The sequence below is a fragment of the Meriones unguiculatus genome, chromosome 2, assembly GCF_030254825.1.
Source record: "Meriones unguiculatus strain TT.TT164.6M chromosome 2, Bangor_MerUng_6.1, whole genome shotgun sequence".
Lineage (NCBI taxonomy): Eukaryota > Metazoa > Chordata > Mammalia > Rodentia > Muridae > Meriones > Meriones unguiculatus.
In genome coordinates this window covers 166043909-166157266 of record NC_083350.1, presented here as the reverse complement: position 1 = coordinate 166157266, position 113358 = coordinate 166043909, and the positions used below count along the sequence as shown (strand labels likewise).

Below are 113358 nucleotides of genomic sequence, written 5' to 3'. Positions count from 1 at the left end.
CTCCACAAAGACCAAATATATCTGGGCACAGGGTCTTTTCTGAGACTGACATTCAACCAAGGACCATATATGGATATAACCTAGAACAACCTCTGCTCAGATGTAGCCTGTGGTAGCTCAGTAACCAATTGGTTTCCCATAGTGAGGGGAACAAGGACTATTTCTAACAGGAACTCAATGACTGGCTCTTTGGCCTCCCCACCCCCCAAGGGAAGAACAGTCCTGTTAGGCCACAGAGGAGGGCTTTGCAGCCAGTCCTGAAGGTACCTGATAAAACAGGATCGGATGAATGGGGAGGAGGTCCCCCCCATCAGTGGACTTGGAAAGGGGCACAGTGGAGATGAGGGAGGGAGGGTGGGATTGAGAGGGAATGAGGGAGCGGGATACAGAGTTAATAAAATGTAACTGATAAGAAAAAAATAAAATTAAAAAAAGAAATAGGTTTTGCTAAATATAAATCACTGGGTATAAGAACACAGTATTTTTAAGATCACAAGAAAGATAAAATATTCGTCAACTGGTAAAAAAAAAAAGAAAAAGTAAGATGAGCAAATCATTGTAAGCAACATTCCCCCATGGTCTCTCATCTAGTACTTTAAATTTAGGTCTTGAGTTCTAGTTCTGACTTTCCTCAAAGATAATTCTGACTTATACATAAAAATATCAACTGCCTTTTGACTTTCTCAAAAAAACAGCTCTTGGTTTCATTGATTCTTTGTATTGTCCTCTTAGTTTCTAAGTTATTTATTTCAGTCCTGAATTTGATTATTTCCTGCAGTCAGGTCCTCTTTTGTATGTTTGCTTCTTTTTGTTCTATAACTTTTAAGTGTGCTTTTAAATTGCTTTTATGAGAACGTTCCAATTTCTTTATGAAGACACTTACTGCTATGAACTCTCCCATTACAACTACTTTCATTCTGTCCTTTAAGTTTAGATGCGTTGTGCCTCCATTTTCATTGAATTACATAAAGTCTTTAATTCTTTCATTTCTTCCCTGACCCAGTGGTCATTGAGTAGAGAGTTGTTCAGTTTCCATGAGTTTAAAGGTTTTCTTTTGTTTCTACTGTTCTTGAAATCCAGATTTTATCAATGGTGGTCTGATAAGATACAAGGAGTTATTTCAATTTTCTTGTATTTGTTTAGGCTTGGATCATATGGTGAATTTTGGAGAAGGTTCCATGAGGTGTTGAGAAGAATGTGTATTCTTTTGAGTTTGGGTAAAAATTCTGTAGATTTCTGTTAGGTACATTTGTTTCATGATATCTGTTAGTTTCATTATTTCTCTGTTTAACTTCTAGCTCTATGATCTGTCTGTTGGTGAGAATAGGGTATTGAAGTCTTCCACTATACATGTGTGGGATTCTATGTGTGATTTAAATTTTAATAATGTTTCTTTCACAAATGTGAGCACCCTTGCATTTGGGACATAGATGTTCAGAATTGATGTGTCACCTTGGGCAGAGTGCAGGAAATCTTAGGAAAGAAGGGAGAGATAGTAAGACCTGGAGAGGACAGGAGCTCTCCAAGAAGAGCAAAAGAACCAAAGTATATGGGCACAGGGTTTTTTCTGTGACTGATACTCCAACCAAGGTCCATTCATGGAGGTAACCTAGAACCCCTGCACAGATGTAACCCATGGTAGCTCAGTCTCCAAGTGAGTTCCCTAGTGAGGGGAACAGGAGCTGTCTCTGACATGAACTCAGTGGATGGCATTTTGATCACTTCCCCTGAGGGGGGCGCAGTCTTACCAGTCCACAGAGGAACACAATGCAGACAGTCTTGATGGGACATGATAGGCTAGAGTCCGATGGAAAGGGAGGAGGACCTCTCCTATCAGTGGACTGGAGAAGAGGCATGGGAGGAGAAGAGGAAGAAATGGCAGGATTGGGAAGGGATGAATGAAGGGGTTACAGCTGGTATACAAAGTGAATAAATTGTAATAAATTAAAAAATAAAAAATACATTACATGAAATGCTTAACAATTGAACACCGGATGGAATCTTGTCAATCACTGAAATGATATATTTAAATAACTCAAAATTTTTTCATATATATCCATATGTAAGGAAAACAAAGTACAGTTACATGTTTCATGTCAATCAACAATATGAGACATTAAGACACAAGAGTGAGTGCTACAATCAGGATATAAAATGATTAAGTTGTAAAATACATACATATATATATACATACATACATATATATATATATATATAAGTTAAATGAATATTAATTGAAACATATGTATGGAGAAAACAAACAAACAAACAAAACTGAGCCAGGATAAGTTTGGACTCAGAAGAAAACAAGTTAGTTATTTCCATGATTAGTTTAACTGTCAACTTTGCACATCCTAGAATCACCTTAACAGAAAGTCTCATTGACTGCTAAGCATGTCTATGGGAAGTTGTTTTGATTATATTAATTGATGGAGGAATATGCCTTAAAGTAGGTGGTCTCATTCCCTGATTTTGGGCACAAGTATCTAGCTAAATATAAGCATGCATACATTCATTTCTCTCTGCATTTGATTGCACATCAAGACACCAAACTCAATTTTCCTGGCATAATGAACTGTATTTTTCGTTGTGAATTAAAATAAACACTCTCTCACCTAAGTTGCTTTAACCGTGTTATATTGTCACAGAAACCAGAATGAGAAAAGGTCAGTTGTCCAACATGGGGAGTTTGCAGTCCTTCTGCAGCACAATAGTCTTGTCTTCCTTGTGTCTTCTCTGATCATTCATTGCTCGCTCTCTTGTCTATGCTCTAAACCTTCCTATTGTCACAATATTCATGAGGTTTCCAGACAGCAGCACATTTTGGCAAATGAGAACATGGTATAATTTTGAGTGCTGTCATTATAAAATCTAAATCTCAGCAACATAGACTTAAGACAGACAACATAGCAGTAGGTGCCAAGATGTGGCCTTGGAGCTATGTGGGCCTGAGACATGTCAAGAAGTGTTTGTCATACAGCACACTATCTGCTCTAAAAAGAATAGACAGTGCAGATTTCTGGTAGATTTCACACACAGGATATCACAACACACTAATACAAAAGAAGAGAAGATGGCCAGCTCTACAATTACTGCACAAATAATTTTAAAATGTGCCACTATCACTACATTTTTTATTTAAAAATATAATTTAATTCAATAGCAACATAACACTTATGTAAACTTATAATGAAATTATGATTGCCATTGAGTTAATCATTAACTTATGTAATATTAATGAATGTAAACCAAATTCTTTTGGCACAAAAAATGCATAGTTTTGAGTGCAGGAATCTTGGGAACTACTTAAAAAGAGAAAAATATCCTAAAAGAGTGGATGGTTAAATACAGCAAAATTCTATAACATGAATGATTTATACACATGATTTTTTAAAAAAATGTATGAACCTAGGCTTTCTAAAAAGCAACAAATATATTTAAACATCTGAACAGTTGCTCATACATACTTATAGAACTATTACTTCTTTTATGTTGGCAATATATAATTAACATTATAAATAGCATCTTATAAACAGTGTGTGACCCTCAATAAATAATAAAACATGTTAATGATTAAAATGTTAAATACATAAACTATAATATTACTTGGTGCATATACCACTAAAGAAAAGTGATGTCTCTTACAAAATACTGATTAAAAAGTCATATGTATTTGTAACAGGCTTACCAGTTTTTCAGGAAAAAAGATATTATTATAAGTGCTGACATTTTTACAACTGCATCTATGATTCTCCAGCTTCTACAGTGTTTTCTGGTATGACTATATAAATACAATAAGCAAAGAGGATACAAAGGAATCTCTTTGTTTATTATTTTTTAAAATTTATTCACTTTGTATCCCAGCTGTAGTCCCTTTCTCTTCTCCACTTAGTTCCACCCTCCCTCCCTTTTCTCCCTATATGCCCCTCCCTAAATCCACTGATAGGAAGGGTCTTCCTACCATTCTATTTGACCCTAGTCTACCAGGTCTCCTCAGGACTGGATGCATCCTCTTCCTTTGTGGCCTGGAAAGGCTGCACCCCAAGAGTGAAGTTATCAAAGAGACAGCCACTGAGTTCATTTAACAGACAGTCCTCCTCCCCTTACTAAAGGACCCACTTGGAGACTGAGCTGCCTCTGGACTACATCTGAGCAGGGAATCTAGGTCCTCTCCATGCATGGATCTTGGTTGGAATATCAGTCTTTTCAGGGTACCCTGGGCCAAATTATTTGGCTCCATTGATCTCCTTGTAGAGTTCCTGCCCCCTCCAGGTATTTATTTGTCCAAAGTTTGCTATGAGTCTCAGCATCTGCTTCAGTACATTGATGGGTAGAATCTTTCAGAGGTCCTCTGTGCTAGGCTTCTGTCCTGTTCCCTGTCTTCTCCCACTTCCAATGTCTATCCTGTTTGCCCTTGTGAATGAGGATTAATCATCTTCCCTAGGGTCCTCCTGTTGCTTAGCTTCTTTAAGACTATAGATTTTAATACATTATTACATATAATAATTCTATATTATATGCCTAATATCCACTTATAAGTGAGTATGAACCATGTGTGTCTTTCTACTTCTGGGTTATATCACTGAAGATGACCTTTTCTAGTTCTTATCATTTGCTTGCAAATTTCATGATTACCTGAGTAGTATTCCATTGTGTAGACTTACCACAATTTCTGTATCCATTCCACAACTGAAGGACTTTTAAGTTGTTTCCAGATTCTGGCTATTACTAATAAAGCTGCTACAAACATAGTTGAGTGAATGTCCTTGTATAGTTGAGCATATCTCAGATATAGGCCTATGAATGGTATAGCTGGATGTTGAGGTACCATACAACGGAAAAAAAGCATCTTCAATAAACGGTGCTGGTCTAACTGGATGGTCAATATGTAGAAAACTGCAATTACATCCACTTTTATCACCCTGCACAAAACTAAAATCCAAGTGGACTAAGACCTCAACATAAAACTAGACACAATAAACTTGTTAGAAGAAAAAGTGGGGAAGAGCCTTGACCTCATTGGCACGGTAGATAACTTTCTGAACAGAACACCAACACTTCAGGCTCTAAGATCAACAGTCAGGAAATGGAACTTCATGAAACCGAAAAGCTTCTGTAAACAAGTACATTGTCATCAGAACAATTCAACAGTCTACAGACAGGAAAGGCTCTATATATCTGGCAGAGGGCTAATATCCAGAATATATAAAGAACTCAAAAGTTAAACACCAACAAACCAAGTAACCCAGTTTTAAAAATGGTGTACACTCTTAGCCAGAAATATTCAAGATCCTTTGGGAAACTTATTGGAAATTTTTATCAATATACTTGTCCTACCTGTATGAAATCATATGCTTTTTTAGGTCTATACCACGTGGGGAGTGAGTCACAGCATCTGTAGAGCCATGTGACTTCCTACTTCTATAATATCAATAAAAAATGCAAAAGGAAAAAAATAAGGTACAGAGCTAAACAGAGAATTGTCAACAGAGGAATATCGAATGGCAGAGAAACACTTAAAGAAATGCTCAACGTCCTTAGTCAACAGGGAAATTCAAATCAAAACGACTCTGAGATTTCAACTTACACCCATCAGATTGGTTATGAACAAAAACTCAGTGACAAAACATGCTGGAGAGGATGTGGAGAAAGGGGAACCCTCTCTGATTGCTGGTGGGAATGTAAACTTGTACAACCACTTTGGAAAACAATCTGGTGCTTTCTCAGATTCAATAGAATCTAAAGCACAGAGGTTTATATTCCATCATAAATTTTCTCCAAACACTTCTGTGTTGAAAGCCAAATGCCACCTCATAGGTCAATTGCTAAAGAGTAAGACAAAGGTAAAAGTCAAGTTCTTCCAGGTAAGATAGCAATACAACAACATTCATGGAACATTAGGTTTCATGTTAGGCCACTGTTATAACAGGTTATGCACCTGGGCAGCTTTGTGCAACAGAATGTGCTGTGTTTATTCACATGATAATCTGTATAAACAGCAAAAACTTTTAAATTGGTGGAGTACATCTTAGTGGGACTCTCAACACAGCACAAGAAAAATATAAGTCCATTTTTCTGATGCCATTTTACCAAAGGTACAATTAGGAAGTTAAAAAAAAAGAGTAACATTTAATTAACCTAAAGGTTGAAGCCTATACTACAGACTATTTAAAAAATAAAACTAGGAGAAAAAAAAATCATGAGAGATGTGCTTCAAAATTCAGGATGTGGTATATAGCTGATAAATTCTCCCAAACCTAACAGAAAGCAAATTAGGGAGAAGCAAGGCTGGAGGTCTCAAATGTAGTTGAATTAGAGAGGGCACATAGCCCTCTAAATGGAAAATTGATCTTAGTCCAAAGCCAGAAATAAAGAAAAGAAATCAATACATGGTGGGAACATTCAAATGAAAGAATCGTGAGTTCGAGGTGAGCCTGCACGACAGCCATACCTTTAGCATACAACCATACCCCATAGTAATAATAATAATAAAATAGAGAGAGGGGAAGGAAGGGAGGTAGAGAAGAAGAACATAGCAATACAGTAAAATTTCTTACCAGGATGTCTCAGTTATTTGACCATAGAAAACAAAAGCAGCTCCCATTTACCCACTTCCAGCAGTTGGTTTTTACTTCCCATCAGTCTCTGACTTCAACCAAAACTAGACAAAAGTGTAAAGATGTCATTGGGATTAAACTGTTTTTTTTTAATTCAGGCTTTTTATTTGTCTCTTTCTTTTTTTTTAACTTTTATTAATTACACTTTATTCACTTTGTATCCCCCCATAAATCCCTTCCTTCTCCCCTCCTAATCCCATCTTCCCTCCCCCTTCTTCACAAATGCCCCTCCCCAAGTCCACTGATAAGGGGAGGTCTTCTTTTCCTTCCTTCTGACCTTAGTCTATCAGATCTAATCAGGAGTGGCTGCATTGTCATCCTCTGTGGCCTGGTAAGGCTGCTCCCCCCTCAGGGAGAGGTGATCAAAGAGCAGGCGAAGCAGATTATGTCAGAGGCAGTCCCTCTTCCCATTACTATGGAACCCACTTAGACACTGAACTTCCATGGGCTACATCTGTGCAGGGGTTCTAGTTAATCTCCATGCATGGTACTGGCTGGAGTATGAGTCTCTGGAAAGACCCTTTTGTTCAAATTTTCTGGTTCTGTTGCTCTCCTTATCTAGTTCCTGTCCTCTCCAGATCTTACTATTTCCCACTTCCTTCATAAGATTTCACGCACTCTGCCCAACAGTTGGCCATAAGTCTCAGCATCTGCTTTGATAGTCTGCAGGGAAGAGCCTTTCAGAGGCCCTCTGTGGCTGGTTTCTAACTTGTTTCCTGTTTTCTTCTTCTAATGTCCATCCTCTTTGCCTTTTGGAATGGGGATTGAGCATTTCAAGGCTGGAATTAAACTTTTAAACCCAGGTTTAGACTACAGAATTCTGAAGTAGGCATCTGGCTTTCAGGAGACAGACAACTCCTATCACTAGAAAGTGAAGCTGGGAGCCAGGCCAGGCCTGTTACCTCACTTAACCTTCTCTTAGGATTCTGACCTTCAGATATATTTTCTGATTGCAACTGTTCTCCAAGAAAAACTGGGGGAAAATCCATGACTCTTACATCATTAATGACTATAAAGCCAATATCACTTAGAAAATACTGACAGGTTTGGATGTCAATTTAAGATGAACACTGCTACTCTTGGACCAGAGCTACAGCAGCTTCTATACATTGAAACTGATGAAAATTTTTCTAGGCAATTATTGTTTTGGAACAAGAAACCCTTTAGGTTCTCTCTCTTGGTGGGCCCTCACTCTTGTACACCTTTTCTATTGCTCCACTGCAGAGCAGATAGCTTATCTATCATGATTCTACTCTCTTGAATACCCCTTTCAATACATGATTGACTGTGCTCCTGAGTGTCCTGGTGCTTTTTTCTGCTCCAAGCTGCATATTTCATTTCTTCCTGCTCTTGTTGTTCCTGGAACTTAAATAATTTATCTTTCATGGTCAATCATGAATATTGGAAGGCAGGTATGTTTTATTGAGGCTAGCACTCCATAGTCTCTTATTCCATGCACACTTATCAGTTCTGAATCTTTTATTAATCACCATTTACAGCAGAGAAGATTTATCTGATAGTGGCTGGACGATACACTAATCTATGACTATAGAAGTAAAAGCTTAGATGGTGTTTTATTAGTATGTCAATTTAACAGGATAATAAGCTCGATTGTCCTCTAGGCCTATGACCTACACAGCCATATATAATTTTTAAATTTTTTGCTGTTGATGAGTAGTTTCTATCAAAACATTTAAGCTACTATTATATCAGTCTTATGTGGTAATCACTATTGTAGTATGCAGTGTTCACAATTTGATGACACAGTTGTTAACTTTTCTCCCTTGTTAGCATTCACATAACCTTCCAGCAACATGACAGCTAGCTGGTAAAGCTTAATCTTCCAGGGCAGTATCAACTAGATTTCTCTGTACCTTGTGTCTGCAGTATATGGTGTCTTCAGAAACAGGATCTTACCTTCAAGTTAAAGAGCAACAGCAACAGTCTACAATGTTTGGAGAATGTAGGAGACTCCACTGACAAACACCTCCAGAGGAGGTAACACATTCCAGCACTGAGCTTTTAATTGCATAATCTTTCGTCTTGAGAATGTATTCTCCCACAGGCATAGGATAAAAACTGGTATGTATATATGTATATATTTCAGGAAGCTATATTTCAGTAGTACATTTACATACAGCTTTTCAAAGAATTTTAGTATTTATTATTTTTTCATTTACCATTTTCCATTCTTCCTTCCCATTCTCCACTCTTTTAACATATCCTACTCCAATGTATCTAATTCTGTCTTGTACCTCCTGTATTATAACTCCCATCAATTGAAATCCCGTGTGAGGTTACTAGTTCTCTAATTTTGAAAGGTAATCTAATTTAAATACGCGTCTAAAGATTTGAATTTGTTGTCCATATTTAAATCAATCTGGGTCAAAGTATTTGTATTATGGAACAGCGATGTTTCAGGATTCTCACTCTTTATTACAGTTTCTTATTTCATGTTTGTTCCCTTTTATTAAACACAGATTCTTCTCTCATACAATATAAACTAAATACAGTTTCTTCTCCCTCTTCTTCCAATTCCTCCCCATCTTCTCTCCAATCTGGATCTACTCCTTTTCTTTCTCTCAATATATCTGTATATAATATAATATATATATTATACACACATACATGTATATGTGTCATCTAAGTGTTAACAACAAAACATAACAAGTTACCATATAACAAAGACGAAACAAAAACCGCCACACTGAAATTGAATGAGTAAAACTAACAGAAGTAAAACAGTCCCAAGAGAAAGCGTATGAATCAGATATGTATATATGTATATATTTCAGATTATATGTATATGTAATCAGATATACACTTGGAAGTCCCATAAAAAGCTACAATATATGGGGGAAAATCTTTGGGATAGGAGGAAACCCGTGGGAATCTATGCAGGTGACTGTAGCTGAGAGCCCAAAGGCAGGGGACATGGAGCTTGAATTCACCACCTCCTCTAGCCAGGTGGGTCTTCTAGCAGAGGTCCATCTATAAAACGTTTGACCAAAAATTGTCAATAAGAAATGTAGGAGTAAAGACAGAACAGAGATTGAAGAAATGACAAACCAATGGTGACCCAAATTGAGAAGCACCCCATGGGACAGAGCCAACCCTGATCAACTATTAATGATACTCTTCTATGGTTGCAGACATAGGTTAGTATAACTGTCTTCTAAGAGACTTCATTCATCTGCTGATGGAAACAGATGCAGAAACCCACAGCCAAACAATAGGCTGAGCTCAGGGACTTTTGTGGAAGAGTGGGAAGGAGAAGAAAGGGAGCCAGAAAGGTCAAGGACATCACAAGAAGACCTATAGAGTTAACTAAACTGAACACACGGGGGTTCACAGAGACTGAACCACCAACCAAAAAGTATGTATAGACTGGATTTAGATCCCCTGAACATATGTAGCAGATGTGCATTGTGGTCAACCTATGAGTTCCCTAACAAGAGGAGTAGGGAATTTCTCTGACTCTGTTGCCTGCCAATAGATCCCTTCTGTCTAACTGGGCACAATGGAAGATGATGTGTTTAGTCCTGCTGCAACTTGAGATGCCATGGTGGACTGATACCCACTTGGTAGCCTCACACTTTTCTGAGAAAAAAAGAGAGAGGTGGGAATGTGGGAAAATTAGAATTAGCATCAGTATATTTATCGTAATCTGTTGCAGATTAGAATCAGCAAGTGGTCTATGAGATCCATGCCTACCTCAGGCAAAAACAGGACCAGAAAAATGAAAAAGTTAGGGAAAGTGAGATTGGGATTTATAAGCAAGGCATATTTAGTTAGTCTTCTTACCCACTTGCACCCTCATCAATTCAGCGATCCTATGCCATTTCTTGTTTTACCTGTATTTGAATAGTGTTAATGGGCAGATATGGGTGCCATAACAGCTCTATCCTTATTTGCCATATACATTAACTGTTCCAGTATTGTGAAACTGAATACTCAGGCTGTGTCCATGCCCTTGGCAACCCCTGACAGGGAGCTGTAATAACCCCTGTGAGAACCTCACAAAATGGAGTCCATTACCATTCCCTTGCAGAGGGCCAGAAAGGTTCACAGAGTTCCTAGTTGGCACATTGACATTACATAAGGGCTCCAGGACATGCTTGAAGACCCTCCAATCCTCTGATATATATACTATAAAGAGTAAATAATTCCTAGGGACAGTGAGGTTTTTTAGGTGTTGTTGCTTCCTGATTATCATGCTTCAGTAAGTAACCAAAATTAAACTCATTGGATCAACAAGTTAGATTTAGAGGGAGTCATGCTTTTGATCTATTGCAGTTATCTTATCTGAGGTCAGTAGATGCTTGTTTAAATTCCACAGAACTTTTTGTAACAAAAGTTCCCTATGGTAAATCCATGACATAGGTAAAGTGCTTGAGTAGAAGCATGAGGAGTTTTAGATTCCTAGTAACCACATAAAGCTACAAGTGTAGTGGCATGTTTGTAACCACAGCACTGAGGAGACAGAGACAGGCACATACTTGTGGCTTTGTGATAAGTGAGTCAGGTCTAAATGTCAATACCCAGGTTCAGTGAGCAATCCACTCTCAAAAACTATGGGGGATAGCCTAGAGAAAAATTCAAGAGCCTGGCTGCCTGCCTCATACTCAAACACATATGCATATCCAGATGCACACAAACACACACACACACACACACACACATAAATACACTACTCACACACATGTGCACATATGTCAGGAAAAACTGGGGCCATGCTTTTTGACTATTTATCTCTATATAGCTACAACTCCATATGGAGTTGTTTGATTTTTTTTGTATGGTTGGTTGTTTGTTTGTCTGTATGCTGAGGGTCTAATTCTACCCAGTCTTTGAGAAGCCAGCTGAGTGGTAGTTTTTCAGGAATCTTAGAACCGGTTTTTCCTATTTTCAAGAAAGGAAGAAAAGAAATCTTAGATCCAGATTGCCATTTCCCAACCCACATTCCTTAGTTTATTGACCTACTGGCTAGTGACATCTGGAACAGTTTATTCTGTGGGAGGAGAGGCCAGGACAAATAATGTCATTTCCTCATCTGTGCATTGTTTCAATTCCCTTCCAGTTTCCAGTTTCCTCCTTTGGTTTTTCTTAGGTCATATCCCTGCAGGGAACTCAGGACCTGTTTTTCGATAACTTCATTTGCATTCAAGATATTTGATGCTGTGAACGCCCAAATACTTGATTTGCCATTTGATTTATCAGCATGGTTATTCATAAATATTCTAGACACCAGCAGAGAAAGTCCTAAAGCCATCCCTGGCATGGCAGAGGCTTTCTAATTGGGAAGAAAAGTTGCCATAGATTAGGGTACCATGAAAACAGAAGCGTCCCTAGTACAACTGGTGGACATCTTCAAGGACACTTTGTCCATTAAGACAACAATATCCTCATGTTTTGAGAAATCCCTGTCTCAGTAGTGACCAGATCAGGGACAGAAGGCAGTGTCTGAAACAGAAAATTAGCATCCATAGGACTGATCACATGCAGTGAAAATAGATGCTACACCTGCCTCTCAGTCATGGGAAGCATGAGCCAAGAAGAAGAGAAAACAAAAACAAAAACAGCCCAGTCTGATTCCAAAGCCCTAGTGCTTTGTTCTACTAACTGGAGGAGCAGGTGATTTGTACTACATGTAATGTGTCCTTCTGTAAATCTAGAGGCCTCTTTGAAACTGCTTAATTTTTTTTTTCATTGACAACATTTGGCAAAGAATGCTATGTTCTTAGGAAACACAGAGACATGCAAAAGGTTCTTTGTCTTAATGGAGCAAGAAAACTGTCCACTACCTCTCAAGCCACACCATGATCTGCTCACAGCTGTACAAACAGTAGCTAGGATTTGTTTTCCAGAGCTGGAGACAGAGCTCAGGGCCTCTTCCATGTTAGGAAAGCTCTTGCCCTCTGAACCTCACTCCTGCCCTACAGTCATTGTTTATGCCGCTTTATTCTACATTCCTCCAACAGCTTGGGGCCTCTCATAGATTAACGGCTTTTGTAAGGCCAGCGGAGAACATTGCACACACAGCATGGACATGAGGAAGCCTAGGTTAACGAATGGGCATGGAGGGAAGCGAGGCATTTTTAAGGTGAGAGCTTTCGTCTTCCAGATAGTCACCTAAGGGAGGTACTGTGCCTGCTACCCCAGAACGTTCTCTCACAGCGCAGATATCACATCCCTTAAGCACACCACAGGTAAATGAAGGAGAAAGGTCCCACTTGTGAGTGAGAACTTTGTTGGCAAAATTTTAAGTCAGAATATTCACAAATCTACTCTTAAGAGCTCTTTGGGAGAGCACAGCCAACTTAGAGTAGCCAGATGGATTCTAGAAAATAACCTAAAGACCCCCAGGGGTGCCAGCACCCAGTGAACTTTTTCCACACAGAACTTCCCCTCTGCCTTTGAATTTCAGGTACTTACCAACTTAAACTCCAAGCAAGTTTGGTTTGACCTTCTTTTATCCATGTTAGAAAACTTCACTGTTGTCAATTATTAATATTTATTATGAGTTTATCTTTAAGTTAAACAGTGGTTATTCTTTTTTTGTTAATTAAATTTTTATTTTTAATAGTAATTACAGTTTATTTACTTTGTATCCCAGCTGTAGCTCCCTCCTTCATTCCCTCCCAATCCCATCCTTCCTCCCTCATCTCCTCCCTGCCCCTCTCTAAGTCCACTGATAGGGGAGGTCTTCCTTCCCTTCCATCTGACCCTAGCTTATCAGGTCTTATCAGGACTGGCTGCAATGTCCTCCTCTGTGGCCTAGCAAGGCAACTCCTAGCAAAAAATATTGTGTGTGTGTATTTGTTTTTTTTTTTTTAAGTACTTTTAATTTTTTTCTTTTTTAATTACACTTTATTCACTTTGTATCTCCCCTGTGGTTCTCTCCCTCCTCCTGTCCCAATCCCTCCCTTCCTCCACCCTCTGCATGCATACCCCTCCCCAAGTTAGTGGTTATTCTTAAACCAGCTTTTTTTTTTCCAAATCTCCACACAGAGACTAGGATTTATTTAATTAACCTAGAGTACAATGCTGGGCAGTAGATACTCCATTCTGTACCTCTAAGCTTGCATAGTTCCCTCCCATTCAGACTTCCACATTATATTTGCTTTTAGTCCTATCTTAGGTCTCATTCATCTCTCCCTATATTTCCGAATCCTCTCCTGCCAATCTCTCCTGTTCTACTCCTCCCACTTGCTTCTTTCTCTCCTCCTCCAGACCAGGATGTCCCACCCTATTCTCTCCATTGCTTAGCGTTGGCTGGTTGTTTTACTGCAATTACAGAGAACAAATGGAGGCATGCTTACATAAACTTGAGACAGATGATGCTTAGAATAAACATCACAGTGCAGTGTCTGGATTGAAACCAGGTAGTGGGGTAGAGAAATCAGCATTTCAACAAACAAGGGTAAATTGTATCCATTCCACAAGAACATTATACCAACACTTCATGATAGCTTCAGGTTTTGCTTCCTTCCTAGAATGGTTCAAGAAACCGAAAGGAAGGTTAGAACCCCTTCATTTCTCACAACCAGCCTACCCTGGGGTGCTTACACTTAGCTATTTCACAGCACAAAGGCCCAAGAGCTAAGCATGAGGCTAGGGATAAAACTTAGACGTGACCTTCCCAAATGTGCCTTCCCCATGAATACAGAGGGGCAAATCTCCCTTCTTCCACCTTTCCACCCTGGGAAGATAATCAGTTCTTTGGAGTGTTCTTTGGTTGAAGAATGACTGGCCATGTCGCATTCTTGTTTTTCAGGAGAGATCTTCACTACGTACTTTTATGAGATCAAAGCATATAATTTCATTAGCTCCAGTCCTCTATCTGACGATAGTAATAATGGTTGGGATGAGTGAGGGACCTTCACTCAGAAGGAGCCCTGAGAGTACCAGACTATTATGGCCACTTCTGATTCATTCCCTGCAATTTACAGTTTGATATGCCAATCCAGAGTAAAGATCTTCCCAGGATCTGACTGAAACCTTAAGTACTGTAACAAGGGTGCAGGTGGTTTTCTAGCGAATTGCCAAACCCTTTTGATGGAAATAACAAAGAACTGAATATCTGGAAATGATATACCAAGTCACCGAGAAAGAGAAGTTAACAGATTTATTGCAAACAGCTCCCCTTGGGATGGGTGGGGACCTAAGCAGGATGATTGCTAATCAAGCTCTGGGTTGGGTGCTCTCTAGAGCCCTCTATTGGTTATGTTTAAATACTCTCTTCTGGCTCCTTTTCAAAGTGTTTTCTTCATATATCTTCTGGAACAAAAGCTGCCACCTGAGAAATGTATGTCTTTCTATTCTGCCCAATTTCCGATTAATAGCTAAGGAGAACAAGTGATTTACATCAAGTCTAGTTTGCTATAAGACTTCCAATATTGTTTCTCTTTTACAAATGTAGCAAGCAGAGTGCTGCTACTTAAGATGTTACAGCTTCACAAACAACAGTAAAGAAACCTCTTAATCAACCTTTCCTGATGGTCTTGCAATAGGTTAGTGTCTGAATGCCCCAAAAGAGCTAATTGATGAAGTCTAAGAGATTAGTGAGCTAGTCATATTTGAGATGAACAAGGAGATCAAGCTAAAGAAAAATTCTAATGGAAATATATTTGGAGACCATGGTTTGATTTCTGATGAAATTCACAAGACCCACTTATCTGCATTTTACAAAGTTTATTCAGCATTAGGAAAAAGCACAAAACTGATCAAACAATGGTACACAACAACAGAATCACCAGGATGTCAGAAAAATAAACATTGATTGTAACATTTCTTAGTGGAAATGCCGATATTTGTGAGTTGATTCGTGCTGATAGGAGTGTGGGTCCCATCATCACAGGGAAACAAACATGTCTGGAGGTCATCAGCTCACAAAACTCCCTGGATATGCAAGTCTTTGTGTGCAAAATGCTTCAGTAGAAAAATCAAAAGAACACTAGAAATAATTCTACCTGCAATTTATAGTTGGCTGGGTACCGTCATTCATTAAAACATGTTGTCTAGCAATAAATTAAATCCAGAAAGATTCCCCTCAAGTTTAATCTTATAAAATTTTAAGTGCGGATAAATATTTAAGCTTTAGGAACAATTTACAGTCAAATTACCCTTTTCCTCCAGTACACAAATTGTTTTTATAAAAAGAAGTATATAAATTTCATGGAAAGTGAGTGAAATGAACAACTAAGTTCATTTATCTTGAGTAGACTACATTAAAGTATGGACAGCACATGACTGGAAAAACATAGCAGAAGTACAGTTTAGTGCTCAGTCCATAAAAAGGTCATTACAATTCTACTTTATCACACTTTCTGTTCATTTGTGGCTTCTTTTTTTAACTTTTCTTTTTCTTTTCTTTTTGAGACAGTGTGTCAATATATGGCAATGGCTGGCCTGGAAATAGCTAGATAAACCAGCCTGGACTTGAACTCAGATCTGTCTACCTGCCTCTCCACCTCTAGAGTGTTGGAAAGTAATGTGCCAACCCATCCAGTCCTCATCATTCCATTCTTTTTATGAAAATAATTTTTTTCATACTATATATTCTGAATTTTTAAGTTTATCACTGCCTTGAATCTAAAAATGTTTAAATGTAACCAATCTCACAGTTTTCTTTGTTCTGCCATCTTTGAATACTCAAAGTACATCTTAAACCACAAATGGTAATTAATGGGGATAATAAAGTGGATCTTCATTTTGGCAATATTTCTAAAATTGAGAAGGTGAAATAACATTCTCAAACACATACAGTAATTTTTATTCAAATTGAAATGTAGCTTTATCCACAAATCAGTTTAGTTTGTGCACATTTATAACACAATAGTACAAAATATAAGTATTAGATGCTTTCCTGACTACTTAGATACATGTACAAATGATTTATAGATTTTCCTCTAACCAAGTAATATACTTATCTCTTACTTTTAATCCCAAATCTAAAAACACTGGACCTCTGGTGAATGACAGGGCCCCATGGATTCCTTCCTCTATGTGGTCATGAGTAACTTGAACTCCAACATTTCTAAGCCGTGTGATATAAATAAATCCATCGTCTCTTAAGGGATCATGTTCACAAGTGAGGATGTAGGTCAGTGGCAAACTCTGTAACTGGGAGTCACTGGCTATCAAAGGGGACAACCTGCTATCCACGAGTGCTGGATAGGAAGCATTCAGTTTTCCAAGAACTGGTTCAGTGTAAACATGGTTCTTCTTATACTTCTCAGGAAGGAAGTCACTCCAGTTAACAAACTTGAACAGATGTCTTGACTCTTCTGGCATGTGCTCATTTCTCAGTGCAGCTTGGGGGAGAGCTTTGTCTTCAGTTACATATAGGCATGCCAATTTAATTGTCATCTCCCTAGACAGAATCGGACCATGTGCGTACTCTCGATGAGATGGTAGAGAAGTATCAAGCGACTGTAGGCCAGGGTATATCAAGGCTTGTGCCTTAATTCTATCTTTGAATTTTGGATCATTCTGTAGCTAGAAATATAATGAAAACTAATTAATCAATAGCTTCCAAACAAAAATATTTCTAATTTCTTCTCAGTAACCAGAGAAAATAAATTTGTCTAAAACACTAGTGATTTTTCTCTTAACATTTAGTCATTAGTTTAGATACATGAGAATGTCAATCCACTGTCATCTGTGCAGAAACAACTTGCACGCAGTTGCACATACATTTGTTCATATATGAAAAATAGGAAGATGACCAGCAGCATCTTAATGTGGATGGCAAGATTTTTGTTTCTGATGTTAGATTTTTGATAAGTTATTTAGGCTTTGTTCCTAGAAATTTATCTTTAGTTTTTGTAATAAAGTCTTGTTGCACATCTCAGGGATGTTCTGTAACATAGTAACTCCCTGTCTCAGTTTCCCAAAAGCTCAAATAATAAGCATGTATTAGCATATCTCATTTTCCTAAAAGAGCTTTTGACCTGAGTAATATAATGTGCAAAATCTACAAATATAATTAAATAAATCTGCCAAAACTCACATATACGCTAACATCTAACGGAAATTGCCATGTTAAAGAAAAATAAATACCATTAATCTAAGTAGTATGGTGTGGTAGAAATGATGGACAATATAGATAATAATTTATGAAAATCAGAAGATCAAAAAAGGATGTGGAATGTTGCATGTTGAAGCTTCTATTTCTTACCAGAAATAAGAGGAGTTCTGAGTCTTTAGCTACAATCTTTTCTCCTTGTACATTCTGCGCAAGTGAACCTAGACTTCTTCAATGAAAGTGAGCACTATACAGCTCTGGCATCTAAAGCAGTTCTGTATCAGTGACTGTAGCTGCTGACATTCTGTGGAAAGTTCCAAGCTATGAAAAGGTCTCTCAAGGCCACGCCCTCATAAAGGCAAAGGACTTCACAAAATGTAAGCAACAGTGAAATCTTATAAGCTCATCAGAAGGTTACCCATCTGACCAGCTCCAAGTTGCAGGACAATAGAAGGTAGGTCATACAAGTTCAAGAAAAAAATGAAGAAATAAAAATTTCTCTAAGGTAATCTTTTCTTGGTTCTTAATTTTCACAATGGCATTCACTGTGAGCTTTACAAATAAACTGAATCCTTTCAGATTAGTGGAAAATCCAGCAGGAAGCATGGTGTGAAAACTGAGGTAGAGCCATACGATAGCTCTTTCATGTAGCAGAAGTGCTGTCCTCAAGTTAGCACACAGAGGCCCTCTGTGGCAAGTTCCTAGGTTGTTTCCTGCTTTCTTCTTCTTCTGATATCCACCTTTTTGCCTTTCAGGATGGGGATTGAGCATTTTAGTGAGGGTACTCTCTCTTGATTAGTTTCTTCAGATGTACAGATTTTAGTAGGTTTGTCCTATATTACATATCTATATGAGTGAGTATATACTGTGTGTATCTTGCTGCTTCTGGGACAGCTCACTCAGAATGATCCTTTCCAGGTCCGACCATTTACCTGCAAATTTCATGATTTCCTTATTTTTTCATTGCTGAGTAATATTCCATTGTGTAGATGTACCACAATTTTTGCATGTATTCTTCAGTTGAGGGGCATCTGGGGAGTTTCCAGGTTCTGGCTATTACAAATAAAGCTGCTACAAACATGGTTGAGCAAATGTCCTTATTGTGTACCTGAGCCTCTTTTGGATATATGCCTAGGAGTGGTATGGCTGGATCTTGAGGAAGCGCTATTCCTAGTTGTCTGAAAAAGTGCCAGATTCATTTCCAGAGTGGTTGTACAAGTTGACATTCCCACCAGCAGAGGAGGAGGGTTCCGTTTTCTCCACAAACTCTCCAGCATGTGTTCTCAATAGAGTTTTTGATCTTGGCCATTCTGATTGGTGTAAGGTGAAATCTCAGGGTCGTTTTGATTTGCAGTTCCCTAATGGCTAATGACATCAAGCATTTCTTTAAGTGTTTCTCTGCCATTTGATATTCCTCTATAGAGAATTCTCTGTTTACCTCTGTTCCCCATTTTTTTTAAATTGGATTACTCAATTTTTTGCTTTTCAGCTTCTTTAGTTCTTTTTATATAATGGATATTAGCCCTCTGTCAGATAAAGGGTTGGTGAAGATTCTTTCCCAATCTGTAGGCATTAGTTTTGTTTTGATGACAGTGTACTTTGCTTTACAGAAGCTTTTCAGTTTCATGAGGTCCCATTTATTGATTGGGGCTCTTAGCGCCTGTGCTTTTGGAATTCTACTCAGGAAGTGGTCCCCTGTACCAATGAGTTCTAGGGTCTTCCCCACTTTTTCTTCTAACGGATTTAATGTGTCTGGTTTTATGTTGAGGTCTTTGATCCACTTGGACTTCAGTTTTGTGCAGGGTGATAAGTATGGATCTATTTGCATTTTTCTACATGTAGACGTCAAGTTAGACCAACATCAGAGAATTTCAGGCCAATCTGCCTTATGAACATTGATGCAAAAATACTCAACCAAATACTTGCAAACTGAATACAAGATCACATCAAAGATATCATCCACTATGACCAAGTAGGCTTCATCCCAGGTATGCAGGGGTAGTTCAATATACAGAAATCCATCAATGTGATCTACCATATTAAAAAAACAATGACATCAAGCATTTCTTTAAGTGTTTCTCTGCCATTTGATATTCCTCTACAGAGAATTCTCTGTTTACCTCTGTTCCCCATTTTTTTTAAAATTGGATTTGTTGAAGATGCTATCTTTTTCCGTTGTATGATTTTGGCATCTTTGTAAATTTCAGGTGTCCTTAATTTTGTGGGTTTATTTCTAGGTCTTCTGTTCGGTTCCATTGATCCACCATTCTGTTTCTAGGCCAGGAAAATGAAGTTTTTATTACTGTTGCTCTATAGTACAGCTTAAGATCAGGTATGGAGATACCTCCAGAAGATCTTTTATTGTAGAGGATTGTTTTAGCAATTCTGGGTTTCTTGTTATTCCATATGAAGTTGAGAATTTTTCTTTCCAGGTCTGTAAAGAATTGTGTGGCCAATTTGATGGGAATTGCATTGAATCTGTAGATTGCGTTTGGTAAGATGGACATTTTTACTATGTAAATCCTACCAAGTCATGAGCATGGGAGATCTTTCTATCTTCTCATATCTTCTTCTAATTCTTTCTTTAGAGACTTGAAATTTTTTTCATACAAGTCTTTGACTTCCTTGGTTAGGGTTACTCCGAGGTACCTTATGTCATTTGTGGCTATTGTGAAGGGTGATGTTTCCGTAATTTCTTTCTCAGCCCTTTTGTCTTTTGTATACAGGAGGGCTACTGATTTTTTTGAGTTAATTTTGATTCCGACCACTTTGCTGAAGGTGTTTATCAGCTTTAGGTGTTCCCTGGTAGAATTTTGGGGGTCACTCAGTTATATTATCATATCATCTGCAAATAGTGATAATTTGACTTCTTTCTTTCCAGTTTGTATCACCTTAATCTTTTTTAGTTTTGTTATTGCTCTAGCAAGGACTTCCAGAACTATGTTGAAGAGATATGGAGAGAGTGGGCAGCCTGGTCTTGTCCCTGATTTCAGTGGGATTGCTTTAAGTTTCTCTCTGTTTAGCCTGATGTTGGCTATAGGCTTGCTGTATATTGCTTTTACTGTTTAGATATGTGCCTTGTATCCCTGATCTCTCCAATACTTTAAACATGAGTGAATGTTGGATTTTGTCAAATGATTTTTCAGCATCTAGGGAGATTATGATGTTTTTTTTTCTTTTAGTTTTTTTAATATGGTAGATCACATTGATGGATTTCTGTATATTGAACTACCCCTGCATACCTGGGATGAAGCCTACTTGGTCATAGTGGATGATGTCTTTGATGTGATCTTGTATTCAGTTTGCAAGTATTTGGTTGAGTATTTTTGCATCAATGTTCATAAGGCAGATTGGCCTGAAATTCTCTTTTTTGTTGGGTCTTTGTGAGTTTTAGGTACCAAGGTGACTGTTGCTTCATTGAATGAGTTTGTTAGTGTTCCTTCTGTTTCTATTTTGTGGAATAGTTTGAAGAGACTTGGTTTTAGCTCTTCTTTGAAGGTCTGGTATAATTCTGTGCTGAATCCATCTGGTCCTGGGCTTTATTTGGATGGGAGACTTTCCATGACCACTTCTATTTCCTTGGGGGATATAGGACTATTTAATTGATTTACCTGTCCTGATTCAGTTTTCATAAGTGGAACAATCAAGAAAAGTGTCCATTTCATTTAGATTTTCAAATTTTGTGGTATATATACTTTTGAAGTAAGCCCTAATGAGTGTTTGGATTTCCTCAGTTTCTGTCGTTACGTCCCCCTTTTCATTTCTGATTTTATTGATTTGGATGGTGTCTCTCTGCCTTTTAGTTAGCTTGGCTAAGGGTTTGTCTATCTTGTTGGTTTTCTCAAAGAACCAACTCTTGGTTTCATTGATTCTTTGAATTGTTTTATTTGTTTCTAATTGATTGATTTCAGCCCTGAGTTTGAGTATTTCCAACCATCTACTCCTTTTTGGTGTGTCTGCTTCTTCCTTTTCTAGGGTTTTTAGGTGAGCCATTAAGTTGCTTGAATGAGCTGTCTCGAATTGCTTCTTGAAGGCACTTAGTGCTATGAGCTTTCCTCTTAGCACTGCTTTCATTGTGTCCCACAAGTTTGGGTATGTTGTGCCTTCATTTTCATTGAATTCTAGGAAGACTTTAATTTCTTTCTTTATTTCTTCCCTGACCCAGCTTTCATTTAGTAGCAAGTTGTTCAGTTTCCATGTGTGTGTAGGCTTTTTGCTATTTCTGTTGTTGTTGAGGTCCAGCTTTATTCCATGGTGATCAGATTGGATACAAGGGATTATTTCAATCTTCTTGTATCTGTTGAGGCTTGCTTTGTCACCAATTATGTGGTCTATTTTGGAGAAGGTTCCATGCGGTGCTGAGAAGAAGGTAAATTCTTTTGTGTTTGGGTGTAAGGTTCTGTAAATGTCTGTTAGGTCCATTTGATTCATGTCCTCTGTTAGAGACTTTGTTTCTTTGTTTAATTTCTGTTTTGTTGACCTGTCCTTTGTTGAGAGTGGGGTGTTGAAGTTTCCCACTATTAATGTGTGGGAATCTATGTGTGGTTTAAGTTTTATCAATATTTCTTTTACAAATGTGGGTGCCCTTGTATTTGGGGCATAGATGTTCAGGATTGTGATGTCTTTCTTGTGAAATTTTCCCTTGATGAGTATGAAGTGTCCTTCCCTGTCTCTTTTGATTAATTTTGGTTGAAAGTGTATTTTATCAGATATTTGAATGGCTACTCCTGCTTGCTTCTTGGATCCATTTGCTTGGAAAGCCATCTTCCAACCCTTTATCCTCAGGTAATGTCTATCTTTGTGACTTAGGTGTGTTGTGTTTCTTGTATGCAACAGATTGCTGGGTCTTGTTTACGTATCCATTCTGTTAGTCTGTATCTTTTTTTTGGAAAATTGAGTCCATTGATGTTGATAGAGATTAATGACCAGTGGCTGTTAGATCCTTTGATTTTGATGTTGGCTGTGGTCATAAGGTTGTGTGCTTTGTTGCTTTTTGTTTTACTGTAGTGTGTTTAATAATTCCTGTGTTTTCACATTTTTTTGAGACCAATATATGTATTTACCAAATATATGTATTTATATTTGGCTTTTCAAGATAGGATTTCTCGGTGTAGCCCTGACTGTCCTAGAGCTCACTCTGTAGACCAAGGTGATCGTCAACTCAAAGACTGCCTGCATGTGCCTCTGCCTCCTGAGTGCTGGGATTAAAGGACTGAGCCATCACCACATAGCTAAACACACAGATATATCACATGCAACATACCAGTTGAGTCACCGTTGCTGTCAACGTACCCCCAGAACTGTCTCCCATAATGCAGATTCGAGTGGGATCCACTCTGTATTTTGTAAGAACCTTTTCTTGGAGAAAGAACTTGATCACAGAAACACAGTCTTCAAATGCAGCTGGGAATGGATACTGAGGAGCAAGTCTGTAACTTTAGAAATAAATCAGTCAGAAACAAAGCCCTAGTTAAAATTATGCAAGTAAATACCTCATGCTCACCAACAAATATGCAGATATGGGCCCTACTTTGAATTATAAGTCTCACGAATTAACCCCGAGCTCACTGGTGACTTCTGTCTTAAAGTGAGAAGTAGTTTCTGGTTCAGGGTTTCAGGTATTGGTGGTGAGGAGGAAGGAGTGGGACAGAAGGTGTGTTCACACTGTAAAGTCTGTATGCTTCAGTGGCCCTCAGTGCATTTGGTGACTCAAGAGCAACTCAGTGTCATTGATAGCATTATGCAGAAATATTAAATGCAGAAAATGTCACAGGAAATTTGAATGTATTTAAGTAATTTAAATATGAATATCTTAACACTTACCACCAATGAATCTTACTAAAACTTATAAGTTGATTCATAAGATTAAGTACTATTTCATTTGTTTGTCCTTTTCTGTGTATTTGTCTGGATTCTATGACAGAATCAAACCTATTGAACTATCTCACTTTTTAACTCAGTTACCTTCATATCCATTAGAACTAGTGAATTGTTCACATGATGATATTAAGCAACTTTTACCAGCTGGTTCTTGTATTTGTGTTTTAATCTGTACCTAAAATATTTGAAATTCACATAATCTGACCACAACAATAAAAAAAAAAATATTCTTCAAGGTAAAGAACAGCAAATACCTTAAAAAGCAACCTGTGGAATTGTTTAAACAATATACAACATATTTTACTAATTAAAAATCTTACCTAAAGTTATACCATGTTAAATTTAGTTAAAATCATAGCACTAAAGGGACTGCATAATTATTGCTACAATTTAGATATTCCGCAAAATTTAAGTAATTTGTTTGGTTCTCTTACTCTATTCCCACAACCACAGCATCAAGCTTGTTTGCTGTCCATCTGTTCAGGTCATCGTAGGCTGCTGCCTCTGAAATGAAAGGATTAAATATAAAATGGTGTCCTGTGAATAGCAAATAACAGAAACCCAAAAATAATCATGATTGTGATAGAAATGTGACTTTTAATTGGTTGATGGATGGAAACTCAGTAATCATTGTCACACAGAGCAACAACCTGTCGGAGATCAGGATAAAGATTGGCTCCTTCATTACCACCATGTTCCATAAAACTCTTGGTAGAAGTATTAGAAAACCTGGAATTAAGTTGAAACTAACATTATAGGCAGCATTATAGGCAACATTGTACATTCATTCATTTAAGAAACTCAGAGATTCACCACAGTTATTACTTATTTAAGAAACTTTTCAATCAAGGGCATCAACTTAGTTAATGCAAGGTATTTAGTACTATTAAAACAGCTAAGTATTTATTTTTCCAGAGACTTGCATATTTGCATATGGTTATGAATATCTAATATATTTACAAGTAAACTTTAGGTTACCTTTCTGTATCTAATTGACAATTTTAATTTTCATTAAAATAAAATAAAAGTGTGTGCTTGCTCTTGTAATTCTTTACAAGAGTTAATTGTATATAAAATAGTTAATAAATTTAAAAGAGGAAGGAAGGGACAATTTTTTCCTAAAAAAAATTAAGGAACAGTAATGTTAACAATTCTCTTTAATTAGCAATTCATACACAAAGAATAAATTGGCATCCATCATATTAAACATAAAAATAATAATTGCCAGAAAATAAACATAAACAACATGAAATGTTATTTTAGTGAAATGTGCAACAGTTTACTGAGAATTCCGGGAACTTGAGGAAATATATATGGCTAAATATGTTCAAAATATAAAGTTAGAGAAAGAAGAGGCAGAAAGTGGACAAGATAACAAAGGAGACTGTAGGCCTCCACACTTCAGTGTTTAACTAAAGGTTTGTCAACAAATGGATACAATTACTGAAATGTTAATTAATAATCAATGTGGCCATATTTTCACATCACAAAATGGTGGTGAACCATCAGGAAGGAAAGAATAGAAAGCCATCCAAATGATAATCTCCATAATGTGGGTAGGAACAAGAAGATGCTCAGAATCTGTGACCAGAACATATCATAAATTGTAGGAGATAAAATACTGTAAACAAGAGCTACTGTCTGTCTAACTACTACGCTTACTTCCAGACAGAGACTGTTTACTCAGCTTTATTTGTTTTATAATTTTAATACAAAGTAATGCTTTGAGTCCTAAACCTCAATATTATTGTTGTATCACCATCTAAACCTTGAACAAATGTTAGCTGTAGTATGGCAGCAATTATATTATTTAGGACTTAACAGTTAAAACACCTGGTTGACCTCAATGTTTATTTATTTTATGTGATTTGTTTTTTTTTAATATAATTCCAAGTTTATTCATTGCAATTTTAAGTTTATGGTATCATTATGTTTACTTAAACCTTTATTTTTCTAACAAAACTATCTCGTTTCTACTTGATTATTTTACTTACCAAATTATATGTACAAATATGTGTGAGCTGTGACCCGTACATTCCAATGTATCTCTGTTAAGATGCACTTACTGCCTATGTCAACATTGTACAGGCAAATGCTCCATCTACTTATCAGTACACTGCAATTATTTTGATAGGAACATATTCTCATTTATTCATATTCATATAAAAAATACACTTACTGCAACTTCCCAAGACAAAGGCACCACCATGAATGAAAATTATAGCTGGCTTCTGTATTTTGGGCTTCTTTTTTGGTAAGTACAGACAAACAGGAATATCACTAAACTTTGTGTCAATCACTGTAATGTTTTCATCTGAAACTGGTTTTGTAAGGTGAAGTGATGATAAAGTTAAAAATATGTCTTCATATTTCATGAGTCCAATGTACTCAAATAATGTGGCCTATAAGAACAAGACAAAATGTAAACATTATATAGTTTCATTTAATAACAAAAATGATGGTATGATAATAAAATAAACAATATGGTAAAATTATAGACTTTTCAATATTCTAATATTATTTTGTTAGCATGAAAATCTCAACACTGATATTTGTGTCAGACCTGGACGAATTAAGTCTGTCAACGATTTATCATGGATAAGAGATAGGTCAATAAAATCTCATCACTTCTTGTGAAAATATTCATAGTTACTGGTCAATGAGGAAAAAGTACTCATATTATCCAAGCTGTTCATATGTTACCTTTGCAATAACAGAAAATGTCCTCAAGCACAAAGCTCATTAAAATCATTGGATCACACAAAAGATAAAAACCCATTTGTTGAGAAAATGGGTTCTAGCAGGCATAGGAAAGAGATGAGAGAAGGGAATTCATTGAGTAAATGCATAAAACTGTCCAATAATAAATACAAGGAACTGATGAAATTTGCAGGCAAATGGTGGGAATTGGAAAAGTTCATCCTGAGTGAGGTATCACAGAAGCAGAAAGACACACATGGTATAAACTCACTTATAAGTGGATATTAGAGATAAAATATAGGATAAATATATTATAAACTGTACACCTAAAGAAGCTAAGCAAGAAGGAAGATCCTGGTTAAGATGATCAGTCCTAATTCAGAAAAGTAAACTGGATGTCTTCAGAGGATGGAGAAAAGAGGCAATGGGACAGGAGGCTACCACAGAAGACCTCTGAAAGACACTACCCATTATGGTATCAAAGCAGATGCAGAAACTGTTAGCCAGACTTTGGGTAGAGTACAAAATCTTATGAAAGAAGAGGGAAATAGGAAGACATTGAGGGAACAGGAGCTCCACAAGAATACCAACAGATCCAAAAAATCTTGGCACAGGGGTCTTTACTGAGACTGATACTCCAACCATGGACCATGCATGGAGACAACCTAGAACCCTTGCACGGATGTGGCCCATGGCAGCCCAGTGTGCAAGTGGAATCCCTGTGGGAATAGGGCCTGTCTCTGACATGAACTTAGTGTCTGACTCTTTGATCACATGTCCCTGATGAGAGAGCAGCCTTGCCAGGCCACAGAGGAAGACAATGCAGCCATTCCTGATGAGATCTAATAGGCTAGGGTCAGAGGGAGGACCTCCCCTATCAGTGGACGTGGGGAGGGCCATGGGAAGAGATGAGAGAGGGAGGATGGGATTTGTGGGGATAAGGGAGGGGGCTACAGCTGGGATACAAAGTGAATGAATTGTAATTTATTTAAAAATAAATAAATTTTAAAAAGAAAACAAACGATAAGTGATTAAATTCTTGGAGATATTAATCTGTTATTGACCTGGAAATTTCATCTCTATTTGCTAGCTTTTATAGGGTTCAAGTTGCTCTGCATACACCCAGAGGAAAGTAATCTTGCCGAAGTCTGAACCCTATAAACTACAATAGCCACTGGACTGGCAGGACCTTACCATTGTTGCAATAGAGATTTGAAAATTATAGGAGGGAATAATGACATTCTTAAGGGATTTAAGTTCCATTCCAGGAGACCAAATTCATACCTAGCACCACTGTTGAGTAGTGAATCTTTGAATAAGTAGGTCACAGGCCATAAAAGTAGAACCTAGTAATGCCACTCTATTAAATGTATGTAGTATTAAACTGAGTCCTTTTTGACTTATTGTTATAGCCATAGATTAAGGCATCTTTCAGTCCTCACCAGAGAAGCTTCTGTTGTAGTAAATTGTAATTAACACAGAGGTGCAAAGTAGACCAAGGTGTGGAATAAGAGACTACTGAATACTCAACTCTAAATGAAACGACTATAACTTCCTTCTCTTCTGCCAAAGCTCAGAGATCATTTCAGAAAAGGGCAATAAGACTATATAAGCCAGAGATATTGAATGAACACAAAGAAACAGTGGCTTCCAGACACAACATGATAGTTGATCATATGAACTCAATGGTTGTGACATCATGAAAAAGAACTCTGCAAGCCCAAACCAGAGCAATGCCTACCATGTAGGAAGGAGTTGGGCACAAAAGTGCCATCCTTAGCCAAGGATCTACTGAAAATTTATGGCTAGTCAGAGGAGAGTCAGTTTTTTAAGGTTAGAAAAAAAAAGTGGGGAAGAGCTTTGAACTCATTGGCACAAGAGACAACTTCCTGAACAAAATGACAATTTTTTTAAGGGTAGGTTGTGTTTTTTTTTTTTTTTTTTACTTTTACTAATTACAGTTTATTTTTATCCCTGCCTGTAGCTCCTTCATTCCTCCCCTCCCCATCCCATTCTCCTTCCCCTTCTCCACCCATGCCCCTCCCAAGTCTACTGATAGGGGAGGTCTTCCTCCACTTCCTTCTAATCCTAGTCTATCAGGTCTCATCAGGACTGGCTTCTTTTTCTTCCTCTGTGGTCCAGTAAGGCTGCTCCCTCCTGAGGGGGAGGTGATCAAAAAGCAGGACAATCAGTTCATGTCAGAGACAGTCCCTGTTCCCATTAATATGGACATAGAACTGCCATGGGCCACATCTCTGCAAGGGTTCTAGGGTGTCTCCATGAAAGGCTCTTAGTTGGAGTATCAGTCTCAGAAAAGACCCCTGTGTCCAGATTTTTTGGTTCCGTTGCTCTCCTTGTGGAGCTCATATCCTTTCAAAGTCTTACTATCTCCCCTTTCTTTCAAAAGATTCCCTGAACTCTGCCCAAAGTTTGGCTGTAACACTCAGCATCTGCTCTGATACCCTGCAGGGTAGGGCCTTTCAGAGGCCCTCTGAAGTAGGCTCCTGTCCTTTTCCCTGTTTTCTTCCTCTTCTGATGTCCATCCTCTTTGCCTTTCTGAATGGGGATTGAGCATCTTAACCAAAGTCCTCCTTATTAAGTAGTTTCTGTAAGTGTACAGATTTTAGTATTTTTATCCTATATTATATGTCTAACATCCATTTGTGAGTAAGTATATACCTTATGTGTCTTTCAGGTTCTGGGATAGTTTACTAAGGATGATCTTTTCAAGTTCCCATCATTTGCCTGCAAATTTCATGATTTCCTTGTTTATTATTGCTGAATAACATTTCATGAATGAAGATTCTCAGCTTCATATGGAGAAACAAAAAACCCAGAATCTCCAAAACGATCCTGTATAACAACAGATTATCTGGAGGTATCTCCATCCATGATCTCAAGCTGTACTACAGAGCAATAGTAATAAAAACTGCAAGGTATTGGCATAGAAACAGAAAGAAGGATCAATGCAACCAAATAGAAGACCCAGAAATAAACCCACACACCTATGAATACTTGATTTTTGACAAAGAAGCCAAAACCATTCAATAGAAAAAAAGACAGCATCTTCCATAAATGGTGCTGGTCCAAATGGATGTCTCCATGCAGAAAAATGAAAATAGATCCATATCACCCTGCACAAAACTAAAGTCCAAGTGGATCAAAGACTTCAACATAAAACCAGATACTCTAAATTGGTTAGAAGAAAAAGTGGGGACAGCCTAGAACTCATTGACACAGGAGACAACTTCCTTGACAGAACACCAACAGCACAGGCTCTAAGATCAACAATCAAAAAATGGGACCTCATGAAACTGAAAAGCTTCTGTAAAGCAAAGGACACTGTCATCAAAACAAAACTAATGCCTACAGATTGGGAAAGAATCTTCACTAACCCTTTTTCTGACAGAGGGCTAATATCCAGTATATATAAAGAACTAAAAAAGCTGAAAAGCAACAAACCAAGTAATCCAATTATAAAATGGGGAACAGAGCTAAACAGAGAATTCTCTGTAGAGGAATATTAAATGGCAGAGAAACACTTAAAGAAATGCTCAATATAATCAGCCATTAGAGAAATGTAAATCAAAACGACCCTGAGATATCACCTTACACCCATCAGAATGGCCAAGATCAAAAACTCAAGTGACAACACATGCTGGAGAGGTTGTGGAGAAAGGGGAACCCTCCTCCATTGCTGTTGGTAATGGAAACTGGTACAACCACTTTGGAAATCAATCTGGTGTTTTCTCAGACAATAAGGAATAGTGCTTCCTCAAGAACCAGCAATACTACTGCTAGGTATATACCCAAAATTTGCTCAAGTACACAACAAGGACATTTGCTCAACCATGTTTGTAGCAGCTTTATTTGTAATAGGCAGAACCTGTAAACAACCCAGATGTCCATCAATGGAGGAATGGATACAGAAATTGTGGTATTTTTACACAATGGAATACTACTCAGTAATCAAAAAGGAGGAAATCATGAAATTTGCAGGCAAATGATGGGATCTAGAAAAGATCACTCTGAGTGAAGTATCCCAGAATGAGAAAGACAAACATGGTATATACTCGCTTATATAGACCTACAAGATATGATAAACATAATGAAATCTATACACCTAAAGAAGAAGAACAAGAAAGGAGACACATGATAAGATGATCAATCCTGGGGGAGCCAAGATGGCGGTGCCGGGAGAGCACTGTGTCTGAGAAGCAGGACAAAACTCTCCGTGCAGCAACCAGGAGTCTGATCTCTGGGCCCTGAAACTACAGCGATCGTGTTTCCCAGGTGAGGGGAGGCTCCCACGGCATGGGAATCAGTCAGGTCCACTCTCGGCTACCCAGCCAGAACCCAGAAGAAATCCCGGGTAACTCAGGCGTTGGGTCTCCGGGCTGGAGCCACAAGCCTGCATGTCCCGATCAATTTCCCAGGCTGATCGATGGGCACAAGGGTGCCCCAGACTGGGAGTCCCAGTAGCAAGAAAACCCCACGGGGAAGCAAAGTTGTGAGTCTGAACATGGGTCACCCAGTCTTTCCCCGGAAGATCTCTAGGACTGCGGGTACCCGCTGCCACCACAGCTGAGCTCCTGCTGCACTCGGAGAGCTGCACGCTCAGCTCAGCTGTACAGACAAGCTGCGCACCCCAGTACAACAGGGACTGGGAACCCCTGTCCGGAGAGGACCCCACAGGGAAGGAAGAAACTGTGCTGCTGGGGTCACCTAGAGAAAGTTTAGCAGACTGCAGATCGCAAACAGGCGAGTACGCCCAGCCATCACAGATCTGGGCCCAAACAGGGAGCACAGAGTGATTGGAAACTCAGCTCCCACAGACTAGCAGGTGGGCGCACGCTCCGCCAGCCCAGAGGCCTGCTTTGTACCAACTGCTCCTTACAGGCAGAACTGTCTGCCCGAAGACACCAGAGAAGTACTCACCTGCCACAGATTACCTCTTGGGTTCTGGGGCACAGAGCCCCAACCTCAGACCTACAAAAGACTGGGAACCCTGAGATCAACCCCCAAATACTGCTCCAAGGGGCAACCAGTTATCCCTAACAAAACCGACCAAACCACGGGACACACAGGTTACAGTGGATGATCACTAAATTTACAGCAAGAAACCCAGAAGGAGGGCAGCTGTCTCCAGGACTTCTCCCAGTGAGAGGAGAGCCCTCTTGACTAATCAGGACCACAGTTACCACCCAGGCCTCTATGCCTGAGGTGAGCTGTAGCAACTCCTGAAAAACATCCAGTGAATATACCCAAAAGCTGGGAAGGCTTCCTTCAGGACAAACCATCTTCCTGCCAAAGAGATTCTCTCTACTACAAGAGTCCAGGAACAACCAGAAACTAAATTCAAATAACTAAGATAGCCCAATGGGTAGAGGACAACATAAAAGTTCAACCAACAAAAGCCAGAGCAATATGGCATCTCCAGAACCCAGTTATCCAGGGGCAAATAGCCCTAGACACCCCAGCATAAATGAAATTCAAGGAGATGACCTAACATCTATGCTCATGAAGAAGATAACAGAGGAAACAAATAAAATACGAAAAGAAATAGAGGAAGCTGCATCCAAACAGTCTGTGGCCTTTAGAGAGGAAATGCTTAAATCACTGAATGAAATAAAAGAAACAGTGGATTGTTCAAACAAACAGCTGAAGGAATTGATGGAAAAACATGAAAATACAGTCAGACAGGTGAAAGAAACCAACAAAATAGCTCAAGACCTGAAGATAGAATTGGAAAAATTAAAAAAAAAAAACACAAATAGAAGAAATTGTGGAGAGAAAGAACTTAGGGAAGAAAGCAGAAACTACAGAGGTTAGCATAGCCAATAGGCTACAAGAAATGAAAGAAAGAATCTCAGGTGTGGAAGATACAATGGAAGAAATAGATGTATCTGTCAAAGAAAATGTTAAATCTAAAAAATTCCTGACACAGACCGTCTAAGAAATTCAAGACAACATAAAAAGACAAAACCTAAGGATAATAGGAATAGAGGAAAAAGAAGATTCCCTGCACCAAGGCCCAGAAAACATTTTCAACAAAATCATTGAAGAAAATTTCCCCAACTTAAAGGAGAGGCCAATAAGAATACAAGAGGCCTATAAAACACCCAATAAATTAGACCAGAAAAGAAAATCCTCCCGCCACATAATAATCAAAACCGTAAGTATACAGAACAAAGAAAAAATATTAAAAGCTGCAAGAGAAAAAGGCCAAGTAACATAACATATAATGGCAAACCCATCAGAATCACACCTGACTTTTCAACAGAGACTATGAAAGCCAAAAGGGCCTGGATGGATATCATGCAGACCCTAAGAGAACACAGATGTCAGCCCAGCCTACTATACCCTGCAAAACTCTCAGTCCTCATAGATGAAGAAAACAAGATATTCAGTGACAAGAACAAATTTCAACAATATCTACATACAAATCCAGCATTACAGAAGACACTGGAAGGGAAAATACAACCCAAGAAAACTAGCTACATTCAAGAAAACACAGGAAATAAATAACCCCACTACAGTAAAAAAAAAAAAAAAAAAAAAGCAACCAAGCACACAACCGTATGACCACAGCCAACATCAAATTCAAAGGATCTAACAGCCACTGGTCATTAATCTCTCTCAATATCAATGGACTTAATTCTCCAATAAAAAGACACAGACTAACAGAATGGATGCATAAACAAAACCCAGCAATCTGTTGTATACAAGAAACACACCTAAGTCACAAAGATAGACATTGCCTGAGGGTAAAGGGATGGAAGACGGCTTTTCAAGCAAATGGACCCAAGAAGCAAGCAGGAGTAGCCATTCTAATATCTGATAAAATACACTTTCAACCAAAATTACTCAAAAGAGACGGAAAGACACTTCATACTCATCAAGGGAAAATTACACCAAGAAGACATCACAATCATGAACATCTATACCCCAAATACAAGGGAACCCACATTTGTGAAAGAAACATTGATAAAACTTAAACCACACATAGATCCCCACACACTAATAGTGGAAGACTTCAACACCCCACTCTCAACAAAGGACAAGTCAACTAAACAGAAATTAAACAAAGAAACAATATCTCTAACAGAGGTCATGAATCAAATGGACCTAACAGACATTTACAGAACCTTACACCCAAGCACAAAAGAAAATTACACCAAGAAGACATCACAATCATGAACATCTATACCCCAAATACAAGGGAACCCACATTTGTGAAAGAAACATTGATAAAACTTAAACCACACATAGATCCCCACACACTAATAGTGGAAGACTTCAACACCCCACTCTCAACAAAGGACAGGTCAACTAAACAGAAATTAAACAAAGAAACAATATCTCTAACAGAGGTCATGAATCAAATGGACCTAACAGACATTTACAGAACCTTACACCCAAGCACAAAAGAATTTACCTTCTTCTCAGCACCGCATGGAACCTTCTCCAAAATAGACCACATAGTTGGTGACAAAGCAAGCCTCAACAGATACAAGAAGATTGAAATAATCCCTTGTATCCTGTCTGATCACCATGGAATAAAGCTGGACCTCAGTAACAACAGAAATAAAAAAAAGCCTACACATACATGGAAACTGAACAACTTGCTACTAAAAGACAGCTGGGTCAGGGAAGAAATAAAGAAAGAAATTAAAATAATCCTAGAACTCAATGAAAATGAAGACACAACATACCCAAACTTGTGGGACACAATGAAGGCAGTGCTAAGAGGAAAGTTCATAGCACTAAGTGCCTTCAAGAAGAAATTTGAGACAGTGCATTCAAGCAACTTAATGGCTCACTTAAAAGCCCTAGAAAAAGAAGAAGCAGACACACCAAGAAGGAGCAGACGGCTGGAAATAATCAAACTCAGGGCTGAAATCAATCAACTAGAAACAAATAAAACAATTCAAAGAATCAATGAAACCAAGAGCTGGTTCTTTGAGAAAACCAACAAGATAGATAAACCCTTAGCCAAGCTAAAAATGGCAGGGAGACACCATCCAAATCAACAAAATCAGAAATGAAAAAGGGGACATAATTACAGACACTGAGGAAATCCAAGCAATCATTAGGACTTATTTCAAAAGTCTATACACAACAAAATTAGAAAATTTAAATGAAATGGACAATTTTCTTGATCGATTCCACTTACCAAACCTAAATCCGGACCAGGTAAATCAATTAAATAGTCCTATATCCCCCAAGGAAATAGAAGCAGTCATCGAAAGTCTCCAATCCAAAAAAGCCCAGGACCTGATGGTTTCAGCGCAGAATTCTACCAGACATTCAAAAAGAGCTAACTCCAGTTCTCTTCAAACTATTCCACCAAATCGAAACAGAAGCAACATTACCAAACTCATTCTATGAAGCCACAGTCACCTTGGTACCTAAACCTCACAAAGACCCAACCAAAAAAGAGAACTTCAGGCCAATCTCCCTTATGAACATTGATGCAAAAATACTCAACAAAATACTCGCAAACTAAATACAAGAACACATCAAAGATATCATCCACCATGACCAAGTAGGCTTCATCTCAGGTATGCAGGGGTGGTTCAATATACGGAAATCCATAAATGTGATCCACCATATTAACAAACTGAAAGAAAAAAAACACATGATAATCTCCCTAGATGCTGAAAAATCATTTGACAAAACCCAACATCCATTCATGTTTAAAGTATTGGAGAGATCAGGGATACAAGGCACATATCTAAACATAGTAAAGGCAATATACAGCAAACCTATAGCCAACATCAGACTAAACAGAGAGAAACTTAAACAATCCCACTGAAATCAGGGACAAGACCAGGCTGCCCACTCTCTCCATATCTCTTCAACATAGTTCTGGAAGTCCTTGCTAGAGCAATAAGACAGTTGAAGGAGATCAAGGGGATACAAATTGGAAAGGAAGAAGTCAAATTATCACTATTTGCAGATGATATGATAGCATAACTGAGTGACCCCAAAAACTCTACCAGGGAACTCATACAGCTGATAAACACCTTCAGCAAAGTGGCCGGATACAAAATTAACTAAAAAAAATCAGTAGCCCTCCTATATACAAAAGACAAAAGGGCTGAGAAAGAAATTAGGGAAACAACACCCTTCACAATAGCCACAAATGACATAAGGTACCTCGGAGTAACCCTAACCAAGGAAGTCAAAGACTTGTATGAAAAAAATTTCAAGTCTCTGAAGAAAGAATTAGAAGAAGATATGAGAAGATAGAAAGATCTCCCATGCTCATGGCTTGGTAGGATTAACATAGTAAAAATGGCCATCTTAGCAAAATCAATCTACAGATTCAATACAATTCCCATCAAATTACCAACACAATTCTTTACAGACCTGAAAAGAAAAATTCTCAACTTCATATGTAATAACAAGAAACCCAGAAATGCTAAAAACAATCCTCTACAATAAAAGATCTTCTGGAGGTATCTCCATCCCTGATCTTAAGTTGCACTACAGAGCAACAGTTTTAAAAACTGCATGGTACTGGCAGAGAAACAGAATGGTGGATCAATGGAACTGAACAGAGGACCCAGAAATAAACCCACACACTTATGGACACTTGATCTTTGACAAAGATGCCAAAACCATACAATGGAAAAAAGATAGCATCTTCAACAAATGGTGCTGGTCCAACTGGATGTCTACATGTAGAAAAATAAAAATAGATCCATACTTATCACCCTGCACAAAACTGAAGTCCAAGTGGATCAAAGACCTCAACATAAAGCCAGACACATTAAATCGTCTAGAAAAAAAAGTGGGGAATACCCTAGAACTCATTGGTACAGGAGAAAACTTCCTGAACAGAACACAAACAGCACAGACTCTTAAGAACAATAATCAATAAATGGGTCCTCATGAAACTGAAAAGCTTCTGCAAAGCAAAGGACACCGTCATCAAAACAAAGCAACTGCCTACAGATTGGGAAAGAATCTTCAACAACCCTTTATCTGAGAGAGGGCTCATATCCAGTATATATAAAGAACTAAAGAAGCTGAAAAGCAGCAAACCAAGTAATCCAGTTAAAAAATGGGGTACATAGCTAAACAGAGAATTCTCGACAGAGGAATATCAAATGGCAGAGAAGCACTTAAAGAAATGCTGCAGGTCATTAGCCATTAGGGAAATGCAAATCAAAACAACTCTGAGATTTCACCTTACACCCATCAGAATGGCCAAGATCAAAATCTCAAGTGACAACACATTCTAGAGAGGTTGTGGAGAAAGGGAAACCCTTCTCCACTGGTGGGAATGTAAACTTGTACAACCATTCTGGGAATCAATCTGGCACTTTCTCAGACAACTAGGAATAGTGCTTCCTCAAGATCCAGCCATACCACTCCTGGTCATATATTCAAAAGAGGCTCAAGTACACAAAAGGGACATTTGCTCAACCATGTTTGTAGCAGCTTTATTTGTAATAGCCAAAAGCTGGAAACAACCCAGATGCCCCTCAACTGAAGAATGGATGCAGAAATTGTGGTACATCTATACGATGGAATATTACTCAGCAATAAAAAATAAGGAAATCATGAAATTTGCAGGTAAATGTTGGGACCTGGAAAGGATCATCCTGAGTGAGTTGTCCCAGAAGCAAAAAGACACACATGGTATATACTCACTCATATAGACTTACAACATAGGACAAACCCACTAAAATCTGTGCATCTAAAGAAACTAAGCAAGAGAGAGGACCCTACCTAAAACGGTCAATCCCCATCCTGAAAGGCAAAGAGGATGGACATCAGAAGAAGAAGAAAACAGGAAACAACCTAGGAACCTACCACGGAGGGCCTCTGAAAGCCTCTGCCCTATAGACTATCAAAGTAGATGCTGAGCCTGATGGGCAACTGTTGGGCAGAGTGAATGGAATTTTATGTAAGAACTGGGAAATAGTAAGAGCTGGAGAGGACAGGGTCTCCACAAAGAGAGCAACAGAACAAGAAAATTTGAACACAGGGAACTTCCCAGAGACTCATACTCCAACCAAGAACTATTCATGGAGATAACCTAGAACCCCTGCACAGATGTAGCCCATGGCAGTTCAGTGTCCAATTGGGTTACATAGTAATGTGAAGAGGGACTGCCTCTGACATAATCTTAGTAGCCTGCTCTTTGATCACCTCCCCCTGGGGGGGAGCAGCCTTACCAGGCCATAGTAGAGGACAATGCAGCCGCTTTTGATGTGAACTGATGGACTAAGATCAGAAAGGAGATGAGAACCTCCCCTATCAGTGGACTTGGGGAGTGGCATGCATGCAGAGGGAGGAGGGAGGGTGGGATTGGGTGGGGAGGAGGGAGGGGCTTATGGGGGGATGCAGAATGAATAAAGTGTAATTGATGAAAAATTTTAAAAAAAGGGGAAAAAAGAAAATATAATTTAAGAACCTTAAATGACTTTCAAAAGTGGAGGAAAACATGGAGTTAGTCAATTTACATGGAGCATATCTCGCCCCTGGGGGCAATGGTCTCCTGAACCTACTCAGACCTCGGACACCACCACTGCTAGTTCTAGAGCTGATGCAGGATGTTCCAACGAGAGGGTTAAGGCTTCTCATAATATTTCCTATAAGTCCACACCTGTTTGTTTATATCCCCCATTTTTATTCATTGTTACCCAGATAGAGACAAGTAATTGTGGTAATGATACTTGTTTTTTTGCCCAATGCCAGAATGCTAATGAATTTAGGTATGCCCTGGTTATTCGCATGCATCGCTGGGCACCTGTGCTCATGATGCCCCTCACGCTATGACTCTCTTCAGAAAGAAAAGGGATCTTGGAATTACAGCCGCCATTGTTACTGCCATCTCATTGGCGGCTGTTGGAGCTACCACCGCGGCATTAGCCATGAGTCATACTGTGCAAATTGCTCAGACCCTAAATAATATTTTAGCCAATTTAGCTCATGTTTTAGATGTACAAAAAGGAATTAATGCTCAACTAAAAGGAGGCTTGATGGTGTTCAATCAGAGGATTGACCTCTTGAAGGAGCAAATTGATACCCTATGGCAAATCCTCAACTTGGCTGTCAATGGAAGTATGCTGGACTTTGTGTCACTAGCATACAATATGAGAATTTTTCCTGTGCTGAAAATCTGTCTAAACAATTGTCTAGCTATATTTTAGGTAATTGGACTGGAGAATTTGATACTATGATGGAGCAGCTGAGAGTGGCCATTGTTACAGTAAATTCTACCAGAGTGGATGCAGGACTTGCCACAGGATAATCATCATGGATTGCTGCAGCCATGAATCATCTGAAGGAATGGGCAGGCATGGGAGCGTTAGCAGGCCTTCTGGTGTTGGTCTCCTTGGTTTGCCTGTGATGTATATGCAAGATTAGAGTTTCACAACAGCGTAATGCAGCCATGATCATTCAGGCCTTTACAGCCATTGAAGCAGGACAGTCTCCCCAAGCATGGTTGGCTACCATAAAAAGCTAAAATGTTATGCTCAGGACGCGAGGCTAAGCACTGCACTCAGGGTCAGCCCCTTCTGACCCAGAGAAGAGCATGTCTGATTGCATGTGGGTTGATGCCCCAGGTCCCGCCTCTGAGAAAAAAGTATGGGTCTGATGCTCTTTGGGTGGATGACACTTATATGAACATCGGTACAAAGTCCCAATTTATTTCTAATATCAGAGATCAGACCTCTACTCTTGCCTGATGCGTCTAAAACAAAAAGGGGGAACTGTAGAGAGCTGTGTAATGCCATGCCTTAAAGATGGAGCTGGTTTCTGCCTTCCACCTTCCCGATGGTGAGTGCTCTCTGTCACAAACAACTCCATATTTGGCTAAGGCTGAGGATCTGGCTTGCTTCCGTGTATGTGGACCTATCTGCATTGCCCACGTGGCACGCTGGGGTTGGCTACCCAGAGGCTATTTAAGCTGTGGGGTGGCTTTCCCCAGGGTCAGAAGATTGTTCAAGGTTCCTGAATAAACTGCATTGAGAAAAAAAAAATAGATGATCAATCCTCACTTAGAAAGACAAATGAGATGTGCATTGGGCATATGACAGGAGTCTACCGCAGAAGGCATCTGAAAGACTCTACCTACCAGTGTTTCAAAGCAGACACTAAGACTCATAACCAAACCTTAGGCAGAGTGCAGCGAATCATATGAAAGAAGAGGGTGTTAGTATGACATGGAAAGGATAGGAGCTCACAAGGACCAAATATATCTGGGCACAGGGGTCTTTTCTGAGACTGACACTCCACCAAGGATCATAAATAGGTTATGCATATAACCTAGAACCTCTGCTTGGATGTAGCCCATGGTAGCTCAGTAACCATTTGGTTTCCCATAGTAAGGGGAACAGGGACTATTTTTGTCAGGACCTCAATGTCAGGCTCTTTGACCTCCTCACCCCCAAGGGAGGAGCAGTCCTGCTAGGCCACAGAGGAGGACTTTGCAGCCAGTCCTGAAGATACCTGATAAAACAGGTTTAGATGAAAGGGGAGGAGGTCCTCCCCAATGAGTGGACTTGGAAAGGGGTAGGGATGAGACGAGGGAGGGAGGGTGGGATTGGGAGGGAATAAGGGAGCAGGATACAGCTGGGATATGGAGTTAATAAAAAGTAACTAAGAATAAAAAAATAAATGAAAAAAATTTTGTTGTGTAGAATATACCACAATTTCTGTATCCATTCCTCAACTGAGGGGCATCTGGGTTGTTTCCAGTTTCTGGCTATTACAAATAAAGCCGCTAAAAACATGGTTGAGCAAATGTCCTTATTGTGTACTTGAGCATCTTTTGGATATATGCCTAGGAGTAGAACAGCTGGATCTGAGGAAGTGCTATTCCTAATTGTCTGAAAGAGTGCCAGATTAATTTCCAAAGTGGTTGTACAAGTTGACATTCCCACCAGCAGTGGAGGAGGGTTCCCTTTTCTCCACATCCTCCCCAGAATGTGTTGTCACTTGAGTTTTTGATCTTAGTTATTTTGATGGGTGTAACATGAAATCTCTGGTTCATTTTGATTTGCATTTCCTTGATGATGAAGTGTTTTTTAAGTGTTTCTCTGCCATTCGATATTAAAAGCACTCTACCAATTCAATGCAATTCCCATCAAATTACCAACACAATTCTTTACAGACCTTGAAAGAAAAATTCTCAACTTCATATGGAATAACAAGAAACCCAGAATTGCTAAAAACAATGTTCTACAATAAAAGATCTTGTGGAAATATCTCCATCCCTGATCTCAAACTGTACTATAGAGCAACAGTAATAAAAACTGCATGGTACTGGCATAGAAACAGAATGGTGGATCAATGGAATAAAATAGAAGAACCTGATATAAGCCCACACATTTATGGAAACCTGATTGTTGACAAAGATGCAAAACCACTCAAAGGAAAAAAAAGATAGTGTCTTCAACAAATGGTGCTGGTCTAACTGGAAGTCTACATGTAGAAAAATGCAAATAGATCCATACTTATCACCCTACACAAAACTATCATCCAAGTGGATCAAAGATCTCAATATAAAAACAGATACACTAAACCCGTTAGAGGAAAAATTTGGGGAAAGCCTTGAACTCATTGGCACAGGACACAATCTCCTGAACAGAACACCAACAGCACAGGCTATCAGTGCAACAATCAATCAATAGGACTTCATGAAACTGAAAAGCTTCTGTAAAGCAAAGGACACTGTCTTTAGAACAAAATGACTGCCTAGAGATTGGAAAAGGTTCTTCACCAACCCTATATCTGACAGAGGGCTAATCCAGAATATATAAAGAACTCAAGAAGTTAAACAGTAACAAATCAATGGATCCAATTAAAAAATGGGGTTCAGTGCTAAACAGAATTCCCAATAGAGGAATATCAAATGGTACATCAGCCAATCTTAAGCAGGGAAGAAAACAACTGAAAATAAAAAAAAAAAATAATGAAGTTGTAATTGAATGAGGGGATCATGTCCCAGCCCCAGCAAGCAGCAGAACTTGACAACCTTGGCCAGGTGGTTCTGCCTTTAGAGTGAAGGATAGGAGAAAGTAGCTATGGAATCTCTATGGCTAAGGAAAGTCACTGAGTCCAGGCATATGCCAATGGCATCCCTGCAATGAGGCTTAGAAAGGCTGTTATGTGAAGATGTAAAGGTGAAGCCTGAATTGCTCTGAAGACCCCAAATATTGGAGATGCCAGAGCTGTGCAATACCTGCTGAAGAAAGCTGCTTACAGGGGTAGAGCAGCATAAGAGAAAGAAGTTGTTTTCATTCAACAAAGTTGGAAGGAGCTGGAAATCTGAAGAGCACTTTGATATTATACATGGAGATTCAGAGTTCTGAATTTGCCCAGCTGATTTTAAGTCTTGCTTTGGTCTAACATTTCCTCATATGTTCCCTTTCTTCCTTTTTTGAGTGTTGATGCATATTGTGAGCCATTATATGTTGGAAGTATAATATCTACTCTTTGATTTTTATTTTATAGGGGGTTATAATTAAGGGAATATCAGGAATCTCAGAACAGACTTTGGACTGTTCAACATTGTTGAGACTGTGATAGACTATGGGGACTTGTAATATTGGACTTAATGCATGTTTTGCATTATGATATGACTACAAGCCTATGGGCCCCAGGAAACGGAATATAAAGGTTTGAAAAAAAATGGCCCACATAAGATCATACTGAATGGCATTATTAGGAGGCATTGTTGGAGTAGGTGTTGTCTTGTTGAAGGAAGTCTGTCAGTGGGGCTAGGTTTGAGTTCTCTGATGCTCAAGGCAGGCCCATTATCGCATTCTCTCCCTGCTGTCTGCCAATCTAGGTGTAGAACTCAGCTACCTCTCCAGTACCATGTCTGCCTATGTGCAGTTGTGTTTCCCACCGTGAACATAATGGAATAAATCTCTGAAATGTAAGCCAGGCTTAACTAAATGCCTTTGATTTTAAGCATTGACATGGTCATAACATCTCTCACAGCAACAGAAACCCTAAGACACAGTTTGTCTTTAGATTTGTAGAGCTCAGGACAAATAGTGAACATCAGAGTCCAGAAAACTATCCTTTAGAAGAGTACCACACAATTCTTGTGACTAGTTTTGTCCTCATTATGTTAGTCCATGTTTTGAAATCTGAGCCAGGACAAACATTTTGTTGACAGTTTTTACTTCTTTGTTTTGCTGACTTTACACCTAAATATTTTTCTTTGTTCCAACAACTTCTTGTCAGGACAGGGACATTTTCTAGGGGGAAGATATGACTGTGTACTTACAGTTTTTGGATGAAATGGACTAGAATATAAACCTTAAAGAAGTGATTCCTTAAGGGGCATTTTGAGTACAACATGTAGAACTGTATTATGAGCTACAGATATATATTTTTTAATGACTGGGTTTAAATGTATGTAAATTTAAAATAGAATTAAAAATTGGTACAATATCTATAACATTTAAAGGTAGACCGAATTAAAGTTATGAATTATTTAATATACTGTCCTGTTATGTGTCATTCCAAAGTGGAATAGTAGAGTTTAAATTTTTTATAAATATTAAAATAGAGTAAGGAACACTAGTTGCTCAAAAATTTTAGCTTAATTCTTACCTATAAAATAATATTTTTAACACAGTCACCCCAGACAGGCAAGCAAGTATGCTACCTGCAAATTTTCACCTCTTTGTTTTGATCCCCCAAATCAGATCCCTCTGTCTAATCCACAGCTCTGCCACCGAACACCTGCTGCAGCCTCCCTTTTACTCTATCCATGAGCACCTGAGAGACACGCCTGGTGGAAGATGTGGAGAAAGGAGAACCCTCCTCCATTGCTATTGGGAATGTAAACTTGTACAACCACTTTGGAAGTAAATCTGGCACTTTCTCAGGCAATTAGGAATTGTGCTACCGCAAGATCCAGCTATACCACTCCTAGGCATATATCCAAAATATGTGCAAGAATACAACAAGGGCATTTGTTCAAGCACATTCATAGCAGCCTTACTCGTAATAGCAAGAATCTGTATACAGCCCAGATGTCCATCAACTGAGGCCTGGATAAAGAAATTGTGGTACACTTACACAGTGGAATACTACTCAGCAATTAAAAACAAGGAAATCATGAAATTTGCAGGCAAATGGTTAGAACTAGTAAAGATTATTCTGAGTAAGATATCAAAGAACTAGAAAGACACATATGGAAGATACTCACTTCTAAGTGGATATTATTAATATAATATAAAAAATTATTATTCTTACCATAAACGCACAAGTTTTGGCAACAGAATCCACGGCCTTTACTTTCCAAATTTCTTCAATGTTGTCAGGAATAGGTGCATAAATATAAGATAAAACAGTAACACAAAGCAGCACCAAACAGAGAATTTTGACTTCCATAGTATTCCTGGCTCTTCACAGTGCAGAAACTAAAATGTTTTCATAAATATTGAATAATAAGCCACAGGATGAGCGCAGTATAGGAGCCCTTTCAGGTGATGCCACTGTTCTCACAAGGTGAAGCTGATTCTTAATTCAAACACTGCAGTGTCAGTTCTATCTTGTTTTGCAAAAGCACAACTCTGAAGCAGATATTAAAATTCATCTGATCAGATACCTGTTATTAACATGCAAATAAAATTCCGTGCAGTGTGCCTTCATTCTGTGGTGCTAACATCAACGCTAAATAGTTTTAGGAAATCCAGGCACAAATGCAAGCATTGGATAATCTTTGAAGTAATCTTGGTAGCTACAATATTTTGTGACAGGTTTATAAAAATGTGACTTGATATTCATTCAAAATATATGTTAACATTATTACTAAGGATTGTTGCCTATGTTAACAAACCTGTCTGGGGAAGACCAAGAAGGAAAGAAATGGGGTGTAGAGACTTGTTCAAGTTTAATCATTCACCATGCAAGAATATTAGGCCTGAACCAGAATTACCAGAAAGTTTAGCACAAGTATTTTAGCAAACATTCCAGTTTTTAGAAGATTTAATGATATGATGACTTAAATTTATGAGTCAACAGGCTTGTGTTATCTGCCCAGTGTTCATAAAATATTGTTCTTGGCTGTGCCTCTAAAAGTGTTTCCAGGGGAGGATGATGTTTGAGTTGGTAGCTTGGCTCAAAGATATGGTTGGATATCATCAGAGTCCTTGAAAGTGGGAATAGAAGAAAACTGTAAATGAAGCACCATTTCACTCTTTTTTCTCTCTTTTTGCCTATAACCTGTGATAACTCATATTAATATTAATGTGCTTCCACCTTCTGTGCTTGTCCTGGGAGAGTCATCTTTAATCCAAGTATTTGAGTATCTTTCCACTCAGTTCCTGTTTTTATGTTCTATCACCCTGAAGTTCTCACCCTCCGTATTTGTTGATTTCAAACCTGTAAACCTCTTAATATAATTATTGAGTCCTTGTGAGTAACATTATTTCCGCTGAGTTAAGCAATGTCACCCAATCTCAGGAACGCTGCCTAGATTCACCTGTAAGCTTGAACTTGAAAAGATGATTAGTTCCTGGGTGTGGGTTAATTATTAATGAGACTATTTCCCTCATAAATAAGACTTCAAGAGTTGATGAGGTAACTCAATTAATAAAGTACTTGTGGTGCAAACAGGAAGACTCAAGTTTGAATTCTAGCACCAGTATGGAAAGCCAGGCCTGATGGAAACACTTGTAATCCTGGACAAGAAGATTTCTAAGGAGTTCACTGCCCATCCAAACAGTAAATTCTAGGGCAAGTGGTTAAAACAAGGTAGCACCCAAGGAGCAACTTAGAAGGTTAAACCCAGATCTTTACAGGGATGTGTTATATTTATGTGTGCGTGCCTGTGTGTGTGTGTGTGTGTGTGTGTGTGTGTGTGCATTGACTGTTCAATATATAAAACCATTTAATGCTTATGTTGAAATGGGATCTCTTTATGGAAAGAATGATAGGTAAAGACAGAAGATAGAAGGAGGGAACTGTAACATAGTACAGGAAACAGGAAAGTGGGGAGGAAAATACAGAAGTAGGGGTGAGGGTGAATAACAATAAGGATATCTGAAAAAGCCATAAAGAATCATGCTGTTAATTATTTACCTAAAATATAGGGTACATGTAATTCGGGATATAAATATAAAAATTTACTGACCATTTCTCCTCTGAGCTGATAATGATCCTTTCAAGAGTCAAAGATTACATACAAAAGCCCCAATATAAGACATGGGTACTACTGTTGCTATAAAAAAATGAAATCCCAACAGCTGTATTTTACCATTGGAGACACAGGAGCCAGATGCTGGGGTGAAAACTTACTAACTCAGAGAGACAGAGAAATCACCCAGTTGACCTTCCTACTCAGCTCACATACTAGAAGGAAAAGGCCAAAGCCAAAACCTAAAAGCTTTCTGGCTCAGCTGACATCCCAGGAGGAAAAAGCAACAAGAGCTAGAGAGACCTGTGACAAGGTTGTTGGTTCTGTTGCTCTCTGTGGTAGTTTCCTGTCCTGTTCCCTGTTTTCTCCCTCTTCCAATGTCCATTGCATTTGCCTTTCTGAGTGAGGACTGATCATCTCAACTAGTGTCCTCCTTCTTGATTCGCTTCCTTAGATTACAGATTTTAGTATGTTCATCCTATATTATATTTCTAATAGCCACTTATAAGTGAGTATATACCATGTGTGTCTTCCTGCTTCTGGAATACCTCACCCAAGATGATCTTCTCTAGTTCCCACCATTTGCATGCAAAATTTATGATTTCTGTGTTTTTAATTGCTGAGTAGTATTCCATTGTGTAAAAGTATCACAATTTTTGTATCCATTCCTCCACTGAGGGAGATTGTTTCCATATTCTGTCAATTTTGAATAAAACTGCTACAAACATGGCTGAGCAAATGTCCTTGTTGTATACTTGTATATTTTGGTTATATGCCTAGGAGTGGAATAGCAGGATTTTGAGGAACCACTATTTCTAATTGCCTAAGAAAATGCCAGGCTGATTTACAAAGTGGATGTACAAATTTACATTTCCACCAGCAATTGAAGAGTGTTCCCCATTCTCCACACCCTCTCAGGCATGCATAGTTACTTGAATTTTTTATGATTTGTGTAAGGTGAAATCCCCTGGTTGTTTTGATTTACATCTCCCTGTTAGCTAAGGATGTTGAGCATTTCTTTAACTGTTTCTCAGCCAATTAGTATTATTCTATAGAGAATTCTGTTTAGCTCTGTACCCAATTTTTTATTGGATTATTTGATTTGTTGCTTTTTAACTTTTTGAGTTCTTTATATATTCTGGATATTAGCCCTCTGTCAAATAGAGTCTTGGAGAATATACTTACCAACTCTGTAGGCTGTCATTCTCCTCAGATGACAGTGTCCTTCATGACAGTGTCATGAAGCTTTTCAGTTTCATGAGGCCCCATTCATTGATTGTTGATCTTAGAGCCTATGATGTTGGTGTTCTGTTCAGGAAGTTGTCTGCTGTGCCAATTTGTTCAAGGTTCTTCCCCACTTTTTCTTCTAGCTGATTTAGTGTGTCTGGTTTTATGTTGAGGTCTTCGACCCACTTGGACTTTAGTTTTGTGCATAAATATGGATCCATTTGTGTTTTTGTACATGTAGACATCCAGTTATACCAACACCATTTGCTGCAGATGTTGTCTTTTTTCCATTGTATGTTTTAAGCTTTTTTGTTAAAGATCAAGTCTCCTTAGGTGTGTGGGTTTATTTCTGTGTCTTCTATTAAGTTCCGTTGATCCACCATTCTATTTTAGGCCAGTAAAATGCAGGTTTTATTACAATTACACTGTAGTACAGCTTGAGATCAGGGATGAAGATAACTCCAGATGACCAGTTGTTGTACAGGATTGTTTTAGCAATTCTAGATTTTTTTTGTTTTTTCATATGAAGTTGAGAATTTTTCTTTCAAGTTCTGTAAAGAATTGTGTTGTTATTTTGATGCTAATTGCATTGAATCTGTAGAAGGCTTTTGGCAGAATGGCCATTTTTACTATGTTAATCCTGCCAAGCCATGAGCATGGGAGATCTTTCCATCTTCTGATATCTTCTTCAATTTCTTTCTTCACCAACTTAAAGTTGTTTTTTTTTTTTTCAATTTTTTTTTTCAAACAGGTCTTTCACTTTCTTGGTTAGAGTCACATCAAGGTACTTTATGCTATTAGTGGCTATTATGAAGGTTGTTGTTTCCCTAATTTCTTTCTCAGCCTTCTTGTCTTTTGTATACAGGAGGGCTCTTGATTTTTTTGAGTTAATTTGTACCCAGCCACTTTGCTGAAGATGTTTATTGGCTGAAGGGGTTCTCTGGTTGAATTTTTGGGGTTATTCAGTATATTATCATATAATCTGCAAGTAGTTACACATTGATTTCTTTCCTATTTGCATCCCTTTCATCTACTTTAGCTGTCTTATTGCTCTTGCCAGGACTTCAAGTACTATGTTGAAGAGATATGGAAAGAGTGGGTAACCTTGTCTCATCCCTGATTTCAGTCAGGTTGATTTAAGTTTCTCTCTGTTTAGTTTGATGTTAGCTATAGGCTTACTGTATACTGTCTTTACTATATTTACGTATGTGCCTTGTATCCGTGATTTCTCCAAGACTTTAAACATACATGGGTGTTGGATTCTGTCAAATGCTTTTTCAGCCTCTAAGGAGATAATCATGTCAGTTTTCTCTTCAGTTTGTTTTTACCGTGTATTATATTGATGGATTTCCGTACATTGAACCACCCCTGAATGCCTGGGATGAAGCCAACTTAGGCAAGGTGGATGATATATTTTAAGTGTTCTTGGATTCGGTTAGTGAGTATTTTATTAAGTATTTTAGATCAATATTCATAAGAGATAAATCTGAAGTTTCCTTTTTAGTTATGTCTTTGTGTGGTTTAGGTATCAAGGAGACTGTGGCTCATAGAATGAGTTTGGTAATGATTCTTCTGTCTCTATTTTGTGGAATAGTTTGAAGAGAATTTGAGTTAGCTCTTCTTTGAAGGTCTGGTAGAATTCTGCACTGAAACCATCTGGGCCTGGCCTTTTTGGGAGAGCAAGAGTTTTGATGACTGCTTGTATTTCCTTGGGGAATATAAGACTATTTAATATATTTACCTGGTCTAGATTTAATTTTGGTAAATGGAATCTATCAAGAAAATTGTCCATTTCATTCAGATTTTCAAATTTTGTGCCATATAGCTTTTGTAGTAAAACCTTTTGATTGTTTGGATTTCCTCAATGTCTACTGTTATGTCCATATTTTGTTTCTGATTTTGCTGATTTGGATAGTTTCTCTCTACGTTTTAGTTAGTTTGGCTAAGGGTTTGTCTATTTTCTTGCTTTTCTCAAAAAAAAAAAAACAGTTCTTAGTCTCATTGATTCCTTGAACTGTTTCCTTTGTCTCTAATTCACTGATTTCAGCTCTGAGTTTGATTACTTACAATTGTCTACTCCTCTTGGGTGTGTCTGCTTCTCCCTCCCCCCCCAAGAGCTTTTTTGTGTAACATTAAGTTGCTTGTATGGGACATTTCAAACTTCTTTCTGGAAGCACTAGCTGCTATGAACTTTCCTCTTAGCACTATTTTCATTGTGTCCCATAAGTTTAGGTAAGATATGTGCTCATTTTCAGTGAATTTTAGGAAATCTCTAATTTGTTTTTTCATTTCTTTGCTGATCAAGGTGTCATTGAGTAGAGAGTTGCTTATTTTCCGTGTGTGTAAGCTTATTGTAATTTCTGTTGTTGTTAAAGTCTAGTTTTAGGCTATGGTAGTCTGATAGGCTACAAGGGTTTATTTTGATCTTCTTGTATCTGCTGAGGCTTGCTTGTGCCTGACTACACTGTCAATATTTGAGAAGGTTCCATAAGTTGATGAAAAGACTCTTTTGAGTTTGGGTGAACTGTTCTGTAGACATCTATTTAGTCTATTTGATTTAGGACCTCTGTAAGTGCCATTATTTCTTTATTTAGTTTCTGTATAAGTGATTGGTCCCTTGGCGAGAGTGAGTGTTGAAGTCTTCCACTATTAATGTATTGTGATTAATGTGTGATTTCAAGTTTAGTACTGTTTCTTTTACAAATGCAGGTAATCCTGTATTCAGGGAATAGATGTTCAGGGTTGTGTTGTCCTCCTGGTAGATTTTTCCTTTGATGAGAATAAAGTCCCCCTCCTCATCTTTTTTTGATTAATTTTGGTTGAAAGTCTTTTTTATTAGATATTAGGATAGCTATCCCAGCTTATTTTCTGGTTCCTTTTGCTTGAAAAACTTTTTTCCAGCCCTTTACTCTGAGGTAGTGTTTATCTTTGTTGCAGAGGTGTGTTTCTTGGATGCAGCAGAATGTTGAATCCTGTTTCAGCAACCTTTCGGTTAGTCTGTGTCTTTTTATTGGAGAATTGAGTCCATTGATGTTGATAGAGAATAGTGACCAACACCTGTTATTGACTTTTGTTGTGGAGTTGATGCCTTACCATGAACTGTTTTCCTTTATTTTTTTGTGAAATAATTTATATCTAGTGTTTTTTGGATGTAGTTGATTTTGTTGGATTGGAGTTTTCCTTTTAGTATCTTCTGTAGGGCTGGGTTACTGTGTTGATACTGTTTAAGTTTAGTTTTGTCATGGAATATTTTGTTTTGTTTTTGTTTTCTCCATCTATGTCTATTGAAAGCTTTGCTGGTTATAGGAGTCTGGGTTGGCATCTGTGGTGTCTTAGAGTCTGCATGACCTCTGCCCAGGTCCATCTGGCTTTCATAGTTTCTTTTAAGAAGTCTGGTGTGATTTTGATAGGTCTACCTTTATATGTTACTTGGCCTTTTTCCCTTGCTGTTTTTAATATTTTTTCTTTGTTCTGAAAATTTAGTGTTTTGACTATTATGTGATTTGAGGAGTTTCATTTCTTGTCTAGTATATTTGGTGTTTTGTAGGCCTCTTGGATGTTAATAGACATCTCTTTCTTTAAGTTGGGCACAATTTTTTCTATGATTTTCTTGAAAATATTTTCTGGACCTTGGAGCCTGGAATCTTCTTTTCTGTCTATTCCTAGTATTCTTAGATTTCATTATTTCATGGAGTCCTTTATTTCTTGTATGTTTTGTGCTTTAAACTTTTTGATTTTACTTTTTCTTTGAGAGATGTATCAATTTCTGCAATTGTATCTTCATTGCCTGAGATTCTGTCTTCCATCTCTTGTATTTTGTTGGTGGTGCTTACCTTTGTAGTTCGTAATCTTTTCTCTAAGTTCTCCAGCTTGAAGGATTTTCTCTGTTTGTGTTTTCTTTATTGATCCTAATTCTGATTTCATTCTTGCACCATTTCCTTTATCTGTTTGAATGTGGACTCCTGTCTATCCATGATGTCCTCTATTTTTTTTATTCAGTTCCTCTGTATGTGCCTCTATTTGTTTGTGCCTCTATATTTGCCTATATTTCTTTGAAAGCTTTGTTTGTTTCCTCTTTATGTGCCTCTAATAACTGGATGAACATAGCTTTAAAATCATTTTCCTGGTTTTCTGATGAATTAGCTTATCCATTGATTTTGGATTTGCTGGTAAAGCCATGATGTCCTGATTTTTGTAGGAAGTGATCTTAAGCCGACCTCTAGCCATCTGCTTTGCTGTTTGTTCTCGGAGTCTGTACTTCAGACTGGGTCCATATGTCTCTGGTGTCTGGAGTATTTTTCAGAAAGATGAGAGAGGTCCACCAGTTCAAGTGTGGATGTTGGTGTCTCAGCTGTAGCTAAGGGAGGAGGGTCTCTGGCACATGTTGCACAAGTGTGGGTCTTTGCGTGGAAGTGTGCCTCGTGGGACAGGTTTGTAAGAGCAAGCAGATGCCTGGAAGGGTGGAGCTTAATTGCACGACGGGGTGTTGGCACTGTTCACGGTGCAAAGCACATGTATAGGTTGCAGGTGCCCTGAATATCTCAGTGGCCTACAGGCCAGTAGTACTGTCCTCTTGGTATTCAGATCTGTTTGGGCTTCAGGAATTTTTTGCCTAGACTTCAATGGTAGACCCATAGAACAGGGGTTTCAATGTTGAGAATACTGTCCCAAGAATCCCTGTGTTGCCCACAGTGACTGTGTGGGTGGGTGGGGTCCGATATCTGGCTTCTATTGTAGAGGTACCCTGGATCTGGGGCTCTGCAAGCAATCACTTGAAGGCACCATCACTAGCTCACAAGCCTAATCTGAAAGCACAAGTGTACCACCTGTTATCTACTCTCAGTTTTGGGCCCTCAAGGGCTAATGAGAGTGCCAGAGATCTGTCAGCTCAGTGATGTCCACTGTTTGCCTTCCCAACAAGGAGACCTGTACTTGGGACGGCAGCCTCTGGTGTCTCACCCACAGAGCAATGAGGTTCCTGCTTGAGCTAACCTCAGCTGCTGACCTGGGAAGACAGAGCAGCTGCCTGCCACAGTGATGGCCCTGGGAGGCCTTTACTGCCGCTGCTTCTACTGTCTCAGTCACCCAGCACAGAGGCTCCTGCTTGGGGCAACCAGTGCCGCCTCCACTGAGCAGGGAAGCTGATGTTTGGGGCAGAGGAGAGTGCAAGGCGGTTGAATATTCACCACTCTCAGTCCCTGGAGATGGCGTCAGGTGACCTGGATCCAGACTGTACCAACTCACAGGTTGTCTCTTCTTGCCCAGGAAGCCTCAAGGTTGGTGTTCTGGCTTCAGCTGCCCCTCCACTCAGCAATTTCAGAATTTTGGATCCTGTGCCCCTCAGATATGGTGTGCACTGTTAGCAGCCATCTTGGACTCATCTTTGATTGTTCTTAAGCAGTGGAAAGAATAACTCTGTGGCTGAAGACATAATGAATGTCAGAAACAGGGCCCAGAAGCCTTGAGCTAGTACTGACCTGAATGTGTCTTTCCTGAGAACTAGCTTTGATGGTATCAGAAGGTACCACAGAAAGTTCCAAATGAGGGAGGCAAAAACAGATGTCTACCCACACATGATGCATGTGAACCACATCAACTCTCAGCATGGAACAGTGACCCTAAGGGTAGTGGTGATGCACATACCTTGGCAGTAGCCAGTAACTCAGGCTCTCCATTGTACTTAAGGCCCACTCAATAAGAGGGAAATCATAGTTGATACTGAAAACCCAGCTAACTGCTCAATACAATGGAAGCCATGAGTCTTGGTAGATAATCTGTTTAGCCAGCACAATCCCTATCAATCTTCTGAACATTTGATCTCATACCCACAGGCAAGTATAGTCTTCACAGCTCATCAAGAAAAATTCTCTTTGCCACATATGGATACCACTACAGAAAACCACAAAGATCCAAATGCAGAGTTGAGGAGCCCAGCATCAATAGTTATATTTACAAATCACCCTGTACTTAAGGTTCAGGGAACTTTGAGGAAGAGGAGGTAGAAATATTTGAAGAGACAGAAGATCAGAGAGTTTTCTGTGAGACCGTCTATCCTAGTAATGGCTGAATATTTACCAATAAAGTGTCTCTCCAACCTATCTGCCCAACAAGGATAGCAGCAGTACACATGCCAGTGTCGACCTGGTAAAGCTCACAGGCATCAACTGCATGAAAACAGCTACCAGCAATCAAAAGGCTGAGAGCAGTAAAGATGGTATTACTTGGGGAAGAATTGTGAATCCATTACCAAATTCTCAGCCTTAAAGCATGCATACAAGTAGTATTGTATAGAGTGAACTGGTCATATTTAAGAATATAGATATATATCACACATGCATGAAATAATTAATATGAGTATGAATATGAAAAAAACATTCATAGGTATATTGGAAGCCATGTAGATGAAACAGAAAAGAGAAAAAATTGTGATTATATTATAATCTAAAAATTTAAAAAGTTTAAAAAGACAAAGTGTATCAGGCCACAGAAGATGACAGTGCAGCCACTCCTGATGTGATCTGATAGACTAAGATCAGAAGGAAGGAGAAGAGGACCTCCCCTGTCAGTGGACTTGGGGAGGGGCATGCTTGAAGAAGGGGGAGAAAAGGTGGGATCGGGAGGGGAGGAGGGAAGGGTTTATGGGGGGATACAAAGTGAATAAAGTGTAATTAGTAAAAAAATTAAAAAAAATAAAGACAAAGCTTATGTGCTCTTGCTTATCTTATGCTGTATATAATTTGGGTGAATTACTGCTGAGTCCTTAATTTTTATATGTTATTTTGTTAAATCTCTTAATTGTTATTTCATAAAATGGGTTTAAAATTTACTTTATATATTGAGCTACTATATTTCAGTTATGGCAATGACAAATACATATTGATTGAAATCCAGTGAGAGTTCTCAGTAACTAGGATGACCATTTTAAGAACACATATATTTCTTATATACATATATATAAGAAAACTCATATATATTTACATGTTATTCTATTTTGAAACTTGAGAAAGTAAATCTCAAATTTAATAATTGTGTTTTCAGAATACACTGTTATTGATAAAAATGTTAGTCATTACATAATTTAGATTCATGGAAGATGTAGCAGATGCTCTATCAAAAGGTACTGGTTCAAACACCTCTTCTTCTATAGTCCATTAAATGAAGTGAAACATGATTTAAGAGGGGAAAAAAACTGTCTAGGATGAATCAGCGACGGACTCTGAGAATACAGACTATTGGATGTCTACATGGCAAAGCTGCCAGCCCTTCTGCAGCCCTCCTGTATCAGGTAGCATTGTCCTCATCTGCCACACATTCTGTGTCTCTGTCATTCATTGATTTCTTCTACTTAAGCTTCCTATTATTCCTATATATCTAAGGCTTCTAGACAAAAACATATGTGGGTTAAAAGTAGCCTGGTGTGTTTTCTGTGGTAGACTTGTGTTCAAATCATAACCCTTCCATTTAAAAAAAGTCTGAATTCCAGCAACTTAATGGACATCCTGCCAAAAGCAATCTACAGATTCAGTGCAATTCCCATCAAAATACTAACACAATTCTTTATACACCTTGAAAGAAAAATTCTCAACTTCATATGGAGAAACAAAAAACCCAGAATTTCCAAAACAATCGTGTATAACAACAGATCAACTGGAGGTATCTCCATCCCTGATCTCAAGTTGTACTACAGAGAAATAGTAATAAAAGCTACATAGTATTGGCATAGAAACAGAAAGGAAGATCAATGGAACCAAATAAAAGACCCAGAAATAAACCCACATACCTATAAATACTTGATTTTTGACAAAGAAGCCAAAACCATTCAATGGAAAAAAAGACAGCATCTTCCACAAATGGTGCTGGTCCAACTGAATGTCTACATGCAGAAAAATGAAAATAGATCCATATTTATCACCCAGCACAAAAGTAAAGTCCAAGTGGATCAAAGACCTCAACATAAAATCAAATAATCTAAATTGGTTAGAAGAAAAAGTGGGGAAGACCCTAGGACTCATTGGCACAGGAGACAACTTCCTGGACAGAATACCATCAGCACAGGCCTTAAGAGCAACAATCAATAAAGGGACCTCATGAAACTGAAAAGCTTCTGTAAAACAGAAGCAAATGACACTGTCATCAGAAAAAAAAACAACAGCCCACAGATTGGGAAAGGATCTTCACCAACCCAACATCTGACAGAGGGCTGATATTTGGAATATATAAAGAACTAAAGAACTTAAAAGACAATAATTCAAGCAACCCAATTAAAAAATGGGGTAAGGAGCTAAACAGAATTTTCTGTAGAAGAATATAGAATGGTAGAGAAACACATAAGGAGATGTTCAACATCCCTAGCCATCAGAGAGATGCAAATCAAAACGACCCTGAGTTTCACCTTACTTCCACTAGAATGGCTAAGATCAAAAACTCAAGAGACAATGCATGCTGTCGAGGCTGTGGAGAAAGGGAAACCCTCCTCTATTGCTGGTGAGAATGTAAACTGGTAAAACCACTATGGAAATCAATCTGGGACTTTCTCAGACAATTAGGAATAGTGATACCTCAAGATCCAGTTATACCACTCCTAGGCATATATCCAAAAGATGTTCAAGTACACCACAAGGACATTTGCTCAACCATGTTTGTAGCAGCTTTCTTTCTAATAGCCAAAACCTGGAAACAACCCAGATGTCAATCAACAGAGGAATGGATACAGAAATTGTGGTACTTTTACACAATGGAATACTCAGCAATTAAAAACAAGGAAATCATGAAATTTTCAGGCAAATGGTGGGATCTAGAAAAGATCATCCTGAGTGAGATATCCCAAGAGCAGAAAGAGACACATGGTATATGCTCACTTATAAGTAGGTACTAGACCTATAAGATAGGGTAAACATACTAAAATATGTACACCTAAAGAAGATAAACAAGAAAGAGGACCAGGGGTAAGATGATCAATCCTAATCTAGAAAGACAAAGGGGATGGACATTGGAAGTAGGAGAAAACAAGTAACAGGACAGTAGCCTACCACAGAAGGCACCTGAAAGACTCTACCTAGCAGTGTATCAAAGCAGATGCTGAGACCCATAACCAAGCCTTCCGCAGAGTGTAGGCAATAATATGAAGGAAGGAGGAATTGCTATAATCTAGAGGGGACAGGGAGCCCCACAAGGTCCAAATATATCTGAGCACAGGGGTCTTCTCTGAGACTGTTGCATGGTCCAGCCAAGGACCATGCATGGATGTAACCTACAACCCCTGCTCAGACATAGCCTATGGTAGCTCCGTATCCAAGTGGAATTCCCTAGTAAGGGGGACAGGAATTGTTTCTGACATGAACTCAATGTCTGAATCATTGAGCTTCTCCCTTCTCCTCCCCTCTCCCCCTCCCCCCACAAAGGGAGGTGCAGCCTTGCTAGGCCACAGATAAGGGCATTGCAACTATCCTGAAGATACCTGATAAGCTAGGGCCAGATCAAAGGAAAGGAGGACACCCCTCCCAATGGACTCAGAAAGGGGCAGGGAGGAGATGAGGGAGGGAGGGGAGGATAAGGAGGGAGAGAGAGGGCTACAGCTGGGATACAAGTGTATGTATAAAATTATTTAAAAATAAAAAAATATTAAAAAAAAAGAAAGATAATAACAGCAGTAGATCACAAGAAGTGGCTTTTGAGCCACTGTGGGTCTTTGAGACACATCACTAAGTGTGTCAAAATATGCACTTCAGCTAAAAAATAAATCTATTCTGCTCATAAGTACACAGTGCAGTTTTCCAATAGATTTTACAGATGGGATATGACAATAGACTATTGCAAATTCAGACAGGAAAGTCAAGTATCTTCCACAAATAAATGGAGTAAAGAGATCTGAAAAATAGAATAAATGCCACCGTCACTGCTGCAGGTTATTAAAACATATTCCATTTACTTCATACTACATTCGCTGTGTTAACCTATAATGATAACATCATCATTACAGGGAAAACTGATCATATTGTTAATACTGACAAATAGAATAAATGCCACTATCACTTTAGGATGTTATTGAGACATATTTCATCTATTTTAAACTACATTTATTGTATTAACCTATCATGAGAACATCATCAGTACAGGGAAAACTGATCAGATGTTTAATATTGACAAATGTACTCCAATCAAAATTTACTTTGGGGCCTCAGTAACACAAAGAACATACAAACCTTCTGTGCACAGAAAAGACTGAAAAAGAGAAAGTAACTAAAACAAAAAGTAATTAAATTCACCAGAAGTTTAAAGTTGATGGACATAATATGTATGATTCCAGAAAATGTATGTGTCTAAGTATTCTCAAAAGCGTCAACAATCTCCAGGCTTCTTAACAATTCCTAAATATTCCTTTTTGACAATACTATTTCTTTGATTCTAATACTGATATATCAAAATTTTTACTGTTTTGGCAAATACTGCATATCCCTCTGCTGTAGATCAGTCAAGTATATTAATGATTAAATAAATATCAAGATTATCGGGTTTACATATCATAAAGAAAACTTAAATCAAATGCTTTGAAATGAAAGAATTTTCAAATATAGTTATAATATGACATCCCAATTCCCCACTAAAAATATATTACCACAAGTGAAGTCATTCTTATCAATGAATCGAGGATTCTCACTTTCCAGGGTTCTTCAACATTTTCTGGAAAAGGTAAATAAACACAATAAGCAAAGAAAATACAAGAAAAGGCAAAGCACAGAGTCTTGTACCCCATGATAACTCTTTTCCTAACTTGTGTGTGGTGATAGTAAATGGCATCTCATATATAGACTATGGAACAGTAAGACAAAGGTAGGTGAACTGTCTGATGTAAAACAACTGTTTTAGCAACAGTGACTTGGCATTCAGTACCAAGATCAAAATAGTGAAACTGGTTATGTAACTGCATTACTTTATGGAACAGAACTTGCTACACAATGGCTAGTAAAATATGCAGCAATGGCAAAAAAACATGAGCCAAGAGTTGCTCATTTACCACATAACACCAGAAGTGCCAAAACATTTAGGATCCTAATTAGAACATAGCAAAAATGGACCATGAAATCCCTTTGTTCTAATGCCATTTTGCAAAGACTAGTGCAAACAGATTAAAAGCAAGATAAAATATTAGGTAACATTTAATCAACCTTAAGGCTAACACCCACAGCACAGATCATTTAGAAAATTCCAATCTATTTTTTAATTCTTTATTAATTACATTTTATTCACTTTGTATCCCCCCTGTGGTTCCCTCCCTCCTCCCGTCACAGTACCTCCCTTCCTCCCTCCTTTGCACCCATGCCCCTCCAAAGGCCACTGATAGGGAAGGTCTTCTTTTCCTTTCTTCTGATTCTACTCAATTGGGTCTCAGGAGTGGCTGCATTGTCTTTTTCTGTGGCCTGGTAAGGCTGCTCACCCCTCAGGGAGGTGATTAAAGAGCAAGCCAATCAGTTCATGTCAGAGACAGTCCCTGTTCCTATTACACTGGAAACCACTTGGATACTGAACTGCCATGGGCTACATCTGTGCAGGGGTCTTAGGTTATTTCCATGCATAGTCCTTGGTTGGAGTATCAGTCTCAGGAAAGACCCCTGTGCTCAGATTTTTTTGGTTCTGTTGCTCTCTTTGTGGAGTTCCTGTCCTCTCCAGATCTTACTGTTTCCCACTTCTTTCCTAAGAATCCCTGCACTCTGCCCAAAGGTTGCCCATAAATTTCAGTGTCTGCATTGATAGTCTGCAGAGCAGAGCCTTTCAGAGGTCCTCTGTGTCAGGCTCTTGACTTGTTCCCTCTTTTCTCCTTCTTCTGATGTCCATCCTTTTTGCCTTTCTGGATAGGAACTGAGCATTTTAGCAAGAGTCCTCCCTCTTGATTAGTTTCTTTAGGTGTACAGATTTTAGTAGGTTTATCCTATATTATATGTCTATATGAGTGAGTATATACTGTGTGTGTCTTTCTGCTTTTGTGATAGCTCATTCAGGATGATCTTTTCCAGATCCCACCATTTACCTGCAAATTTTATGATTTCCTTTTTTTTTTATTGCTGAGTAATATTCCATTGTTTAGATGTACAATTTCTGTATCCATTCCTCTGTTGTGGGACATCTGGGTTGTTTCCAGATTCTGGCTATTACAAATAAAGCTGCTACAAACATGGTTGAGCAAATGTCCTTATTGTGTACCTGAGCCTCTTTTGGTATATGCCTAGGAGTGGCATAGCTGGATCCTGAGGAAGTGCTATTCCTAGTTGTCTGAGGAAGCGCCAGATTGATTTCCAGAGTGGTTGTACAAGTTTATATTCCCACCAGCAGTGGAGGAGGGTTCCCCTTTTTCCACAACCTCTCCAGCATGTGTTGTCACTTGAGTTTTTTGGGTGTAAGGTAAAATCTTTGGGTAGTTTTAATTTGCATTTCCTTGATGACTTAGGATGTTGAGCATTTTTTTAAGTATTTTTCTGCCATATGATATTTCTCTATTGAGAATTCTCTGTTTAGCTCCATACCCCACTTTTTAATTGAATTACTTGATTTGTTGCTGTTTAACTTCTTGAGTTCTTTATATATACTGGATATTAATCCTCTACTTCTGACAGTGAGATTTGGAGGTAATTAGAAATGAAATTGTTATTCTTTTCCAAACCACAAACCAGTTCATCTAATGTTTCAATTTGTATGCAGCTAACCATATAATAAACTTAATAATTTTAGAGTCATATAGTTATTTGTATAATCATGGAGAAAATATGTGTTGATTAAACCAATACTTGTTGCCTCCTGTTATGCCACATACTGAGATTAGACAAATGATTTTAAACTTTGAATATAACTTGGCATGTGCCTGTTACTTTGTACAAATCCTTCTCTCTTTCTTACCCATAACTACCAGTTCTTCCATGGGATACTTTCTGCAGATGAAGGCTCCCCCACCTTCCTCACTAACTTGTGGGCAGAAGCTCTCCTGACTGTCTTGTTTTATGTTGTAATATTAACCCAACCCTGCTTTGATAGTGATCTGAATGTCATACTATTAGGGTAAAAAGTCATTCTCCAATGTGGGAAACCAGAGCTATGTGGATCATGGATGGAAGAAGATCAAAGAGGCTGAAAACAAGTTGAATGGAACAATCCCACATGTTCCTCCTGGAAACATCAAACATTTATTTAAAAAATTAGATTACTTTTCCATGTTTTTCTCCCCTCTCTCTTCTGAACTGCATAGCACCTACATGAAATTTGATGAGCCTTATGCTCCTACCCATTCTTGTCAGAGAAGCTCTGTTTACCCTCAAATTTTCAAAAACAAAATGATAATTAGTAAAGAAGAAAAAAATATAAAAGCTTTTAACTGTCTAGGTTCTGAAATCACATTTTTCCTTACTAAGAAAGAATTGAAGAAACTATAAAATTACTTTAATGGTTTAGTAAAAACATAAACATGATGCATGAAGTCCACTTCAGTAAAATGCACCTCAACAGAATTAAAGAAAAGATAAATGTAAAAAAAAATAAATATAAGATTCATATTTTTGCTCATTGATTTAATGTAGGTATGGTTGACTCTCATATGTGCAAGAGAGAACAAAAAATGGCAGTTGTTTTGGAAGAGACTGAGGAAGAATTAGGTCCAGACTGACAGAAGACACAAACCCACACTCCATATCAATGAACTGATAGCAGTATACAGAGGAATCCACAACAGACTCACAACTTCTCACAAAACAAATGGAAAAGTTGTAGGAAGTACCTCAAGATTTTCAGTCACTGTGAGATATTGTTATCTGACATAGTCAGTCAAACAACCATCTTAGTACCCTGTGAGGAAATTCTTTAGATGGAATGAAGTTTTTACAGAAGAGGCCTTCAGACTATTAATGTGTGTGGATCTATATGTGCTTCAGCGCAGAATTCTACCAGACCTTCAAAGAAGAGCTAACACCAATTCTCTTCAAACTATTCCACAAAATAGAAACAGAAGGAATATTACCAAATTCATTCTATGAAGCCACAGTCACCTTGGTACCTAAACCTCACAAAGACTCAACAAAGAAAGAGAATTTCCGGCCAATCTCCCTTATGAACATTGATGCAAAAATACTTAATAAAATACTTGCAAACCGAATCCAAGAACACATCAAAGATATTATCCACTATGACCAAGTAGGCTTCATCCCAGGTATGCAGGGGTGGTTCAATATACGGAAATCCATCAATGTGATCCACCATATTAACAAACTGAAAGAAAAAAACCACATGATAATCTCCCTAGATGCTGAAAAAGCCTTTGACAAAATCCAACATCCATTCATGTTCAAAGTATTGGAGAGATCAGGGATACAAGGCACATATCTAAACATAGTAAAGGCGATATACAGCAAGCCTATAGCCAACATCAAACTGAATGGAGAGAAACTTAAAGCAATCCCACTGAAATCAGGGACAAGACAAGGCTGCCCACTCTCTCCATATCTCTTCAACATAGTGTTGGAAGTCCTTGCTAGAGCAATAAGACAGTTGAAGGAGATCAAGGGGATACAAATTGGAAAGGAAGAAGTCAAATTATCACTATTTGCAGATGATATGATAGTATACGTGAGTGACCCCAAAAACTCTACCAGGGAACTCCTACAGCTGATAAACACCTTCAGCAAAGTGGCAGGATACAAAATTAACTCAAAAAAATCAGTAGCCCTCCTGTATACAAAAGACAAAAGGGCTGAGAAAGAAATTAAGGAAACAACACCCTTCACAATAGCCACAAATGACATAAGGTACCTCGGAGTAACCCTAACCAAGGAAGTCAAAGACTTGTATGAAAAAAAATTCAAATCTCTGAAGAAAGAATTAGAAGAAGATATGAGAAGATAGAAAGATCTCCCATGCTCATGGCTTGGTAGGATTAACATAGTAAAAATGGCCATCTTACCAAAAGCAATCTACAGATTCAATGCAATGCCCATCAAATTACCAACACAATTCTTTACAGACCTGGAAAGGAAAATTCTCAACTTCATATGGAATAACAAGAAACCCAGAATTGCTAAAACAATCCTCTACAATAAAAGATCTTCTGGAGGTATCTCCATCCCTGATCTTAAGTTGTACTATAGAGCAACAGTTTTAAAAACTGCATGGTACTGGCATAGAAACAGAATGGTGGATCAATGGAACCGAACAGAGGACCCAGAAATAAACCCACACACTTATGGACACCTGATCTTTGACAAAGACGCCAAAACCATACAATGGAAAAAAGATAGCATCTTCAACAAATGGTGCTGGTCTAACTGGATGTCTACATGTAGAAAAATGAAAATAGATCCATACTTGTCACCCTGCACAAAACTGAAGTCCAAGTGGATCAAAGACCTCAACATAAAACCAGACACATTAAATCGGCTTGAAAAAAAAGTGGGAAATACCCTAGAACTCATTGGTACAGGGGGAAACTTCCTGAACAGAACACCAACAGCACAGGCTCTAAGAGCAACAACCAATAAATGGGACCTCATGAAACTGAAAAGCTTCTGTAAAGCAAAGGACACCGTCATCAAAACAAAGCGACCACCTACAGATTGGGAAAGAATCTTCACCAACCCTTTATCTGACAGAGGACTCATATCCAGTATATATAAAGAACTAAAGAAGCTGAAAAGCAGCAAACCAAGTAATCCACTTAAAAAATGGGGAACAGAGCTAAACAGAGAATTCTCTGTAGAGGAATACCGAATGGCCGAGAAGCACTTAAAGAAATGCTCAACCTCATTAGCCATTAGGGAAATGCAAATCAAAACAACCCTGAGATTTCACCTTACACCCATGAGAATGGCCAAGATCAAAAACTCAAGTGACAACACATGCTGGAGAGGTTGTGGAGAAAGGGGAAGCCTTCTCCACTGCTGGTGGGAATGCAAACTTGTACAACCACTCTGGAAATCAATCTGGCGCTTTCTCAGACAACTAGGAATAGCGCTTCCTCAAGATCCAGCCATACCACTACTGGGCATATATCCAAAAGAGGCTCAAGTACACAAAAAGGACATTTGCTCAACCATGTTTGTAGCAGCTTTATTTGTAATAGCCAGAAGCTGGAAACAACCCAGATGCCCCTCAATTGAAGAATGGATGCAGAAATTGTGGTACATCTACACAATGGAATATTACTCAGCAATGAAAAATAAGGAAATCATGAAATTTGCAGGTAAATGGTGGGATCTGGAAAGGATCATCCTGAGTGAGTTGTCTCAGAAGCAAAAAGACACACATGGTATATACTCACTCATATAGACATACAACATAGGACAAACCCACTAAAACCTGTACATCTAAAGAAACTAAGCAAGAGAGAGGACCCTAACTAAAACGTCCAATCCCCATCCAGAAAGGCAAAGAGGATGGACATCAGAAGAAGAAGAAAACAGGAAACAACCTAGGAACCTACCACAGAGGGCCTCTGAAAGCCTCTGCCCTTCACACTATCAAAGCAGATGCTGAGCCTGATGGGCAACTGTTGGGCAGAGTGAACGGAATTTTAGGTAAGAACTGGGAAATAGTAAGAGCTGGAGAGGACAGGGTCTCCACAAGGAGAGCAACAGAACAAGAAAATTTGAACATAGGGAACTTCCCAGAGACTCATACTCCAACCAAGAACTATTCATGGAGATAACCTAGAACCCCTGCACAGATGTAGCCCAGGGCAGTTCAGAGTCCAATTGGGTTACATAGTAATGTGAAGAGGGACTGCCTCTGACATACTCTGATTGGCCTGCTCTTTGATCACCTCCCTCTGGGGGGGGGGGGAGCAGCCTTACCAGGCCACAGTAGAGGACAATACAGCCACTTTTGATGTGAACTGACAGACTAAGATCAGAAAGGAGAGGAGAACCTCCCCTATTAGTGGACTTGGGGAGTGGCATGCAAGCAGAGGGAGGAGGGAGGGTGGGATTGGGATGGGAGGAGGGAGGGGCTTATGGGGGGATGCAGAATGAATAAAGTGTAATTGATGAAAAATTTAAGAAAAAAGGGAAAAAATAATTTAAGAACCTTAAATGACTCAAAATTGGAGGAAAACATGGAGTTAGTCAATTGGCATGGAGCACGTCTCGCCCCTGGGGGCAATGGTCTCCTGAACCTACTCAGACCTCGGACACCACCACTGCTAGTTCTAGAACTGACGCAGGATGTTCCAACGAGGGGTTAAGGCTTCTCATAATATTTCCTATAAGCCCACACCTGTTTGTCTATATCCCCCATTTTTATTCATTATTAGCCAGATAGAGCCAAGTAATTGTGGTAATGATACTTGCTTTTTTGCCCAATGCTGGAATGCTAGTAAAGTTAGGTATGCCCTGGTTACTCGCATGCCTCACTGGGTGCCTATGCCCATTGATGCCCCTCACGCTATGACTCTCTTCAGACAGAAAAGGGATCTTGGAACTACAGCCACCATTGTTACTACCATCTCATTGACGGCTGTTGGAGCTACCACCAGGGCATTAGCCATGAGTCATACTGGGCAGACGGCTCAGACCCTGAATAATCATTTAGCCAATGTAGCTCATGCCTTAGTTGTACATAAAGGAATTAATGCTCAACTAAAAGGAAGCTTGATGGTGTTCAATCAGATTTGACCTCTTGCAGGAGCAAATTGATACCCTATGGCAAATCGCTCAACCTGGCTGTCAATGAAAGTATGCTGGACTTTGTGTCACTAGCATACAACATGAGAATTTCTCCTGCGCTGCAAATCTGTCTAAACAATTGTTGAGCTATATTTTAGGTAATTGGACTGGAGAATTCGATACTACGATGGAGCAGCTGAGAGTGGCCATTGTCACAGTAAATTCTACCGGAGTGGACGCAGGACTAGCCACAGGATTATCAACATGGATTGCTGCAGCCATGAATCATCTGAAGGAATGGGTGGGCATGGGAGTGTTAGCAGGCCTTCTGGTGTTGGTCTCCTTGGTTTGCCTGTGGTATATATGCAAGATTAGAGTCTCACAACAGTGTGATGCAGCCATGATCATTCAGGCCTTTACAGCCATTGAAGCAGGACAGTCTCCCCAAGCATGGTTGGATACCATAAAAAGCTAAAATGATACGCTCAGGATGCGAGGCTAAGCACTGCACTCAGGGTCAGCCGCTTTGGACCCAGAGAAGAGCATGTCTGATTGCATGCGGGTTGATGCCCCAGGTCCCGCCTCTGAGAAAAAGGTATCAGACGGGTCTGATGCTCTTTGGGTGGATGACACCTAAATGAACATCTGTACAAAGTCCCAATTTATTTCTAATATCAGAGATCAGACCTCTACTCTTGCCTGATGCGTCTAAAACAAAAAGGGGGAACTGTAGAGAGCTGCGGAATGCTATGCCTTAAAGATGGAGCTGGTTTCTGCCTTCCACCTTCCCGATGGTGAGTGCTCTCTGTCACGAACAACTCCACATTTGGCTAAGGCCGAGGATCTGGCTTGCTTCTATGTATGTGGACCTATCTGCATTGCCCCCGTGGCACGCCTGGGTTGGCTACCCAGAGGCTATTTAAGCTGTGGGCTGGCTTTCCCCGGGGTCCGAGGATTGTTCAATGTTCCTGAATAAACTGCATTGAAAAAAAAAGAAAAAAAAAAAAAAAAGAAAGTTGGAGACCATGTGAGAATTTCTCAATTACCTCGTGAAGCAGATAGAGTCAAATGACAGAGTGTAGGAGAGAGTGTGTCCACTTTTATTTCAGTATCAGGCATACTCCCCATGACTCTGCACTATAAAAATATAGAATGTGGACCTATTAAGCAGTATTAGTTTCTCTAGAATTGTTTTGGCGGAATTTGTTAGTTTTTATCTATTTCAGTGAGGAATTACCCTGGAATTTTTGTAGGATTTCATTCACTTTAGAGTAGGGTTTTATATAGCGACAATTTTTCTCAATGTTAATTATTAATATCCATAACCATAGTTTGATTTTTCATTTTCTAATGAAAATTAATTTCTTTAAGATTTTAGTCTTTTCATTGTACAATTCTCTCACTTCCATTTTAATATGAATTACACAGTCTTATCTTTTTAAGTTGTTGACGATGGGATTATTTTCCTAATTTATCAATCTGTTTTTCCTTTTTATGGAGGGAGACTATTGATTTCTGAATTTAGTTTTGTCTCCCATAATTTTCTTGTTTGTACTTATCAGTTCTAGTGTCTTTTGATAAAACATGAGGTTCACTCACCTGTAGAAGAGAATCCTATCACTTGTAAATGAGAAAGTTTGACTTCTCAGTACTATTCATATCTCTTTTATTTGCTTATCTATTCTTATTTCTCTATGGAAGACTTTGAACACTATATCAAAAAAAGAATGTGTAAATTGCACACACTTGTTTTTTTTTACTCAAATTTACTACAGTTTTTGTACATACGCCTTTTTTTATGTTGAGATATGTTCCTTCCCATCTGAACATTACTGTGAAGAGTGTTTTTTCAAAAGCAGGGTATCTTATGAAAGAAGGGAGAGATTGATAGACCTGGAGGGTACAGGAGCTCCACAAGGAGATCAACAGAACCAAAAAATCTGGAGACAGGGGTATTTTCTGAGACTGATACTCCAACCAAGGGCTATGCATGGAGATAACCTAGAACCCCTGCACAGATGCAACACATGGTAGCTCATCCTCCAAGTGGGTTCCCCAGAAATGTGAACAGGGACTGTCTCTTACATGAACTCAGTGGCTAGCACTTTGATCAACTCCCCCTGATGGGGGAGCAGCCTTACCAGGCCACAGAGGAAGACAATGCAGCCAGTCCTCATGAGACCTAATAGGCTAGGTTCAGAGAGAAGGGGAGGAGGACCTCCCATATCAGTGGACTTGGAGAAGGACATGGCAGGAAATGAGGGATGGAGCATGGGTTTGGGAGGGAATGAGAGAAGGATTTACAGGTAGGATACACAGTGAATAAACTATAATTAATTAAAAAAATAAATATATTTTTTTCAACTGAACAGCCATGGGCTACATCTGTGCAGGGGTTCTAGTTTATCTCCATGAATGGGCCTTGGTTGGACTCAAGATGATCTTTTATAGATCTCACCATTTGCCTGCAAATTTCCGTAGTAATGGGAACAGGTACTCTTTTTGACATGAACTGATTGGCCAGCTCTTTGATCAACCCTTGAGGGGGGAGCAGCCTTACCAGGCCACAGAGGAAGACAATGCAGCCAGATGAGACCTGATAGACTAGGATAAGAAGGAAGGGGAGGAGGACCTACCCTATCAGTGCCCTGGGGGAAGGGCATGGGTGGAGAAAGGGGAGGGAGGGAGAGTGGGATTGGAAAGAGAGAGGGCAGGAGCTACAGGGAGGATACAAAGTGAATAAACTGTAATTATTTAAAATAAAAATATATATTTTTTTAAAAAAGAAAGTTTCCTCCAAAGGAAACACATTCAATTTATGAGACCCTACTTTTAGGCTGGCAAAATTTGTAATATGAGAACACTCCAGACAAACAGAAAATATCTGAACCAGTCTATTTATGAATAGCAAATACTAACACCAAAATGTATCATCTTCTATGATATAAAGCAGGAAAAGTTTGTTTCAGTCAATTTATCTTATTTACTGAGTTTTATTACTTTAGGGGTATACCCTGTAGGGTCACCTATTCTTTTTTAATTTAATTTTTATTTTATTTTTATTAGTTACAGGTTATTTACTTTGTATCCCAGCTGTAGCTCCCTTCCTCATTCCCTCCCAATCACACCCTTCCTCCCTCATCAACTCCCTACCCCTCTCTAAGTCCACTAATACGGGATGTCCTCCTCTCCTTCCATCTGACCCTAACTTATCAGGTCTCTTCAGGACTGGCTGCAATGTTCTCCTCTGTGGCCTAGCAAGACTGCTCCTCCCCGGGGGGTGGGGGGAAAGTCAAAGAGCCAGCCATTGAATTCATGTCAGAAACAGTTCCTGTTCCCCTTACTAGGGTACCCACTTGGATACTGAGAGGACATGGGCTACATCTGAGCAGGGGTTCTAGGCTATATCCATGCATGGACCTTGGTTGGAGAAACAGTCTCAGAAAAGACCCCTGTGCCCAGATATACTTAGTCTTTGTGGAAATCCTGTCCTCTCCAGGTCATACTACCCTCTGCTTCTTTCAGATGATTCCCTACACTCTGCCCAAGGTTTGGTTATGAGTATCAGCATCTGCTTTGATATACTGCTAGGTAGAGTCTTTCAGAGGCCCTCTGTGGTAGGCTCCTGTCCTGTTACTTGTTTTCTCCTACCTCCAATGTCCATCCCATTTGTTTTTCTAAATGAGGATTGATCATCTTACCCCGGGTCCTCTTTCTTATTTTACTTCTTTAGGTGTACAGATTTTAGTATGTTTATCCTATATTATAGGTTTAGTATCCACTTATAAGTGAGTATATACCATGTGTGCCTTTCTGCTTCTGGGATATCTCAACAGGATGATCTTTTCTAGATCCTACTATTTGCCTACAAATTTCCTGGTTTACACAATGGAATACTATTCAGCAATTAAAAACAAGATCACCTATTTTTAAACTACATTATTTAAAGACCTTTAAGCCTACAATAAAAGGAGGCCTTGCATCTATAACCTATTTTCCTGGCCAGTCAGGGTTTAAAAATAGTCTCTGTTTACTCTTAACCAATAATGTTATTTGAGTTAGCTCAGGGGCAGATACCAAAGGAAGATTTCTGAAGTAATTGCCTCATCTACCTGTGAACTTGCCCATGTTTAATGACCTCCAGGACATAAGGAAGAATTCTGAATAGTGGCCAGACGAAGTTAATTTTAGGATTTTCCTAAAAAAGACTCAGAATTTTTCTCAGAAAAAGACATAAATTGAATCATTATGCAGAAAGTCCCCAATAAAGAAACACACAGAGATAAACATCCAAAAGTTAGAGATAAAAGGATAGTGATTGTAATAATCCATTCAACATTGCTGGAACTGTGTCAAGCAACTCTGCTAGCTTCATGGTTCTTGCTGCTTCCAGTGACTATGGCTCTTCCATATATATTTGCCATATTTTGTTATGTCTCGGGAGCTTGTTCTCTCCTAGTAATAAATAGAAAGGGAATAGGCCCAGATGGGAGAGGATGTGAGTATGAATCGGGTGGAGTAGAGGGAGGGGACAATTTAATCAGGATATGTTGTATGAGAAAGGAAACTTTTTTTCAACAGAAGGAAAAAAAAAACATAAAAAGTAAAAACTTAGTGGCCAGCCCTTTGGTTACCTCCCCCTGGGGAGGGGAGGGGCGTGCAGGCTTGCCAGGTCACAGAGAAAGATGATGCAGCAAGCATTGATGAGACCTGATATGCTAGGGTCAGATAGAAGGGGGGAAGGTCCTCCCTTATTAGGGTACTAGGAAAAGGGCATAGGGGAGAAGAGAGAGGGCGGATAGGATAAAATCAATAAATGATAATAAAATAAATTACTAATTTTTTTAAAAAAGTAAAATATAACAACAGACTAGGGAACCATGTGTATATCTACCTATTTTAACAAAGTAATCTTCAACAAAGATAATAATAACATGCAGTAGGGAACAATGCTAAAGAAACTACTACATGTATACAAAGGATGAAATTGGCCTCTATATCATATAAAAAATCCAACTTGAAATTTAAAAGATCAGAAACTAGGAAAGTTCTAACAGTGTTCTAAAGTTTTCCCTGAAACACGGTAGAAAACCGAGCATCTTACATGATCACAAAGAGTAGACATTCTGGAGTTGTTTTGTGTTTTTTGTTTGTTTGTTTGTTGTCGTTTTGTCTGCTTTTTAATTGATTAATTTTTGTTTAATTTTGATTACTATAATTTGTGTGTATATCATATGGGCATGGGACTCTAAGATAGAGCTCAGGTGGAGAGAAGACAACTTTATGAGAGTTTCAGGAAATGAACTCAGGACTATCATTATCACTGAGCCATCTGTTTCACCAACCACTGGATTTGAGAATTTTCTAATTCCTTAGTAATCAAAAAATAGCATGAAATTTGTGATACGGTTATGATATGCTCTGAATATTTACTTAGCATTATTCTCAGAATATTTGAAGAACAGTTTTTTTTTCTTCCCTGGTTTTTCTATTTTATTTCCCCTTATATTTATCTTATTTCCAAGTTAGCTTACAGTGTCTTCCTTACTCTCTTAGTCTGTGCTAAGAGATTGAAGATTACAGTCAGGCTTACATGTTGGTTCACAGACATATTGCCCAGAGTATATTTCAAAACTGTGCAAGCTCTCAACCTAACTCTCTTAGTAAGTCACCATATGATAGATTTTAGAATTAATATATATTTATATTATATATATTATTATATTTTATATATATATATCACTTTCTAAAACTACAGTTAGCAAGCCATCCTAATCACCATCCCATAAAGTATTTATACAGAGATTTCTATCTTGTTATGGTATGATTCCTAATATTTAAATTTCAATTACTTGTCAGAGATGCTTCCTAATATGTGGGCGAAGGACTGAATTTCATAATGACAAACTCCAGATGAAAAACCAGTAACCTTCTTACCTTTTCCAAGCCATGGAAAACCCCAGTGACCTAATAAAGAGATTATGATTCATCATATACAGAAGACACTTAGAAACAGGATTGTGGGAGAATGTCTTGTGTGGATATAGCAGCTATCAATAAAGAGCTGATTGGCCAATTATCTGGGCAGAAGGACAGGAAGTGGAAGGTAGACTTGCTCTAATGGAGAAAGATGTTCTGGGATGGGAGGAAAGGAAAGCATTTTCACCAGGAGACCCATGCATGCTGGGGGGATAACTGGCCATGTGGATGGTTTAGACAAGGTCAACAGGTTAACTTAGGTGAGATTTTTGAGAGTCTGACTGGGTAAGGCCTAAGTTTTGAAAAATTAAAAGGTCTTGACATCTTTATTTTTATGATTTAGAGGCTGCCCTGGGGTTTAGGTTTTTTAATTCTCCAGGAGATACAGCTTGTCATCCACACAGGATTATGTTCAATTCTGTATTTTTCTTTTTTTTATTTTTATTTTTTATATTAAAAAAAGTTTACTAAAGTTTACTCATTTTGTATCCCAGCTGTAGCCCCTAACTAGGGAACCCACTTGGATACTGAGCTGCCATGGGCTACAACTGGGCAGGGTTCTAGGTTATATTCATTCATGGTCCTTGGTTGGAGAAACAGTCTAAGAAAAGACCCCTGTGCCCTGATATATTTGGTCCTTGTGGTGCTTCTGTACTCTCCAGGTCATACTAACTCCCCTTTCTTTCATATGATTCCCTGCATTCTGCCCAAGCTTTGATTATGAGTCTCAGCATCTGCTTTGATATACTGCTAAGTAGAATCTTTCAGGGGCCCTCTGTGGTAGGCTCCTGTCCTGTTACTTGTTTTCTCCTATTTCCAATGTCCATCCCATTTGTCTATGTCCAAGTGGATCAAAGATCTCAACATAAAACCAGACACACTAAATTGGATAGAAGAAAAAGTGGGAAGAGCCTAGAACTCATTGGCACAGGAGACAACTTTCTCAACAGAACACCAACAACACAGGCTCTAACATCAACACTCAATATGGGACCTCATGAAACTGAAAAGCTTCTGTAAAGCAGAAGACACTGTCGTCAAAACAAAATGACACCCAACTACATTTATTCTAACTTAAAACTAGGCTTATCCAAAGTGAAAGTCTTATTTAAATATGGCAGCCTTTTTGGAGTTGATGGCAAATTTGGAGTTAATGGCATCTGAACAGTGGAATTCAGCCTCTCAAGTGTCACTGCTGGCCAGTGACATTTAAACTCTTTAATATTAAAATGCTTTAGAGGATAAGCTTTAGATTACTTTGCTGAGAGAGGGATTACTTAGCTACATGTACCACTGATTTAAAGATTTTCTTCTAACCAACTGATATACTTATCTCTTATTCTCAAACCTAATTGTAAATGAAGTGGTGATGTGGCAAATAACATGGCTCCATGGATTCCATCCTCTATGTGGTCATGAGTGACTGGAACTCCAGCATTTCTGAGTCGAGTGACATAAATGAGTCCATCATCTCGTAGGATGTCATGTTCACATGTGAGGATGTAAGTGGAGGGCAATCTCTGTAAAAGGCAATACTTTACTATCCAGAAATCCTGGATGGGAAGCACTTAGTTTTCCAAGAACTGGTTCAGTATACACATGGTTCTTTTTATATTTCTTAGGATGGAAGTCACCCCAGTTAATAAATTTGAACAGATATCTTGATTCTTCAGGCACATGATTATTTTTCAGTATTATCTTGGTCAATTATTTATTATCTGATAAATATATACACATCAAATTAATTGCTACATTCCTTGACATAAAGGGACCATGTTCATACTCCTGATAAGATGGTGTTAAGGTATCAAATTGTCTGTGGTTCAGGGTATGTCAAGTTTTGTGCCTTACTTTTGTTTTTGTATTCTGGATCATTCCATAGCTGTAAATAAAATGTATAATGAATGACAATGAGTCAATAGCTTTTAAACCAAAAGTTTACTCATTTTATTTTAATAACTTCAGGTAAATAAATCTATAAACCAAAATAGTGTTTAGTGTTACTCGCATATCATTCATTCATTCATTCATTGTTTGAAATCTAAAACTATCAGTACATCTTCAGTGAGAAAATGGTTCATGCTCTCCTGTTCATACATGCTTATTTACACATGCAACCAAGCAGGATCACGATCTGAAGAGTCCTACTGAAGATGACAGAAAGGCTATCTCAAAAATTATTTTTTAGAGCCAGCTGCCATGGTTGCATGCCTTTAATCCCAGCATTCAGGAGGGAGCAACAGGCATTTCTGTGAGTTCGAGTTCAGCCTGGTCTGGTCTACAAAAAAAAAAAAAAAAAAAAAAGGAAATGTTTGTTTGTTTGTTTTTAGTCTTTGGTGACACAAATTATTTTTGTCTGTTCAGAACATAGTGTCTTTTTGTATCAGGCTCCCAAGTAATGTAGATATAGGCAAGTGTCATGATGCCCTGCTTTCTTACAACATTTTTTTGATGCATAGTGATCTAAAGGAGCAGTAACAATGGATATAATAAAAGAACATGTCAAAACCCATTCAGATGGACACAACCATTTGCTGTTACATGTTAATAACAATACTATCATATGTCTTACCTTTGGTTATAAGTATTCTAGCATGACAGAAAATAAAAAGAATAATTTCTGAAAATCAGAAGAGTAGAAGAGTAGTAGACCATCATCAGAAATGGAAGTGTCGAGAGTTGGCAACTCTAAGGAGATTCTTACCTTTCAATTTCTAGTCCTATTCACTTCATACAGCCTACAGTGGGTGTCAAAGTGCCCTTACTTAGACAGCACATGTGTTCCTACAGCAGAGCCATATCCACAAGTGTACCTGCAGCCCTCTACCAGAAAGTTCAGTATTTGTTTAGGTCAAGGACATGTCCTCATAAAAGAAGTTAATTTATATTGAATAGGAGGAATAGCTGAAACATTAGCAGCACATCCCAAGAAAAAGGATCTGACCAACTCAAAAATGCACACACACAATAGGCACAAAATCTTGCAAGTTCATAAGGAAAATGAAGAAAGAATTTTTTCCTAAGAAAATCTTTTCTGGACTCTTTAATCCTTCCCAATGGCTTTAAGACAGTAATTTTTCAAATAAAATGCAGTGTCTTGGGAAGTAAGAAGTAGCACACAGTAAAACTGACAGTAAAGCCAAGTAATAGCTTTTCCAAGTATAAACAGTCATGGTTCCCAATTAAATCAACACCTGCTAGTGGTACATGAATACGAGGAAGGTTAAACTTTAAGCTTTTGATATTTAATTAAGATATAGAAGAAACTGATGAACTAAGTGAAATGTGAGCCTGGAGAGATGGCTCAGTTGAAAAAAATCCATGCCAAAACAATGATAAGGACTACAACACACACACACACACACACACACAAACACATACTCACACACAGAGAGATGCACATAGACACAAAAATTTTTAAAAATTAAATTAAACTATCACACATTAAGAACAATTAGGGAATAATGGCTTTCTCAGTAGTATTTCAATATCTACAAAATTTATATCAAAAGAAACAAAGAAATGCCAAGAAATTAACAGGTTACCATAAAGGAAAGAGTTACGGTAGAGAATGTCTGGACTTGAATTTTCTCTAGCCCTCGCCTGAGCCACACAGTTAACTTCTTCAATACTCTTTGTGCTAAAGGTGTAAAAATATGGGGCTATTTGACTTTACCTCTAAGTTCTTCCTAAAACAAAACTTCTTTTGTTATGAGAAATCCCCAAATAGTGGTTCCATAAAGCACAAAATACTTTCAGAATATCATATATCAAATTTCTCAGAAACTTTGGTGAATAGGAAATCCACTTAAGGGTCCTTTCTACATAAGAGGACATTAAAGGAACACTTGTCACTGTCTGGATTTATTAACACCATAGACCTGAGCAGTGATAACAAAAGTTTCTCCTTCAGTTTGTTTATAGGGTGGATTACATTGATGGATTTCCGTATATTGAGCCACCCTTGCATGACTGGGATGAAGCCTACTTAGTCATGGTGGATGATATCTTTGATGTGTTCTTGGATTTGGTTTGTCAGTATTTTATTGACTATTTTTGCATCAATGTTCATAATAGAGATAGGTCTGAAGTTCTCTTTTTTTTGTTGGGTCATTGTGTGGTTCAGGTATCAAGGTGACTGTGGCTTCATAGAATGAGTTTGGTAATGCTCCTTCTGTTTTTATTTTGTGGAATAGTTTGAGGAGTATTGCTATTAGTACTTCTTTGAAGGTCTGGTAGAATTCTGCACTAAAACCATCTGGCCCAGGGCTTTTTTTTTTTGGAGGGGAGACTGTTAATAACTGCTTCAATTTCCTTGGGGGATGTAGGGTTATTCAGTCTTTCTACCTGATCTTGACTTAATATTGGTAGATGGAATCTATGAAGAAAATTGTCCATTTCATTTAGATTTTCAAATTTTGTGGCATATAGGCTTTTGTACTATGACCTAATGATTGTTTGGATTTCCTCAGTGTCTGTAGTTATGTCACCCTTTTCGTTTCTGATTTTGCTGATTTGGATAGATTCTTTCTACTTTTTAGTTAGTTTGGCTAAAGGTTTGTCTATCTTGTTAATTTTCTCAAAGAACCAGCTTTTTGTTTCATTGATTCTTTGGATAGTTTTATTTGTTTCTAATTGATTGATTTCAGCCCTGGGTTTGATTATTTCCTGCCGTCTGCTCCTCTTGGGTGTATCTGCTTCTTTTTTTCTAGGGTTTTCAGTTGGGCCATTAAGTTGTTTGTATGTGATGTTACGAATTTCTTCTTGCAGGCACTTAGTGCTATAAATTTTCCTCTGAGCACTGCTTTCAATGTGTCCCATAAATTTTGGTATGTTGTGCCTTCATTTTCATTGAATTCTAGGAAGTCTTTAATTTCTTTCCTTATTTCTTCCTTAACCCAGCTGTCATTGAGTAGTAAGTTTTTCAGTTTCCCTGTGCGTGTCGGCTTTTTGTTGTTTCTGTTGTTGTTGATGTCCAGCTTTAGTCCATGGTGGTCAGATAGTATACAAGGGATTATTTCAATCCTTTTGTATCTGTTGAGGCTTGCTTTGTGACCCACTATATGGTCTATTTTGGAGAAGGTTCCATGTGGTGCTGAAAAGAAAGTGTACTCTTTTGAGTTTGGGTGAAAAGATCTGTAGATGTCTATTAAGTCCATTTGATTTAGGGATTCTGTGAGTGCTTTTATTTCCCTATTTGGTGTCTGTCTAGTTGATCTGTCCCTTGGTGAGAGTGGAGTGTTGAAGTCTCCCAATATTAAGGTATTAGGATCAATGTATGACTTAAGCCTTAATAATGTTTCATTTATGAATGTAGGTGCTCTTGTATTTGGGGCATAGATATTCAAGATTGTGATGTCCTCTTGGTGCATTTTTCCTTTAAAGAGAATATAGTGGCCGTCCTTATCTTTTTTGTTTAACTTTGGATGAAAGTCCATTTTATTAGATATTAGGATGGCTACTCCAGCTCGTTTTCTGGAACCATTTGCTTGAAAAACATTTTTCCAGCCCTTTACTCTGAGGTAGTGTTTATCTTTGTTGCATAGGTGTGTTTCTTAGATGCAAAAAAATGTTGGATCCTGTTTCTGCAACCATTCGGTTAGCCTGTGTCTCTTTATTGGTGAGTTGAGTCCATTGATATTGATAGATAGTAGTGACCAATGCATGTTAGTTCCTTTTGTAATGGAGTCGGTGATCTTACCCTGTTTCATTGCTTGTTTTCCTTTCATTTTTGTTGGGAATATTATCTGTATGCCCGGTTTTCTTGGGTGAAGTTGTTTTCGTTGGATTGGAGTTTTCCTTCTAGTATCTTCTGTAGGGTTGGTTTGCTGTGTAGATATTGTGTAAATTTAGTTTTCTCATGGAATATTTTTTTTTCTTCATCTATGTTGATTGAAAGCTTTGCAGGGTATAGTAGTCTGGGTTGACATTTGTGATCTCTTAGAGTCTCCATGATACTTGCCCAGGCCCTTCTGGCTTTCATAATTTCTGATGAGAAGTACGGTGTCATTCTGATAGGTCTACCTTCATATGTTACTTGGCCTTTTTCCCTTGCTGCTTTTAATATCTTTTCTTTGTTCTGTAGGTTTAATGTTTTGACTATTATGTGACGTGATGTGTTTCTTTTCTGGTCTAGTCGATAATTATTCTATATCTGCCACAACCACAGGATTATCAGTTGGTAACAATTATTACAGGTACCTGGTTTGTTTTTAGTTTTATTCCTAGATGTACACCTGTATGTTTGTGCATGTAAACACCCAAGTGAAAGAATCACTTTCTTTTTTCTTTTTTTTTAATTTGTATATTCCAGATTATTTATTTCATAACTTTTTAACAATATAAGGCAACGAGTCAATCAGTACAGAGTTCAGAAACACTTAAACAACACTGGTAAGTGTCAGGCTAGTAAGTATCTTTGAATCTTGCATTGAATTTATTTTTTTCTTTTATTATTATTTTTTTATCAGTTACATTTTATTAACTCTGTATCCCAGCTGTGTCCCGATCCCTCATTCCCTCCCAGTCCCTCCCTCCCTCCCTCATCTCCACTGTGCCTTTTTCCAAGTCCACTGATGGGGTGAACCTCCTCCCCATTCATCTGATCCTGTTTTATCCGGTATCTTCAGGACTGGCTGCAAAGTCCTCCTCTGTGGCCTAACAGGACTGCTCCTCCCTTCGGGGGTGGGGAGACCAAAGAGCCAGTCATTGAGTTCCTGTTAGAAATAGTCCTTGTTCCCCTCACTTTGGGAAACCAATTGGTTACTGAGCTACCACAGGCTACATCTGAGTGGAGGTTCTAGATTATATCCATACATGGTCCTTGGTTGAATGTCAGTCTCAGAAAAGACCCTGTGCCCAGATATATTTGGTCCTTGTGGAGCTCCTATCCTTTCCCCATCAGACTAACTCCCCTTCTTTCTTATGATTCCCTGTACTCTGCCAAAGGTTTGGTCATGAGTCTTTGCTTTGAAAACACTGCTAGTTAGAGTCTTTCAGATGCGCTCAGTATACTCCTGTCATACATTCAATGCACATCCCATCTGTCTTTCTAAACGAGGATTGATCATCTTACCCCATGTCCGCTCAATTGATTATCTTTTTTAGGTGTATAGATTTCATTATGTTTATCATATCTTATAGGTCTATATAAGTGAGTATATCCCATGTTTGTCTTTCTCCTTCTGGGATATTTCACTCAGAATGATCTTTTCTAGATCCCACCATTTGCCTGCAAATTTCATGATTTCCTCCTTTTTGATTGCTGAATAGTATTCCATTGTGTAAAAATACCAGAATTTCTGTACCCATTCCTCCGTTGATGGACATCTGGGTTGTTTCCAGGTTCTGGCTATTACAAATAAAGCTGCTATAAACATGGTTGAGCAAGTATCCCTTTTGTGTACTTGAACGAACTTTGGGTATATACCTAGCAGTGGTATAGCTGGGTCTTGAGGAAGCACTATTCCTTATTGTCTTAGAAAGCGCCAGATAGCTTTCCAGAGTGGTTGTACCAGTTTACATTCCCACCAGCAGTGGAGGAGGGTTCCCCTTTCTCCACAACCTCTCCAGCATGTGTTATCGCTTGAGTTTTTCATCTTGGCCATTCTGATGTGTGTAAGGTGATATCTCAGGGTCGTTTTGATTTGCATTTCCCTGATGGCTAATGAGGATGAGCATTTCTTTAAGTGTTTTTCTGCCATTCGATATTCCTCTGTCGAGAATTCTCTGTTTAGCTCCGTTTCCCATTTTTTAATTGGATTACTTGGTTTGCTGCTTTTCAGCTTCTTTAGTTCTTTGTATATACTGGATATTAGTCCTCTGTCAGATAAAGGGTTAGTGAAGATTCTTTCCCAATCTGTAGGCAGTCATTTTGTTTTGATGACGGTATCCTTTGCTTTATAGAAACTTTTCAGTTTCATGAGGTCCCATTTATTGATTGTTGCTCTTAGAGCCTGTGCTGTTGGTGTTCTGTTCAGGAAGTTGTCTCCTGTGCCAATGAGTTCTAGGCTGTTCCCCACTTTTTTTTTCCAATTGATTTAGGGTATCTGGTTTTATGTTGAGGTCCTTGAACCACTTTGACTTTAGTTCTGTGCAGGGTGATAAATATGGATCTATTTTCATTTTTCTGCATGTAGACATCCAGTTGGTCCAGCACCATTTGTTGAAGATGCTGTCTTTTTTCCATTGAATGGATTTGGCTTCTTTGTCGAATATCGAGTATTCATAGGTGTGTGGATTTATTTCTGGGTCTTCTATGCGGTTCCATTGATCCTCCTTTCTGTTTCTATGCCAATACCATGCAGTTTTTATTACTGTTGCCCTGTAGTACAGCTTGAGATCAGGAATGGAGATACCTCCAGATGATCTGTTGTCGTACAGGATCGTTTTGGAGATTCTGGGTTTTTTGTTTCTCCATATGAAGCTGAGAATCTTTTTTTCAAGGTCTGTAAAGAATTGAGTTGGTATTTTGATGGGAATTGCATTGAATCTGTAGATTGCTTTTGGCAATATGGCTATTTTCACAATGTTAATCCTACCAATCCATGAGCACGGGAGATCTTTCCATCTTCTGATATCTTCTTCGATTTCTTTCTTCAGAGACTTGAAGTTTTTCTCAAACAGGTCTTTCACTTGCTTGGTTAGAGTCACCCCAAGGTACTTTATGTTATTAGTGGCTATTGTGAAGGGTGTTGTTTTCCTAATTTCTTTCTCAGCCTTTTTGTCTTTGGTATATAGGAGGGCTTCTGATTTTTTTTTTTTTAGTTGATTTTGTATCCTGCCACTTTGATGAAGGTGTTTATCAGCTGAAGGAGTTCTCTGGTTGAATTTTTGGGGTCGCTCATGTATACTATCATATCATCTGCAAATAGTGACACTTTGACCTCTTCCTTTCTGATTTGTATCCCCTTGATCTCCTTTAGTTGTCTTATTGCTCTGGCTAGGACTTCTTAATTCATAGAGCAATATCCCTTAATTCCAATGCACCAATATTTAATTCCTGCCTTAACTTAAAGACAATTTGTCATATGATGTCTTAAAAATAAATGCTTTATTAAAGTGGGAGAGATGGCTCAGTCAAGAGCTTTGGTTGTTTTTCTAGAGAACCTGGCTTTCATTCCCAGTACCCGCATGGCCTCTCACAACTCTCTGTAACTCCAACCCAGGGATTCAGTGCCCACTTCTGTATTCTGCAGGCATTGAATTCAAGGATGAGTCAACTAATACTTTTTGAGCTGTGTGTACTTTAAAAATGAAGGTGTTATTATTGCAATCATAAAAGCAGTATTTGGAATGATGTAGCAGTTACTTGGCAAGTATGTCATGTAATTAATATAGACAGTGTGGTTAAATGTATTCATCCTATTGCCACACAAACTCTCAGAAGGAAATCAAGTCCTGGTACTGAGGTACATGAAGACACCTCCTAGAATAGGTGGTGCCACCTGGAAAATGAAAATGCATCAGCATGCATTTGCATCCAGTATATAAACTAACTAAAAGAAAACGATTAGTTGAGGATATTATTCCTTGAAAAATGACTCAAACTAGATTGTAAAAGTCCAGAAAGATAAGATATGATAACTTGTAATTCTACCCTTGTTATGTGAACAAAACTGAAATTGTTTAATTCAGGATACAAAAACATGATGTGACATTCAACAACATGACTCCCCATTCTGACCTTAAATCCAACCTTATGAAGATGATAGAGGCCTTTAAAGAGAAAAGTACAATCAACCAGGTGAAGTAAATTAATAAAACCATTCAAGATCTGAACATGGTAATACAAACAATAAAGAAAACACAAAATGTAGAAATCCTGGAGATTGAAAATCTAGGGAAGAGAACAAAACTATAGATGAAAGCATCACCAACAGAATAGAAGAGCTCAAAGAGAGAATCTCAGGCATAGAAGATATGATTGAAGAAATAGATATATCAGTAAAAGAAAACATTAAATCTAAAAAGTTCTGACACAAAATAATCAAGAAATCTGGGACATTATGAAAAGACCAAACCCAGGAAAAATAGGAATAGAAGAAGGCTCAACTCCAAGGCCCAGAAAATATTTTCAGTAAAATTATAAGAGAAAACTCCACCAACCTATAGAAAGAGATGCCTAGAAACATACAAGAAGCTCACAGAACACTAAATATATTTGACAAGAGAAGAAAATCCTCCTGGCCATAATAATCAAAACTAAATGTACACAACTAAGAAAAATATTAAAAGCATCAAGGGAAAGGGGTCAAGTAACATATAGAGGCAGAATTACATATAGAAGAATTACATATAGAATTACACCCACTATTAAGGTGTTGTGATCGATGTGTGATTTAAGCTTTAATAATGTTTTATTTATGAATGTAGGTGTTTTTGTATTTGGGGCATAGATGTTCAGAATTGTGATGCCCTCTTGGTGGATTTTTCCTTTGATTAGAACATAATGCCCGTCCTCATCTTTTCTTATTAATTTTGGTTCAAAGTCTATTTTATTAGATATTAGGATAGCTACCCCAGCGTGTTTTCTGGGTCCATTTGCTTGAAAAACATTTTTCCAGCCCTTTACTCTGAGGTAGTGTTTATCTTTGTTGCAGAGGTGTGTTTCTTGGATGCAGCAGAATATTGGATTCTGTTTCTGCAACCATTCTATTAGTCTGTGTCTTTTTATTGGAGAGTTGAGTCCATTGATGTTGATAGAGAATAGTGACCAATGAAGGTTATTTCCGTTTATTGTGGAGTTGATGTCTTACTTTTGTTTTCCTTTAATTTTTTGTTATGAAGTGTTTTTTGGATGTAGTTGATGTTGTTGGGTTGGAGTTTTCCTTCTAGTATCTTCTGTAGGGCCGGGTTACTGTGTTGACATTGTTTAAGCTTAGTTTTGTCATTGAATAATTTGTTTTCTCCATCTATGTCTAATGAAAGCTTTACTGGGTAAAATAGTCTGGGTTGGCATCTGTGGTGTCTTAGAGACTCTACAACATCTGCCCAGGCCCTTCTGGCTTTCATATTTTCTTTTTGAGAAGTGTGGTGTGATTCTGATAGGTCAACTTTTATATGTTACATGGCCTTTTCCCCTTGCTGCTTTTAATATTTTTCTCTTTGTTCTGCAAATTTGGAGTGTTAAGTACTATGCGGACCAGAAATAAGCCCACATACCTACCCTTGAATATCTTCAGAATTTTAGAAATTGAACCGTCCAGAACCTATGTAGATATGCATATGTTCAAGAGTATAATATACCTTAAGAGATGACTCTTTCAAATTTCTAAAACAGAAATTTTTTTATGTTCCTGACTTTGCCTCCTACGTGCTGGGGTTAAATGTGTGTGCTACCATCTTTTTATTTTTTCAATGAAGAGAAAAAGAAAGAAGGGAAAAAAGAGCACTTGAAGAGAAAAATCATCTATGCGGTGTCCCAGTGGTTCAGCTCCAATGGAGCTCAGTATATTTGGTCAAGCATTAAAATTATAAATGACAAAAAAATACAATCTGAAAAATTAATTTACAAAAGATATTAATAAATTTTAGAAGAACAAAAATCATATTCTTTTAATTTTTTTCAGTAATACGCATTATAATTTTCTGTTAATAACAGACATGTTGCCCACTCTGGAGAGATGGCTCAGCACTTGCAAGCACTTGCTGCTTTTGCAGAGGACTCAAGTTTGAGTCCCAGTACATACTTGGTAACACAAAACTGTCCATAGCTTCAGTTTCTGTGGAGTCACGTGCCATCTTCTGTCCTCTGGAAGCATTGCATGCACATGGGGCACAGACACATGCACGCAAAAACTCATTTGTAGTGATAAAAATAAAAAACTAAAAAAAAAAGTAAAAACAAAAAGATGATGTATTTTCCTGTGTAATAAGTAATGCCAGTATAAATGTGCTTAGGCACTTCCTGTGAAAATGAACTGAAGTACACTCATGCTGAGATTGAGTGTCTATGAAGACTGTTAAACACACTTAACAAATAATATGTGTCAGTCCTTAAACATCATTAAGTTTAATTTCACAAGGTTTAACCCCTCTTAAAGATCTATTAATAGATGAGTGTTGGGAATGGAGGAGTCTGTTTTCTTTAAGGATATGGCTTCTGATGGCTGGTCCACTCTCCAGCAAAGCCCAGACATCCAAGAACATATGAGCAGCACAAATTGTACTTGATGGATGCCCTGATTGGTTTTTGTTACTAAGCACAAACTAGAGTTATCTGAGAAGAGAGAGCTTTTTGGAAAATGCCTCTGTAAGACTGGCCTGTGGTAAAACCAGAGAGTATTTTTCCTTAACTCGTGATTGACTTATTCCCTTCTGGGCAGAAGAGCTTCTGTGTCAGTGGCCCTGGATGGCATAACAAAGCAAACTGATCAAACCATGAGGATCAAACCAAGAAGCAATATTTACCTAGACTCTATCAGGGACATTTATGTGATATGTTGAAATAAGAACCACTAAAGTGAAACTTTCTGTTTACCAGGACAGTTAATGCTGGGTGTGTGAGATGAAGAATCACTGTGTGACTGGAATCACTGAGTCGACATCTTCTGGGAAGTTCATTGTCAGTACATAGACGTTGTGGTCCAGATGGTGCCAAGGTTGTTGGCCTGCAGTTGAATCTGGTAATACATTGTTCACATTGTTTTCCATGTGATACTGATAATTGTAGGAATGCAGGGATTGTGGGGAGCAGCCAAGGCTTAGCAGTACCATGAGAGGCCTGGAGAGGGTATTGATGAATGTGAAGCCTCAGTGGAAATTGAAGCCCAGAGACTAAAGGGGCCATGGAAGTAGGTTGAGTCATAGCAACATAAGGCAAGATCAGAGCTCCTGACAAGAGAATAGGATATGTTTTCTCACTGAGTTTTAAGTTCAGTTAAAGTGGAGACCACACAGTTTGGAGATGCCAGTAACATGGGTCACAGAGTAAGTTCAATTTCAGTCAAGGATGCTTAATGAGAGACCAACTTGAGAACAGTTTAAAAGAAGGTAAGTACATAGTTCCTTGGTAGATCATTTGTTTAGCAAGCACACAGCATTGGATTCAATGCCCAGTAAACACACACACAAGAGAGAGAGAAAGAGTAGGATTACAAAATCCTTATTTAACATTACTTAGTTAATTAAAGCCACAACTAAAGCTAAATTTATGCAAAAAGACCATACTTATTTGGTTATTTTACATTTTATGTATTACAGTATAAACACCATTCAGATACAATAACTAAAACATTTCTTTAGTGTTAGTACTAAACAAGTTTCAAAAACATATGACACATAAAACATACCAGTTGAGTCAACACTGCTGTCGAGGCGCCCCAGAACTGTCTCCTGAAATACAGAGTAGGATCTGCTCCGTATTTTGCAAGAATCTTTTCCTGGAGAAAGAACTTGATCACTGAAACACAGTTTTCCAGGGCAGCTGTGAATGGATACTGAGAAGCAAGCCTGTAGCTTTAAAGGTAAATCAAGAAAAAAAAAAAGAAAGAAAGAAAGAAAAAAGAAAAGAAAGAAAGAAAAAACAACATAGAAGATATTATTAATCTTATAAATCAAATTATCTCTCAAATTTGCACGTATATGTATATATATGTATGTATATATGCATGTATGTATATGCCCTACATTGAATATTTAATCCCATCAATTAAACCTGGGCTTACTAATAATTTCTATTTTAAAAGAAGTAGATTATGGTTTAAAGAGTTTGAGATATTGGTTCTATGACTCACATAGGAGGAGTCTCCTTGTAAGCTCTGTAAACCTCACTGGGCCCTCAGTAGAATTTGTGACTCAAAAGCAATTCATGATCATTGATTAGATGATTCAAAGTTTTAAACTCAGAAAATCTGAGAACAAAGTATTGGTAGTCACTCTTAATTAGATATTTCCTTTGGTCAAATTCCACAGAATTGTAGAATTTCATATTATAAACAGGGAGATTTGAATTAAAATCAAGTTTATTTGCCGAATATATGTTGTATCAATATGTATTACTAAAATACTCTGAATCCTAAGACAAAATACTACCATATTTTTCTCTCTCCTGCTCACCCACATCTCACTGTGTGTTCTATTATAGAATCACACATCAATTGAGCTGTCTCATTTTCTAACTGTCACGTTTAGGAACTAAGGTAGCCATTGAATTCTTCAATTATTCCCAGTTCTATAATAAACAATAGTATTCAGACATATTTGTGAATTTTTAAATTTTAAGCCATGGCTAAGTGTTTAAATAGCATATAAACCAAGCAACAACAAAATATGATTGTATTTCAAAGTAAAGAATAAAAATCATCTTAAAGTGGATATTACTTACTGTGCTCTATTAAAACTATTTAAATTATCATGTAATAAGGATGCTTAATTATAATAAGAGTGGCAAAATGTCATTACTATTTAGAAATTTCTCAAACCTAAGTAGTTTTTTTTTTATTTAAAGAGGCAGCTGTGAACAAAACAGAACTGAACCTGTTCTTCTTTGCTTCTTGACTCTGTTCTACTGTCAGTCAAAATGCATCATAGTGTTTCAGCACAAATCTACAATCTTGCACATTTATATCTGTACCATAAAATTGGCAGGCAAAAGGTATTTTCTTTTTCAGCCAGGCACAGTGGTACAGGCCTTTAATACCAACACTCAGAGAGGCAGATACAGGTGGATCTCTGTGAGTTCGAGGCCAACATAGTCTACAAAGCAAGTCTAAGACTGCCAAGGCTACACAGAGAAACCCTGTCTTGAGAAAAGAAAAGAAGAAAAAGAAAAGGCAAAAATCTGCCTTTCTCCAACCCCGTGATGAGTTTAAGATGTATAGATGACATCCAGTAGGTCTACTGCATATAGTAATAAGCATATATTTAATTTTCAGTTGGCAAGTCATAAAATACTAAGAGCTGTAATTGGAAAGGTCCTTGAACTGTTTGAATTTTCTCAGTGTTCTTTCTAATATTACTGGATCCAAGAGTAATTGTAACATACACTGTTTTTGTTATCATATCAAATGAAGCCCAAACTCCCTCTGGTGTGATGGCTACACATTGCAGGCACATTGCCTGGGCAGGCTTTATGATCTCAGTGTTACCACTGCTTTGTTGGCAAAGATACTCCTCTGCATTGTATATGTGTTTATCATGGCAGAGATTATGGCAAAATGGACCTTGTTGAGGACATATTAATATTATAATGCTAAGAAAAACATAACCCTAAACTTCCTGGCAGTAATCCAGCTACCACTGAGGACTGTGTGACTATAAACAAAGCTCATGCTGGAAGGGCAAGGACCACAGAAATAAACATTGATTCTCTTACTCTGGTGCTACAACAACAGCATCAACTTTGTTGGCTGTCTCTTGGTTCAGGGAATCATAGGGCACCATCTCTGAAATGAAAGAAAATAAATGTAGAGCAGAGCTGTGTAAACACCAAGCAGTGGAAACTCAGACACATCTATGAATCATAACAGAAATTTAAATTGTTGCTTGATGGAAATCTTGCAATCAACACTTTCGTCACCAGCTATAAGCAAATTCGATCAGAGCAACAAGACCTTCCTATTCCCTCCCTACTAAATTACTCCTAAGCTAGGCCAGAAGACAAAATCCACTTGATCACAACAAGAGGAACTTGTCATGCTCTGATAACCTGTTGGGTTCTCTCAGAAGACTTCCACTGGGTTCATTGTATTGCTCACTTCATATGAGCCTAGCCTCAGAGCATAGCCCATAAGCATCATTCTGTTCTTTTCTGGGTCAGTTTCATCAGTAGGAGGCATGGGGCTGAGAGCGGTGAAAGAAAGTACACCTGGCAATATTGCGCAGACAGTGACCTCTGACGAATGGTGAAAACCACAGTCCCAAAGCTTTAGCATTATGAGAGTCATAAATTCAGATAGTCACTATAATTAATCTTTGAAGATATTTTAGGCTTATTGTACTTTTTAATAAAGAGATTTTAATTTACTAAAAATATTTCTTGGGGTAATTTTAGAAAACATTTTTTTTCCTTCATAAGAGGCTTAAACTTTTAAATAAAGGTCTCCATATTTAATACATTTACAACTTAACTTTAAGTTATTTTCTGAACATAAGTGAAAATTTTAATTGTAGTTAAAATCTATCAACATATTCTTGCCTGTGTGATTTCTTACAGAAATTTACTGTGGATTGAATTATTGATTATACAAGGAGGTGGGAATCAAAAGGCTAAATTAATTATAATTAAAATCCTAATGGAAAACAATGACAAAATTTGAGGCGGAGCCAAGATGGCGACTAGCACACACAGTTTCTGAGCGGTGGGATACCTGATCTTCTGAGTTGGAGAATGGAAGGACCCCCAACCCAGGAAAACCACAGCGAGGCTTTCTGAACACCAGAGAACATCGCAGGAGGTGAAAACTTTGGCCTCCGGTCACCCGGAGACTTGCTTGGGGAAGGAGAGAAACGATCCTTTGTTCTTGCTGCACTCCCTTCCCCCAGACCTCCTTCCTCCTCCGCACAGCGGCACAGTGGACTCATCTTTCTCAGTGTAGACCTAACTGCCTGGGGTATACAGCCGCTGAGACGGAGCCTCAAGCACTTTAGCGGCAGACAAAAGCCAGCAGTGCGTGCCCGGGAGTCCCAGATTCGCGCAGCGGCTGCACCATCCTCCCAGGGCGCGAATCTGCTAGACACCATACTAGCTCCGCAGGATCGCCATCACTGACGGTACGGCCCGCCCAATCCCACAGTGACAGAGAATACGCTATATACTCACCAAAACCAGACAGAAACGTCATACAACCTGGACACACCAGGCACTGGGCCTCCCAAGCTTGGAGAGCACAACGAAGAGATCCCAGGACTTCCCAGAAAGCATTGGGACTAGCAAGCCAGTCTCCAGTTACAGCAGGACATGGCAGCAGAGCAGCACTGAACTGGCAGGGCACCACAGCCCTCCAGTTTAAGACTAACCAGGGCCAAACCAGAGAACAGAGAGCCTGGTTACCCCATCCCTGCTGAAGTGACCACTCTGAAATCTCCAGCTGCAGCAAGACCTCAGAACCTGGCAGTGACAGCAGCACAGAACTGGCGGAACACATCAAAGAAGCAGGGCCAAACCAGAGAGCAGAGAGCCCCGGATACCACGATCTCGGCCAAGAGACCTGCCTGTACAGCTAGTCCTCAGCACACGCTGAGAGTGCTCAGCTTCCTGAAGAACTCTCCAGACACCAGAGAGAGACAGCACCAGTCTGATCTGCAGAATCCAAAAACAAACAGGGAAGGTTTCAGATAAGCCAATGGCCAGAGGTAGGCGAAAGAACACTTCCAACATAAATCAGGACATCATGACTTCACCAGCAAACCCCAAAATCGATGGATACACCAATTCAGCAGAAGCACAGGAAAATGATTTTAAAGCCATGTTTGCCCAATTATTTGAGGCTCATAAGGAGGAAATGAACAAGTCTTTCAAAGAGATGGCCAGTCAATTGGAGGCAAAGAAAGAAGAAATAGACAATATCCTTAAAGAAACACAGGCAAACATAGCCAAACAAATAGATATACAAGTAGAGGAAAAATTAGTGGCATATAAGAAGGAAATGAAAAAAGAAATAGAGGCCATTGTAGAGAGACAGGAATCCAAATTCAAACACATGAAAGAAATGGTGCAAGGCATGAAAACAGAATTAGAATCAATAAAGAAAACACAAAATGAGAAAACCCTTGAGCTGGAGAACTTGGAGAAAAGATCAGGAACCACAAAAGTAAGCATCACCAACAGAATACAAGAGATGGAAGAGAGAATCTCGGGAGCTGAAGACACACTTGCAGAAATGGATACTTCTCTCAAAGAAAAAGTAAAATCAGAAAAGTTCCAATCACAAAATATCCAAGAAATCAAGGATGCTATGAAAAGACAAAATCTAAGAATAATAGGAATTCACGAAAAAGAAGACTCCAGACTCCAAGGTCCAGAAAATATTTTCAAGAAAATCATAGAAGAAAATTTTCCCAACTTAAAGAAAGAGATGTCCATAAATATACAAGAGGCCTACAGAACTCCAAATAGACTAGACCAGAAAAGAAACACATCACGTCACATCATAGTCAAAACACTAAATCTACAGAACAAAGAAAAGATATTAAAAGCAGCAAGGGAAAAAGGCCAAGTAACATATGAAGGTAGACCTATCAGAATCACGCCGGACTTCTCATCAGAAACTATGAAAGCCAGAAGGGCCTGGGCAAGTATCATGAAGACTCTAAGAGATCACAAATGTCAACCCAGACTACTATACCCTGCAAAGCTTTCAATCAACATAGATGGAGAAAACAAAATATTCCATGACAAAACTAAATTTATACAATATCTACACAGCAAACCATCCCTACAGAAGATACTAGAAGGAAAACTCCAATCCAATGAAAACAAATTCACCCAAGAAAACAGGGCATACAGATAATGTCCCAACAAAAATGAAAAGAAAACAAGCAATGAAACAGGGTTAGATCATCGACTCCATTACAAAAGGAACTAACATGCATTGGTCACTATTATCTATCAATATCAATGGACTCAACTCACCAATAAAAAGACACAGGCTAACAGAATGGTTAAGGAAACAGGATCCAACATTCTGTTGCATCCAAGAAACACACCTATGCAACAAAGACAAACACTACCTCAGAGTAAAGGACTGGAAAACTGTTTTTCAAGCAAACGGTTCCAGAAAACAAGCTGGAGTAGCCATCCTAATATCTAATAAAATAGACTTTCAACCCAAGTTAATCAAAAAAGATAAGGAGGGCCACTATATTCTCATCAAAGGAAAAATCCACCAAGAGGACATCACAATCTTGAATATCTATGCCCCAAATACAAGAGCACCGACATTCGTAAATGAAACATTATTAAACCTTAAATCATACATTGATCCTAATACCTTAATAGTGGGAGACTTCAACACTCCACTCTCACCAAGGGACAGATCAACTAGACAGACACCAAATAGGGAAATAAAAGCACTCACAGAATCCCTAAATCAAATGGACCTAATAGACATCTACAGATCATTTCACCCAAACTCAAAAGAGTACACCTTCTTTTCAGCACCGCATGGAACCTTTTCCAAAATAGACCATATAGTGGGCCACAAAGCAAGCCTCAACAGATACAAAAGGATTGAAATAATCCCTTGTATACTATCTGACCACCATGGACAAAAGCTCGACCTCAACAACAACAGAAACAACAAAAAGCCGACACGCACATGGAAACTGAACAACTTACTACTCAATGACAGCTGGGTTAAGGAAGAAATAAAGAAAGAAATTAAAGACTTCCTAGAATTCAATGAAAAGGAAGGCACAACATACCCAAATTTATGGGACACATTGAAAGCAGTGCTCAGAGGAAAATTTATAGCACTAAGTGCCTGCAAGAAGAAATTCGTGACATCACATACAAACAACTTAATGGCCCAACTGAAAACCCTAGAAAAAAAAGAAGCAGATACACCCAAGAGGAGCAGACGGCTGGAAATAATCAAAATAAGGGCTGAAATCAATCAACTAGAAACAAATAAAACTATCCAAAGAATCAATGAAACAAAAAGCTGGTTCTTTGAGAAAATCAACAAGATAGACAAACCCTTAGCCAAACTAACTAAAAAGCAGAGAGAAACTATCCAGATCAGCAAAATCAGAAATGAAAATGGGGACATAACCACAGACATTGAGGAAATCCAAACAATTATTAGGTCATACTACAAAAGCCTATATGCCACAAAATTTGAGAATCTAAATGAAATGGATAATTTTCTTGAAAGATTCCATCTACCAAAACTAAGTCAAGATCAGGTAGAAAGACTGAATAGCCCTATATCTCCCAAGGAAATCGAAGCAGTTATTAACAGTCTCCCCTCCAAAAAAAGCCCTGGACCAGATGGCTTCAGCACAGAATTCTACAAGACCTTCAAAGAAGTGCTAACTCCAATTCTCCTCAAGCTATTCCACAAAATAGAAACAGAAGGAACACTACCAAACTCATTCTATGAAGCCACAGTCACCTTAATACCTAAACCACACAAAGACCCAACAAAAAAAGAGAACTTTAGGCCTATCTCTCTTATGAACATTGACGCAAAAATACTCAATAAAATACTTGCAAACTGAATCCAAGAACACATCAAAGATATCATCCACCATGACCAAGTAGGCTTCATCCCAGGCATGCAAGGGTGGTTCAACATACGGAAATCCATCAATGTAATCCACTACATAAAAAAACTGAAGGAGAAAAACCACATGATCATCTCCTTAGATGCCGAAAAAGCATTTGACAAAGTCCAACACCCATTCATGTTTAAAGTCTTGGAGAGATCAGGGATACAAGGCACATACCTAAACATAGTAAAGGCAATATATAGCAAGCCTATAGCTAACATCAAACTCAATGGAGAGAAACTTAAATCAATCCCACTGAAATCAGGGACAAGACAAGGCTGTCCATTGTCCCCATATCTCTTCAACATAGTACTTGAAGTCCTAGCCAGAGCAATAAGACAACTAAAGGAGATCAAGGAGATACAAATCGGAAAGGAAGAGGTCAAAGTGTCACTATTTGCAGATGATATGATAGTATACATAAGCGACCCCAAAAATTCAACCAGAGAACTCCTTCAGCTGATAAACACCTTCAGCAAAGTGGCAGGATACAAAATCAACTCAAAAAAATCAGAAGCCCTCCTATATACCAAAGACAAAAAGGCTGAGAAAGAAATTAGGGAAACAACACCCTTCACAATAGCCACTAATAACATAAAGTACCTTGGTGTGACTCTAACCAAGCAAGTGAAAGACCTGTTTGAGAAAAACTTCAAGTCTCTGAAGAAAGAAATTGAAGAAGATATCAGAAGATGGAAAGATCTACCGTGCTCATGGATTGGTAGGATTAACATTGTGAAAATGGCCATACTGCCAAAAGCAATCTACAGATTCAATGCAATTCCCATCAAAATACCAACTCAATTCTTTACAGACCTTGAAAAAAAGATTCTCAGCTTCATATGGAGAAACAAAAAACCCAGAATCTCCAAAACGATCCTGTACAACAACAGATCATCTGGAGGTATCTCCATTCCTGATCTCAAGCTGTACTACAGGGCAACAGTAATAAAAACTGCATGGTATTGGCATAGAAACAGAAAGGAGGATCAATGGAACCGCATAGAAGACCCAGAAATAAATCCACACACCTATGAATACTCGATATTCGACAAAGAAGCCAATTCCATTCAATGGAAAAAAGACAGCATCTTCAACAAATGGTGCTGGACCAACTGGATGTCTACATGCAGAAAAATGAAAATAGATCCATATTTATCACCCTGCACAAAACTAAAGTCAAAGTGGATCAAGGACCTCAACATAAAACCAGATACCCTAAATCAATTGGAAAAAAAAGTGGGGAACAGCCTAGAACTCATTGGCACAGGAGACAACTTCCTGAACAGAACACCAACAGCACAGGCTCTAAGAGCAACAATCAATAAATGGGACCTCATGAAACTGAAAAGCTTCTGTAAAGCAAAGGATACCGTCATCAAAACAAAACGACTGCCTACAGATTGGGAAAGAATCTTCACTAACCCTTTATCTGACAGAGGACTAATATCCAGTATATACAAAGAACTAAAGAAGCTGAAAAGCAGCAAAGCAAGTAATCCAATTAAAAAATGGGGAACAGAGCTAAACAGAGAATTCTCGACAGAGGAATATTGAATGGCAGAAAAACACTTAAAGAAATGCTCATCCTCATTAGCCATCAGGGAAATGCAAATCAAAACGACCCTGAGATATCACCTTACACCCATCAGAATGGCCAAGATGAAAAACTCAAGCGATAACACATGCTGGAGAGGTTGTGGAGAAAGGGGATCCCTCCTCCACTGCTGGTGGGAATGTAAACTGGTACAACCACTCTGGAAAGCTATCTGGCGCTTTCTAAGACAAATAGGAATAGTGCTTCCTCCAGACCCAGCTATACCACTGCTAGGTATATACCCAAAGTTTGTTCAAGTACACAAAAAGGACACTTGCTCAACCATGTTTATAGCAGCTCTATTTGTAATAGCCAGAACCTGGAAACAACCCAGATGTCCATCAATGGTGGAATGGGTACAGAAATTGTGGTACTTTTACACAATGGAATACTCAGCAATTAAAAACAAGGAAATCATGAAATTTGCAGGCAAATGGTGGGATCTAGAAAAGATCATTCTGAGTGAAATATCCCAGAAGGAGAAAGACAAACATGGGATATACTCACTTATATAGACCTATAAGATATGATAAACATAATGAAATCTATACACCTAAAAAAGATAATCAATTGAACGGACATGGGGTAAGATGATCAATCCTCATTTAGAAAGACAGATGGGATGAGCATTGATTGCAAGACAGGAGGCTACTGAGCGCATCTGAAAGACTCTAACTAGCAGTGTTTTCAAAGCAAAGACTCATGACCAAACCTTTGGCAGAGTACAGGGAATCATAAGAAAGAAGGGGAGTTAGTCTGATGGGGAAAGGATAGGAGCTCCACAAGGACCAAATATATCTGGGCACAGGGTCTTTTCTGAGACTGACATTCAACCAAGGACCATGTATGGATATAATCTAGAACCTCCACTCAGATGTAGCCTGTGGTAGCTCAGTAACCAATTGGTTTCCCAAAGTGAGGGGAACAGGGACTATTTCTAACAGGAACTCAATGACTGGCTCTTTGGTCTCCCCACCCCCGAAGGGAGGAGCAGTCCTGTTAGGCCACAGAGGAGGGCTTTGCAGCCAGTCCTGAAGATACCTGATAAAACAGGATTAGATGAATGGGGAGGAGGTCCCCCCTATCAGTGGACTTGGAAAGGGGCACGGTGGAGATGAGGGAGGGAGGGAGGGACTGGGAGGGAATGAGGGATCGGGACATGGCTGGGATACAGAGTTAATAAAATGTAACTGATAAAAAAAATAAAAATAAATAAAAAAAAACAAAAAAAACAAAAAAACAAAACAAAACAAAACAAAAAAAAAACAATGACAAAATTTACCAGCAAAAACTAATTCACATAAAAAGCATAAAATGCCATTCATTAGTTAAAACACAAACACAGTGACTACTATCAAATGTTCAAGTAAAAATGAAATCATTGCAGGACAAATATAGCAATGTCTTGCAAATGCTTAGAGTTCTTTTTGTATAATAAATGAAATCAAACTAAAACACACATAAAAAATGCATTTACTGAAGCTTCCCAAGATAAAGGCACCACCATGAATACAAATTACAGCTGGTCTCTGTCTTTCTTTTTTGGCAAAAACAGATGAACAGGAATGTCATTGATTTCTGTGTCAGTCACTGTAATGTTTTCATCGAAACTGGCTTTGTATCTTGAGCTGTCATTAATATGAAGAAAATACCTTCAAATTTCATAAGACCCATACTTTCAAATAATGTGGCCTATCAAAACAACATCCAAATGTAAAATTAATATTTTTATTTTAGTAACACTAAATGCACATAAAGATGAAATGAAGAAAAAAGAGTAGGTGGTATCGGAGTGTTTTGTGTATAGTACATCCCTTACCACACATTAAATGGACATCTCAGAAGATGGGGCGAAAAGATATGGAAATGCAGAAGTAGGGGAAGATGGATAAAGTACAGTGTCTTCCATACACGGCAACATAGTTGCACTTATGAACTCACAGATGTTCTGCTTATCTGCATGAGATGTGCACATAGCCAAACAACAACAAAGAAAACATTGTAAGTATAGATTTGGTGTTTGTAACTCAAGAGTCCCTAACTCAGGAACTATTGGCAGTTCATGGCTATTGGGGATAGGAGAGTCAGGTACCTTTGGACTGTGGCCCTTGGTAGGTTGTTCTGGCTCAAGTATATGGCTCTACATCAATACACATACAGGCAGCACTAACTCAATGAGTTTTAAAAAGTATTTTTTAAAAGGACATGATATTAAGAGGGGTACAAAGTAAGGGTCTGAGAGAGGTTATGGGGAGCTTGGGATGAATATGGTATCTATATCATAAATTAATATTATCTTTTTAAAAATTGTTAATTCACTTTACATCCTGGTTGTTGCCCGATTTCTCCATGTCTCCCAGTCCTCTGCTCCCCTCCCCTCCCCTATCTCTCAGAAAATGGGAGCCCCCTTCCCTTGCCTTTCACCACAGTTCATCAGGTCACATCAGGACACACCCTGTCTTCTGCCAGGGTAAGACAGTGTAAGATTGTGGCCAGGTAAGACAGTCCTGCCAGGAGGAGGTAATCAAAAAGCTTCCAAGAGACACTGTGTCAGATGTAGTCCCAGCTTTTCTTACTTGAGGATCCAAATGAAGCCTAAGCTGCCCATTGCTGCCCATTCTCTACATCTTTGTAGAGGTGGGTAAGGTCTAGTCCATGTATAGTCCTTGGTTGATGCTTCAGCCTCAACAAGGTCCTCTGGACCCTGGTTAGTTTACTCTGTTGGTCTTCTAATGGAATTCCTGTCATCTATGGGTCCTTTTCTCTTTCCTCCCACTCATTCACAGGACTTATTAGGCATAGCCCAATGTTTGGATGTGTGTCTCAGCCTCAATTTTGAGATTTTGTTTGTTAGAGTCTCTCAGAGGACAACTCTGATAGGCTCCTGTCTCCAAGCTTAGCAGAGTATCTTTCATAGTGTCAGGGGTTGGCACTCTCCCAAAGGGTATGTCTTTGGTTGGGCCAGGCTTTGGTTGGACATTCCCTCAATCCCTGCTCTATCTGTCCTAGTCTTATTCCTGCACACCTTGTAAATTTGGGGTTGAAGTTTTTATGGATGTGTTGTTGTTCCTGTACCTATGCTGGGAGACATGTCTATTTAGAGGCTGTCTTCTTCAGGCTTTCTGGCCTCTGTTACTAAGAGTCTGCTTGAATCCCACTCATATCCTCCACGGAGCCTACCCTGACTTAGGTCTCCAGCTTGTCAGAGATGCCCTCACCCTCAATTTCTCTCTTCTCTGTAGGTCTTCTGTCCTCTTGCCAACTTTCTCCCCCTGTCTGATCTCCACCCTCATATACCTCTCTCCTACCTTATTCTCTGTCTTCAACCATTACCTCTGTCAATTCTATTTCCTGTTGGATCCTCCTTGTTACTTATCTTCTTTGAGTCTGTGCCTTATATTATGTTTACTCTGTACTATATGACTAAAATCCACTTATTAGTCAGTACATACCATGTGTTTTTTTTCTGGGTCTGTGTTACATTATTCAGGATCATCGTTTCTAGTTCCATCCATTTGCCTGCAGATTTAATGATTTCTTTGTTTTTTTTAATGTCTGAATACTATCCCATTGTGTAAATGTACCACAATACCTTTATCCATTTTTCTGTTGTGGGAGATCTGGGTTGTTTCCTGATTCTGGCTATTATGAATAAAGCTGCTATGAGCGTAGTTAAACAAGTATCCTTTTATGGTGGAGCATCTTTTGAGTATATACCCAGGAGTGGGTATATAGCTCTTGAGGAAGAGCTATTCTTAATTTTCTAAGAAAGCACCAGACTGATTTCTAAAATGGTTGTACAAGTTTGCACTCCCACCAGCAATGGAGGAGTGTTTCCCATTCTCAACATCCTAGCCAGCATGTGCTGTCACTTGAGATTTTAATCTTAGCCATTCTTACCAGGGTGAAATGAAATAATAGAAAACACTAAGGAAGTTGGACATTTCTTTTTTTTAATTCTTTATTAATTACACTTTATTCACTTTGCATCCCCTCTGTGGTTCCCTCCTCCCATCCCAATCCCTCCCTTCCTCCCCCCTCTGCATGCATGCCCCTCCCCAAGTCCTCTGATAGGGGAGGTCTTCTTTTCCTTCCTTCTGATCCTAGTCAATTAGGTCTCATCAGGAGCAGCTGCCTTGTCTTCTTCTGTGGCCTGGTAATGCTGCTTCCCCCTCAGAGGGAGGTAATTAAAGAGCAGGTATTTAGGTGGTTCTCAGCTATTCCAGATTACTCTGTTAAGAATTCTCTGAGCTTCTGTAAAGCAAAGGACACTGTAAACAGAAGAAAATAACAGCCTGTAGACTAGGAAATGATCTACACTACCATTATATCTGACGGGGCTAATATCCAAAATATATAAAGAATTCAAAAAGTTAAAAACCAGCAAACCAAGTAATCCATTTAAAAATGGGGTACAGAGTTAAACAAAGATTTCTCAACAGACAAATATGAAAATGCAGAGAATCTCTTAAAGAAATACTTACTGTCCTTAGTCATCTGGGAAATGCAAATCAAAACAACTCTGAGATTACACCCCACACATATCAAAATGGCTAAGTTTAAAAACTCAAGTGACTACACATGCTGGAGAGGATGTGGAGAAAGGGGAACCCTCCTCCATTGCTGGTGAGATTATAAACTTGTACATCCACTTTGGAAATCAATCTGGTGTGTTCTCAGACAATTAGAAATAGTGTTACCTCAAGATCCAGCTATACCACTCCAAGGGTATATATCGGAAAGATGCTCAACCATGCAACAAGGACATTTGCTCAACTATGTTCATAGCAGCTTTATTCATAGTAGCCAGAAATTGGAAACAACTTAGATGTCCCTCAACCAAGGAATATATACAGAACTTGTGATAAATTTACACAATTTAACTACTCAACAATTAAAAACAAGGAAATCATGAAATTTGCAGGCAAATCGTGGAATCTAGAAAAGATCATCTTGAGTGAGGTATCCCAGAAGCAGAAAGAAACACATTGTACATATTCTCTTGTAATAGAGGATAAACAAACTGAAATCTATAGTACTAAAGAAGCTAAACAACAAGGGAGACCCTAGAAAAGATGCTTATTCCTCATTAGAAGGGCAAACAGGACAGACATCGGATGTAGAAGACAGGGACAGGAACCTACCTGACATGTCCTCTGAAAGATTCTACCCTGCAGGGTATAGAAGAAGATGCTGAGACTGATACCCAGACTTTGGAGAAAGAGCAGGGAATCTTAGGGAAGAAGGGAAGGATAGAAAACCTGGAGTGGATAGGAGTGCCACAAGGACACCAAGACAGCCAGACTGGGCCCGGGGGCCTTGCAGAGACTGATGCACAAACCAAGGAAAATGCATGGAGAGAATATAGAACCCTTGCTCTGATGTAGCTCATAGGTAGCTCAGTCTGTGGGTTCCCTAGTAATTGGAGCAGGAGATGTCTCTGACATGGACTCTGTGGCTGGCACATTGATCAGCATCTTCTGGAGTGTGTGTGTGGGGCAGCCTTGACAGCCCACAGAGTAAGAGGATGCAGCCAGTTCTGATGAGACCTGATAGCCTAGGGTTAGACTGAAGGGGAGGAAGACCTTCCCTTTCAGTGAATTAAAGGGGAACATAAGGAAAGAAGAGAAAACAAGGGTGAGAGCAGGAGAAGGGAGGGGGCTACAGCCAGGATGCAAAATGAATAAATTGTAATATATACTAATTAAAAGAACTCTCTGTTTTGTTCTGTGGTGTTCAACTCCTTGAGTTCAATATATATATATATTGGATATTAGCCCTTTGTTGGAGGTAAGATTGATAAACATCTTCCCAATCTGTAGACTGTCCTTTTGCCTTACTTTGCCTTACAGAAGCTTTTCATTTGCAAGAGATCACATTTGTTAATTGTTGATCTTAGTGCCTGAGATGTCAATGTTCTGTTCAGGAAGTTTTCTACTGTGCCACTGAGTTAGAGGCTCTTCATTACTTTTTTTTTTTCAAATTTATTTAGTGTATCTGCTTTTACATGAGGTCTTTGATCCACCTGCACTTGAGTTTTGTGCAGGGTGATAAATATAGATCTATTTGCATTTTTCTACATGTAGACATTCAGTTACTCCAGCACTATTTGTTAAAGATGCTGTCTTTTTCCCATTATATGGTTTTGGCTCCCTTGTAAAAATCAAGTGTCCCTAGGTAATTGGGTTTATTTCTGGGACTTCAGTTAGATTTCATTGATCAATGAGTCTATTTCTGTTCAAGTACCATACAGTTTTTATTACTATTTTTCTTTAGTATAGCTTGAAACGAGGGATATGTTCTTTATGTTCTTTTGTTATGTAGGACTGTTTTCAGTATTCTGGTTTTGTTTGCTTGCTTGTTTATTTGTATAGTTTGTGTTGGTTTTCCATATGAAGTTTAGAATTGTTATTTCAAAGTCTGTAAAAAACTGCTTTGGTAATTTGATGGGATTGCAATGAATCTGTAAATTGTTTTTGGTAAGATGGCCATTTTTACTATGTTAATCCTACTGATGCACAAGCATGGGACATCTTTGACCTTCTGATAATCTTCTTTCTTTTTTTTATCCACCAGTACATCTCTGTCTCTCGCTCTCTCTTTTTGGAGGGATACAAAGTGAACAAACTTCAATCAAAAAAAATTAAAAAAGGAAATTCTTGGTATGAATTAGTTTATAAATATATGCATGTATCCAGTATCTTCTGCCCTTCAATAAAATTTTACTTCTTTTTGGCACAGCTGTTTTTAACTGATGGGATAGCTTTTATCCTAAATAGTGAAAAAATCCACATACTCCTTCACATCAAACACAGTGAAAAAAATGAGAAAATAAAAATCCAAGGCAGAGTAAAACAAAAGCAGTTACAGCTCCCCTAAACCACTCCATGGAACACACTGCTTCTCTTCCAAAATGCATTCTCCACTGCATAGCTCATTTGTGATATTGCTACCAATGCAACAGCCAGCACTCTAGCCCAGTGGTTCTCACAGGGGTTGCACAGCAGATGCCCTGCTGATATCTTCTTCAGTTTCTTTCTTCAAGAACATGATGTTCTTGTCATATAGGTCTTTCACTTGTTTAGTTAGAGTTGTACCACGCTACTTTATCATATTTGTGGCTTTCATGAAAGGTGTGGTTTTTACAAATTTCATTCTCAACCCATTTGTTCTTTGTATACATGAGGGTTACTGATTTTTTTCAATTAATCTTGTATCCAACCACTTTTCTGCAGTTGTTTATCAGCTGTAGGAGTTCTCTGGTGGAATGTTCAGGGTCACTTACATATAGTTTCATATCATCCTGCAAACAGCAAAACTTTGATTTCTTCCTTCACTATTTGTATCCCCTTGATCTCCTTTAGTTGTCTTATTGCTCTAGCTAGAACTTCCAGCTCTACATTTTTGCACAGGTGTCTTTTGTGAGACTGTTTCTCCAAACAAGGACCATGAATGGATGCAACCTAGAGCCTCTGCTCAGATGTAGCCCTTGGTAGCTCAGTATCCAAGTGGGTACCCTAATAAATGGAACAGGGTCTGTTTCTGACATGAACTCAATGGTGGGCTCTTTGACCTCCCCCCCACCAAGGGAGGAGCAGTCCTGTTAGGCCACAGAGGAGGACTTTGCAGCCAGTCCTAAAGACACTTGATAAACCAGTATCAGATGGAAGGGAGGAGGTCCTCCCCTATCAGTGGACTTGGTAAGGGGCAGGGAAGAGATGAGGATGGGGGGATGGGACTGGGAGGGAAAGAGGGAGTGGGATACAGCAGGGATACAAAGTTAACAAACTGTAACTAATATTAAAAAATAAAAAATTTTAAAAAAGAAAGAAATATTGAGAGAGTGGGAAGCCTTGTCTTATCTCTGATTTTAGTGGAATTGGTTTAAGTTTCCTAACATTAAATTTAATTTTGGTTATAAGCTTACTGTAAAAGCCTTTATTATGTTTAGGTATGGACCTTGTATCCCTGATCTCTCCAAGACTTTTATACCACTCCTAGGCATATATCCAAAAGATGCTCAAGTATAAAAAAAGGATATTTGCTCAATCATGTTCATAGCAGCTTTATTCATAATAGCCAGAACCTGAAAAAAACCCATATGCCTCTCAACTGAGGAATGCATACAGAAATCATGGAACATTTACACAATGGAATACGATTCACCAATTAAAAACATGAAAATCATGAAATTTGAAGGCAAATGGTGGAATCTAGAAAAGATCATCCTGAATGAGATATCCCAGAAGCAGAAGCAGAAAGATACACACATGGTATATACTCACTTAAAAGTGAATATTAGACACATAATATAGGATAAACATACTAAAATCTGTGCACTTAAAGAAGCTAAACAAGAAGGAGGACCCTGGTTAAGATGATCAATCCTCATTCAGAAAAACAAATGGGACAGACATCAGAAGAGGGAGAAAACAGAAACAGGACAGGAGCCTATCACAGAGGGTCTCTGAAAAAAAAAATCTACCCAGTAGTGTATCAAAGCAGATAGCAGATGCTAAGGCTCATAGCTAAACTTTGGGCAGAGTACAAGGAATCTTGTGAAAGAAGATGAGATAGAAAGACCTGGAGTAGAGAGGAACTCCCACAGGAGGAAAGATCAAGAAATATGGGCTCAGGGTTCTTTTCTAAAACTGATATTGCAACCAAGGGCCATGCATGGAGATACTGTACAGATGTAGCCCTTAGCAGCTCAGTATCCAAGTGAATAGCCCAGTAAGGGAAACATGGACTATCTGTGACCGGAACTCAGTTTCTAGCTCTTTGATCACCTCCCTCTGTTAGGGGGAGCAGCCTTATCAGGCCACAGAGGAAGACAATGGAGCCAGTCCTGATGAGACCTGCAAGTCTAGGATTAGATAGAATGGAGGAGGACCTCCTTTAACAGTGGACTTGGAGAGAGGCATGTGAGGAGATTAGGGAGGGAGTGTAAGATTGGGAGGGAATGACAGTGGGGGCTACAGCTGGGATACAAATTGAATAAACTTCAATTAATATAAAAATTAAAAACAATATTATTAATCAAGTATAAAGAGAAATAAAATCTGAAAAAGAAAGTTATGCCAAGGAATTCAAAGAATTATCATTCTTGGTTTAGAAAACATGAAAGTATTTATGGATTCTAAAAGAAAAAAAGTGAGACTCATTACATGTCCTAAAATATTGACTATGATTTTTGCTCTGCAGGTCTTAATAACGTCATCTGCATATGACTTTTATAATACTGGGACAATCAACACTGTGTGATGAATGAGGAAGTTGTTCATGAAGCCCCACCTCAACCTCAAGAAACACACACAGTTAATTGTTGGGGGTAAAGGGCTTATCAGTTTTTTCAGTGGTACAATTACTCTTGCTGTGGTACATAATCTTGCACCATCCCAAGGCAAGAAACTAATTAAACTAATTAGGTCTCACAGAGAAAGAAGATATAGAAACAGATAGAGAAAACTTTGTAAATAGTTTCAGCAGAAGAGAGAGGAATTTATCACATGAATGTATGAAACTGTCAAGCAATAAAATTCCTTATAATTGGAAAAAGAAATCTCAAGCATGCCATATTTGGAAACAGAAGTAATTTCATTTGATACCACAAAATTTTGTTCTTGTACTTTTCATTGAGCTAAGGTCTTCTTAACTGAATGTTTTATCTAAAAATACAATCTGGATATAACATTTTATGCTTCCTTTCTTTGTATGCATATTTCCAATATTTTATTTATTGTTTATTAAAATTAGTTTCAATTTTTAAAAGTTTAATGTGTGTGTGTGTGTGTGTGTGTGTGTGTGTGTGTGTGTGTGTGTGCAGGCACGTAGGTATCATGTTGGTTATGAGTTTCCTCATTATTTAAGTTAGGGCCTACTCTTCTTTGCCATCGCATATGCCAGTTCTCTCAGCCCATGAACTTCCAGGATTCTCTCATCTCATCTGCCCAAGCCACTGGGGGAGCCACAGGGTCATAAATGAATACCACTCTATATTTAGTTTTATATGGAACAGTTCTTCCAAACTCATATTTTTTGCATGTACAGCAAATGCTTTATCCATTACATCATCAAGCTAACCTTCAACTCATTTCAATATCAAAATATAATTATTTAATTACTAAATTACTAATAGTCTAAGTTTCTATATTTAAGCTACAAGACGTTACTTATCTTTTCCTTAAAGTACTCTATTTATTTCTATAGCTGAAGTAAATCTCTCTTACTATTTCTAATCAGTTTTCTAACATGTAACTACTAGTTCAACTAAAGTAACTATATAGATATACATATAGATATTTGTTACTAGAATATTTTAAGAACAGGTATTAATGTAAATGTCTCAGGATATAAGTATAGATAATTCTTGTTTTGATAAGCTTAATATCTATGAAAATTTGTTTGCTGATAACAGTGTTTTAATTCACTTAAGAAAGCCACTACTACTAGTAAAGTGTTTTATTGGCCACCAATTGCTGTGGCATTGGCAATTCATTAATTAAATCAGATGCAACCCTAAGTTGGTTTTAGTCTTCTTGGAGATTTTATATTGAATACAGAGTCAAAAATAATGAGAATTGTTAGAGATAACTAATTACTAGAAATTGGATATTATTAATTTTAAAAATTCTTATCTAACAATCTTCTTGAATATCTTTAAGAAATATAAATATATTGTCTCTTCAGTCTCTTGATAACCTGACTGATAGACCCCCCCAAACAAAGCAGTGACAAAAATAGTCTATAGTCTTAGTAGAAATTTTAGGAAACTCAAAGTGTCTTACTTTTCTTTTGCTGTTATAAAGCACTATCATCCAGGCAACTCATAAAAGAAAGTACTTCGCAATGGTGGTATCTCCCCTGCCAGGTGGACTTAGAGAGGGACAGGGAGGAGATAAGGGAGGGTGGGTGAGAATTGGGAAGGAATGAAGGAGGGGGCTACACCTGGATTCAAAGTGAATAAACTGTAATTAACATAAAAAATAAAAAATATGGAAAAAATAAAGTACTTAATTTGTCTTGAACTTTGAGTGTTTTAGAGTCCATGATATTAAAGCAAAGATGCATTTGCAAGTTTAGATTGTGATACAAAACCATGAGGCAGAGAGAGAAAGCATTGTGTATCACAAGTCTCTTGAAACCTGAAAACTGGTGCCCACTGACCCAGCTCCTCCAAACTCTTCCCAAGTAACTGGGAATTCTTTCCAATGACTGGGACTCAAGGATTAAAATACACCATGTAAGCATATAGCAGACACTCATCTAAGCCACCACACCACGATACTCAGAATACCCACGATACAAACCATAATTACCTGCCCCCCCAAAAAAAAAGCAAGTGAGACTATCTCACTGAGGGAAACAAAATAAAAAAAATGTTAAATGAAATTGTCTACCTATGAATTCAATGATTTAAAAGCAACCAATATGATTATTATTATGTTTATGTTCTATAAAGTAAAGATGAATCATTTCGGAACAAATTAAATAACAGATGCTCTTAAGAAAGGAAGTGTATTAAGAATGATTCAATGGGAGCCCGAGAGATGGCTCAGAGGTGAAGAGCACTGGCTCTTCCAGAGGTCTAGGAGTTTATTTAATTTCCAGCAACCACATGGTGGCGCACAACCATCTATAATGAGATCTTGTGCCCTCTGCTGGCGCGTATGTGTACACGCAGGCAGAACGTCGTATACAAAGTAAATAAAGCAAAAAAAAAACCTTCCTTTACCAAAAAAAAAAAAAAAAAAAAAAAAAAAAAACATTCAATGAATAAGTTATAATAGAATAATAGAACTAGGAAATTATCCAAAATACAATATCTATTAATAAACCTTAATTGAAAAAATGTGACAAAGAAAGAATTCATTGAATTTGAAAATATATCAAAATAAAATATACCATCTGAAATTGTTACGCCAGGTTCACGGGACCCTCAGAGACCACCAGGAGACAACTCGATGCAATTGCTAGAGAGCTTTATTACGAGAGCGATCGAACTCGGGACCCAAGTCTCACTGATGCAGCAGTAGAGAAGTGGGACCCCGAGCTCTGAGTGAACAGGATTTTTAAAGGAAAAGTCTGTGAGCAGGGGGTTTCCATGGCAGCAAGCAGGGGGGCACAAGCCTTGGCATTACAGAATTGGGTGAAGTTTAGCATGGTGGGGTGACCTTTTCTGAGGCACACAATCACAATGTCTAAGGCAGATAATCACAATGGCTATTTTTCTAAACCATATCTGAAATATTGGGGAGAATTTTCCCACCCGATTCTCAACCGATTCCCATTGATTATTGCCAGGGAGTTTGTCTCTATTTTCTATGAAGCATTTATTCTGTTATATTTCCTGGAGGCTGTTTCTAGGAGAGTTAACTTTGTTTTCTGCCAGGTGTACACTCTGTGATATTTCCTGGTACCTGAATTGAGTTCCCAGTCAAAACCTTTATTTCAAAATGGAGTTATATTCAGGCCAACTCAAACTCTTCAAAATAAAAATAGTAACAGAAACTAAAAGAAACCATATTTAAAACTAATGATTTAAAATGTATATACTTGGAGAAAAGTGATGAAAGGCTACAGCAGAAAAGATATATTTAATGAACTAACAGCTGGAAACTTCCAAGATTTTAAATAAAATCTTCCTATTGTCACAATAGCCATGAGGGTTCCGGGCAGAAGCGCGTTTCAATAAAAGAGAACATGGTGTGGTGTGTTCTTGCGTACCGTCATTATAATATCTGGATCTTAACAGCATGGGACCTAAAGACAGACAGGAACAGCAGTAGGTGCCAAGATGTGGCCATAGAGCTCTGTGGGCCTGAGAGATGACAAGACAATACAGCACACACTGTGCACAAAAAAAGAGTACACAATGTAGCTTTCTAGTGGATTTCACAGAGGGGAGAGCACAACAAACTAATGCCCAAGCAGAGAGGATTGCCAGCTCTAAATATTTGTAGTTATAAAATGACATGAAAAATTAAAATAAATGCCACTATCATGACAATTTTCTGATTTTTAAAATAAAATTTATTTGAATAGCATCATAACAGTTGTATAAGCTTGTAATGAAATTGTGGTTATCATTGGATTAATTACTAACACAGGAAATATTGATGAATCTAAACCAAATTCTGGCAGGCACAAGAATACCTTGCTTTGAGTATCAGAAGCTTAGGAACTACCTCAAAAAAAAAAAAGGTACTAAAGTAGTGAAAGGTTAGAGGTACTCTGAAGTTTTATAATATGAATAAATTATACACATAAGTTTAAGCAAATGTATGTGCTTAGGTTTTGTGAAAATTATCAATTATATTTAAGCATATGAACAATTACTCAAACATTCATTAGGAATGTTAGTTCTTTTGTGTTGTCAATATATAATTAACTTTAGACATAGCATCTTACAAACATTGTATGTCTTTCAATAGTTAATAAAGTTCTGTTAATGATGAACTAAGACGTTAACTACATAAACTATATTACTTAGTAGATATTGCACTGAAGAAAAGCAAAGTCTCTTTCAAAATACTAACTAAAGGAAACTTATATATATTGGTCACAAGACTTCCCAATTTCCCAGGGCCGGGGGGGGAGGGGAGATATTACCACAAGCGATGACGTTTTCACAACAGCATCTATCATTCTCAGTTTCCAGCATTCTTCAATGTTTTCTGGAATGGGTGTATAAATCTAATAAGCAAAGAAGACACAAAAGATTCCAAAGAACAGAATTTTGTATCCCATGATAAATCGTGTCCAAACTTATCTGTGTGGATAGTCAAATGGCACCTCATATATCAACTGCTAAAAAGCAAGACAAAGGTAGTAGGCAAATTGTTCCAGGTAAGAGGGCAATACAGCAACACTCACTGAAGATGACGCTCCAAGTTCAGACCACTGTGGTAACAGGTTGTGCAATGGTGCTTCTTTGTGCAACAGAATGTGTCGTGATGTATCTATTGACAATTTGCATCAAGAGCAAAAACATTATGAGAGTAGCAAGTTCTATAAACTCAGAGAAACACATCTTAGTGGGACTGTAAGTGCAGGACAAGAAAGATAATCCATTTTTGGTGCCATTTTAATGAAAGTAGTGACAAGAGGTGAAAAAAAGCAGCATAAGACTAAAGTCTATTACACACAAAAAAATATTAAGGATAAAGATCATGAGAGATGTGCTACCAAAGTTCAGTAATCTGATATAAATCATATTGTTTCTTATAAACCTAACAGAGAGCAAACTAGAGAGAAACAAGGCTGGAGATCTCACACGGCACAGAAAAGAAAATGATCTTAGTCTAAAGCCAGAAAGAAAGGAAAGTAAATCAGACATGGTGGGTATTGCTGAAAACCCTCATGAAGACATTCAAATGGGAGAATCATGAGTTCGAAGTGAACATACTGGAAACGAGAGCTACAATTTAGACTAATCCCCATATTAAAACAATCTAGAGAGAGACACACACAGAGAGAGAATGAAAGAGATACAGGGACTTATGATCCCTGACTGTAGACAATAACTCTGCCTTCTCAAGAGCAAAATAAAAATTATGACTTCCACCTAGAAGTGTATTCTAAGAATTAATGAGATTATTTATTGACATAGGTATTCAACACAGGGACTCAATGTTTATTATTATTATTATTATTATTATTATTATTATTATTATTACAACTGTATTGTTCCTGTTTTTAGGATAGCTCTATTTTAAGACATTTTTCTATAAAATCATTTATTTGCCTGGAAACCGCCTGGCTGCATAGACTATGAAATAAAAATGCAGTTGGATAAATGGTTTTTTTAAGATATAATATGTGAGAGGTGGTACATGTATGATATTAACAAAGGACTTGATTTATTCTTTTCTAGATTAGGTTTATTTAAATAAAGCTCACTAACTTTCCATGTTAAAAAAAAAGAAAGAAAGATACAGAGAAAGAAAAAGACAGAGACAGGAAGAATGTGGCATTACAGTAAAATTCCTTACAAAGATGCCTCAGTTCTTTGACCATGGAAAGAGCAGGAGCTCAGATAATATTTAGGAGTCTGCCCTACTCACCCACTTCTAGCATCAGTTGATTTTTACTTCGTCAGTTTCTGACTTCAACTGCAACTGGGGAAAAACCGTGTGTGTCAGGGAGATTAAACTTTTTAAGTCCAGGTACAAACTGCAGAGTACTGATTTTCTACTGTGATTGGCAGAGGGTATCAAAGTTCTGATCACTTGTAGAAATTTTCAGGCTGTTTTTGTTGATGTTCATTTGCTAGCCACAGTGAAGCAGGCATATGGCTTTCAGCAGACAGACAGTTCGTATCATTGCAAAGTGAAAGGGAGTTGGGGAGCCAGGCCAGGCCTGTTACCTCACTGAACCTCCAATTAGGACTGTGATCTTCAGATACATTTTCTGATTGCAGTTGTTATTTGTGAAACCCTGGGGGAAATCCTTGATCCTGACTCTTACAGCATTAATGACTCTAAACCTAGTTTCATATGAGAAACAATGACAGGTTTGGCTGTCAATTTGCAATGAACCCTGGTACGATTGGACCAGAGCTACAGCAGCTTCTGTACAATGAAGACAAAGAAAATTGTTCTAGGTAATCATTTTCTTGGACCAAGAAACCCGTCGGTTGTTTTTCTTGCTGGAGTCTCACTCTTGAGCACCTTTTCAGTTGCTTTTCTGCAATGCAGAAAGCTTCTCTTTCATGGTTCTAATCTCTTGAACAATTACACACCCTTTCAGTACATGATTGCCTGCACTTTGAAGTGTCCTGGTGCCTTTTTCTGCTCTAAGCTGCACAGTACATCTCCTCCTGTCCTAATTGCTCATGGAACTAAATCAATCCTCTTTCATGGTTATTCATGAGTACTGGGTGGAAGGTTTGTCTTAGTAAAGCTGAGTGTTCCACAGTCTCTTATTCCAGGCACACTGATCAGTGAGGAGTCTCTTATTATTTACCATTTACTGCAAATGAGGTTTATCTGATGGTGGCTAAAAATACACTGATCCATGCCCATAAAAAGAGGGACATAGATGGTGCTTTTTTAGTATGGTAACTTAGCAAGATAACATACCAGATTCTCCTCTGGACTCATGACCTCTACAGCTATATTTTGTTGCTGTTTTTTGTTTTGTTTGCTTCTTTTATTTTTAATTCTTTTTTCAGTTTCTTTATTTAACATGCAACGGGTGTTTCCTCTCTCCTCACCTCCCATTCCAACCTCTTTCCCTTGTTCAACCTCCCTTCTTCCTTTCACCCCAGAAAAGAGGAATACTTTCCCAAATATCAACTCTCCCCAGCATATCAAGTCACATCAGGACTGAACATATCCTCATCTCCTGAGGCCAGGCAAGGCGGTGCTGCCAAAGGGGAAGTGATCCAAAAGCAGGCAACAGAGTCCATGTTAGAAAGAGCTCCTCCTAACACTAGCTAGGCTCCCCTTATGAAGACAAAGTCAGCCTTTGTCCACATATGTGCAGGGGGCCTAAGTCCAAAACATGCATGTTCCTTTGTTGATGTCTCAGTCTCTGTAATCCCCCATGACACTGGGTTAGTTATCTCCGTTGGTCTTCTTGTGAGGCTCATGTCTACACCTGGCCCTTCCATCTTTCCCCTAACACTTGCATAATTCACCCTGAGCTTTACTGCAAGTCTCAGCATTTGTCTCCATCTGCTGCTGTCTGGACCCTCCCAGATAATTGTCAAGTCAGGCTCCTGTCTGCAAGCATAGCAGAGCATCATTAATAGTGCCAGTGTTTGGCTCTCTACTGTGGGGTCAATTATTGGTTGGATATTTCCTCAATGTTTGTTCCCTCCTTATCTCTGCAATTCTTGTAGGCAGGGTAATTTGTTTCTTGTTTGTCTGTTTTTCACATTTTGTAGTACCAGGCATGAATTTTATTTTGAGGATCAGGCTTTAATTCAATCAAAATTTGGTGGGCAGTTACCTACAACATTCAAGCCACTATTACACAAATCTTCCCTGGCCAATCATTGTACCGTGCAGGGTCCAAAATTTGATGACACATTTGTTGAGTTTTCTGCCTTGTTAGGATTCATATAACCTCCTAGCAATATGGCAGTTAGCCAGTAAGGATTAATCTACCAGGTCAGTACCAACTAGATTTCTCTCTATCCTATGTCTCCAGTGTGGTGTCTTCAGAAACAGGATCTTACCTCCAAGTTAGAGCGATGGCGACAGTCTGCAACGTTTGGAGGGTGCAGGAGACCCCATTGGCCAACACCTCTAGAAGAGGTGACACATTTCCAGCACTGGGCTAATTATTGCAAAACTGGTTTTGTCTGGAGAAAGCACTGACCCACTGGTATAGGTTAACAACCTATATATATGTGTGTGTGTGTGTGTGTGTGTGTGTGTGTGTGTGTGTGTGTGTTTCAGGAAGTTATTTTCCAATAGCACATTTTTTTTTTTAAGATCATCTTTTTCTTTTAAGATTTATTTGTTATGTGTACACACATAATATAATAAATATACATGTGCATGCCGGAAAAGAGCACCAGATGTCATTACAGATGGTTGTGAGCCACCAAGTGGTTGCTTGGAATTGAACTCAGGACCTTGGGAAGAGCAGCCAGTCCTCTCAACCTCTGAGCCCTCTCTCCAACCTCTAGCAGCATATTTCGATATAGTTTTTTCAAGGAACTTTAGTATTTATTATCTTTTCATCTACCATTTTTCTATTCTTCTTTCCCATTCTTGCTTTTCATTTATCTTGTTCCAATGTATCCAATTCTATCTTTTACCTAATGTACTCTAAAACCTGTCCCTTGAAATTCCCTCTGTGACATTACAAAGTTCTGTGACTTTGAAAGGTACTCTAACTTAAACGTACATATCTAAAGATTCAAAGTTATCCTTCATATGTGAGGGAAAATATAGAACATTTGTTTTTGTTATCTGGAGTATAATAGTCCATACATTATATCAGGTGCATACATTTTATAATATCATTTTTAACAGTCATGTGAATAATAGTTCAATGTTAATACACAGCACATTTTTATTATCCATTCCTCATTTGGGCATCTGGACTGTTTTTATTTTGGGGTTATTGTTAATAAAGTAGTAATGAACATAGGTGACCAACTATCTGTTTAGTAAGAGCCTAGCATGAGCATAATAGGATTGATTCAAAGTGACATTGATTGATATTGTTGGGGCTATGTCTTCATCTATTACAGTCCTGCCCCAACAAGTACATACTGCAGATCATGTTAATTTATCCAGAGATGTTTCCTTGGTGCTGATTACTCAGGAAAAGATTGATAGAATCAGAGTCAATGTTTTATTAGGAATCCATTTTATATATGGAAACTCAAACACAAAATATTAAAATTAGGCTTACCAGTTTATGTCATGCTAATTATAACTCCTCTGTCTTACAGTGGCTCTGAGGTTACATGGGGAACACAAGAGCCTGGTCTGGGCTCATCGGCTAAGTTCTCTCCTGATGGGAACTTGGTTCTGATGACTATTTGCCCATTGACCTTTTCCACACAACTAGATGATTATCAAAATTTAGGAAGATCTTTCTGGATTTTTTCTTCCAAGACTATATAAGAACATTCATAGGTGACCCAGGCCAAGATGAGGAGTTGATTCAGGTTACTGATTTGCCAAGAGTCCTGGGTGTTAGAGGGATTAGGTCTCCTCATCAGGATGTGGGGAGACACCAGGTGCCAATCATTTAATCACAATTTCCTGTGTTTGTAGTCTAACACCCCTCTCTACTGTAACTGAAATTGCTGCCAACCATAGTCACTTGGTTATGTACCAGTGTGCTGGGTTAGATATTAACTGTTTTCTGAAGTTATGTTTCCTTCTTCTTGGTATAGTTCATATTTTAGTAGGAAACTGTGGGGAATGAGGAGAAGGAAGAGAAAAATTACAGCGTGCATATTTATTGCTAAACACAGGAAGTTCATAAAAGAGCCCGTACATGGGAAAATGATGAAATAAATGTAAAACCTTTTTAACTATGAAAAAAATAGATGTATAAATAATGGTTGTTTCAGTGCCAGAGTGTGTGAAGTGCACCTCTTGGTCCAAGGCTTCTTTCCCTACTGCATGTATACTACTTCAAGGTTTCATCCACCTGTCGGGGCTGGTCCCCGGCAGAAGGTCATGTGTTCTATCTGTTTGGACTTTTGAGCAAAGTCCACAGTGAATTCTGTAGATGCTGTACTACTTCTCTCTCCCATCCACAGTGAATAGGTCTTTCCATTTCCCACAGTGCCACCAGAGTTTATGGGGTTTTTTTTCTTTTATTTTATTCATCTTAGCTATTCAGATTGGAGTAAGTTGAAATCATATTGTACCATTTCCTGCTGCTTAAAATTGTTCAGCATTAAAAAAAAAATAGCCTTTTACTTGGCACACATTTTATTTCTAATCATCAGTATGCCTAACACTAAAGCAAACTGTGTCAAAATTCCTGTATTATTCAATAGCACATGTTGCAGGTTTCTTACTCTTTATTGAAGTTTCTTATTTTATTTTCCCTTTTTTATTCAACGTAGATTCTTTCATACAATGCAGTATTAACACAGTTTCTTCTCACTCTACTCTTCCCAGTAACCTCCCCATTGTCTCTCCAATCTGGATCTGCTTCATTTTACTCTCCTTCTGTCTCTTATTAGAAAACAAACAAACAACAACAAAAACAGGCTTCTAAAAGATAAAAACAAAATATAACAACATAACATATAAGATAAGACAAAAATCATCACACTAAGCTAGGATGAGTCAAACCAACAGCAGTAAAATGGCCCTAAGAGAAGGCACATGAATCAGACACACACTCATTCACACACTCAGCATTCCCATAAAGAGCTTGAATGTATACATAGAAGACCTGGTGCAAATCTGTGAAAACCCCTTGTCTGCTACTTTCTTCTCTGTGAGATCACATGAGCTTTGCTCAGTGGCTTTGGAGGGATTTGTTCTCCTTGTTTCCTGCTTCTCCTCTGGTTCCCACACTCCTGCCTCCTCATCCTCAGGGTTTCCTGAATTTTATGGAGCCTTCCCACTTAAAGTTGTGTATTCTGTGGTTTTCGAGCCTAAATTATTGTCAAAACATTCAATAATGCTGTGTGAATTATTATGGGTAATGTATGCATAACTAACAGTCTTCATCTGGAGATTTCTCTGTTTACAATGATACAAAACAAGTACTTATTATATATTGTATAATCATATGATTAAATTATTAATAGATAATTCAAACAAATTTTGGTCAATTTTGGTTCAGTGTAGGTCAAACAATGACCCTTCTTTTTCATAAATAAATCAAAAATTGTTATGTTAAATCTTGGTTCCGGGTTCCTCAGAGAGCCTGCTGGGCACTGAGCCATAGGTGCAAACTTCTCCAGAAGTTCCAAGCCTTGTTGGTCTAAGGTGGAAAAGGACAGAACTAAGAATAAAATATGTATCAAAATATTTAAGTTCTGCTCCAGTCGGGGGTGTAGAAAAAGGGGATATTCTCTGTAATAAGTGTTCTTGTTCTTTTAGCTGGCCTGCTGATACCATTCCAGGTGGCTTCTGGGAGCTCAGAGCTCTGGCAAAAAAGCCAGACAGCAAAAAGACTCAGGAGGGTCCATTGGCTGCTGAGGGAAAGCTGACAGCTCACTCCTGCAGATCAGCACCACAGCAGGGGGAGGTGAGAAGCAGAAGCTCACAGAGCCACTGAGCTCTAGCAGTGACTGTGGCAGTTCTGTGTGACTGACTGACTGGGAGTCCAGTCTGAGGGTCTAGTGATGAATCCTTTAGGAGGAAGTGCCACAGTTCAGAATGAGCAGCCAGTCTCAGATGTACTTAGGTGAAGCAGATGGTGCTCCACCCTTTATTTCATGTGAGACAGGGATTGATAATCCTTGGGCAATGGACAGGGGTTTTGAGGAAGAATGTTATGGGACTTAGGATGCTGGTAATGCTCTATTTGTATGCGGAAAGATAAGAAGTGAGAAGATCATGTGACTGACCACCTCTAGCCACCTGGGTTTTATGTCACTTGATCCTGAGGCAGGCACAGAAGCAGGAGAGAGCTATGTCTCATGCCTTCTGTTCTCAGGATTAGGTTTTAAACCTCAACTTTGGGATTTCCTGGATTTGTACATGCTGCATCTTGGCAGTTCTATGCCAGTTCTTCTAGAAGCACAGTCTGTGAGCCCCACAGAGAATATCTTAGGGGCATGATAAAAACAACAGCAAAGACACCTGGTTGCTTGAAATAGCCAGTGTTTAAATATCAGGAGAGACTCTTATTAATGAAATCTTACAGATTAGTTAGCAGATTATTATTGGGGTAAAGAGAAAAAGTTCTCAATC

At 38.4% G+C, this 113358-nt stretch overlaps 1 protein-coding gene and 1 pseudogene across 1 annotated transcript; both read right to left on the bottom strand.

Annotated features, from left to right (window-relative positions):
* Window positions 1-15378: 15378 nt before the first annotated feature.
* Window positions 15379-57338, bottom strand: LOC110563559 (arylacetamide deacetylase-like 2). Its single transcript, XM_021660690.1, has 5 exons — window positions 57195-57338; window positions 25706-25928; window positions 23961-24030; window positions 22910-23081; window positions 15379-17117 (listed from the first exon to the last, which is right to left on the bottom strand). The coding sequence occupies exons 1-5, from the start codon at window positions 57330-57332 to the stop codon at window positions 16515-16517; spliced, it is 1206 nt and encodes a 401-aa protein (XP_021516365.1). The 5' UTR covers window positions 57333-57338; the 3' UTR covers window positions 15379-16514.
* A 14151-nt stretch (window positions 57339-71489) lies between these two features.
* On the bottom strand, window positions 71490-105751 carry LOC110563556 (arylacetamide deacetylase-like 2; annotated as a pseudogene).
* Window positions 105752-113358: the final 7607 nt, after the last annotated feature.

Bases quoted from the DNA above. Each gene is read 5' to 3' on its own strand.
- LOC110563559 (XM_021660690.1), bottom strand. From the start codon at position 57,332: ATGGGGTACAAGACTCTGTGCTTTGCCTTTTCTTGTATTTTCTTTGCT. The intron at 24,031-25,705 runs GTAAGTGTATTT...CTTTCATTTCAG, and splicing joins CTTTGTCTTGGGAAGTTGCA to AGGCAGCAGCCTACGATGAC. The intron at 23,082-23,960 runs GTAAGAGAACCA...TTATTTCTAAAG, and splicing joins GCTGTGGTTGTGGGAATAGA to TTACAGACTTGCTCCTCAGT.